This window comes from Nelumbo nucifera, chromosome 4, assembly GCF_055504915.1.
Source record: "Nelumbo nucifera cultivar China Antique chromosome 4, China Antique-T2T, whole genome shotgun sequence".
NCBI classification, from domain to species: Eukaryota; Viridiplantae; Streptophyta; class Magnoliopsida; order Proteales; family Nelumbonaceae; genus Nelumbo; species Nelumbo nucifera.
This window is the reverse complement of record NC_142652.1, coordinates 83,205,697-83,348,574: the sequence shown is the minus strand read 5'-3', so window position 1 is coordinate 83,348,574 and position 142,878 is coordinate 83,205,697. Positions and strand designations below refer to the sequence as shown.

General features: G+C 39.4%; 9 protein-coding genes, 1 non-coding gene and 1 pseudogene across 17 annotated transcripts; 8 read left to right on the top strand and 3 right to left on the bottom strand.

The window, feature by feature from the left end:
• Positions 1-23,375: 23,375 nt before the first annotated feature.
• Positions 23,376-24,049, top strand: LOC104606121 (flowering-promoting factor 1-like protein 1). Its single transcript, XM_010271180.2, has one exon. It carries the CDS (start codon positions 23,436-23,438, stop codon positions 23,775-23,777), a length of 342 nt encoding a protein of 113 aa, XP_010269482.1. The 5' UTR covers positions 23,376-23,435; the 3' UTR covers positions 23,778-24,049.
• A 22,598-nt stretch (positions 24,050-46,647) lies between these two features.
• On the top strand, positions 46,648-49,446 carry LOC148800791 (protein TEEBE-like). Its single transcript, XM_088904377.1, has 2 exons — positions 46,648-47,722; positions 48,730-49,446. Exons 1-2 carry the CDS (start codon positions 47,491-47,493, stop codon positions 49,293-49,295), a joined length of 798 nt encoding a protein of 265 aa, XP_088760503.1. The 5' UTR covers positions 46,648-47,490; the 3' UTR covers positions 49,296-49,446.
• Positions 49,447-51,355: 1,909 nt separating this feature from the next.
• Positions 51,356-69,965, top strand: LOC104606123 (dephospho-CoA kinase). 2 transcript variants are annotated; one of them, XM_088904378.1, is made up of 4 exons: positions 51,356-51,826; positions 61,771-61,919; positions 68,197-68,342; positions 69,344-69,965. In XM_088904378.1, the coding sequence occupies exons 2-4, from the start codon at positions 61,812-61,814 to the stop codon at positions 69,774-69,776; spliced, it is 687 nt and encodes a 228-aa protein (XP_088760504.1). In that variant the 5' UTR covers positions 51,356-51,826; positions 61,771-61,811; the 3' UTR covers positions 69,777-69,965. The 2 variants fall into 2 exon arrangements, with proteins under 2 accessions (XP_088760504.1, XP_088760505.1); XM_088904379.1 differs by having other exon boundaries at positions 51,357-51,826; positions 61,682-61,919.
• A 552-nt stretch (positions 69,966-70,517) lies between these two features.
• On the bottom strand, positions 70,518-74,201 carry LOC104606227 (vesicle-associated membrane protein 724-like). Of its 2 annotated transcripts, none has more exons than XM_088903899.1 (5): positions 73,571-74,201; positions 72,382-72,523; positions 71,878-71,998; positions 71,152-71,214; positions 70,518-71,047 (listed from the first exon to the last, which is right to left on the bottom strand). In XM_088903899.1, exons 1-5 carry the CDS (start codon positions 73,761-73,763, stop codon positions 70,898-70,900), a joined length of 669 nt encoding a protein of 222 aa, XP_088760025.1. In that variant the 5' UTR covers positions 73,764-74,201; the 3' UTR covers positions 70,518-70,897. The 2 variants fall into 2 exon arrangements, with proteins under 2 accessions (XP_088760025.1, XP_088760026.1); XM_088903900.1 differs by having other exon boundaries at positions 70,943-71,080.
• Positions 74,202-75,015: 814 nt separating this feature from the next.
• LOC104606124 (uncharacterized) lies at positions 75,016-78,604 on the bottom strand. 3 transcript variants are annotated; one of them, XM_088903898.1, is made up of 5 exons: positions 77,628-78,604; positions 76,651-77,498; positions 76,373-76,563; positions 76,038-76,276; positions 75,016-75,939 (listed from the first exon to the last, which is right to left on the bottom strand). In XM_088903898.1, the coding sequence occupies exons 1-5, from the start codon at positions 78,243-78,245 to the stop codon at positions 75,211-75,213; spliced, it is 2,625 nt and encodes an 874-aa protein (XP_088760024.1). In that variant the 5' UTR covers positions 78,246-78,604; the 3' UTR covers positions 75,016-75,210. The 3 variants fall into 3 exon arrangements, with proteins under 3 accessions (XP_088760024.1, XP_088760023.1, XP_010269484.1); XM_088903897.1 differs by having other exon boundaries at positions 76,651-78,600; XM_010271182.2 differs by having other exon boundaries at positions 76,038-76,273; positions 76,651-78,587.
• Positions 78,605-81,788: 3,184 nt separating this feature from the next.
• LOC104606125 (bidirectional sugar transporter SWEET3-like) lies at positions 81,789-85,726 on the bottom strand (annotated as a pseudogene). Its single transcript, XR_016085706.1, has 6 exons — positions 85,564-85,726; positions 85,402-85,438; positions 85,064-85,286; positions 83,424-83,585; positions 82,348-82,467; positions 81,789-82,226 (listed from the first exon to the last, which is right to left on the bottom strand). The product of XR_016085706.1 is annotated as a bidirectional sugar transporter SWEET3-like (transcript).
• Positions 85,727-88,555: 2,829 nt separating this feature from the next.
• Positions 88,556-90,602, top strand: LOC104606126 (putative xyloglucan endotransglucosylase/hydrolase protein). Its single transcript, XM_010271184.3, has 4 exons — positions 88,556-89,015; positions 89,231-89,331; positions 89,605-89,798; positions 89,945-90,602. Exons 1-4 carry the CDS (start codon positions 88,730-88,732, stop codon positions 90,348-90,350), a joined length of 987 nt encoding a protein of 328 aa, XP_010269486.1. The 5' UTR covers positions 88,556-88,729; the 3' UTR covers positions 90,351-90,602.
• Positions 90,603-96,231: 5,629 nt separating this feature from the next.
• Positions 96,232-96,305, top strand: TRNAN-GUU (transfer RNA asparagine (anticodon GUU)). The gene has a single exon. It is a non-coding gene; the product is annotated as a tRNA-Asn (tRNA).
• A 13,108-nt stretch (positions 96,306-109,413) lies between these two features.
• Positions 109,414-114,254, top strand: LOC104606127 (respiratory burst oxidase homolog protein B-like). 2 transcript variants are annotated; one of them, XM_010271185.3, is made up of 12 exons: positions 109,416-109,627; positions 110,074-110,706; positions 110,798-110,957; positions 111,056-111,104; positions 111,264-111,377; positions 111,472-112,296; positions 112,432-112,527; positions 112,635-112,750; positions 112,855-112,957; positions 113,055-113,128; positions 113,238-113,761; positions 113,888-114,254. In XM_010271185.3, the coding sequence occupies exons 2-12, from the start codon at positions 110,151-110,153 to the stop codon at positions 113,995-113,997; spliced, it is 2,727 nt and encodes a 908-aa protein (XP_010269487.1). In that variant the 5' UTR covers positions 109,416-109,627; positions 110,074-110,150; the 3' UTR covers positions 113,998-114,254. The 2 variants fall into 2 exon arrangements, with proteins under 2 accessions (XP_088760120.1, XP_010269487.1); XM_088903994.1 differs by lacking the exon at positions 112,432-112,527 and having other exon boundaries at positions 109,414-109,627.
• Positions 114,255-115,626: 1,372 nt separating this feature from the next.
• Positions 115,627-117,015, top strand: LOC104606228 (uncharacterized). Its single transcript, XM_010271328.2, has one exon. The coding sequence runs from the start codon at positions 115,627-115,629 to the stop codon at positions 117,013-117,015; it is 1,389 nt and encodes a 462-aa protein (XP_010269630.2).
• Positions 117,016-121,374: 4,359 nt separating this feature from the next.
• LOC104606128 (uncharacterized) lies at positions 121,375-134,063 on the top strand. Of its 2 annotated transcripts, none has more exons than XM_010271187.3 (7): positions 121,375-121,727; positions 121,953-121,991; positions 122,148-122,201; positions 122,286-122,339; positions 133,232-133,285; positions 133,449-133,487; positions 133,649-134,063. In XM_010271187.3, exons 1-7 carry the CDS (start codon positions 121,668-121,670, stop codon positions 133,760-133,762), a joined length of 414 nt encoding a protein of 137 aa, XP_010269489.1. In that variant the 5' UTR covers positions 121,375-121,667; the 3' UTR covers positions 133,763-134,063. The 2 variants fall into 2 exon arrangements, with proteins under 2 accessions (XP_010269489.1, XP_010269488.1); XM_010271186.3 differs by having other exon boundaries at positions 121,388-121,727; positions 133,416-133,487.
• The last annotated feature ends 8,815 nt before the right edge of the window (positions 134,064-142,878 follow it).

Here is a 142,878-nt window from a genome sequence, read left to right as displayed (position 1 = left end):
GGGTCTGCATGGGTGTCTACAATCTAGATCTAGGTTTGGGTCTAGACCTAATTTGGATTAGGGTTTAAGACTAGGTTTGGAGTTGTATCTATGTCTAGGTTATGGATCCAGGATTCAGATCTGAGTTTGGACCTAAGATCTAAGTTTGGGTTTAGATATGGGTTTGGGATTATATCTAGATTTAGGTTTGGATCTAGATGTGGACTTCCGTCTAGGTCTGACTATAGATCTAAATCTAGGTCATGGATCTAGGATGTAGGTTTAAGTTTGGATCTGGATCTAGGTCTAGATATGGGTCATTGATTGAAGTTTCTAAGGCCAACTAGGGTTGGGTGCATGCAAGACTTGGAAGACGAAGATTCATTTTTACCTTCTTTTCTTTTCTTTTTTGATATTGAACTTTGATTTTAATTTAGGCCCCTCTAAAAATAAATAAATAAACAAAGTAAAAACATGCAAACGAACAATTGACAACCAAAGACGGGTGACTCTCTACTTAAACTAATACACAGTATGCAATGCATGCAAGTTGGGTTTGACACCTAGAATGAAGGTTTCAACAAGGTCGCCAATCTTTAAACCTCCACCCATTGGATGGGCTTCTCAAGTTGATGACTGGTTGGAAGCTTTTCACAAGGACCATTGAGTGTCAAGTCCCAACGGCCTTTGTGTACTATCCCCCGCCTATAGGACAATAGGTTCCTAGCATTCTTAAGATGATATGCAATGTATGTAGATGTACAAAAGCAATATAGGAAAGAAAGAAAAAAAACAATCACATACGTGTCAAATCATATAAGAAACAAACAATATGTCTACAAATATCAAACACCTTGATGTTTATTATTAGGGATAGAAGGGTTGGGTTGAGGTGGGCCTAGGTAGGTCAATTTGGAAATGGTTCAAATTCTAGGTCATGGGTCATGGATCTGGGTCACAGGTCATGGATGGTGGATATTGGTTATGTTTTATGGGTAATGGATATGGATATGGGACATTGGTTATGGGTTCTAAGTCATGGATATGGGTCATTGGTCTTGGGTTATGGATCCTAAGTCTTGGATAGTGGATGTAGGTAATGGGTTATAGGTCTTGGGCCCTAGGTAATGGGTCTGCCTTGGGTCATGGTCTAACATGTTTGTGTGCTACACTAAGGTGGGCTTGAGTCTAAGATTACTTAGGTTTAGGCATAAGTTGCCTTAAGTTAGAACGGGTCTAGGTCTAGGCTTGCTTAGATGCTAAGCTGAGATGGGGGTGGAGGTTAACTTGTTTGGGTGTTAGGCTGAGATGGTCCTAGGTCTAATTTGTTTAGATACTGGACTAGGATAGGTTGGATCTAAGCTGTTTGGACATTAGGCTGAATGGCTTGGAATTAAGCTTGTTTGAGCTATAAGCTGGAATTGGCTTGGGACTAAGCTTGTTTGGGCTCTAGGTTGGGATGGGCTTGGATCTAAGCTCGTTTGGGCCCTAGGCTGAAAAGGCCTTCGGACTAAGTTTATTTAGCCTTGGGTTGAATGGATCATAAGATAAAATAGGATTGGGCCTAAGTCAATTTAGGCTTGCACTAAGTTGGGCTCTATGTTAAGTGGGCTTCATGGTTGGTTTAAGGATGGAATGGGCCCTGGGTCTAGGCCTATTTGGCCTTGGGCTAGGTTAGGTTCTAAGCTAAAATGGACTTGGGCCTAGGCTTATTTGGTATTGGATTTGGGTGAGGCTTAATTCTAAGCTGAAATGGGATTGGGTTAGGCTTGTACTAAGCTGAAATGTGTAAGGCTTTAGGCCAAACATGGAATATATGGTCTTGGCCGAATTGGATTTAGGCTAAAATGTTCTTGAATTGGGTTTTGCCTGGCCTACATGGCCTTAGTTGAATTAGGCTTGGGCTATAATGGGCTTGAACTGGGTTTTGCTTGGCCTACATGGCCTAGGATGAAGTAGGAAAGGGATTGGCACATGCCTATATGACCTTAGCTGAATTGGGCTTGGGTTTGAGCTTGAGAATGGGCTTGAGCTGGGTTTGACATTTGGCTTATGCTTGGCCTGTGTGGCCTAGGCCACATTGGGTTTGAAAATGGGCTTGAGTGTGGGCTTGTTCTTTGCTTATGTGGCCTGAGTTATAGTGGGTTTGGCCTATGTAAGCTTCTAGGTTGAATGGATTTGGACCTAGGCTTAGTTGGACACTTGAGGAAAATGGGCTTGGGCCTAAGACTATTTGGCTTTGGCTTAGGCTGGGCTTCTAGGTGGCTATGGACTTGGGCCAAGCTCATCGGATGGAATGGGGTATGAAAAATTCTCATCGGGGAACTTGGGGCTGTTCCCCGGTGGTGTTTGTCTCTGCGCCGCGTCTGGTGTTGCTGGATGAGGCCATGAGTATTGAGTTTTTCAAAGAACAAAGGGGTATGAGAATTTTGGAGGGAGGCCTTTTGAAGCTTTCCCACAGACGGCGCCAATTGATGATGCACAATCTGGCCGGTCTTAGCTGTCAATGATCTTGCCTCTGAACTGAGTAACAGGGACCTGAAACGGGAGGAGAAGAGAAGCTCCGGGGAGAACCCGGCGTAAGGGCTCCGAAGCTCAAGTTAGAATCCTTCAAAGGCAAGATAAACCAGATAGCGCAAAAGTTAGCATACCTCGTTTCTGGGGGGTAGGAGCCTTTTATAACCACCTCGCGCACTCACTCCCAGGCTTCTGTCAGATCGGGCATGATTACTTCTGAACTCCTGCCAGTTCGGGTGTCATTTCCTCTGGCCGGTCAGAACCGCCACTGTTCCCTTGTCAGGGCCATCTCTGCGATTAGTAACGACGGTGGCAGGTGACGGTAGCAGGAGGCCGTTTGAAGTGCGGCTGTCAGGCGTCGGATCCCAAATCAGTCAAGTGCGTTGCCCAAGGATACGGACGTCCCTGGCGTCAGGTACGTTTGATCAGCCTGGTGTTTCGGAGGCGAAGTGTTGGAGTGAGCGAGATGTCTTGAGTTCGGTTTGGGGAATGTTCCGAGCTGCCGCGGGCCAGCTCGGGTCACAGCTCTGCGAGGCTTGGGGCCCAATACAGTTTGTGCTCCTTGCAGGGAGCTCGGGTTCTCAGTAGGGAGTTCCGAGTTCTTGATAGGGAGCTCGGGCTCTTGGCAGGGAGCTCGGGCTCTTGGCAGGGAGCTCGGGTTCTTGGCAGGGAGCTCGGGCTCTTGGCGGGGAGCTCGGGCTCTTAACAGGGAGCTCGGACTCCCAGTAGGGAGCTCGGACTCGCGGTAGGGAGCTCGGTCTCTTGGCGGGGAGCTCGGGCCCTTGGTGGGGAGCTCGGGCTCCTAGGAGGGCGGTCTGGAGTTCGGGCTCAGTAGCGAGCTTGGACTTTGCTTTCGGTGCTTGCTTCGGGCGCCCTACTGTCCCGAGTTGCTTGTTTCTACCACGTGCCGGGTAGCTGTGAGGTCGGGCTAAATTCCCCTTCATCAATTGCCCCCCACTCCCCGTGACAAGGGTCCTGTCTTGGCGCGGGGAGTTTGCAAGGTAGTCGGAGGGTTTTGGTCCGTGCTGAGTGCGCTTGCTCTATTTTGATTTTCAAAAAAGGGCGCGCGTTTGGGAGTCGTGACGGCAGCTGTTCGAGAGTTGCGCTGCAGGTGCTTTTATTGCGAGGGGACGTGCGCCGACGCCCCGTCAGTTTCGAGAAGACGCGTGCTGACACCTGTTCTCTGACAAGACGTGCGCGATGCCTCGTCGGTTTTGGAGAGACGTGCGCTGATTGGTTTTTGGAAGTCGTGCGGTTTAGCGCGGCTGTGGGCCGTTGGATTGGCTTCGATCTGGGCCGTCGCTTTCCGGCCGTAGTGGATATAAATAGCGCGCAGGGGGGGGACCCCGTCCGTGCTACTGTTGTATCTCTTGAGCTCGCGCCTAAGTTCCAGTTCGCGTTCAGACTCTTCAGCTCGCGTCCCAGGTTCCTTGCTTGTTCGAGCTTTCGCGGTCTTCCTTCAGTCTTCTTCTCGGGTGAGTGCTTTCGGAATCCCATCCCGTTTCCCGATGTCTAGTTTGGAGGGTTCAGACTGTTCAAGCGGGTCTGATGTAGGTTCTACGAACCAGTTTGCGTCCCCCGGTAGTTCTAGTGAGCCCGATGTAGGTCCTGAGGAAGGGGTCGGGCCTACAGCCCGAGGTGCTTCGGGTAGGTCGGCGTCCACCTCCCGTCGTGGCCGGGTTGTAGATCAGTTCGGCCCTTCGACTATGACGCCTAAGGAACTTCAATCCCTCATGGACTACTACGACTTGCCCGGGGAGCACGGTTACTTCATCCCTACGGGCAGCTTCCCTTGGGAACACGGTCTTGATGAGATCGTGATTTTCCGGGAGCAGCTCGTTGCGGGGCTGCGACTGCCCTTTCACCCCCTTCTTGTCGAGGTCCTAAACCACTTCGGTGTGACGGTCGGCCAGCTTCACCCGAACTCTATTAGAAATTTAGTGGGGACGATCTCCTTATTTTGTGACGAGAACTTTCCTTTGGATCTGGAGATTTTCTCCTCTATTTTAATGCTGAAAAAACAAGCGGGTCCCCTTCCTGGGCGGAGGCGGGCATACTACCTGTCTCCTCGCCCGGGCTTCAAGCTCTTACACGGACTCCCCAATAAGGTCCCGGCGTGGAAGCGGGACTATTTCGAGGTGCGAAGTGCGATGGGGTGGCCGTTTCAGACCGGCTAGGGGATGGCCGCTCCCGATTCCGGCATCACACTTGATAAGGAGACGGCGAAGGGCCTCCGGCAATGGGCGCGACTTGGGCTGGATTGTCAATGGTATCTGACGGAGGCCAAGCTTATTGCTGCGGGCCTGAGTTCGGGTAGGTTCTTTCCCTAGTGATCCTGTCTGGCTCTTCTTTTACATGTCTTACTGATGCCGAGCTCCTTTTCGCAAGTACGATGGACTCTCGAGGGACCCGAGGTGGGCACTTGTTCCAGGGCATGAAGAGGAGAAAACGGGTGGCTAAGCGAGCTCGCGCCGAGAAATCCCAGGGTGCGGAGCCCGAGGTGCCGGACTATCCGGCAGAGGAGCCCGAGATGGTTCCTCCTATGCAGGAGCCGGCGGGGGCTCCTTATGCCGAAACCACACACACGGGGGCTCCCGCATACTCCGAGTCTGCCCATACGCGAGCTGGGCCGTCGGGCTCGGAGGCCTCGGGGGACTTCAGGAGCGTGCTGTCGCCTATTCATGCTCTTTAACGGAGTAAGGAGGCGATGTTTCCCGAGGAAGTTGCGGCGTGGACCGAGCTCCCTCTGCACCAAGTGGCCTATCGTGCTGTTACTCATGTCATGGTGGTAAGTGCTCCCTTCTTTAGAGTTCGGCTTTTATTCTTCTATTCGTCCCTTTGATCTCGTTTTCCTTTGATAGGTGAACTCTTCCATTCACGCCTTGGTGAACCAGGTGGAGAGATGCTCGAGGCAGGCGCGAGCTGTCGAGGAGGCTGCTCGAACTGCCGAGGAGAATGCTCGTGCTGCCGAGGCTGCTGCTCGCCGCGCGCGGTCTAGGCAGGTGAGGTCTCAGAGGGTTGCCGAGGCCATGGGAGTGGTGGTGAAGCGTATGGCGGAAATAAAACTGGACCTGGAGCACCAGGTCGAGTATCTTCAGGAGGATATCAGGGAGAGGACTCAGATCTTCTCTCAAGGCATCGAAGACGCGAAGAAGAAAGCTATCAACGATTACATTGCTTTGCCGGACTTCGATGATCTGATGGTGGACTCCTACAGGAGGGGTTTCAAGCTAAGCCGGTGGATGATCCAGAATACGTACCCCGAGCTTGACACTAGCGCCATATCCACTTCGCGCATTACTCAAGAAATGGCTAATGCTGCGGATGCCGAACCGGACTCCGAGGGTGAGGCAGGTCCTTCAGGTGTTGTTGAAGTGGCTTCTGACAACGATGAAGTAGCCCCTGGCTTGTGAAATGAAATGTACACCTTTTTTTTTTTCGAATGTACACATCTGTTCTGAAATGAAATGGCTTTTTGTTCATGTACTGGTTGTCCTGTCTTCGAGCTATGTTTTTTGCCGAACTGACCATTTCGGTCCTTCAGTTCGTTTTCTGACATGAAATGGCTTCGGGGTACTTGCCTTGGTGGCCTATAGGTAGTATCTTCTTAAGTTGACGGCGTTCCATGCTCGGGGTACTTGTTTCCCTTCTAGGGTTTCGAGCTCATATGCCCCCCCACCGAGTGCTTTCTTTACTCTGTAGGGTCCTTCCCAGTTTGGTCCAAGTTTCCCTACGCCGGGTTCAGGCATCATGACCTTACGGAGAACCAGGTCGCCGACACGGAAGTTCCTCTTTCTTATTCGCGCGTTATAATACCGAGCTACCTTTTGTTGGTAGGCCGCAGTTCGGATGTGCGCGAGGTCTCTCACTTCGTCCAGTAGGTCGAGGTTGGTGCGTAACTTGCCCTCGTTTGTTTGTTCGTCATACGCTTCTAGTCGCAACGTAGGCACTTCGATTTCCACCGGGATCACTGCTTCGGTGTCGTAGGTGAGGTTAAAGGGGGTCTCACCTGTGGCGGTTTTTTCCGTGGTTCGGTGTGCCCATAGAACACTTGGTAGTTCGTCTGCCCACAAACCTTTGGCTCGGTCCAATCGCGCTTTCAGTCCGCGGAGGATGGCTCTGTTCATTACTTCTGTTTGGCCATTTGCCTGTGGGTGTGCGACCGATGTGAAGTTCTGACTAATTCCCATACTTCGGCACCATTCTTGGAACTTGATATCTTCGAACTGTTTGCCGTTGTCGGAGATCAGTACCCGAGGTAGCCCGAAGCGACATACAATGTTCTTCCAAAAGAAGTTTTGTATGTTTCGGGCTGTAACTATTGCCAGGGGTTCAGCTTCTATCCACTTTGTGAAATAGTCTACTGCCACCACTAGGAATTTCCTCCCGCCTGTCGCTGGTGGGAATGGCCCCAGGAGGTCGATCCCCCATTGGGCGAAGGGCCATGGGCTGGTGAGGTATTTGAGGTCGGCAACGGGCTGATGGTGGATGCTGGCATGTTTCTGACACTTGTCGCATTTTCTGACGAGCTCAATTGCCTCTGTCTTCATCGTTGGCCAGTAGTATCCTTGTCGAAGTGCCTTTTGGGCGAGGGCTCTGCCCCCCAGGTGTCCGCCGCACAAGCCTTCATGGATGTCGCGGAGTACCAGCTCGGCTTCGGCTGGGCGCAAGCATCGCAGATAGGGGAGCGTGTAGGATCGTCAGTACAACCGTTCGTCTATCATGACGTATTTGGCTGCCTGGCGCTGCACCCTCTTGGCTGCGTTGCGGTCCGCGGGGAGGGTTCCGTCTAACAGGAAGCTCGTGAGTGGGTCAATCCAGCTCGGCTCTGCTTCGGTGACGGGAGCGACCTCTTCTGCCCCACCGAGAATGCTGGGCCGAGGTAAGTCCTCTACGTATACGGTTCTCCTGGCGTTGTGGCTCGTGCTAGCCAGTCGGGACAGGGCGTTGGCCTCAGCGTTTTCTGACCTCGGGATTTGCTTGATAAAGTGTGACTGGAATTTGAGTAGAGCTTCCTTTACTTTTGCCAAGTACGCAATCATAGTGAACTCGCGTGCTTCGTACTCGCCTGTAACTTGGTTGACCACGAGCTGGGAATCACTGCAGATAACCATGTGCTTTGCTCCGACCTCGTGCGCTAGGTTTAGCCCGGCTATCAGTGCCTCGTATTCCGCCTCATTGTTGGACGCCGCGAACTCAAAGCGTAGTGCGTATTCCAGTTTTGTTCCGTTCGGGCCGCGTAGCACTATTCCAGCCCCGCTGCCTTGTTGGTTCAAGGAGCCATCTACGTGAAGGATCCAGGGCTCCTCATCCCAGTTCGCGCTTGGTCTAACTAGGAGGGATGCCACACTGGCTGCTACTTTACGGGGTTCGGACTCGTTTGGCTTGGGAGCTCCGAGTTCGCCCGAACTGGGGATCTCGGGCTCGACCGGCTCGGGAGCTTCGAGGCTAAACGTGCATTCTGCGATAAAATCTGCCAAGGCTTGGGCCTTGATGGCGGTTCTTGGCTTGTACTGGAGATCGTATTCGCTGAGTTCGATGGCCCACTTTGTCAGCCGGCCGGAAACCTCGGTTTTGAGTAAAACTTGTCTCAGAGGTTTTTCGGTCAGGATGATGACGGTGTGAGCCTGGAAGTACGAGCGGAGTTTCCGTGCTGCTACCACCAGTGCATACGCTATCTTTTCTATCTACGGGTACCTTGTCTCTGCTCCCTACAAGATTTTACTAACATAATATATGGGTCGCTAGACCCGGTCTGCTTCCTTTACTAGTACCGAACTGACCACCTCGTCGCTAGCCGAGAGGTACAGTTCTAAGACTTCGCCTTCCTCGGGCCTAGCTAAGGTTGGCACACTGGCGAGGTAGCCTTTTAGCTTGTCAAACGCGAGCTGATAGTCTTGGGTCCATTCGAACCCTTTGCCTTTGATTGCTCTGAAGAAGGGTAGGCAACGATCTGCCGATTTGGACATGAAGCGGCTTAGAACGGCTATGCGGTCGTTTAGCCTTTGAACTTCTTTTACTTTCCGAGGCGGTCTCATATCTAGGATGGCTTTTATCTTGTCCGGGTTGGCCTCGATGCCGCGCCGATTGACAACGTAGCCTAGGAATTTGCCCGAGGTGACGCCAAAGACACATTTGTTGGGGTTCAACTTCATGTTAAACTGACGCAGGATTTGGAAGACAGAGTCCAAGTCTTTTATTATTTCTCGTGAAAACCGTGTTTTGACGACCATGTCGTCTACATAGCACTCTATCTTTGTGCCGATCAGGGGTCGGAACAGCCTATTTCCTCGTTGGATTGGTCCATCCGGATTTGGTTGTAGCCTGAGTAGGCATCCAGGAAGCTTAGCAGTTCATGTCCCAAGGTCGCGTCCACTAGGTGGTCGATCCTAGGAAGGGGGAAGCAGTCTTTCGGGCAAGCTCGGTTTAGGTCAGTGTAGTCGACGCACATGCGCCACTTGCCATTCGCCTTTTTCACTAGCACGGGGTTGGCCACCCAGCTCGGGTAATGGACTTCCCTTATGAAGTCTGCCACGAGGAGCTTCTCGACTTCCTCGTCGACCGCCTTCCAGCGTTCTGGGGCTAAGTTCCGTTTCTTCTGTCTAACGGGTCTGACTAAAGGATCAGTGTTGAGTTTGTGAGTTATTAGACTAGGGTCAATACCGGGCATATCGGCTGCAGACCATGCAAAAATATCTAAATTTTGAAGTAAAAAACTTACCAGTTCGGTCCGTAGGGGCTCTTTGACGGAAGCACCGATCTGGAGTGCACGAGCTGGGTCCACAGGCGAGGTTGGGATCGCGACTGTTTCTTCTGTGGGTGAGGCTTGTTCTTCGCCTTGTTCCGTGGGCCGCTCCAGATCGAGGTCGCCGGCCGCCTTGGTCTTTCCCTTTAGGGCGGCAACGTAGCACTTGCGGGACTCGAGCTGGTCGCCCCGCGCTACCCCCACACTGAAGTCCGTAGGGAACTTCATGGCCAAATGGTAGGTGGAGACCACCGCCCGCAGAATATGCGTGATTGGCCGCCCTATTATGGCATTGTATGGGGAGGGGGTCGCGACCACCAGGAAATCGTGGTTGAGTCTGACCGCACAAGGCCACGTGCCAACTTCCACGGGCACCGTTATTTTTCCAAGGGGCCTGACTTCCTCTCCGCTGAAGCCCACCAGGGGAGTGCTTGCAGGCTTTAGTTCGCTCCTCGGCAGCTGTAGCTGATCAAACGCCGATTTGAAGAGGATGTTCGCCGAGCTGCCTGAATCCACAAGTACGCGCCTAACCTCGAAGTCGCTGATCCTGAGTTTAATGACGAGTGCGTCGTCGTGAGGGTAGCGAACTCCTCGCGCATTGTCTTCTGTGAAGAGGATTGGCTCCTCGGTCTTTGGCCTTTTCGGGGGGTTCTACTCCTCGAGGACCGCTTCGCGAACTGAAGTCCGGGCTGCCGCTGATGTACACCCCACTACCATCGAACCTCCCACGACTACATGGATGGTTCCCCGAATTGGCCTTTCTGCCGGAGGTGGTCGCTGCATCGGTTCGGCAGGCCTGCTGCTGGTTTCGGGGGTGTCCTTTTCGTGTTCGCCCGGCCAATCCGCTTTATTGCTATTATTGTTGTGCTGTACAAAGTTTCTTAAGTATCCACGACGGATGAGCCCCTCTATCTCGTCTCGGAGGTTATTGCATTGCTCGGTACTGTGACCATGGTCCCTATGGAAACTACAATACAAATTCTTGTTTCTTTCGTTCAGATTTCCCTTTAGGCGAGGTGGCCACTTCACATATGGGGCGTCCTTGATCGTCATTAGGATCTCGGTCCGCCTCGTGTTCAGTGGCGTGTAATCCGTCCGAACTGGCAGGGGAGCTCAGAACGACTGGTTCGGTTTTGGGTCTCGGGCCGGGTTTTTTCGGTCGGCCGAGCTAGAGGGCTCGTCGTCCCTCTTTCTTTTCTCGTTTCCACCCTCGGTTCTTTGGTTGATTTCCTCCTCAGTCCTCATGAACTTGTCCGCGAGCTTGAGGAACTCGGCCACGGTCGCGGATTGGTTAGCTACCATGTGCCACTTGAGTTCCTTGTGCGTCACCCCTCTTTTTGCTGCGGTGAGCTGCACCGCGGGGTCTAACCGCGGTATCTGTAGGCATGCCTCATTGAATCGTTTGATGTAGCCCCGTATGGGTTCTCCTTCCCTTTGGACTACCCCGAAGATGCTTTCCTCCGCTCTGGGGCACCGTTTGCTGGTGACAAAGTGTGCAGTGAAGACCTGAACGAACTGAGCCCAACACTTTATCGATCCGGGGGCCAGGTTCCTGTACCAAGTGCGGGCTACCCCCTTGAGGGTGGTGGTGAAAGCCACGCACATGCATGATTCGCTGGCTCTGGCGAGGTGCATTTGGGACTGGAAGGCGTCCACGTGGTCGTTGGGGTCGAAGGACCCGTCGTACTTGTCCAGGGGCGGGAGCTTGAAATCTCTGGCAAGGGGACTGCCAGGAATTCTGATGCGAGGGGGGAAGGAACTGAGAGGATCGGGGCAACTCCTACCTCGTCCGAGCTCATCTCGCCTTTGCCTCTGAGCTCTGACAGGACGCGGGTGGCGGTTCGTCGACCTCGACGGCGCCTTCGCTGCTGAGTGGGCCTTGTACTGGCGCTGCTGGCCTCCGTGTTGCCGAGCTTGATGGGCCCGGAGTGCTGGTAGTCCGCTGCTGCCAGTGCGCCGAATCGGTTTTCCACCAGTGGGGACTCCGGTTTGGAGCCCCGAGGTGCCGATCTCGCGGGCGAGGTTCCCGATCCACCTGCGAGCCGCGAGGCGGGGATAACTTTTCTTTCTCTCCGGCCTAGGGACGAGGCCTGGCTGTTTGGGGGATTCTAGGGCCTAGAGGCCTTTCCTTGGTGGAGGTGCCCATCCTGCGGAGAGGCCTTAACTGGCTTCGGGGCAGGGTGGCGAGGTGGAAGTAGTGGTTGGTTCGGTGTCAGTTGGGGGAACTGCTGTTGAAGCTGGTGTTGCTGGAACTGTTGCATCTGGGCTTGCATTGCCCGCATGCACTGCATTAGGTCGTCCAACCGATTTTGGCTAGCTGCCAGGGGGACGGCGGTTGGTTCAGTGAAGGTAGTCTCGATGGGAAGAGGGAAGGTGATGTTTGCGGCAGGTAGGCTTACAGGCGCCACTGCTTGTGGCGTAGTCAGATTGGGGATTCCATCCACCGAGAGGGGAATGGTGAACTGCCCAACGCACACCACGGGAACTTGGGGCTGTTCCCCAGTGGTGTTTGTCTCTGCTCCACGTCCGGCGTTGCTGGATGAGGCCATGAGTATTGAGTTTCTCAAAGAAGAAGAAAGGGGTATGAGAATTTTGGAGGGAGGCCTTTTGAAGCTTTCCCACAGACGGCGCCAATTGATGATGCACAATCTGGCCGGTCTTAGCTGTCAATGATCTTGCCTCTGAACTGAGTAACAGGGACCTGAAACGGGAGGAGAAGAGAAGCTCCGAGGAGAACCCGGCGTAAGGGCTCCGAAGCTCAAGTTAGAATCCTTCAAAGGCAAGATAAACCAGATAGTGCAAAAGTTAGCATACCTCGTTTCTGGGGGTAGGAGCCTTTTATAACCACCTCGCGCACTCACTCCCAGGCTTCTGTCAGATCGGGCATGATTACTTCTGAACTCCTGCCAGTTCGGGTGTCATTTCCTCTGGCCGGTCAGAACCGCCACTGTTCCCTTGTCAGGGCCGTCTTTGCGGTTAGTAACAACGGTGGCAGGTGACGGTAGCAGGAGGCCGTTTGAAGTGCGGCTGTCAGGCGTCGGATCCCAAATCAGTCAGGTGCGTTGCCCAAGGATACGGACGTCCCTGGCGTCAGGTATGTTTGATCAGCCTGGTGTTTCGGAGGCGAAGTGTTGGAGTGAGCGAGATGTCTTGAGTTCGGTTTGGGGAATGTTCCGAGCTGCCGCGGGCCAGCTCGGGTCACAGCTCTGCGAGGCTTGGGGCCCAATACAGTTTGTGCTCCTTGCAGGGAGCTCGGGTTCTCAGTAGGGAGTTCCGAGTTCTTGATAGGGAGCTCGGGCTCTTGGCAGGGAGCTCGGGCTCTTGGCAGGGAGCTCGGGTTCTTGGCAGGGAGCTCGGGCTCTTGGCGGGGAGCTCAGGCTCTTAACAGGGAGCTCGGACTCCCAGTAGGGAGCTCGGACTCGCGGTAGGGAGCTCGGTCTCTTGGCGGGGAGCTTGGGCCCTTGGTGGGGAGCTCGGGCTCCTAGGAGGGCGGTCTGGAGTTCGGGCTCAGTAGCGAGCTTGGACTTTGCTTTCGGTGCTTGCTTCGGGTGCCCTACTGTCCCGAGTTGCTTGTTTCTGCCACGTGCCGGGTAACTACGAGGTCGGGCCAAATTCCCCTTCATCAATTACCTTTCCAAAAGTTGGATTATTGTCTAATGATTTATTTTCCCAAACAATGAGCTATGGTTCTTATGCTTGATTCAATTATCCTAAAGCAAGACTTGCTACCCTTATTTCCCTCACCACTTAATTTACTAGTCAATTATGTGATTTTTCTTTTTTTTTTTGTCATTTCCTTTCTTATTCTATTCTTTGGGCTGCTTATTCTCTTATTTTATTTGGGTCCTATGTTGCCAAAATATGTTTTCTAGGGGACTAAGTTCAAGCTTGACCAATTCAGCCCTAGATGTTACTATGTTCTCAAGCTAAAGGTTTTATAAAAAAAAAAAAAAGAATCATATGATATAAGAAAGCCAAGCATTAACAGCCCCAAATTATTTGACTTATTACATGCAAGTCAAGCTATCAACAGCCCTAAAAATTTCAGCCTATATAAATGTAAATCAAGCCATTAACAGTTCAAAAAATGTAACCCATCATGTATTCTAATAAAGCTACTAACAACCCATGAAATTTCAGTCTTCATGAGTGTTACCAAAGTTATTAGCAGCTCTAGAAACTTCAGGCTTCATGCAAGCAGCAAACCTATTTTCAGCCCAAAAGAATTTCAGCCTTCAAGCAAGCAAACAAAGCTATTAACAGTCCAAAAATTTCAGACGATGTTTATGCAAGTAAACTATTAACATTCCCTACAATTTTCAGCATAAAAAGCATAATCTAACCATTAGCAATCCCAAAGAAATTAGTTTACATACATGCAAAACCTACCATTGACAGCCCATAAGAATCAGGCCCATGTAAATGCTAATAAAATCATTTATAGTCCTAAACATGTCAGCCTATGTGCACACTAACTAAACAATTAACAGTCTTAGAAAATGAATGCAAATGAGACTCTTAATAGTCCTAAAAATTCAGTTTTTATGCATGCTTATTGAACCATAAACAGTCCTAGAGATGTTACCTATATACATGCAAAACCTAGCATTAACATCCTACAAAAATTCGGCCCATGTGAATGTTACTAAATCCATTAACAGTCCTAACATTTCAGCCGATATGCATGCCAAATTACACACTAACAATCATAAAAAAAAACTGTTTTATGCATACAAACGAGACTTTTAACAGTCCAAAAAAAAAAGTCAGTTTACATGGATGCCTCCAAAACCATTAACAGCCCCAAAGAATTCAGCCTAAGTATATATAATTAAGTCATTAACAGTCTATAAAAAATCAGTTCATATGCACGCAACTAAAATTCTTAATAGTCCTACAAATTGAGCCTATGTGCATGTCATATAACCATTAATCAGTCCTAAGAACATCAGATTTTGTAAATGCAAATTAAACTTATAAAAGTCCTAAAAAATCAATTTACATGCATGCCTACATGACTAATAACAGTCCTAGAAACTCAGCTAGTATCCATGTAGTCCTAGGCATTAACAATAACAAAAAAAAAGTAGATTATATGCACTACAACATAAGCATTATTAGTTCAAAAAAAATCAGCCCAAAAGAATGCAATCAAAGTAATTAACAATCCAAATAAACTAGGATACAAACAAGCAAACAACACCATTAGCATCCTAGGAATGTGAGTGATTTACCCACTCAAAGGGGAAGAAGGGAATCGCATATACAAACCTTCCCATCTCCAGTGGAGTCGTCATTCTGTGAACATCCAAATTGAACTTGGGTTTGGGATTCACTCCATGGCTGAAATGGTATGGAGCCACCACCCATCGATACAAGGAACATGGGAGTGATGGACCCCCCAAGTTCGAGAATCAAAACAAGACTCTCATGTGATCCCAAAAGAGGCTATTCTAGGTATTTTTATAGGGGAGAGAGGGAAGGTGTTAGACACCCCTCTCTCATACTCAACATGTAGTATCATTCCTCTAATTTGGTAAAGAAAGAATAAGAACAAAAGAAAATAAAAAACTACAAGATTTCTAGCAACCTTGCCCATCAAAAAGGATAGTCTTGGTGAGCTTGTTTCCAAGTGAGGGAAACCCCTCTCATTCTCTTTTTGAGTGAGGGAAACCCTTAAAGGAGCCAAGGATTAGGCAACTACATGCATCCTCCTTCTTTATCCAAGGTTCCCCTCATTCCTACTAGGCTAGTGAGAAAAAATCAAAGCACAAAAAAATCAATCCCCTATTAACCACCTCACTTAGGGCTCACTAAGCATAATCTACACTTACGATTAAAAAAAAAAAAAAAAACAAGGAAACAAAACAAACCGATAAACAAGATAGAAAAACTAACTTGAACTAGAGTTTAACATGGAGCCAAGATACTATTAAACATGTATTCTAACATTCAAATAAAAAAGGATTCAATATGTATATTCATTTAACTAGACAAATCTGAATCTAAATACAATGAGAGAAGAAATTTCAGCAATTATATATATTCTAATTATGTTCAATAAAAAAAATCAATGCTGAAATGAAATAAAAAAAAAACACCTAGAGCATTAAGAAGATTCAAGAGAACAAAAAAAATACTAAAATAAAAATAAATAAAAATAAAAAAGGATGAGGTGAGTAGCTCACCTCTTTGTGGCCTTTTGACATACATTACAAGATAAATGATTGAAATTGTTGATGTCTCTTTTTGAGGTTGAGCTTTGCTTGAATCGAATGGGTAGAGGGGCTACTTCTCCAAGGTTGCTTTGAGACTTTTCTTTTTTTTTTCTTGGATTGAATGATGATGGAGGATAGGTTCAGCTGGACTCTTGGAAAGGAGAAGGTTCAAGGAAGAAAAAGGGTTCTATTTTGGGGTTAATAGAATAGGGTTTTGATGGAGCTAGGTTTTGATTTGGGGTTGAGAAGTATGAAGAAGAGGGTGATGGGTGAATGAGTGGATTTCAATTAGGGTAAAAAGAAGGGTAAGGAGGGATATCAGAGAGAGAAAGAAAGGGATTTCGGTGAGAGAGAGATAGAGCGAAATGGATTTTTTACCTTCGCCAATAATAGTGAATGGACTTGCTCCTTTCCTTTTCCTCTTTCCTCTCCTCCTTTCTTTCTTTTGTTTTTGGTTGGGTTGTGGAGATTTGATGGTGGCGTTTCAGTTGGGGTTTAGGTGGAAGAAGACGATGAGAGGGAGAGTTCGGTGGTGGTGTATAGGTAAAGGTTGAAGGAGATGGAGATGGGTAGGTTCAGTGGTGAAGGAAGAAGGCGGAGAAGAGAGGAGGAAGGTAGAGTTCGGTAGTGAGAGCTTGAGGGAGTGAGGGAAGGAGGAGGAAGAAGATGGATGGTTTCGGTGGTGAGAACTTGAGGGAGTGAGGGAGAAGAAGAAAGTGAGAGAGAGCTCGGTGGCGAGGGAGAAGAAAATAAGTGAGAGAGAGAGTTTTGTGGTCAGGGAGAGTTCGAATCTCAAAGAGGAGAGTAGAAGGGAGGATGATGAAGATGGTGGTTAGGTTACTAGGGGGAAGGAGGAATGGAGAGAATGAGAGAATGGAGAGAGTGTGAGAGAGAATCCTCCCTTTTGGTTGGTTCAGTTTTATCTAGGTTTTTCTCTTTTCTTTCATTATTTTTCTTAGGCCTTCCTTTAGGACCAGATGGGTTGGGCTGTTTTGGTTCGTTTGGGACTAGATGGATTGGGTTAGGACCGAATGGAGGGGGTTTAGTTAGGATTAGTTGGGTCTTGGATAGGGTTTTTTGGTGTTTGAGTTTGAGGCTTAAAAAGATGGAGGGTTGAGATCTCTTTGTGCTAATCTAAGGGGTGGGGGCTTCCTAGATTATTCCTTTGCCTTTTGTCCCCTTGTCCCCTTTCCTTTAATGCCTAGAATGTGGGGAGTTTTAAATTTAAATTTTGAATTTGAGGGGGAATGGATAGGTGGCGGCTAGGGTTTTAGGATTTAGGGTTTTTGGGTATGGAAGTGAGGGTTAGGCCGATCATATGGTGGAGAAACAAGGGGGGCTCAAATCTAGGGCTAGGATTGATTCTAGGTTTAGTGAGGGCTTTGGAGTGATTTCTAGAAATGTGAAGGGACTTGAGTGAAAAAACAAAAAAGGGGTTTTTTGCAATAAGAGGGCAGGTCCAAGGGGTGTAATGTGTAGGATTCAAGGGCTGAGACTAAAATTCAAGATATTAGGGTTTTTGTCAACCAACAAGATTGCACAAATTGGAATATTCGTTGATAGAGGAGTAAAATGGGGAATTTTGTAATAAAACTTTCCAAGGGGGTTTTAAGGTGTTTGAGAAGGGAAATGATAGGGTTTGATGACCCCGAGGGGTGTGTCAAAGTGAGAAATCATGATTTGGAGTGTGTTGAGCAATGTGGGCCATCGAATCAGGATTTTTCTTGATAGAAGGGTAAAATGGTAATTTTGGGTCTAAAAATGAAGGATTTATCTGAGTGTCTAGGAAGGTGATAATGTGTTCTAGGTGTATTAGAGGGTGTACCGTAATGCAAATCTTGAAATATGAGAGTAGCAGCCAATGAAAGCCATTGATTTGGAATCTTTATAGATGAGGGGTAAAATGGTAATTTTAAGGCTTGAGGTTTAACAGATCGATGATCGAGAGGTTTTGGAGGTGTCAGATGATGTGTGATGATGGATCTTGAATTTGGGGCATATCGGGCAATGAGGATGATTTATTTGGAATCATTTTAAGTGAAGGGTAAAATGGTAATTTTAGGGTATGAAATGTGATGGATCATCAATCGGGAGGTTTTGATGGGATTTGGAAATGATTGGATGGTGTATAATGATAGATATCTTTGATTTGGAGAGTGGCAATCAACAAGGATTGTTGATTTGGAATCTTTTTGAATGAAGGGCAAAATGGTCATTTTAAGGTTAGAAATGTGATGGATCATTGTTCGGGGGGTTTTGATGGGGTTTGGAGGTGTTGGATGATGCGTAACAGTGGATATCTTAAATTTGGGGCAAATCGGGTGATGGGGATAGTCTATTTAGAATCTTTTTAAGCGAAGGTAAAATGGTAATTTCAGGGTAGGAAATGTGATGGATTGTCGACCGGGAGGTTTTGATGGGATTTGGAGATGTTTGGATATGTGTATTGATGGATATCTTTGATTTAGAGAGTGGCGTTCAACGATGATCATCGATTTAGAATCTTTTTGGATGAAGGGCAAAATGGTCATTTTAAGGTTTGAAATGTGATGGATCATCGATCGGGAGGTTTTGATGGGGTTTGGAGGTGTTGGATGATGCGTAATGGTGGATATCTTAAATTTGGGGCATATCGGGTGATGGGGATAGTTCATTTGGAATCTTTGTAAGTGAGGGGTAAAATGGTCATTTTAGTGTCTTAAATGTGATGGATTGCCGATCTGTGGATTTTGATATAGTTTGGAGGTCCTGGATAGTGTGTTGCGATGGAAATCCTGGATTTGAGGAGCGACGACCAATAAGGATCGTCGATTTAGAATCTTTTAAATAAATAGCAAAACGGTCATTTTAAATAAATAGCAAAACGTCCATTACCCCCACCCTGCATTATCCTTGACTCTCTCTCCTCTCCCCTTCCCATCACTCCCATTAAGCCATGTCACAATTCCCAACACAACTACCCTAAAATATTCCTAAAATCTCTCTAAAGGTATCTCTTCTAAGCCATTAGGAATGTATCATGTTACCCCATTCCCTAATCAATTCTTAAAATTTCTCTCCCCAATCTATATCCACTATCTCTCATTTAAAATATTCATATGAATTAATAAATAGTTAAATATAGTTAATATTTAATCCAACCCATATTCAATGAGTATTAAATAGTGTTATTACCAAAAATTAATAAATACGGTTAGTAAATTACCAAAAATTAAATATTCTTATTAGTACAGTTAGAAATTACCAAAAATTAATAAATACTGTTATTAATTAACTCATCATGTGACTTTTTAAAGTAATTTGGGTAAATACTCTTATATTCATGTAAATTAACAACGTTTTATATATAGAAATTGAAATCTCTTAAACTAATTTCTATAAATTTGAGAATTATCCTTAACAATTATCAAAAACTATAAAATTTTAGTTATTGCTATTATTATAGTTAATAACCGATGCAGATGGGGGAATAAAATATTATAATGTTGGAAAATGAAATTATTAATTAATTTACATTGGAAAATAAAATATTAGTGTAATTTTGTTAGTAAACTACCTAATAAAAATAAATATTTTATAATAAAATTTTCAAAATTTTCATAAAACTATATTTTCATAAAAGAACATTTTGGAAATTAAAATATATAAAATTTTTGAAAGTTTATTTAAAATGTCTTAAATAATTATTGAAAATTATTAAAGATAAATGAGTATAGAAAAGGGAAAACTATAATTTGAATCAATAATTACACAAATTATTAAGATAAATTAGTATGATATTAGAAAAAGGAAATTATTGATTAGTTTATATTAGAAAATATAAGATAAATTAGTGTAATTCTACAAGTAAACCATTTAAAAAAAATAAATTATTTAATAACAATTTGAATAAATTTTCAAAATTACACAAATGTGCTAAATTTTCCAAAATTTTCATACAATTTCAATTTTGAAAATTAAAGACAATTTAGTGTACTTTTAGAGTTTTACCATGTTGTTGATATTCAGTACATCCTTTTGGTCATTTTTATCATCAAATTGAATATTAGGTTTAAGGGGAGTGGGTACCTTGCCTTGAACTAGCCCAAGGATTCCCCATCCTTCATGAGGAGTGGGTGTCTTGCCCTGAACTCGCTTGACACCGAGGACGAGCTGGGGAGATTCGAGGATTTCCCCGTCCCTAATAGGGAGTGGGTGCCTTACCCTGAACCCACCTAACACTAGGGATAGGACGGGGATGGGGTAGAGTGTCTTGACTACAGGGCGGGGAAAAGGATGGGGTGTCCCGCCCCATTGCCATTCCCGTATAATTGTTAATTATTAGTAAAATTAATAAAAATGTTAGCTTTTGTGATTATTTTTATTTATTTAAAGTCAATCAAAATTTTATTTAAAAATAATGAAAATAATAACAGTTATTAACAATAATTTTGAATACTTTTAATTAATTAACATCAATTTTTTTATTATTAATTTATCAATTAATTAATAGTAAATAAAATTATTCAATCTTTCGGATTTTTCCATGCATTGCATGGGTCCCTACTTGTGTGTTATATTTTAATAAAATAGGTTCAAAGCCCAACCCACTATGAGTTGCCAACACCATGGTGCACGAAATGGCCACCTCCCCAACAAAATTCTTGGTGATTTCGTATGTGATTGAGAGAATAGATTATAGATGTCTAATCTTAGTCACCCTCAATTGGAAGAGTATAAATGCAAATATGTAATGCAAAATTTTGTATTTTATATGTATTTGTATTTGTACCCTTTTCATCAAACTGAGCCTATTGTTGCACTTGGTTATAGTGAGATCACGTTTTTTTTTTTTAGGTATTGATTATTCGCCTTTTTGCCCCCATAGGGGCCGTAATTCAATTTCCATGGCATACTACCACACTTTTTTATCTAACAACATTATACTCCTCTTAAAGGTGGATTTGGAGCCATTAGTAGTGGGGCTCCGAACCACATCTCATTTGGGGCTTACCCAGTTACATGCCAACCAAGCCACCACTCGGTTGACATAGTGAAATCTCGTTGGGATGGACAATCTGTATCTAGTTCAATTTTGCTTTCATTTGTTTGTAATTATGGTTTGTATTTCTATTTCATACCAAATTTGTCATTTTTGCACAATGTAAATCTTGCATCCCAAAAACTGACTCAAATTTACATCATGCCACCTTGTTCCTACCTCATTTTTTTCATAATAATGAAGTGGGAACCACATCATCTTTGATCTTACCTCACTCCTGGTCCTCCCGCCACCATCCTCTTTCATTTAAGTGAATGGTCATTTCATTGTACGTAGTTACTATTTTACTTCTGATAAATAAACAAATTAAAATATGAAGCAAAAGTAAACCAAACTTACACTCAGCCCATTTGCACTTCCACACATTTACATCAATACAAACAAATTTTGCACTACAAATTAAAACTAATTAGATGAACAAACACACAAATATGATAAAAAAAGAGATGAAAAAAAAAAAAAACAAATGCAACATATAATGGAATCATAAGATATTTTTAGCTTTTCTTTCTTATAATACGATCTTACCCTTCATATTCCATGATGCATGATGCATACATTATATATTATTATTGTTAACTACTCATATAAAGCAGATACCAAACGTTGCAAACACACGAAGAAAAAATAGATATAAAATGGTTCTACTAATTACGCCTGTCCATTTCTAATACAAACCGCATATGCTACAACAAGTGTCATAGCACTTGCTGAAACAATTAAATCAAAACCTTTGATGTGTTATCATGACCCCACCTTAGAATCGGGATCTGCTTTTTACAGAACGCTCCTTGTATCGACCTCACAGCCATATTCCATTGTATGTTGAAAATAAAAATAAATACAAGTATGAAACAGTCAGGACATGCTGTGTAGTCCATGTGAAGAACAAATCGAAACTCTCCAACATGAATAATACATCTAAGGCCACGGTTTTTAATTTTATCCCTTGTCCCTACACTATCACAGTGTCGAACTCTTTCTAGTATCTGATTGGTGCAAAAAACTTGTCCGTGGGACTGGGACCCCCAACACATTGGAACCATACGATTCCTTTTCGTGTATTAACTCACGTGCAATGCACGTGCCTTTGCATTTGATTATGATTTGGATGTGAATTTTGAAAGATACCTTTCCTTAGTCTCAAAATGGGAGGAAAAGAAAAGAAGAGAATAAGGAATATTTATCAAACCAGTTAGTGTCAAGTAGGCGTATGGAAAACGGGAAACCCCCCATTTTTGTTTTTTTTTGCTTCGAAGTAGATGTTAATATCATTAAAAAAGTAACTATAAGAACCCGAATCCCTTTTCATGGGTCCCACCATATATAAAAGCTTGATGAATTTATTATCATGCCGATTCCGAAACAACTTTAACCAATCACAACCCCCAGTACCATCTGATTAAATACTATTTTAATCTTATGATACCAATTAATTGATTGGTTATCAGTTTTTCAGGTGTCATGCATAAAAATCACAACCGAGTATTAGTTTGGATATTCAAGGAAAATTTTATGCTGATTGAGAGAGAGATGATACCGAAACTCTTCAATGAATTTTGATAAAATATATACCATCTGAGTGGTTATCACTCACTCAAATCCTTGTGATAAAAATATTGCATGATCAATATTAAGCTTTTAAGTTGGGGCATCCATCAAATGCGATATGGCACAAATTACAGTACCATAGGTTCCAAACATGTATAAATACAAATATGTATAATAATAAATGCATATAAAATATAAAGTTTTGTACTCTATATATATTTTTGTATTCCTTCTAAATTTAGTCTTATGAATATCACCATACTTGTAAATTTTTATACATGGAGAGATACTCTCAATGTAGAACTGCAAGTGGCTGTGAGTATGATGTGAACATGGCCTATTGAGGACTGAATCCGAGTTCAATGATCTATTGCAAATTTGCAACAATGAAGATGATTTACATGCAAAATACAATATAGGGGATTGCCAGCTGTGGGGTTTCAATTTATATTTGCTTCTTGTCCTTCAAGGTTGATGTGTTCTTTTAAGGTAGACCTGTTCATGGGCCGGTTTCATGCTTAGTTTTTGCCAAAATTTCGAATGGGCTTAGCCCAAAACCAAAGCCCAACACAGTGTGTAAAGTCAGGCCTGAAGATAGGCCTGTAAATAGGTATATTTTGGGTATTTGATTCATGATTTTGTCTGTATTTCATCTGGTTTACAAACACAATCAGCTATCTGCATGCTGTTTGTATGATATTTGAGGGTTTTGGAATCAATAATACCTTTTTACGGATTCCATAAAATATATGGCTCATTCACCACGGCAGATTTAAGGGTGTCAATTAGACTGGATTGGTTCAATCCGATCCAGTCCAATTCAATCCAATGATATTTTAGACCAATCCAATTCAATATCTGAACTGTGCAGTCTGTTTAAATTTGTTTTAATTTAGATTGGCTTTAATCCAAACCTGATCTATTGACACCTACAGGCAGATTTATGATGTCTCTCTCTCATACACCAATGTGGCTCCCATCATGTCTCTATTATACACATGAATCTTGCAATCAATGAGGTATCATTCATTGTACGATTAAAAGTAGATGGTTTCACAAATTACATTGTATGGTTCAAAAAAATTGTCAATTTTCAAAAAAGAGAGAGAGATATTAATGTGATTCTGAACCATACCACCCTTTGATAAACCTATGAACCGAATTCATTCCTCTTGTGGACCAAGAAGACACCCTATTCCAATAATGTTGTGTCATTCAATAGCGTCCCGGTGATATCATACATGGGATCCACTCTATATTAGCTATAAGCCCAACGCAACACAAATAAGGCAGGCTCAATACTATATAAACCCCACCGAGGCAAACTTCTTTCCACACCATCCAGCGACCTTACGCTCAGAAACATAATCACAAACACTTTGTGATGTCTGGGGTGTGGGTGTTCAAGAACGGTGTGGTTCGCCGGGTTGAAAACCCGAAAGTGGAGTCTTTAGACGGAAGTGGTCGACAAGCGTCGACCACCCGGCGGAAGGTTTTGGTTTACACGCCAACTAACGAGGTAATGACGTCTTACGCCGTTCTGGAGCTGAAGCTGTTGGGGCTGGGATGGGAGAGGTATTACGATGACCCAGACCTGTTTCAGTTCCACAAGCCATCCACGATTCACCTCATTTCTCTCCCCAGGGATTTCAGCAGATTCAGGTCCATGCACATGTTTGACATTGTTGTCAAGAATCGGAACAGCTTCGAAGTTAGGGATATGTGACCCGTCGTCCATCGATTGGCTGGTGGTCTGTGTCTGCTCTGTTAATTAACTTGTATCTCTATCCACCCACCATCTCAATTACTATGTTTGTTTAGCTTGCTGGTCTCATGGGTTGTTTTGTTTTTCTTGTATCAACACTTCACCAGTCACCTGTTGTTTTCTTTTTCTCTTTCTCTTTGTGGGTCTCTCTCCTTTTATTGTAAAGGTGGCCTGGTGCTGGTGCATATATATATATAAAGGAAGTAATTAAATACATGGAAATTAAGGTCTTAGCTTATTGTTTCGCCTGTTGTTTTTGAAAATCTTGATGCTTTGATCCAGCAATGAAATATGGGTTTGGTTTGTGGTGTAATTAATAATTTATTTTTATTAATTAATTTCACGTCTGGTCATTAGGCCTTTCCTTAAGGCAAATGATTCTCAGGTAAAGATTTTGTATATGTTTGACACTGATGCTGCAGATATAACACCGTTTATTTAGAAAATGGTGTTCTTAATGTGTGGGTTGGAAGAAAATGACGTTTTTTTTCAGAATTGTTACTGTCAGGTAGGATGTTTTCAACACTGATATCCATTATCCAGTGCAACATCACTGCCACCTCACATCCCTCTTGACACCAATGAATCGCAGTTCTAGGAAATGTCAAATTTGCCATTACTCTAAATCATGCTTTCCTAATTTTTAAGACATGATTTAAAATACCATTTTTTATGAAAAATTATTTCAAACAACGTCCATTTCCTGAAGCATCATTTTTTCCAAGATGTGATACCGTTTTCTGGAGCAACGGCAACGGTGCCAAACAAACGCTTTGATGGGAGATTTTAACGTTTTGCGCGGGTGGGGTAAATAATTTATCCACTCCCAGGAAAATCCACAGGAAGGAGGCCTAAGTATTCATCTAGATCAAGCTACCATATTATCTCATGTTTAACTGAGCCTGTTAAATGAATAATGCGCATTATTGATGACGTGGACGTCGAAATGATGAGGTGGCAATGACATGTATCAGGCATTATTAGCTCTTAAGAGTGCATACCCTCTTGTGTTATTATTGTTGTTCGGTTTTGGGCTTGAGACACACGGCCCAAAAATCACAGGAATGAAATGGGTGGGGGGCAACCTCCACAGTTGCCCGCCCATAGGGGATTCTCTTCTAATGATGGAGAGGATGAGACTGCGCAGGATTTGATTGAAAAGATAGTATAGGGTTGGGGGGAGAAGCAGCAAAAAGCGAGCTGTTAGTATTGCTTAGTATTAACGTCCCTAAGCCACGTGGCTACATCCTAATAGTGGTTATCTTATCCAAATTCCGATTCTTAAATATTACAATTGATTTTATAGTTAGAATAGGTTTGATGTCAGCTGAAGTGATCGAACCAGTAAACTTAATTTGCTTTGAAAAGAGGTCATGATTATTAACTCTTTATCGCCAAAAGGAAGGAATTTAGATCGAATCTTCACATAGTGATGAGGAGATGTTCTCATGGTGGGATGGGATGTAAGGTCGATGTAAGGTGCCTCTGTGAGAGCAAATCTCAACTTGATTAGAAGTTGAAATTGGGTTGATTACTATGTGTTTAAATGTTTTATTGTTTAATTATTTTATTCAATTAATAGATAAAAATAATGTCATTCAGTTCTACCACCTCAACCATTATCAAATAACCTTTGGTCATAACTGACCAAGGGGTTAGGGTTAATGCCAAGGCTACTCAGAGCAAATTGGAGCACTGGGCTCTTTTATGGTACAACTACAAACGCAATACAGATAAATAGCAAATTGGACCTGGTTGTCCAACTCAACTATTAGATCGGTTCTAGTTCTAGGAACTAGAATTAATGGATCTGTTCCGGTTCTTGATATATTGTCTCGATATGTATAATATTAAATAAATTAATATTATATTGTTTAATATTTTTAATAGGTTTATTATAATCGGATTTATTTGGAGAACCGATCAATTCAATTCTGAGTTTAAAATTGCAGACCCTATTAGGTTTGGCTTGATTCTAAATCCCTGATAATTTCTTTTCGGGTTGGGCCTGGTTTTACTTAGACCCAACCCATTGACTGCCCTATTTGGATTAGCCCTTTAAATACCGAGATATTCTACCGTTAGGAGATCATTTTCTTGAACAAGCATAGTTTGCATTTTCTTGGTACAAAGAAAGATGGGTTCTCTAACAATGACGAAGGGTAGAGCAGACCCAAAACATCTAATCTACCTTTCTCAAAATCACAGTAATGAAGTAGCTGTGCAACTTGTGAGACCGGTTCAAAAGCCTGATTTTAATATAGTATAAAATTTTCAAATCAAGTATCCAATTTACACCCCTATTATAAAGAGAAGCATCTTTAAAATTTAACCAATGTCCAAGATATCTTGGATAATATTTCTTATGTTATAGGACTCATGCTGTCAATGACCAACTCCTTCAACAGTGATGGATTGGTGATTTATCTCTCCCTAGTGGCTCCGTATTTCGCTAGCTATTAGGCCTCATGGTAGGGTCTGGATCTGCTCCTCACCAAATGCGTCTCACGCCGACCTCACAGCACATATCCTCCGTGCATTTGAAACATTTTCTCGTGAATTAAAAATTTACAAGTAAGAGATGTTCAAGGTGCGCGATTGATATGTCCTGTGAGGTCGGTGTGAGGCGCAGTTTGTGAGGAACGCATCCTATCTCCTCATGGCAATCAATTACAGATTACATTGCGTACAACTCTTCTACTTGGGGCGGATAAAAACCGGAGAGAATCTAATATTTTGTCTTTCAATAAAGAATGCATTTGGATTTGTTTGTACTTTTCCATTTCTTTAATCTTAAATATGGGAATCTAAATATGCCTCTTTCTATAAATAAGACATACTACGTACTATCCTCATCGTCTATGCCTTAGGTATGTGTTTTTTTATTGTTTCCAAAGTGGACTTCTTCATGGACCGGATTCAAGCTTGGTCTTTACCAAAATTTTAATGGGCCTAGCCCGAAGCTTGAGTGTGAGATAGTATAAAGTTGAACTCAAGCCCAGTCATTAACAGGTCTAGTTCCAAATTATATATATGCTTATGTTCCAAAATCAGGAAAAAAAAAACATATTCTTAAATTTCTAGTTTAAAGAACAGTTTGAACCACTCAATCCACTCATCTTAAATTTAATCATACCTAATGAAGGCAGATTTGGCCCTCTAGTGACAGTGTGCCATGTGGCTATCCTAGAACCATAATATGACACTCCAACACCACGTAGGCGATAACTTGCCTTATTCAAAATGATAGAGACCTACTCGGAACCACGTTGGATGCGCCTCGCATGCCCTGAGGGTTCTTAGTCACCACCTCACCATGGCCGACCTGTAAACACCTCGTTATGATCGGGGCGACCACCTTAGGACCGAGCTTGAGACCTTGGTACGAAGGGAGACCTCCCACCGAGGACTCACCGATCAAACTAAGGTCCAGGTAATAATCTACATGACGTGCTAGCCAACCTGCCTACACCTACGCCGACTTGACAGAGACCTAGCTTACGACCTACCTCCGTCGACCTGATAGAGACCCAACTAGCGACCTACCTTCATCAACCTAATAGAGACCCAACTGACGACCTACATCTGCCAACCTAAAGGCATAAGGTCTCGACAATAATACTAGGTCGGCAAAAGAGGCAACCTACCTCCGCCGACTTGAAGAAGACTCAGGTGGCAACCTCATCAAGACTGAGCTAGGGACCTCGACGTTAGGGGCGACTTGACTGACATGGAGACCGGTCACTTCGAAGTGAAACATCATGCCCAACTCCTATGGGATAATGTCACTTGATCGTTAGACCCATCTCCCCATGCCACCCGCTTCGAAGTTAATCTATGCAGATTCCATTTCTGACTAAGAAACTACTCCCGAGCATGGCGGATGACTTATCAAGGATCTTGGACGTGCTATGGCCGCATCCTCCTGGAGATCTTGGACGCATTACGGTTACAACGACCTATGCCTATATAAAGGTGTCTCCTTCAATCAAAAGAGGTATGCGTGATCTAGATCTCACACACTCTAGCTTTTTCACATTCTTGTAATCACATTATCAGTTCACTGACTTAAGCATCAAAGTGCCCACTCCAGGTAAAGCAACCTGAACACTCTAATCACTTCTTTCTTGCAACTCGACTAGGCAACCTACGCAATTCGACGTCCGAGTTATCTACCAGTAGGGAGCACCAAACTGTGCATCATCAATTGGCGTCGTCTGTAGGAACACACTACACAAAAGCTAAGTTCTCGCCCATTCTTTAAGCCTTAAGTAATGGAATCCTCAAGCAACAACAGCAATGCCTAGATCGAAGGAATCCCCATAGGGGGCAAAATCAAAATGATCATCTTGGATAGAATCTCCTAGCCCTAATTGTGAGGCTGCCCTCACAGGTCGAGCCCTCCATAGTTCCCGTGTGAGTTAATGGCCAACAGACTGTGGAACTGCTCTCGTAGGTTAGCCCTGTATGGTTTTTGTGGGAGTTGACAGCCAATAGACTGTGGAGCTACCCTCGTAGGTCAGCCATATCAAGGTGACAAGGTGTGTGTAGGCCAAGGTGCTAAGATCAAACTAGCTTGTTAATATTTCGGTAAGGTCAAGTTGACGTAAGAGGTAACCTAATTATGCCAACTTGATTGAGACCCGCTTTGGCGACTTGGACGAGTCAACTCGCGATACACGCACTTTAGCAAAAATCTACGAATGAGAAGCCATACCACATTTAGCATTAAGGCTCCCTCAAGCCGACCTATTCGAAACACAATGACAATTGATAATTGACTTGCGCTAAGCGCACGTCTACTCGCTCAAAGATGCAACATCGTCCTTGTCCTCATCAACAACACCCTCATTGGCATCATTCTCGTTGCCCTCTTCGCTATCCTCCACTTCAATTTTGGGCTCTACATCGACATTGTTGGCCACCCACTCGAGGACTAGCTTGAGGGACACCGCGTAGAAGTCTGTAAGTGGAGCGACCTAAGGAAGCATGGAACAGTTTGAAGTCCTTATTGAGGGTGGGCACGACAACCTCTGCTCTTGAGGTACTCAGACGAATGATGGAACTCCTTGATGGCTACACCCCTAGCTCAGCGGATGCCCTCGGATTGCCCACTATGCCTCTCCTCGTATTTATGAGTTCGCTCCTGCACCCAGTGGTCAAAATGGCGATGTTCTACCTAGTGCCACATTTAGCCCTTAGACTCTTTTAGCTCAGGCAAGCAAATTGGATCAATGCAAAAAAAGAGAAAAAAATATTAGCTAAACTGTCACTTTGGGCCAGAGACGTGCAACGAACTACACCCTTTGTCGAGCTAACCTTAACTTGGGAGTGGGGCAGAATTGATGAGGGAAGATTTGGCCCTCTAGTGACAACGTGCCATGTGGCAATCCCAGAATCGTCGCATGACACCCTGACACCACGTAGGTGATGACTTGCCTTAGCCAAAATGACGGAGACCTACACAGAACCACGTCACATGCGCCTCGCACACCTTGAGGGCACTTCATCACCACCTCACCATGGCCGACCTGTAGACACCTCATCAAGATCAGGATAACCACCTTAAGACCAAGCTTAAGACCTCGACACGAAGGTAGACCTCCTGTTAAGGTCTCATCGACCAAGCTGAGGTCCAGGTAGCAACCTACATGATGTGGTGGTCAACCTGCCTGCACCTTCGTTGACTTGACAGAGACCCAACTAGCGACCTACCTCCATCAACTTAATAAAGACCTTCTAGCGACTACCTCTACAGACCTAATAGAAACCCATTTGTCGACCTACCTCCATCGACCAGACAGAGACCTAGCTAGTGACCTTCCTCTATTGACCTGATGACATAAGATCTCAACAGGACTAGGTCGGCAGAAGAGGTGACCTACCTTCGTTGACCTGACGGAGACTCAACTAGTGACCTACCTCCGCTAACCTGACAAAATAAGATCTCAATAGGACTAGGTTGGTAGAAGAGGCAACCTACCTCTGCCGACCTGACGATGACTCAGGTAGCGACCTCATCATGACTGAGCTAGGGACCTTGGCATTAGGGGCGACCTCCCCCGAGACCCTACTGACTTAACTAGGACCTAGTCGGTGGCCTGCCTAACGTGGTAACTAGTCACTTCAAAGTGAAACATCGTGCTCGACTCCTACAAGATCATGTCACTCAATCATTAGACCCACCTCCTCGTGTCGCTGCTTCGGAGTTAATCTACACAAGTTCCGTTTCTGATTGAGAAACTGCTCCCGAGCATGGCAAACGACTTCTCGAGGATATTGGATGCACTATGGCCATGACCTCCCGAATATCTCGGATGCATTAAGGACACAACCACCTACACCTATATAAAGGTGTCTCCTTCAATCAGAAGAGGTATGTGTGATTTAGCTCTCACACACTAGCTCTTTCGCATTCTTACAATCACATTATTAGTTCACTAACTTAAGCATTAGAGTGCTTACCTCGGATAAAGCAACTCAGACACTCTGATCACTTCTTTCTTGCAGCTTGACCAAGCGACCTACATAGTCCGGCGTCTGAGCTGTTTGCCAACAGGGAACACCAGATTGCACATCATTAATACCTATTTTATGGTGCAAATGATCGAATCAGGACCCAACCCAAAAGTCCAACCTATTTTGTTAGATTTGGATTACCCTCGCCCTCCCTTGTTTGATGTTTGGATCGGATGATAGGATCTAACTAAAAATCGGATCAAATTTGAATCACCCCTATTATATTTAACTAATTTTATTAATATGTTTATATTACATTTTTATAATTTTAATATTACATTTTTTATAAAAACATATATATATATATATGAAGAAAATAGTTGAAAAATACTTGTAGTTTTTGTTTTTATTTTATATAAGCTGTTATGTTTTTTCCCTTTTAATAGTTTATTAAATTTTTTAAAAATTAAATTGGATTAGATCACATCATATTAGATTTACATTACCCCAATTCAAATTCAATCTTGTCCATTTGTAACCCTAATATCCACGTGTAAATAAGGGTCAAATGACCCATTATGGTCAAGGGAAAAGGATCAAGCAGAGGTGCATTTTCATGTTGCCTACATTGTAGCAAGTCGTGTTAGAATATGACCTGTGAAGGTTGGGGTGGGGCCCAACATGAGCCTAGGCCAGCCTGCATTATTCTGTTTTCAGATTTTAAATCTATTTTTGGTTTTCACTAAAGAAAAAAATATATAAAATAATAATGAGAAATAGAAGAAAATTCGGTAAATTCAATGATTGCAATAACAATTTGAATAAAAAATCATCTTAAAATATTATTCCATATGAATAATCAATTCACAAAAAACTGTTTACAAAATATTTGATAATATGATGTTAAATAAAATCTATCAAATAAATATGTTAGAAAAATTATATAAACAAAAATATGAACAATGGAATAATTATTTTAGTAATTGAAAATTAAAAGTTTGCATATGATATGTATCTTAGAAATTTTAACAAATTTGTGTGTGTGTATATATATATATATATATATATATATATATATATGTTAGAAAAATTATATATATATATATATGTTAAATAAAATCTATCAAATAAATATGTTAGAAAAATTATATAAACAAAAATATGAACAATGGAATAATTATTTTAGTAATTGAAAATTAAAAGTTTGCATATGATATGTATCTTAGAAATTTTAACAAATTTGTGTGTGAATATATATATATATATATTCAAATATGTATGTACATATATATGTAAATATGTATGCAAAATTAACATATATACATATGTGTATAGTTGGGTTGGATTCGAGTAGACCTATTCATGGGTCGGGTAGCCCAATGGCCTGGTCCCTGGACGGACTTGGACATGTTTTTAAGCCCGTAGGCTTGACTTTGGGCCTAAAATCCCAACTCAATTATATTTTGGGCCAAGCTTGGGATATAACAAAAAAGCCCGACTTGAGCCCAACCCAACCTAACTTTTTATATAATATAAAATATACAATTATTTTTTTATAATTTCTAAACCCTTTCCCTCTTTTCAGCTTTCATCGATCTCACTTCTCACTCTCAGTCTCTAGCTTAACGAACCAAAAATAGCTAGGAACCACTGACGCCACCAAATAACCAGCAATCTCTGGCAAGTCGGAATCGAGCATAGGCTAGCAACGACATGCGACAACCATTTTTTTTACATTACCTTCTTTGGCAAACTTAGGTAGTAGAGAACTAGCAACCAAATCCTCTTATCTCTTGTCATTTTTATCATTCTCTAGTGAGGTGACAACGAACTAGGCTAGCAGCAGCAGCCGACGATCGACCAGGTCCTCTCTCTCTCTCTCTCTCTCTCTCTCTTGTTATCTTCCTCTCTCTTTGTTCTGTTATAAGGAAGTCCGAACACTATTTTTTGAGTTCATCATCACTGCAACTCATTAACTATGTGAATACCAATCCGGGTTAGATTTCTCTTTTCCCTTTTCTCTTTCCTTGTTCTGGGCAATCTTATTTGCTCCTACAAGATTCCACCAAGTTATTTAATTGACTTGAAATTTTAATGTCAAATATCTCTTAATTTCTTGTTTCTTTTTCTATAAATCAGTTTGTTGAGAATTTTCACTTCAAAGTTTACCATTAATTCTATTCTGGTTATGGGTTTTCGATTTCTTCTTTTTTCTCATTTTGGGTTAGTTCTATCGAGACCTATAAGAATCTATACTGAGTTTGGACACCATCATGGACCAAAGATCTGATGATCATAAGAGTATCATCCTCAGACCACAGCAGGTCTGAAGTCTCCCACAAAATACTTTGGAGCTTAAGAGATTTTCTATTGAAAAAGTAATTGTAGTAATTGGGGGGAGTCTGATTGTATGAAGTCCAAACATGGTTTTGCCTAATAAAAAATGGACTCTTGTTCTATGTACATTGGGTCATTACCCAAAGTCAGCAAATCAAAAGAGATACACAACGTTAACTTGACATGTGAGATCTACGTATATGATCTAAAGTTGAAATTGAGTATACTCTAGTCACTTTACTATATTTCTGAAGTAATATAGTTCAACAACTTAAGATATTTATCAAAATTAACACAAAGGCTATCAAACAAATTGATTGAGGTATATTTTCTATGTATAGATGTTATAATGTAAGAACAAATAAAAATGACTAATAAGGGATATTTGACTCTTTTTATTTTAGTTTTTTTTTAATATATGCTTGTCTTATTGATAAAATTGGAATGTATTATGCAGGTTATTTCATATTTAATAATTGACAAGATATATGCTTGTCTTATTTATAAAATTGGAATGTATCATACAAGTTATTTCATATTTAATAATTGACATGTCAATGACAAGTGAAATTGCAGTTGTAGGAATAGATATGATAGATGATGACTATCAAGAGTATGATCAGACTTCCAATAAGAAAAGATTGACATCTAAAGTGTGGGAAGAAATGGAAAAGATTAATTCAGAGAAGGCATGGTGTAAGCACTATAAGAAGATCTTACAAGGTAAATCAAGTAAGGGAACTGCTCACTTAAAGCATCATTCACATCGGCTATGTGAAAGAGAGAGAGAGAGAGAGGTGTGAAAATTGATTTGTCTAATGCACTTGGTCGAATTTGTTTAACTTCTAATAATTAGAGATCTTAGCACATTGATGATGAATTCATGTGTATAATTGTTCATTGGATTAACAACAATTGGAAGTTACAAAAAATAATTATTCACTTTAAAGTTTTGATGCATCCTTTTAATGGACTATCTTTAGCAGATGAGGTGGCCATGTGCTTATGTGAATGGAATATTGATCAGAAAAATTTTAATGTGACATTAGATATTGCTAGTTACAATGATATGATGGCTTTCTTAGAAATTGAGATCTTCAATACATAAATCTTTGGTGTGTGGTGATGATTTTTTTCAAAGTTGGTTATTATAACCATATTTTGAATCTTATTGTACAAGCTGGTTTGAAACTTGTTGATGATGTTGTTACTAAGATTCGTGATAATGTGAAAAATATAAAGAAATCAGTTGTTCGAAATAATAAGTTTTATGAACTTGTTGAAAAAGGTTTTCACTTGAACACAATTAGAAAATTGAGGTTAAACATGTGTGTGAGATTGAATTCAACTTATTTGATGCTTGAACATGCCATCTATTATAAGCAAGTCTTACAACATTGGGGGCAAAGGGATAATATTTTTGAAATATTTATACTTTCAAAAGAAGAATGGGGAAAGGTGGATAAGCTTCATAAATTATTAAAGATTTTTAAGATGTTATTTGCATGTTTTCTGCCACTAAGTACCCTAATTCAAACATTTACTTTAAGAAAGTGTGAATGATTCATAGGTATTTAATAACAATGAATAAGGAATCTCATAATTTTATAACTGACATTGTTAGATATATGAAAGAGAAATTTGATAAATATTGGGTTGAATATAGTATGATTTTGTCATGTGTTGCTGTTTTAGATTCTCATTGCAAGGTTAGGTTAGTGGAGTATTGTTTAAATAAATTTTATGGTGATGATGTCGAGGAGCGTGTTAATGCTATAATTAGAACCCTTCATGATTTGTTTGGTAAATATAAAGACAATTTTTCCTTGACCTCCTTTGTTGGATTTTCTAGTCAAATTGACATGAGCGAAAGAAATGATGATGGTGATGGATTTGAGGATTATGAGCAATTTTTTAATTCAATAAGAAAGTTACAAGATGAAAAAACTTAGTTGGGATTTTACTTAAAGGATCAAAACCTTGATATCAAGGTAGATGTTAATGCTCTGGAGTATTGGAGTAAGAATTCACTTAAGTATCCTGAGTTGGCATTAATGGCTCGAGATATTTTGGCAATTCCCATTTTCACAGCTACATCTGAATCCGCATTTAGCATTAGAAAGAAGGTGATCAATCCTTGGAGAAGTTCACTTAAATCCAAGACAATTCAAGCTTTAGTTTTTCTTGAAGATTGGCTCTGTGTACAAGGCTTTGTATTAGGTAACTTTTTTATCTATTGTTTATTAAAATATATGACTTCATACTTCATTGAATTTATTCTAATAGTTTTTCCAATTGTATGTAGGGGGATCAATTTTGTTAGGGGATCCATCAGGATCTTCAAGTTTGTTAGAAGATGATGAAGTATCAAGTAGTGATGATGATAATGAAGATGTTGAACTTGATGATATGTTTAGGTATTATACTAACATATCTTTCGGTTATTTGTTTGTTATTTGACATGATAACAAATTACATATGTGATATGTGCAATGAATTTGTCTCTTATTTTATTTTTTAGGATGGCTTAGAACTTGAGAGTTGGAATATTCTATCTTGTTGGTGAATTTAAGCATGGATGGAGAAGATTTTTGTGGATTTTATTTGTTTTATTCATATATTTTTTATGGTTTTGGAGAAACATGAAGTTATATGGATTTAGTTTTAGTGTGTTGTGTTATTTGTAGGAATATGAAGCTATATCAATTTGTCTCATGTGTTTTATTTTCAGGTTTGACTTGTTTGCCTTCTCTCATGTGTTTTATTTTTGAGTTTACCCTGGTTGAATAGAAGCAATCGAACAATAGGGAACATATTAAACAACTTTAAAGGTTGTTGAAGATGTGGTTGCTGATTATAAGAAAAATGGAATTAAAGTGGAATGTGAAACAATTTCTTTGTAAGAATTAAAATGGATTATGTCAATTTGAGTAGATTTTATGATTTAAGAATGTTAAATGGTTGCTCTGTAAGTGGTGATTGGTGAATGTGTGCCCTAAAACATAAAAGAAATCATGATGAAATCTTTAATAAAAGAAAAAAAATCAATCATTTTGTTAGGTCAAGCTTCGAGCCCGGGCCCAGGCTTTAGGCTTTTTATGAGGGTTGGTCTCAGGCCCAATAGTTAGGTTGGGCTCAGGCCCGGGCTTAAATAAATTGTTAATGAAGAGTGGAAGCCCGATCTAACCCGACACATGAATAGGTCTAGGTTCAAGCTACCCAAGGGCTAGGCCCGGGACCAGCCCAAAAAATAAAAAAAAAGCCCAATTTCTTGGGCCCGAGAATCGAAAATCCAAGCCTAGGCCATGTAAATTTTTAAGCAAAGCCGGTTCAAGCTTGGGTTGGGCCCGTCCAAGTTGCACCCCTATATCTGTCACTACCCCAATATCTATAATTTACCCTTGTTTCTAACATAGGATAAAGCATAAGTGGAATTCCACAAATATATGTTTTTATAGGGAAAATTCCCAATTAGTACTCTGTACTTTGGACTTAGTGCCACTTTGGTCCTTGAACTTAAAATGCGACAATTCAATACCTGAACTTTCAAAACATGTCAATCCAGTACCTATCGTTAACATATCCATTAATCAACCATTAAGTGGCATTTAAAGACACAAATGCCCTTCGATTGTCATCTAATTTTCTTTATCAACCATCCAAACATTGATAAAAAATGAACAGTCCCAAATCCTTACATCTTCTATTCAAGAAAGTTGGGGTCACGTCTTAGTAAGCATTCTAGTGACCCCAACTTTCTTTAATAGAAGAGGCAAGAATTTGGGACTATTAATTTTTCATCAACATTTGGATGGTTGATAGAGAAAATTAGGTAACACTCAAAGGACATTTGTGTCTTCAAATGCCACTTAATGACTGATTAATAGACTGGTTAATGGCAAGTATTGGATTGGCATGTTATGAAAGTTTGGGTACTGAATTGTTGCATTTTAAAATTCAATGACCAAAGTGACACTAGTCCCAAAGTACAAGGTACTAATCGAGAATTTTCCCTTTTTTATATTTTTTCTATATTGATTATATGGATATTTATTTGGGCAAATTTCTTAAACTAACCCTAAGGTTTAGGAAATTGATTAACTGTACCTTTACTATTTCAATATTGTCTTAAAGTACCCCTATTGTTTCTAACAATTGACTAAATTTTCCTTACTGTTAATGTCTGTTAACAAGAGGATTAAAAAGACTATTTTGCCCATCACTCAAAAAACTTAAACTTTTGGTTCAATAGAAGACATCATCGGTGATTTTCAAGCTCTTTGGTTCCGATAAATACTGAGGATTGACTAGCTTTGAAATCTCATGGGTCTTTAAAGAAAGATAGGGAACAAAGATTTAAGGCCAAGAGAGAGTTGGTAATCGAAGGAAAACTTTTACAAAAAGACAAAAGTATATCCAGAAAATTCAAAAGGCTTATTCCATAGGTGCTATTGTATGCTTGCTTCCCGAGCTTCATAGATCATCTTAGAAAACTCGTCATCGTCTCCATCACTCTTACAAAATGCAGAATGCCTCAGATCACCAACTCTAAGCTTCATCGATGCCTAGAATTTCCCTTCTCCTTTGTGTTTTGGATCAACCAAAATCATTACCACCGCCTCCACCCCCTTCTCCTTTGTATATTTTTGGATTGACTAAAATTGTTGCCACCACTATAACTCCTAGCAACAGCGATGTCAGCACCCGATTTTTGCTCGGTTTGATGCCAGAACCTCCAATTCACCCCAAATTCCCGATCAGACACTCCCAATCTCTCTGAAACACTCAAAACCCAAAAGTCTCCAACTTTCAACCCAAAAGCTCCCAAATCCACCATTAAACCTCTCTTATTCCAATCCGATGGCCCCGATCGACCCCCACTTATGCCCCAACCATTAGATCAGATGCAACCATCATACCTAGAACCTCCACATACCCACTTGTGAAATCTCAGCCCAAAATACCTTCATTTACCCTTCAATCACACCAAGATTCCATTTCAAGGCCCTAGATTGATTGGATTTCAAATCTTCCCAATCTGGGCCTAGTTAACCTAATCTGACCCTGCCAATCAACCCAGAATGCCTGAAAACCCCACCTTGTAAAATTTCATCCAAAAATACCCTCATTTACCCTTTCATCCAAAAAGATTCCATTTCAGTCAATTTTGCTAGCCCATACATACAAACCCACTTCTTGTGGTTAGACCCATCTCAACCCTCCATTTTGACCCAAAATCTCAGACATCCATCCAGAACCCCGGTTTGACCACCCTTTGACTTGTTTTGACCAGACTTTTTTGAAATTACGAAAATACCCCTACATCCCATAAAAATTTAACCAAAACTGTGATTCGCCCTAATCCGAAATTTTTTGAAGGAGAGACTATTCACTCTCTTCCCCCTCTCAACCAAACAAAAAAAATAAAATAAAATGGGGTGGGAAAGGTTAGTAATTTTCTTTTGGTTAATCAAGATGAGAAAGGTGGTAATAGCACAAATACACATAAAAATAACAAAAAAAATAAAAGCGAAAAAGGAAAAATATAAAGATTGAAAAGGGACTTTGTTTTAAGAAGAGAAGAAAAAAAAGGAAAGAGAAAAAAAACAAAGACCAAATAAAAGGAAAAAGTAAGATATAAAATATAAAATAATCCAAATTATGAAAAATTAAAAAATTATTAAAAAATAAACATATGAAAAAACTCAAAAGAAAAAGAAGAAAAGAAAAAAAAAAGAGAAAAAGGAAAAAAATGATTACAAATGCCACATCCTGCTCAATGCTACCCTTTAAATGGTGGTTGGGTCTGCTGTAAAAGTATCATAGAACTGGTTGGGTCTTTTGCAGGGGAAGGAGTCCCATGGAAGATTAGAGGAAGCTGCTGTTGACGGCATTTCTACTTTCTTTAAATGGTGGTTGGTTGTCTCAGTGATCCTAGCAGTCTCAAAATTTTGAGTGACTTTGATGAGGGCCTGGAGAGCCCAGAACTGTTAAAAAGGTCATCTAATGGAGATGACCCATGTAGCCTCCCCTCATGGCCTTACGATTTATGTTCTGACGACAGTGTTTTACAGACTTAGATCCAGGTTTTGGGGTTTAAGGAGTAGAGTTTGGTTGGACCATTGCCGGATTTCCTAGCCCAAATGGCGTCTATCCCTGTCTTGGACTTTCCTACAACAATCTAACTGACAAAACCCAGCAATTTTCAACCAGCCACAACTGTAAATTCTGGGTTTGAATAATCACAGTGGTGACATGATGACTGGTCTAGTCGATGAGTTTGGAAACATCCCCTTTGCGAACATGGCCATGGTTACTGGGTCGATCCCAGAGAACATCGGGGATCTAGTTTTTCTGATAAATCTTGACCTTAGTGGTAACCAACTCGTTGGGCTAATCATCCAAAGCATGACAAGTCTGCAACTTCAGAGGTTGAACTTAAGCGACATCATATCCAGGGGTCTATTGCTGAACCAAGTCAAAAGATTTTATCTATGATAAGGGTACCAATCTATGTTTTGAATGGTTCCCTGAAGTAACAACATTATTTAATTGTTTGTCTGATTCAACCTTAATGGCACTCTCGATCCCTGATTAATGAGGCTGGATTTTATAAATGAAATCGGATTTGCTGGAAGCCATCTAATAGGTCCAATCCCAATTGTTTGACTGCCCCCAAAAGCTCCACTGGGAAACTCAAGGATCCGTCTAGACTTGTCACCAGATAGGAGAAAATTAGCTGGAATGATCCCCTTTAAACCTCCTTGACTGTATCCTCTATTTCTTTTCCTAAAGAGACCTGTTCGGATTTCCAGTAGTGCACTTACTGATTCTGTTTTCTTCAATCAGTATTATGGGCTGTTGATCAGTTCACTGTTGTGAGTATTGTTATCCCTTACGGCCTTGCGGGTCTTTCCGTCAGTTTCCCAAACAATTTTTATTCAAGAATAAGCGTTGGAAGATTGCAACATTGCTGGTCCATGCTGGCTAAGTCACCATAGCATAACTAGTTTACCTTTTCTACTCATTTGCGTTCCCTCCGAACATAACTTCGATCCAGGACATTGCACTCAGCCCTCTCATTGTTTCCTTTGGTCTGTTCAGGCGGAGGATGTCAGCAACAGTAATATGGAAAGTCGATTGAGAATTCAGTTCCATTCTTAGAGCATTGCACCTTCAAGGAGGAGACTTTTCTTGTTTATGACTACGTGGAGAACAGGAGCCTTGACCTGTGGCCGAAGAGATGGCGGAAGAGGCGGACGGATGTTGTTGGGTTACTTGGATGGCCAACTTGTTTTAGGATCTGTCTAGGATAGCCGGGAGAACTAAGATATAAAAAAAAATGAAAAATAGAATCATAAAAAACATAAAAGACAAAAAAGAAGAAAAATTTAAGAAAAAAAAGGATAGGAAGTTTATGCACAAATACACATATAAGGAAATAAAAAAAATTACATTCAAAAATTAAAAAAAAAAATAAAAAAGAGAGAAAAATAGAAAATAAAAGAAAAAGTGCAAAAAGTACAAAATATATAAAATTATTAAAATTCCCCAAAAAAATAATAAAAGTCAAAAAATGCAAAATAAAAAATCAAAAAATCAAAAGAAAAAAATTAAAGGGGAAGTTTTTAAAGAAGAAAAAATATATATAAAAATGTCAAGAAAAAGTAAAATCAAAAATAAATTTCTAAAAAATCTAAAAATAACTTAAAGTGTTAAAAAACAAAATAAAAAGCAAAAAAATTATAATACAAAAATTTACAAATATACGAAAAATAAAAAAATCCAATAAGAGATTCAAAATTCAGCAAAAATAGAAACACAAAAGCAAAACAAACAAAAAAAAGGAGAAGAAAAATGAAAAGAATAGTAATGGAAGAAAAGAGAAAAGAAAAGGAAAGAAAAAATTATAGCACAAATGAAAAATGAAAAATTAAAATAAAAATTATAAAACCAAAAAAAATTTCAAATTTAAAAAAAAAAGCAAGCAAACAAAAAACAAAAAAAAAAATCAGCTCAAATCAATCAAAGAGTCGAAATAAAAAAGTTTAATAAGGGAAATTAAAAAGTAAGGGATGAAAAGAAAAAAATAAAGAAAAAATCAAAAAAATAAAGAAAAGGGAAATATTAATGAATAAAAATTAAATTTCAAAACATAAAAAAAAAATCAAAGAGAGAGAATGAGTGAGTGAGAGCATAATAAAGAAAGAAGTAGTTGCTAGCTGGGTTATGTTGACAGGAAAGTACCATTGAGAGTCCATGCCCAATTCCTCATCAGATAGTGACCAAATCAGTTACCAAGTCATGACACAAAATCCTTTCCAAAATCTTGCAATCACTTCTCAGATAGCAAATTTGACTGTTTCCTCCTTAATAGAGCCAAGGGTGTCAATCTTAGTTCCATTTTTGAACTACGTCCGACCTGATCCCTTTCAAAGGGGTACGTAGAGCAACCCGTCTCATGGGTCCGGCCACTTCTATAAATAAAACATTATTTTCCCCCATTCCTTTTTTCCTTGCCTGAGATGCTTACTTAAAAGAGAGTGGTTAGTTCATTCAGAGTTGTCTACTTGCAGAAGAAGGCAATTCTTGTCCCCTTTCAAAGTCCCAAAATCATGTATGAGGAATGTTAGTTGTTGATCAATAGCTCTATAGTTTAACTTCTTTTGACCTCCCAACCCGTAATAAAGTCATCATCTTTGCCCAAACTAGGGCAGAATTGCAACTGCCAAAGAATGCTACATTCCCTTTGAATAATGCCTAAGCTAACATAGAATAAAGGCACCATCCTAAACTAGTGCCCTGTCGATTAATCAAAGAAATGACTGGAGACCATCCTCGGTCATTCCTTTTTCCTCAGTGATCCCTTGAATTCGCAAAAATCGATTGTTAGCTAGTTGAGCTCATGTACTAGACCTTTTTTTGGCAAGGTAGCCAAACCCACAGGATGCACCTCAGGGATCTTCAAAGGGCTAAAAAAGCAAACAAAAAAAAAGAAAAAAAAAAGAGAGAAAAGAAAAAAACAAAGAGAGAAAGAGAGAGAGAAGAAGGAGAATGCCCAAGGGGGCTTTGCTCGACAAATACTATGATCAACATGTACTTCTTCAATATGTGACGTGCATTAAATAATGAAATGAAGGGAGGTCATCCTTGGCCGCTTGTTTGATCTTGTGCATTCAATCCTGATAATATGTAGTAAAATCCCTTAATTGGCCCTTTGAACCTTATTGTTAGCGTTTTCTTCATAGTAAACACTTTCCAGTGAGTGGGTGTCAAAACAAGCAGAATGCAATTAGGGCAATCGAGCAAGAGTTCAAAAAAAGGGAGAAAATAAAGAAAAAAGGAGAAGTGAAAGCTGAAAGGAAGAAAAGTGTGGAAAAGAACAAAAAAAAAAAGAAAAAAGAAAGGAAAAATGAATGAGCTATCAATAACTTTGCGGGGAATGAAATGCTTAAATAAAGTGGGGCAATTATCAAGGAAGATCAATGCCAAGGTAAATTGGCAAACATAGAATCAAGAAATAGACACAAAAAATAAAATAAAATGGGGCAGTTAAGATGATTGTATCATTATGGGAGCTTTTATGATGACACCCACATGCTAGTTTTGATTTTCCCTATTCATTTACATTTCGTCCCAAAATAAAGTCCTCCCTTATCAATAAGAATGCATGATTCATGTTGATTTAGAATATGAAGAGCAATTTCCACCCATATGGCTATGAATAGAGCCTTGATAAAAAAATAAAAATATAAGAAAAATAAGAAGAAAGAGAGATGATGAAAATATAATGATGAGAGCAAACCCTGAATCAAATTTCTCAAGAGGTGGTTCATGCATCTGATGCCTCCCATCAATTTTTATTTGGGCCTTTTAACCCATCATTTGTAACCTTCATCCTAGAGCATGTTTGGTCCTGATGAGCAAGACCTCCTCAATCTTTGAAAAATCGGTAAACTAGCACTGGACAAACTTATTTTCCCGGCGATGAAGGATCATATCTATCACTCACTCCATTTAAGTATCAGCTTCATAGCCAACCATTGTTGTTAACCAAAAAAAATAAAGCAAAAAAAAAAGAAAAAGAAAACTATGGCAGACCCCCTCTAGTAAAGCCTTTCTTACAATAACTCCCTTGTTCACCAATTTACAATTCCATCGCACATGCTTTTGAATTCAATGAGTTTTAAGTAATGACCTTGAAAAGAGGATGCACATTCTCACCCGATGCGACTCGAAGTAACCCATTTGGACATAATCACTTTCATATGAGTTGAGATTGAAGGCACTTTTACCCTTGAGTTTCGAAGATTTTCCAACTTATTATTCCCATATTTCATGTCCCTTGTGCATTGTTTGATATTTGAATACACTTTGTACCACAGTTTGAGGAGATGTTTTGACCTTTTTAGTACATACCCAGTTTCTATCTTGGCTCTACATTCACATCATATCCTTTTACTTATATGTTGGTTATTCTGAGCTCTTTCGTGCAAACTATTGCTCTATCTTCCAAAAATCCCTCTAAGTGTTTATCTCACACTTCAGTGTTCTACTTCTACTTCTTTAGTTCATAATTTTATTAAAGATTTGTCAATTAGAATATCTAAATCCCAACTTCATTACTGGTATTCACTTTGAATTTCGTTGGTCATGTTAGCTTCTATGCTTTGGCCTGCGTTTGAAAATCCATCGGTCATGTCAGCCTCTATGCTTTGAACCACGTCAGAAAATCCTATTGGTCATGTTAACCTCTAGGCTTTAGCCTGCGTCTAAAAATCCGTCGATCATATTAACCTCTATGCTTTGACCCACGTCAAAAAATCTCGTTGGTCATGTCAGCCTCCATGCTTTGACCCACGTCAGAAAATCCCGTTGGTCATGTCAGCCTCTATGCTTTAACCCACGTTTGTCTTTCGTTGGTCATGTCAACCTCTATGCTTTGTCCTACGTCAGAAAATCTGTCGGTCATGTCAGCCTCTATACTTTGACCCATGTCAGAAAATCCCGTTGGTCATGTCAACCTCTATGTTTTGACAAGCGTTTGTCTTCCGTAAGTCATGCCAGCCTCTATGCTTTGGCTTGCATTTGAAAATTTGTCAGTTATGCCAGCCTCTATGCTTTGACTCGTGTTTGTCTTCCGTTGGTCATGTCAGCCTCTATGCTTTGGCTTGCGTTTGAAAATCCGTCAATCATGTCAGCCTCTATGTTTTGACCTACGTCAGAAAATCCCGTTGGTTATGTCAGCCTCTGTGCTTTAACCCACGTCTATTTTCCATTGGTCAGGTTAGCATCTATGCTTTGACTCGCGTCTATCTTTCATTGGTCTTGTCAGCCTCTATTCTTTGACCCACATCTGTCTTCTGTTGGTCATGTCAGTCGCTATGCTTTGACCCACGTCAGAAAGTTCCGTTGGTCATGTCAGCCTCTATGCTTTTTGACCCACGTTAGAAATCCTGTTTGTAAGTCTCCTTTATTTGACTGGCATTAGTATTTTAATTGAGTAAATAGAGATGATATAAATGATAAGAAAAATTAAAGAAAAGAGAAAGAAAATAAAAAAAAAACAATGAAAAAAAGAGAAAAAAAAAGAGAATGAAATGGAAGATAAATAATGTTTGAAACTCTGGAACAATTATTTTACATTGTGTTATGTCAAAAAGCAAATACGGTGTATCAATTTCAGAACATCTATTAAACTTGAAATATGTTATTAAAATCTTTCAAAATGTTCTAAAAAAATAAATAAACAAATATATTTATTGGTGTTTTATGATTATGCTTTGCAAGAATTTTGAACCTTTTTGTCCTGCCTAGTCTTGATGATTAATCTATTTGTCTCTAACATGATTTTTCTATACGACAAATGTACCCTAATTTTGTAAGGTTTATTGATACCTAGGAGGGGCTACTTTGCCAAAGGCAATTGATTCTAATATTCTAAGTTACTTTCATCACAGTTTTCTACATATTTTCTTTCCTCTACGACAAATGTACCCTAATTCCGTAAGGTTTTTACTTAGGAGGGGCAGTTTTCTAAAAGAATTGCAGTTTTCATCGAGTTTACCCTGATTCCATAAGGTTTTTACCTAGGAGGGGTAAGTTTTCTAAAAGAATCACAATTTTCATCGAGTTTACCCTAATTCCTTAAGGATTTTACCTAGGAGGGGTAGTGTTCTAAAAGAATCGTAGTTTTCATTGAGTTTACCCTGATTTCGTAAGGTTTTTACCTAGGAAGGGTAGTTTTCTAAAAGAATCGTAATTTTCATTGAGATTACCCTGATTCCATAAGGACTTTTACCTAGGAGGGGCAATTTTCTAAAGAGGTAGTTTGCTAAAAATCACAATTTTCATCAAATTTACCTTGATTCCATAAGGTTTTTACCTAGGAGGGACAGTTTTCTAAAAGAATCGTAGTTTTCATCAAGTTTACCCTAATTCCTTAAGGTTTTTACCTAGGAGGAGCAATTTTCTAAAAGAATCGCAGTTTACATCGATTTTATCCTGATTTCGTAAGGTTTCTGATACGTAGGAGGGGTTACTTTGCTAAAAGTAATTGGTTCTCACATGATAAGTTGCTTCCATCATTGTCTTGTACGTGTGTGCTTTTCTTTACGACAAATGTACCTTGATTCCTCCATAGGGTTTCTAATACCTAAGAAGGATCAATTTACTAAAAGTAATTAGTTTTCTCATGATAAGTTGCTTTCATCACCGTTTCTTATTTGTTTTCTTTCTTTTACGATAAATGTACCATAATTCCAAAGGTTCTTGATATTTAGGAAGGGTCACTTTGCCAAGAATAAAATGACCTAAACATGATGAAACGATGTTGCATGGGAACTCCTTTTCATCTCAATCCTCCTTCCTTATCTCACCCCTCTTCCAAGCCTACCCTTCGCAAAAATCTTTGTGTGCTTTTTTTTTGTCTTTGTTGTTTCGTAGTTTCCTACCTCACAACAAAAAGGGGTAACTATCAGCACCCAATTTTTGTTCGGTCTGCCACCTAAACCTCCAATTTACCCCAAATTTCTAACCAGACACTCTTGATCTCTCTAAAATACCTAAAACCCAAAAATCCCCAGCTTTCAGCCTAGAAACCCCCAAATCCACCGTTAAACCTCTCTTATACCAACCCGATCGACCCCCACTTACGCCCCAACCATTAGATCAGACACAACCATTAGACTTAGAACCTCCAAATACCCACCTGTGAAATATCAGCCCAAAATACCTCTGTTTACCCTTCAATCGCACCGAGATTCCATTTCAAGGCCCTAGATTGATTAGATTTCAAATCTGCCCGATTTGGGCCCAATTAACCTAATCTTACCCTTCCAATCAACCCAGAATTCCCAAAAACCCCATCTTGTAAAATTTCATCCAAAAATACCGTCATTTACGCTTCCATAAAAAAAGATTCCATTTTGGTCAATCTTACTAGCCCATACACACAAACCCACTTCCTTTGGTCAAACCCATCTCAATCCTCCATTTTTTACCCAAAATCTCAGCCATCCATCTAGAACCCCGGTTTGACCACCCTTTGACCCGTTTTGACCAAACTTTTCTCAATTTACAAAAATACCCCTACCTCCCATATAAATTTAACCAAAACTGTGATTCGCCCTAATCTGAAAATTTTTGAAGGACAAACTATTCACTCTCTTCCTAGGGGTGATCATTTCAGCCTGGTCTAGCCCGACCCATACAAGCCCGGCCTAGGCCCGAGCCCACACCATGCCCACAAATTTTAGGGTCGGGCTTAAGCTTAATACTTCAAGCCCAACCCGACCCGCATATATTTAAGATTACACATTTTATGTATAATGTTATTTTACATTATATTATATATTTTGTATATAAATTTTATAACATGACATGTGAGGAAAAATTCTGGCCAGAACTTTAATTTAGTACCCAAGATGTGACAATGTAGTACTGAACTTTAATTTTGCAATATATTACTTGGCGTTAATTCATCGCTAAGTGTTATGGAAAAAGACACAAATGGTTCAAATCCCGAGAAAGAAAACAGTGTGGTTCCAGTCTATGAACACTGTTCACCGCCACTGTTCCCGCATTGTTCATCTTCTTCACAAAGAAGCAGAGCGGCGGCAAAGAAGCAGAGAGAGTCAACTCGATGCAGAACGGGTTCAAATCTGCCGCCGCTCTACTTCTCTATGAAGAAGATGAACACCGTCACCAAGTTGAACTGTTCACCAGATTGAACTGTTCATCTTCTTCACAGAGAAGCAGAGCGGCGGCAAATCTGATCACCGTCACCAAGTTGGAGCGGAAGTTGGACCATCGAATCAACTCTCTTGAGCTTGGAGCGTTTGGAGTCGTTGGTGCTGAACCCTGTTCCCGCATTGTTCATCACCACTATTCGTAGACCTTGGCTTTCCACTCTCCAACGGTCTCCGTTCTCTCTTGCCTTCTCCAGTTTGTTCTCCCTATCAGCTAGCCTTGGTAACGTCCAAGGCGCTAAACACTCATTTACGAACAGAGCCCATACCCAATAGGAGGAAAGAAGTTGTCTCTGTTTCGGTGGTCGCCAATCCTTGGGAGGAATTGTAGGTGCAAAGGAACTCGGAGGTGGAGGGTAAGAGCGTTTGGACTCCTGCTTCATGCCTGGTGTTTGGAAACGCTCAGGGAGTTGGGAAATGCCGCTACGGGTTTCGTCAGAGTAGTAGAGGAGAACCTCTACTGGAGGGACCTCGAGGCCGTGAAGCTACTGATCTGGGCAGGAGCACCGCATGAGATACTCAAGGCTCTAACAGTGGAAGTTCTTGGGAAACCCTTCGTTGTTAGCTTCGTGGTAGAAGGTCTGGAGTCGCTGGTCTTGAGACATTCTTTAGGGCTCCGTTGGATTGAAATGGAAGAAGAATTTAAAGGTTCAGGGCAGCTAAAGGCGGGCGGTGACGGTTCTGATCTTGGGGCTCAAGAGGGGAGAGAAAGACCTCAGGTGGCTGAAAGAGTAAGGGGAAGATCCCATCGGCGTTGGAGGAGGAGACGTCATCGATTTGGTTCGGGTGTTTCCAGGTGCTCTTCCCTAGCCGAGAATGAAGATGGGTCATTGCTGTTGTTGGAATTGAGGGAGGTGTCAGGTGCGTATAAACTATGAACAGTGTGTTTTGTAAGGGTATTTTTGACATTTTAAATTTTTTTAAATCTGACGTGAGGTCACGTGATATGCATAAATGACAGTGGGTAGTAAATTGTCGCAAAATTTTTAAAATTTGGATATTAAAGTGGCGCTTGACCTAAAATACAAGGTACATTCGGGAATTTTTCCTTTATATTATATGTAATATTTTATATTATATAATGTATAAAATAAGTTTATACACATGTTATGTCATTTAATATATAGATATGTAATATTTTATATGCGAGTGACATTGGCCCGGAATCAGGCTCGACCCGGCCCGGGCTCGTATAAACCTGGGCTAGGGATTATGCTTCAGGCTTGGAACCCAGGGCCGAGCCAGGCCCAGGCCTAAGCTATAGCCCTTATCATAAGGCAAGCTTCTTTTGGCGACTGGCGACAAAAGTTTAGTGCTTTTCTCCCTGTGGTGGTTCATCTGCAACTGAAACCCCAAAAGGCAAAAGGCATCAACAGCTTCATCTGCAACTTTGTGCTTCTACAACTTCATCTACAACAGCTATCATCTGTAGTGGGCATCAACGGCTACATTTTACTTTGGTATATCTTAGAACAAAACAATAATAAAATCATTTTTGGGTTAATTTTTTTCTCTTATGTAAAATCATTTCTGGGTTTTTTTTTTCTCTTATAAAATCATTTTTGGGTTAATTTGTTTCTGGGTTATTTTTTTCTCTTATGTAAAATTATTTCTGGGTTAATTTTTTTTCTTCTCTTATGTAAAATCATTTGTGGGTTTGTTGAATTCCCCACTCTCAAATTCCAAAAAAAAAGAATGTCCATTGAAGTTATAAGATTCCTATAAAGAGATAAGAGTTAAGAAGAAAAGAACAAGCCCTAAACATCATATTAATTTCAAACCACCTATTGTTATATGATATGATCCATCTATATTTATCTCTAACGTCACCTGTACAATTTATGGTATTCAATGGTGGGGTGATTCAGACAACCTGCTGCTCAATGGTGGATTTGAAGTGGGACCAGCTTTCCCCAATGATTCCACTGAGGGGATTCTACTTGATGCAGAACCAAGTCTCACTCTATCAGCATTACAACAATGGTTTGTGATAGGGACAGTGAAATACATAGACTCCAAAAACTACCAAGTTCCACAAGGCAAAGCTGCAGTTGAGCTTGTTTTGGAAGCTTCAGCTGGGATACAAACAACAACAGAGCTCAATAAGGGTACGACCTATAACTTGGAATTTGTACTTGGAGATGCTTGTGTGGGAGATTTCATTGTGAGGGCACAAGCAGGATCTACGTCAATGAACTTCACGATGCAGACCAATGGAACCGGCTTGGCCCAAAGCTTCCTCATGACTTTCAAGGCAGATTCAGCTCTAACAGACATCAGCTTCGTTAGCCTAACCACGAGTCAGACAAGAGATTTTGTGTTTTGTGATCCTGTGATCGACAACGTGGTACTCCGTGCTTCATTTGGGCTCAAACCACAAATGCAGAGTTGGGTGCTATTTCTATGCTTGGTTTTCCTTGTAGATGTTGTATAGATTATTGAGAAGTAGAGCCAAATCTGGATCTGTTTTACCACTTATTATTATATATATTACTGTTATTTTTTTTTACAAGTTGTTCCTTGTAAGTTGTAACTGAATAATTTGATTTTGAGAACTTGGGTAAAGAATAGCTGGCCTGATTCCTTCGCCTGTAGAGATTGATTGGATCTCATAGGTCCAAAAACTTTTTATAAATTGCACTCCTTCAAAGGTTCTGATGGATTGATTGAAAGAGCATGATTGGTTTAGCAGTTGGCTAATGGACTTTATTCAATAGTTCTGGGTTTTGGACAAAACAAGTCTTGATAATGCGTTAATGTGGATCAACGAGGTCCCCACTGAAGGAGTGGAAGCGCAGGGTATTAGATATGAATGAGTAGTTCTATACATTGAGACCTTGTTAGGGTACCAGTAAGGAAAATCGTAATGTTCTTCAGTTTCAAACAAATCTAAAATCTGAACTAATTTCATCGCACGGTTCTGTTACCAGTCATCAGAGGATCCATCTTCGATAGTGAATCTATGGGGTATAGGAATAAAAATCATTTCATTTCATGTAGCGCCTTAACTCTAAACAACGTGTGCTGAAAGCCTGAAACAGGGTGATTATCTTCCGTTTCAGAATTTTAGGGACCATGAAATTTATTAGAGAAAAAATGAGGGGAAAAAAGAACGATGATTCAATTATCTGATCTCTCATTAAGTCATGATTCATGAGTTCACTACCCTATTTATTACTCATTAGTTAGATAATATTCAGACAAGTTCTGGAATTTTAGTCCATCATAGTGCATTCTTGTTATATGAACTCATATCCTCTCTGCACTTGCTCACCCCATCCATCAACTTGCTTTCGCTTCGCTTTATCGTGTAGCTCATTGATATCTGCACACACGACCAGATCAGACTATCTCAGAGATAGATTTTCAGTATGTTGCTGCCTGGACATCCACCTCTTAGAATTTATGATCTTATTGCATCTGTCAGTTACTTTCATGATCAGGGGTATAAAAATTTGCATCAATATCGAAACGATCAAGTAACAATGAATATGATGGCATTGGAGCTCGTCCTCTGTCATTATACTATTATAGCACCCAAAATTCAGATCGCTGTTCACAATACTTGATTGGCTTTAACTTTCCCAAAGGAAGTTGGTAACATGCTTGGCATATGGCTGTCAACCAAAGCCAAAGTTCCTATTTGGCACTCTGTAACACATTGCCTGATAGATGGCAAATTAAGCAATAAGCATTTAGCAATAATAAAACCACAAACAAATTAAGCAATTCAACAAACCCAGAAATGATTTTACATAAGAGAAGAAAAAATAATTAACCCATAAATGACTTTACATAAGAGAAAAAAAAAAACTCAGAAACAAATTAAAACCCATAAATGATTTTATAAGAGAAAAAAATAACCCATAGACAAATTAATCCAGAAATGATTTTAAATAAGAGAAGAAAAAAAATAACCCAGAAATAATTTTATGTAAGAGAAAAAAATTAACCCAGAAATGATTTTATTATTGTTCTGTTCTAAAATATACCAAAGTAAAATGTAACCGTTGCAGATGAAGTCGTTGATGCCTTTTACCTTTTGGGGTTTCAATTGCAGATGAACCATTGCAGGGAGAAAAGCACTAAACCTGTCACAGATCATCGGAAGAAGTTTGCCTTTGCCAGTGATGCCTTTACCTTTTGGGGTGTCGGCTGTAGATGAACGACCGTAAGGAGCAAAACATTAAACCTCTATCACCGGTCGCCGATTGGAGAGAATAGCATAACGAAAAGTTTGGGTGAAAAATGGAGATACACGAAAAAAAAAGAGAAGAAAAGGTTTTTTACAAAAATACTTTGAATGAGGGATACCTAAAGGCGTTCATGTTAAACGCCCGTTTATCATTCCCGCATGAATGAGGAATGCACACGCGTTTATGGACGCGTGTCATTCTCTCGTAATGTTCGAACATCACGCTTTGACCGAAGCCGAACTCAAACAAAGCGGCGGCAAGAAAGATAAGCAACAAATCTGCCCTTCCCTCCTCACATCACTCGATCTCCTCTCTCAAAGCGGCGGCAAGAAAGATAAGCAACAAATCTGCCCTTCCCTCCTCACATCACTCGATCTCCTCTCTCTCCTTTCTTCTTCTTCTCTTCTTCTTCTTCTTCTTCTTCTTCTTCTTCTTCACTTCCCCCGTTCGCTCTCTGTGTTTCTGTCACCGCTGCTGCAACTCACAGCAGCGGCGATCTACTTTCTCTCGTCCGTTTTACCTCATTAACCCCTCCGTTTTCATTGTTCCTCTGTTATTGTTACTTATACCAGGCGATTTCGGTCTAGCACATCATCGATCCCCTGTTTCCACCTTCGTGTATGGCTGGGATGAGCAGACGATAGCAACGGCCCAAACTTCTATTCCTCGTTTGAACGCATTAGCATTTGAGTCGATATCTCCACCGTCGAACCTCTTGGTCACAAGCCGATCCGGCATTTCAATTCGAAGAAAGCAACCTACAACGAAGGTAACTCGAAATCCCATTGCGGCACCCAATCCTAGGACAAATCCGACACTGTAGTCACTCCACACTGCTGTAGTGGTTAGGTTTACTAGTTTAATATTTGGATCACTATTGAATAATAGCAAAAATTGGGTAGCCGAAGCTAGCGGTGAAGATCCTACCGAACTGGTTCTGTGAAGTCTAAAACCAGTTTAGATCTGCCATGACATTATCATTCCATGCTGTAGAGATCATCTATCGTTTTTTTTTTTGTTTTGCAAGAGATGTCCACTTTGATTGTTTCTACTCTTTCTCATTATGCCTTTATTTTCATAGAGATGAGATTTAAACTTGAATGGTGACATTAATGAATTTCAAATTTCAGTGTTGTTTATTTTGCATTACCATTTCATTATTTGTTGTTTGTTGAACTTGTCGAGTGATTCGAAATTAGACTGTGTGAAGCTTGATCTCAATTGTAGTTTCGTTCAGACATGAAAAGGTTGTTCACTGTTGCTCAAACTGAAGAGCTGTCAGAGATGATTTCCTAGGGACTGTGGCAGAAGAATATCAAATTTCTAGGGCTACATGACATGATTTAAATCAGGGAAGAATTGATACATAGCAGCATTAAAGGTGAATGACTGAAGAGAATTGTTAACCAATAAAAGATAATAAATAAAATAAAAGATAAAAATAATAATAAGAAATAAAAAAAAAGGAGAAAAATAAATGAAGCAATTAAGAAACTTGATAGTAGATGTGAAGTGGGTAGATTAATTTTTCTACATTCATGCATACTTAGTTAACAAGGGGGGAGGATAAATCCCTGAAAAGTGAAACAACAATAAAATCTGAAATAAAAAAAAAGAGATATTTGTAAGTTGGGTTGATTCTCTAGTTTAATTACTTGCTTGCATATTTCGTGTTTGTGCTTATTTGGAATACCATGTGGGCCCCACCTATTGGACCTGGGAGAGGGGTGCCTAACCCCTTCCCTCTCCCATCCGAGTCTTACCCGGACTGGTTAGTCGGTGCTTCGGGCTTCAGAGTTACTAATAAATCTAAAGCGCTTTCCGATAGAAATCCCAAAGGTCCCATCACCGCCTTTTCATTCACTTAATGGGTAGCGATTCTATTTCCAGCCTAAGTGGCAAGTGAGTTGTTTTTTCGACGCTCATAGGCGATGATCTTCTTCTTCCTCCACCCCTTCACCTCTGTTTATGGAACAACCAAAATCACTGCCGCCACTACAACTTCCAACAATGACAGTGATCTTCTTCCTCCGTCCTCTTCGTTGAAAGTGTTGATAGAGGGGGGGGGGAGGGAGCCTACATTGTTGCTGGTGATCTTCAAGCTCTTTGGTTTCTCGGAAGAAGGTGAAGTGGCGATGAAGATAATGATTGCTAGTGTTAGAATCCATGTAGGTGAGTGGGGTACTGGGGTACTTTGGAGAGGGTGATGGCTTTGAAGTGATGTTTGATCGGTGAGGTAGAAGGGAAACCTCCATAGGTTGTAGAGAAGAGATTTGAGAGAGAAGAGAGAGCAATGATGCTAGCCGCCCTCTTCACTATTATTTATAGTCTGAAATAATAGAGTACAAAGACAAATATGCCCTTATAGGGCAGCTAACACATAAAACAACATAAAACAATTACAATAATTGCTAAAAAAGCACCCAACAAGAGTGTTGTGGTCCCCACTTTCTATCTAAATAATAAATAATAAAAAAACTACCACTATAGACTACACGATTTGTCTAAAACCTCAACAATTGTTATTACTTTTAATTTAATTTTTTAATTTATTATTATTTTTATTGTTGTTCCTTTTTTATGGCTTATTCCCCTCCCTTTAGATATTGCCTATTTGTGAATAACAGTGATTATCTGAACACACTTAAAAGAAACAAAATCTCGACAGGCCATGAATTGTTTTACAAACATTAGATAGCATCAAATAATGGATGAATGAAATCTCCCTTTTGTGAATGATCATTTCGATTTGTTACAGAACATAAATACATGACTGTTAATCAAGTTAGAATTCCTGACTCACACCCAAACAACAATGTTTCTTTGCCAAACAACAACAATAATGGATTTCTTGATTAACATTGAACAACAGAACTTGAACTCATTGCAACTGATATCTTTATGATGTTAACTGATCGAAAAGAGGGAGGGAGGGAGGATGTTTCTTTTGGTGTGATGCGACAATCGTCGTACTAGAGTATATCCAATGTAATAAGGAACAACGGGCGGATGTTTCTTTTGGTGTGAGCCTTCGCGTCAATTCTCTATGATCAATTACGAACAAAGGAGTTGTCGGAGTTACAGGGGCCACAGAGAGGAATGATGATTCGAATGACGATTAGTGATAGGGAGTTGATGTGAATAGAGGGAGAATGGTAGTAGTAGGCGATAGGAGTGATCGAGCTACAGGAGAGAAGAAAAACAATTCTATCGCCGCCGCTGATCTGGGTTGGAGTAGCAGGCGGAGAAGAGGGAGGTGTCGAAGTTGAATGGGGCTGAAGGGCCATTGTATTATTGCAGGGATGGAGAAAATAAAAAGGGAAAATTTATTAGAGTATACCTAACAAAACATCCTACTCTTTCTTAGCTCTATTATGACGCTTTACACGTAATACCACGTGTTTGATTTAATTTTAAATTATACCCAAAATATCCATTCTAGCAAAGATCACCATATTCTCTATTCAAATCATTGACGGCGACTAACTTTCCATCATCCTCCTTTCGACCTCTCTCTATTTTACGGTGCATTAATGACCACCACTGATTCATTTTTCTTCTCCTACTAATTCAGGATTCTAAGGCCTCAAAGTCAAAAGACAAAATGAGCATAAATGTACCTCCGACTATCGAATTTCAAGTCTGGCTTGCCCTACCCAGCAGCTCTGAGCCCATTTCTACAAGTCTACAACCTGTGGAGGTTTCCCTTCTTCCTCCGCTGTATTCATTGAAAGTGTTGATGGGGGGGAGGGGGAGGGAGAGGGAGAGGGAGAGGGAGCCTACATTGTTGCTAGTGATCTTCAAGCTCTTTGGTTTCTCGAAAGAAGGTGAAGTGCCAATGAAGATAATGATTGCTAGTGTTAGAATCCATGTAAGGGAGTGGGGTACTGGGGTACTTTGGGGAGGGTGATGGCTTTGAAGTGATGTTTGGTCAGTGAGGTAAAAGGGAAACTTCCACAGGTTGTAGACTTGTAAAAATGGGCTCAGAACTGCTGGGTAGGGCAAGTCAAACTTGAAATTCGTTAGTGGAGGTACATTTCTACTCATTTTGTCTTTCGACTTTGAGGCCTTAGAATCTTAAATTAGTAGGAGAAGAAAAGTGAACCAGTGGTGGCCGTTAATGCACCGTAAAATAGAGAGGTCGAAAGGAGGATGATGGAAAGTTAGTCATCGCCGTTGATTTGAATGGAGAAGACGGTGATCTTTGCTAGAATGGATATTTTGGATATAATTTAAAATTAAATCAAACACGTGTTATCTCGTATAAACCGTCATAAGGGAGCTAAGAAAGAGTAGGATGTTTTGTTAGGTGTACTCTAATAAATTTGCCATTTTTATTTTCTCCATCTCTGCAATAATGCAGTTGCCCTTCAGCCCCATTCAACTTTGACACCTCCCTCTTCTCCGCCTGCTGCTCCAACCCAGATCAGTGGCGGCGATAGAATTGTTTTTCTTCTCCCCTATAGCTCGACCACTCATATCGCCTGCTACTACCATTCTCCCTCTGTTCACATCAACTCCCTATCACTAATCGTCATCCGAATCATCGTTCCCGTCTGTGATCCCTGTAACTCCAATAACTCCTCCTTTGTTCGTCATTGATCATAGAGAGTTTTCAAGAACAAATTCACTTCCATCTACTGCAGCATTGAATCATTACTATTGAGAATTTCAGCGAAGGCTCACACCAAAAGAAACATCCATCCGTTGTTCTTTATTACATTGGGTATACTCTATTGCGATGATTGCCACATCTCTGGTAAGCCTCTCTCTCTCTCTCTCTTTTCGGTCAGTTAACATCATAAAGATATCAGTTGCAATGAGTTCAAGTTCTGTCGTTCAATGTTAACCAAGCAATCCATTATTGTTGCTGTTTAGTGAAGAAACATTGTTGTTTGGGTGTGAGTTAGGAATTCTAACTTGATTAACAGTCATGTATTTATGTTCTGTAACAAATCGGGATGATCATTCACAGAAGAGAGATTTCATCCATCCATTATTTGATGCTATCTAATGTTTATAAAACAATTCATGGCTTGTCGAGATTTTGTTTCCTTTAAGTGTGTTCGGGTAATCAATGTGTATTCACAAATAGGCAATATCTAAAGGGAGGGGAATAAGCCATAAAAAAGGAACAACAATAAAAGTAATAAAAAAGTAAAAAATTAAATTAAAAGCAATAACAATTGTTGAGGTTTTAGACAAATCGTGTAGTCTATAGTAGTAGTTTTTTTATTATTTATTTAGATAGGAAGTGGGGACCACAACCCTCTTGTTGGGTCCTTTTTTAGCAATTATTTTAATTGTTTTATGTGTTAGCCGCCCTATAAGGGCATATTTGTCTTTGTACTCTTTATTATTTCAGACTATAAATAATAGTGAAGAGGGCGGCCAACATCATTGCTCTCTTTTTTCTCTCAAATCTCTTTTCTTCCTTCTCTTCTTCTTCAAGAAATATTCTTTTCTTTTATAGATTTTTATTTCAGCACCTTTCTACTTGGTATTAGAGCAAGGTTAAGGTTTCTTGAAGTTTTTTCATACAGTTATAGATCAGCTGATTGCATGAGGAGATAAAGGGTTGGTCGATCTACTCCAGATTGCCTAGTTCTTGGATTTTTTGGTGTAATCTAGTCATCAGGAGGGTGATCTATGTTTTGGCATCAAAATCAGGAAGAACTGGAGTGCGGGGAAGAGTCTTAGTCAAGTTGGACTCTTCAATTGTGATATAATCTTGGGCACTCAGGTATTGTTGGACTTCTCTAGGTATTCTGTAGGGGGCGATTAGGTCTTTGGAATTTTCTGGGCCTTCTAGAGTGGTTGATTCACTTTTCTCTCCAGTGAGAGGAGAGAGATTTCTCTCTAGATAGGGTTTTCTTCTTTCGGAAAGGTTTGTTACCTTTGCGTGTGAGATCGATTTGATCTCGGAGTCTCTCCACCCAGTTTTTTTTTTTTTTTGCTTTTGAACTATTTAAAGTAAAAATGGAGAGTTGGAGTATCGGGCAGAAGTCCACCAATAACATGGGTCTGGGTGTTGGAGGTAGTAGTGATATTTTTGGTTGTGGAATTATTACTATATTGAAGTTTGATGGTACAAATTATCTAGAATGGGCACAATTGGCCAAGATGGTCATTGGTGCTCGTGGGAAACTGGGGTACATCATTGAGTTTGAGAAGAAACCTGATACAAATCCCTCCTTGTGGGTACAAGAAAATTACATGGTGATAACCTGGATGTGTAGCTCTATGTTACCTTACATTGGTAAAAATTTTTTGTGGGCTACTGCAAAGGAGATTTGGGATGGAGTGACTAAAACCTATTCCTGAAAACAAAATGTAGCTAGAGCCTATCAGTTAAGGAATCGGGTGATTAGTACAAAACAGGGAGATATACCTCTTGCCACTTATTTCTCCATGTTGAAAACCCTTTGGCAGGAGATCGACCACTTTGAAACTGTGGTTTGGAAGAGAATGAAGGATGCAACAACCTATCAGGGGTTGGTAGAAAAGAATAGGGTTTTTGAGTTCTTGGTTGGGTTGAACCCTGAATTTGACATTGTCAGGCAACGTCTCCTTTCTAAAGAAGGTGTGACTCTTTCTTAAGCTTATGCCTTTGTCTCTAGGATTGATCAATCAGCTATGGTTAGTACAATTAAATCTAAGCCAAATGGAGACAGGGGGAGACGAGGATAGTGAGGCTAGGAAGGAGGACAAGAGGGATTTGGTGTGTGACTATTGCAAGAAGACTAAGCAGACCGGAAACACCTGTTGGAAGCTTTGCCCTCATCTCGTACCAGTTCAAATCAAGAACAAGAAGGAAAATGCAAATATGGCAACTATAGGATACCCTTTAGGACCCCTCTCCTAGGCTGATTTGGAGTCCATTGCAACAACAACTGTGAGGATTGAATTGGAAAAGTATGGACAACTTATGAGTAAGAAGGATTCAACCAGTTCTAGTTCTTCAAATGGGCAGAACAATGCAGGAGCCAACCATACTACTTCCTTTGCTCATACTGGTAGTTCATATACAACTACAAATCATGCATCCACCTCAGGTAAGGTGGGACCTCCCTAGATTATGGACTCAGGAGCATCTGAGCACATGACCAATATATCTACCCTCTTTAGTTCTTACCAGTTGTGCTCTGGTAGAGATATAGTCTCTACAGCAGATGGTTCGCATATTCCCATTGCTGGGAAATGGACAATTAGAGTGACTAATGACATTACTTTATCATTTGTCTTATATGTCCCTAAACTCCACACTAATCTTCTTTCAGTAAGCTCTTTGACAAAAAAATTGAACTGCTTAGTGACCTTTCTTCTTGGTAATTGTGTTTTGTAGGATCTAGAATCAAAGAGGACGATTGGGAGTGGTCGTGATGCGAACGAAGTCTACCTTCTGGATGAGATTCCGAGACATCAGAACCATCATGTTAGTAGCAATAGTAGTAGTGGATCAGAGCCATGAGTCAAATTATGCATTGGCATAATCGTTTGAGTTATCTTTCTTTCATTTCATTGAACTTTTGTTTCAAAAGTTGTTTGAGTTTGTTCAGTTGTCTAGTTTGGAATGTGAAAGTTGTTAGTTGGGAAAACATTGTAGACATTCTTTTAAACCAAGTAATAAAAGAAGTTCCTTTGCTTTTGATATTGTTCATACTAATGTATGGGGTTCTTATCAATAGTCATTATATGGCTTGAAACAGTCACATGGTTTGACAGGTTCAGAGGAGCAGTTATCCGTTTTGGGTACACACAAACTCAACCCGACCATACTCTCTTTGTAAAAAGGAGAGAGACACTCTTGTTAGTATTGGTTGTATATGTAGATGGTATAGTTGTTACAGGAAATGATCTAAAAGAGATTGATGCACTCAAGAAGTCACTACAACAAGAGTTTTAGATCAAGGATTTAGGTGAATTGAAATACTTTCTAGGGATTGAAGTTGCAAGATCCAAGTATGGGATTTTCATCTCTCAAAGGAAGTATGTGTTGGACTTACTACAGGAGACTGGGAAGCTAGGAACTAAACCAACTGATACTGCTATTGACCCAAATCATAGAATTAATGCTTTGGATGATGAGTTGGTTAAGGATGTGGGAAGATATTAGAGGATGGTAGGTTGGCTACTATATTTATGTATGACCCATCCATGCATCTCCTATGTTGCTAGTGTTGTGAGTTAGTATATGCATGCTCCTTGGGTTCAACACTAGGAAGCCATTGAGAGGATACTTGCATACCTGAAGAAGCATCTTGGTAGAGGGATTATTTTCTCAGACCATGAAAATTTAAAGCTGGAGTCCTACACAGATGTAGATTGGGCAGATTGCTTAGATGATAGGAGATCTACGTCAAGGGTGCACTTTTGTGGGAGGAAACTTGGTCTCATGGAAGAGTAAAAAATAGTCAGTTGTGGCTAGATAAAGTGCCGAGGCTGAATATAGATCTATAGCTCATTGTGTTTTAGAACTACTTTGGGTGAGATCTCTATTGAGTGAGATTGGAATAAAAGCTAAGTAGTCCATGATGTTATATTGTGACAACTAAGCTGCAATCAATATTGCTCACAAACCAATTCAGCATGACAAGACTAAACACACTGAGGTTGATGGGCACTTCATAAGAGAAAGGGTGGCAACTGGAGAAGTCTGCTTGCCTTATGTCTCCTTTGAACTACAATTGGCTGATGTCTTCACCAAAGGGGTTGCAAAGAATAAGCTTGAATGCACAATCTAAGCAAGTTGGGAATGTTTGACATTTACTCCCAACTTGAAGGGGAGTGTTGAGGTTTTGGACAAATAGTGTAGTCTATAGTGGTAGTTTTTGATTATTTATTGTTTAGATAGGAACTGGGGACCATAGCACTCTTGTTGGGTCATTTTTGAGTAGTTATTTTAATTGTTTTATGTTTTTTTATGTGTTGGCCACCCTACAAGGGCATACTTGTCTTTGTACTCTTTATTATTTCAGACTATAAATAATAGTGAAGAGGGTGGCCAGCATCATTGCTCTCTTTTCTCTCTCAAATCTCTTATCTTCCTTCTCTCCTTTCTTCTCTTCTTCTTCTTCAAGAAATATTCTTTAATTCTTTTCTTTTACAGATTTTTATTTCAGCACCTTTCTACTACAATAAAAAATAATAAATAAAAATAATGATAATAAGAATATATGTGATAAAAATAGAATAAATAAATGGCTAATGCCGTTAGGGGTGAGCAAAAAAGACCGAAAAACCGAACCGACCGAAAAAACTGACTGAAATCGAATCGGAAAATTGGTTAACTGGATTGGTCGGTTCGGTTTTGGTTTGATGTTTTTAAAAAACTGAAGGTACCGGTTGGTTTTGGTTAACCAATATAAAAAACCAGTGGTTAACCGAACCGACTGGTATACATGTATTTCTATATATTATATATATTTATGTATATTATATAACATATATATTATATTTTTATATATTATATTTTTATATATTATAAATTAATAAATATGCATTATAGATATAAATATATATTATATTATTATTTATTATTAAAATATAATATTATATATTTATAATTTTTTATTATATATTTTTATAATATATATTGTTAAAACTAAAAAATCGAAAAACCGGTGAACCGAACTGGTTAACCGACTAGTTTTGGTTCAGTTCCGGTTACCGGTTTTCCAAAAACCGGTACTACCGGTTCGGTCCAAAAAAATGCCCCACGGTTCAGTTAACCGAACTGTGAACACCCCTAAATGCCGCTAATCCAATAAAATAAATAATCAATAAATATACAAATAGGGTTCCATAGGAAAACAATAATAAAATAAATAATTGATAAAATTAAATAAAAAAGAGAAAATAATAAATAATGAATAATAAAAATGAAGATATATATATATATACATATTGTATAGTAATATTAAATAAAAAATAATAAAAAGATAGGGGGACTCTCTTGTGTTGGTTTGTTCTTGTCTTGTTTTGCTTTATTTATTATTAATATGTTCTTAGTTAATTCATTTATCAAAAAAAATATGGTCTTAGTTAATTGAAGAATTGCTTGTTTGTGCTAATGCTTGTATGCTCTTAGTTAATTGAAGAATTCCATGCGGACCCCATCTATGGACTTGGGAAAGGGGTAGCTAACCCTTTCCACCTCCCATCTGTATCTTACCTAGATTGGTTTAGTCGGTACCTTGGGTTTGGAGTCACTATCAAATGAAAATATTTTCGAAAATCATTCTCAGAGGTCTCATTACCTCCATTTCCTTCAAATGATGGGTGACGACTCCAAATCAACCCAAGAGAGCTGTTTGCTAACACTCACTATATGGGGTTAGCTACATGAATCCTGTTTCACCATTCCATTTTGTTTAATGCCATTTCCTTTGTTAAATTATTGGCACTTATATATTTTAAAGAAGGGGAAAAATCATGATATGTAAACTCTTATTTCTTAATCTATGTGAATAACTCAAATTTATGAGTTTTCTTAACTGTTTTGACATAACATTTTCCTTGTACAGCATAGTTTACAAGTAAATTTAGAAAATGAAATCGGGCAGCCTCTTAGTTAGAGTGCTTAATTGGCCTATAGGCTATAATTGCCATGATTACTTTCCAGGTTGTCGAGTAACCTCACTTGGATGAGTTTATACAAGGCATATGCTTAAGGTTCTTGGGATACAAAATAACCTGTTGATTTACTGGTAGGGATTGGGCAGAATTTGTAGATATCCAACTGAGGAAAGAAAATGAGGATTGTGGGACTGACAGGAGGAATTGCATCCGGGAAGAGTACAGTCTCCAATCTGTTCAAGGGCAAAGGCATTCCTGTGGTTGATGCTGACCTTGTTGCTCGTGTATGTATCTATCTATCTGTTTTTTTTCTTTTCCTTTTCCCCCTCTCTTTTCAATGATCCATTTGTGTATGTGGATATGTAGATATTTCTATCATGTCTTTACTGTTTTCAACAGTTTTCTTTGATCAGTTTACTATTTTCAACAGTTCGAGAGTTTAACTCAAGATATATTTCAAGCTCTTTATGTAAAATTTAGTTCATAGCATTGATTCAATTTCACTTGACCTTGAGATATGTGTGGCTAAATTATTCTTTTCTTTCATTTCATTTCTTAATTCTACTCATAAATTTGATCTTTGATTTGAGTAGTTGAGTGTGCATGTTCATTCTCAACTTATTGATCGGAACATGTGTTCTGGGTTGCATGAAAGTGCTCCATCTTCTCTCCCTATGCAAAGCTAGATCCAATTCTTAGGACCTGCCCATATGTTGTGTATTTTTTGGTGTGCTTAGACATAATTATGTTCCTCTGGATCTTTGAGTGGCCAACTTATCCAACGGGACCAACACAAAATTTGGTTCCCTGCATTTGGCAAAACCAGATGATAATTCTACTTGCAAAGTAGTAAAGGTAATTACTTAAACTGGTCCTAGGCCTCTTGACCATCTTTTGTACTAGGATTGATGAACTGGATATGGACCTAACTTTTTTTTTTTTTTATTTTGTGATAATGATATGGATCTAACATTTAACATCAAGTGCCCAATCTCAGACTTGAACCTGAGTTCTCATGCTTGTTTGGCCCAAGAATTTATTATTTTGCACAAAGCAACAAACCCTTGTTGCAAAGAAAGTACTGTGCTTCTTAATTTGATATTTTATGAAACAATAGGGTTGGGAGTGGCAGAGGGGATGTTAGAATGTACAGTTCTTTCGAATGGTATCTCCCTCCCTCCTGGCATCAAAAGGATGAGCATGCTTGCTAATCAGCAAGATCATGAGCAAGTAACTGTCTGGATCTAGTGTTAGACAGTTTTGTATGCCCTTAGCTTCAATCCGATTTGATGTACTTTTGACATTTAGTGTAAATAAATAAATTGCATGTTTGATTCATGTTGTTTGGTATAATTCTGTGTAAGACCCTAAAATTGGGCACTTGATGAGACACGTGTTAGTTTTAAATGTTCACAGCCATTGGATAAGTCTGGGGAGATTTATCCTGCCAAGGCTGATATTGGTGTGCCGCCAAGTGTTGGAATGGCCTGTCTCGGCCACCAGGGTAAGACCCAAGGCACATGTAGTATGGGATTACTCGAATCCTTGAACCGGACCAGATTTCCAGTATTGCCCTGTACCTTGGAGACAGATGGGCAAAACTGGAAAGTTACACCTGACCCCTAGACTCGATTATGATACTTCACTAGGTGTCGGATCGGGTTGTCTTTGATATGCCAATCAATGAGATCCTTAGCGGGAGTCAAAACCTAGGCATGTTGGGACAGTCTGAGAATTCATCTGAGTGGGTGATCATAGTGACAGGATCAGCCCCTTTGTCGGACAATGGTAATGATCGGGAATGCACTCTCTATGATGGAAACCAAACTGCCGGCAGTTGATTTCAATCGTTGGAATTTTGTTTTAATTCCCGGGATCCATGTGAGTGGAGAGTGCGGCATTGTTCCTTACAGTTGAGGGAGAGGTCCTCTCTTGTCGGGCAGTGCTTGATCATTAAAGGTTGAGAGGTTAAGTGTAAGACCATTTAGGATAGTACTTGATGGGTTAATCTTGCACCTGCCCACAGTCCCTGGGTTTTTTATAAGATGGCTTGGCCCAAGGACCACTTAATGTAAGTGTTGGGCCCATAGGGTCCATGTGATAGGCTCAGGGGTTCACTGAGCTCTTTCAATGAATTTGGTTGGGCCTTGTGATAAAGGCTGGGTCGAACCCATGTGGCTGGTGTGTAGATCAATGCTTGGGTCCCACGCCATACAAAGAAGCCCAACTGGGCAGCAGATTGGAGACTAGTTAAGCATTGAATACTTAATGGGCCAAAAGCTCATTTCGAGCTGGGCTGATATGATCACCCATCTATGGGGCGAATCTGGGATTAAAGTTAGCAAAAGGATTGGGCCTTTAACCTTATCCACTTTGGAAGACCAAATTCAAATCAGATTTAAATCTGGTAACCTCCTGATAAGATCAGGAGTAAGCTAACTTAATCTGCAGATAAGATTAAGATCATCCCCTATCCAAATACTGATTTGGATTGGGATAACTCCTAATTAGGAGGTTTCTTAATCAAGAAGAAAAGAGGAGAAACCCTAAGTGAACAGAATTAGATTTCGAACCTAAGGGTTTTTGGCAAGAAATCATCCTACGAATTGAGATAGGATCTCATACACATTCCAGAGAGAAGAGAAGCAATTCAGCCATCTTCGTCTCAGGAGATCTCCTCCAGCCGCCCCACTCTTTCTGACAAGATTTGATCTTTGAAGAATCAAGAAATCAAGAAATCAGTTCTTGTCATCAGTTTTGCAGAAAAGACTGAAAAAGATTTGGTGCTCAGAGTTTCCAGAGGATTCTTGCGAAGGATCCAGTGTGTAGGATGCACTCTACTGGTTCCGTTCCACATACAGCTGTGTCATCTTCAGCAGGAGCGGATCTTGGTGTCCTTTTTGGGCGTGAACACCAGCTTTGGGAGATATTGCTTCTCTGGATCAGGTATAATTCCTCTATTTCCTTTTGGTTCAGATTTGGTTCGATTATGGTTCAAGTATGATCCTTGAATACTGTATTCTAATTTAGGGAATATGATTCCCAGTTGGAAGAAGGTAGGAAAATTTTTGAAATTCGTCCACCCATTCCGCAATCCTTTTGGCGTCCATTAGATGGATCCTACCATTCTTTCATCTAGTTCTTCCTCCTACATCTTTATGCAAAGAGTCTTTGTATCTGATTGAGGAATTTTGTTGCAGCTTATCTATTAATATGTGAAGCTAGTCTAGCTAGTTCATTGGCTATGAGTTTGGCCTTGCATTTTATGTTTGTCCTTTGTATGCGGTTTTGTAAAATTGAGAATTGAGATTCACAATTCCTACAACCAACTGTTAATATTCTAACATGCCATGGAAGTGCTTTCTTATATTTATAAATACTTTATTGCCTTTTGGGGATTTCTTCTTATCATTGGCTTTTGGTTACCAAATGTTGCTTCCTAAAGCTCCTTGGAAATACCTTGGCAATCTCAGCCATTATTGTAGTTCTGTCCAGAAATTTCCTGAATGCCTGGCTCCCTGCCACTACAGAATAACCTTAGCAATCTTGTACTACACTCACCAGTAAGCTTTAATCAAACACCATATCCATTGATATTTAAGAACCTATGTCAATATTGTAAAAGGGTGCTCTATTTAGTATTCTTTTGTATTTTATGTGTAGTCTCTGGGGTACTGGTATTCCCATTGTCACTAAGGATGTTGTTTTCCTTTGGTAAGAAAAGGGCAGGCAAGGTGGACAGCTATAAAATGTAAAATGTAATGTTACAGCCTTTTCAACAATCATAGAACTTGGGATGGTATAGAGCTTTTGCTATATGGAAAGACCCACCTACACACCTCCTTGTTGATCTGTCATTCAATGCATTTTTATCTCTCCAAATCCATCGCATAACTGTTTATAATGAATTCAGAATATTTGTCATCTCTTTTATATAGTTCTCCAACTTCCTTGGATCTAAGTTGACTCTTTTGCACCTAATTGCATCAACTGAATTTCCAAGCCTTGTTCAAGGGATCATAATCTTTTCGTGATCCTTGAACCAATAAGGGGTTAGTGTCCTAATAGGTCCACTAAAGTGCCAAGTTGGTAAGCCATCTTGATCATTAAAGACACACTGGTGGTCATAGTTGACAAGGCGATGCCTAGGCGACAAGGTGCCCTTGGAGTCTCACCTTGCCTAATCGCCAAGCAATTTTCTATAGTGTGTTATAACAAACTTTTATGTTATTAATTTTTTGAGGTTATAATTATAAAATAGGCATTTTTAAACTAAAATATTCATTTTGTATGTTTATATACTAATTTCTTTTTGCTATTTTCTTATTTGTTAGGGTTTAATCAACACAAACATTGCTAAATGCTGTATTGAACCCTCAAAGACTTCAAAACCTGAACCAATAAGTAAGAAAAAACATAAAATGTTGTCCAATCAACACATTTTCTTCTTTTTCTTTACTAATTTTGTGTTTTTATATAATATTTTTTTTCTTCTTCTTCCACCTTTTCTTATCTTCTTTTCCTATAACAGAAATAGGGGTTCAACCCCTATGTTTTTCTAATTTTCTTTTCTTTCTTCTTTTTCTTCTCATGAATATGTTGGAACATGTTGATTTTCTATACTTTAACATGAAGTTTATACTTATGGAAATTATGGATATTTATTAAGGACATATGATTATGGAACCTAGGGAACTACCCTAGGATACATGTTTTTACTTAAAAGAAATCCATCGCCTAGGCAACTAGGTGACTAGGCACCCCCCTGTCGCCTAGCCTTGCCTTGGCGCCTTGAAAACTATGCTGGTGGTGGAGGGACAAAAATTGATTTGGCAAAATCCTATGGTTATGTTGAATTTGAACTTTATGGTGTTATTAACCAAAGGTGACAAAGTTCCTTGTAGGGTCTGAGTTGGATTATCAATTGTATTCTTCAGCTTTCAGAAATGGCCTCCTATTTCCATCATAAAAGCCTCTGACATTGTAGGGTCAAGATAATAAATCTGGCATTCCTTTTAGGCATTAGAATTCTCACTAGGTGAAAAAGAACTCTAGATTCCTATATCAAGTTTATGACAATATGACAATAAATTTAGAGCATTTGGGTTTCAACTGCATTCTTTTATTTGTTTACTGTGTAACTTTGGTTTTGTACATGTGCCTAGCCAATGGACAAATTTCCAACTTTTAATTATATTTGTTGCAGTAAACTATAAGAATAATAATAGGAGAATGCAAAACAACAAAGATAAAGTGGAAAAAGTAGTTTATGTGATTAGAACATGTTTCAAGGGGAAACCATAAGGGAACACAAAATACATACACAGGCATCCTAGCCCGAAAATTCCTCCAAGTATGATGAGACCTTGATTTTGCTAATAGGTATTGGCCTTCAAGTACTATATTAATATCTATACTTAGAGATATAGTGACTAATTTTGTCTCTCAGAAATTTGGTGCCTCTACAGCTGCTTTGTAGTATATGGCTGTTCCAACACCATGGCAGGCACTAGATGTCTTAACCAGGTATAGTAGTCACAGCTCACAGGTCACAACCAATAAACTAAAATATATAGTTGGAGTCCTTTTCTTCCCCTATGTGGAGACCAATGTAAGCCCTGTATAGACAGAATAAAGATGAAAACTAATTCTTTAACAGAAGGCATTTGCCTTCAATAAACTAGAAAAAGTTTAAAGGAGACAGATGACAATGATGATCTATGACAAGGCCTTTTTATGATCTAACCATCAAAATTTGAATTTTGATCTTTCTGATGTTATGGACATTACCCAATGCTGGTCCTTGCTGTCCAGGGTCTTGGGAGGGGCAGTATAGAAGGCATTTGCCTTAAATAAACTAGAAAAAGTTTAGAGGAGACAGATGACAATGATGATCTATGACAAGGCCTTTTTATGATCTAACCATCAAAATTTGAATTTTGATATTTTTCTGATGCTATGGACATTACCCAATGCTGGTCTTGGGAGGGGCAGTATGGATACGGACCTACGCTTCGAAGTCATTTTTTCACAAAGTGGCTGTTGTCAGACTCAAACCCACATTCTCACGTTTGTCGCCCAAGATTTTACCACTGCATTAGGCAATGCCCCCTTTTTGATCTTTCTGATGTTCTTTGTATATAATTCCTTTGCTTTTTTATCAGTATTATGCTGTTGTGTATCAAATGATCAAATGTATATTTTACTTAAAAATTCTGTCTTCTGATATTTTAGGTTCTCCCAATTTTTGCACGTCTCTATTATTAGGAAGAAGAGAGATTTCATAAATTCAAGCAATGCCAACTTTTGGCCATGCCCAGTACTCTATGATTTCTGAGACATGGTAGTGCCAATGGCCATGTGTTAAACATTCTTGGACATTGAATGCTCTAAAACAAGTATCTCTATTGGTGGGTGTGGTGATTTGTCTTGGCATTTAATGTCTGTTGAAACATGATATTTGTGTCTGTCTCCATTAATCTTAGCTAATGGTTATTCAATTAGTATCTAGTTTTATCTTCTGTTATTTATGCTGGATATCTGCACTTTGCTTGCTCAAAGGAAGTACTGCGGAAAGGAACTGGTGGTTGGAAAAGGGTTGTTGCAGCATTTGGGGAAGATATTTTACTGGGCAATGGAGAAGTTGATAGGGCACGTCTAGGGCAAATTGTCTTCTCTGACCCTGCAAAGCGCCAACTTCTTAACCGGTATGGTTGATTTTCTGTATTTGAATTGCAGACAAGCTACAGTTCTAGGAAATTTGGAACTTTTGCTTGCAAAACCTAAGTCAAACATGCTGTGCTGCATGGAAAGAAATTGTATACATTTGAACCAGAGGATTTCTTCTATTTAGGGCATTGCGCCACAACAAAACAACCATTGGTTCCACCAAGAATATCAACTACATCATAGACAAGCCTGAATAGATGACTGCAACATTTATCACAATCATTGGAAGTGTAAAAATAGGAAAAAGAAACAGAAGTGGAAAAAAGGGTATAACTGGATGCTTATGATCACTCAGCATGCAAGTGTTGGTAGGAGATACCCTGGAAAGAGCTCAAATCTTTCTCAGATGTAACATTAGCCATTCATTATGTTCTTCCTCAGGTACCTTAGATTTCCTGTAGTGAACATAAATTATGCATTTCATGGAATATCAAATGGGCACTAAAGTTCTGAAAATTGTTCTTCTCAATGTTGCATGGACTCCCCTAAATGGTTGAAGGGTCTATGTCAGACATGTGTCTGATTCCAAGACTCCAATGGATATGACATTAAACCGTCAATGTACATAATGAATGCCATTTTTCCTACAGAAGTTAAGTAACAAGAGACCTTTTTTTCTGTAGGCATATGGTGTTACAATTCAAAAATATATGGTTTATTTTAATTGTATTTACTTTTCTGTATACATATTTGTGACTTGATTTTTTTTTTTTTTATTTTGCTGAGTTAGACCCCTGGACATGTGTTGGAATCCAATTGCTATGTTTGTCCAGGCAACACTGTTATTCACTCAAAGCCAAGTCCCCTTGCATACTCCAAATTACTTTGATGCTACTCTCTTGAACAATAATTTTTCGTGAAAGATGTTTTTGAGGTCTCACAAAACTATGCTGTGCCTAAAGATCAAGTCACTTATCAGATAATCGGTTGGAAGACATCTAAGGTTAGTTCTGAAACTTTTGTTTTTAACTTGACGCAGGTTACTGGCTCCATTTATTTCCTCTGGCATATTTTGGGAAATTGTGAAGTTATGGATGAAAGGCTCCGAGGTTATTGTTCTTGATGTGCCACTGCTATTTGAGGCTAAGATGGACCGATGGACAAAACCTATAATTGTCGTATGGATCAATCCTGAGACGCAGCTTCAGCGACTCATGAATAGGGATGGAATATCGGAAGAACAAGCCATAAACAGAACCAATGCTCAGATGGCACTAGATTTGAAAAGGACAAAAGCAGATATTGTGATTGATAACTCAGGGACAATGGAAGAAATGAAGGAACAATTTGAGAAGGTATTTGTTCAGGTCACTAGGCCTTTAACATGGAAGGAATTTGGGATGTCTAGGAATGGTGCCCTTTGGGCTATCGTTTCTATAGTTGTAGCTGTTCTTGTGTACAGGAACACTTAACAGCAGCATTGATGGTCTATAGCCACAAGTCTTCTCAAAGCGGTGGTGATCAGGTGGAAATAGAAGAAACAAATTGATTTCGCTCATTTATTTGCTTTGAACCTATCTGGGATCATCATCTATCAAGTCCTGTTTTTTTTCTTTCTTTCTAGAAATATATGCTTATCAATGACTGATGGATCATTTGCATATCAATCTCACAAATTTTACTTACCATAAAAAAACCATTAAAACATATAATTAGGAATTGTTTTATAAATTGACTTTTTTTAATTTTTTGAAAAATCCATGGATCTACTATTACAAGTAAAAATATCACAAATTTAACAAGAAATCAACATATCAATGCATTTTTACACATCCAAATACATATCATATCGCTAATTTGAAATTTGGCTCTGCAATGAAAGATCTTTTAAAAACAGGAAGCCAGTTGTCATCACAAGATGTATCAGGTTTCACTGTTCACATTATGTAATAAAGGTTCAAAATATCAATACGGGCATATCGGGCGATGTCGATATTTTTTTTTTTACTTATTTATTCTTTTTTTTTCAAAATTAGTTCGGGGGGTTGGTTTAAGGCTCCCTTTGTAGGGGCATATCGGAGAGCTCCTAGAATGATATGTATATCGGATAACTCCTGGAATGATATGTATCAATCGGTATACCTTGAACCTTGCCTATAAATACTTATAAATACTTTAACTCAAACCCTAAGATATGCTGAACATTGATCTTCCATTAAATTTATTATTTGATATTTTAGTGCCGGAGCTAAATATTCTGTACAATTGCACAGTAGTATGTAAAGAAAAAAAAGCAACAAACAAAAAGGAAAACCCAGCATATCGTTTTATTATTTGACCATTAAATAATGTAATACCTAATGAACAACCAAGATATGACTCCACAATTACAATGCTATCCCCGCTCCACACACACACAAAAGAAGAAGAAGAAAACCCCGTAGCTTAACCAATGCTGCAATGCTTCTGATAGAGTTTTGTTAATCAATCACCCTCAAGCTGCTCTTTTTTTCCCTACCCTCTGTTGAGTTCCACTCATTTTGATTGAAGCTTCATATACATAATTGAAACATGTGCATCATCCAAAGAAGTATTAGTTGGTGCAATCGAATCCTTGGCAAACAGAAACCCAGATAATTAGGACCAGAAGCAAGAGTATTCCAAGAACAACCAACTTTATTTTCATGTTTTGGAACCACATTTTCCGCCGAACTTGTGTTCCTACTTTCTCGAATTCTTGGGCCTGTAAATTTCATCCATAATAGCTGTTCAATGCCTGTATAATGCACTATAGTATAAGAAAATTGCGAGATGGTTTACATTTACCAAGTGAAATGGTTAACCCACCTGAGAATGCAGATCTTCTGTTTTGTCCGCAAGAATATCTAGCTTCTCTCCTCTATCAAAAGCCTGAAGAGGAATTCATCAGGTCAATAAATGGCGAATAATTGAAGCAAAATAATGTTGAGGTAGGAAAACCACCATAGCATGATGACAACAAACAGAACTGTATAGACATATTAGAAGAATCTGTCCATAAAAAGAGCCTTCTGCTCAACTAAAACATTTCTATTGTCTAAAAATTATAGCTGATTGAGCCATTAGCTCTATATGGGTAACACAATAATCTCCCTCCCGCACCCCCAATATCCATTTTTCTGACGTTAAGTTGAATTTGAAGTTCTACTGTACAGTAGATTACTTCCCTAACTAAATTTCTTGGATACCTGGTCATCCACCTTAGTTGTAAATTCTTTTGATGGATGATTTAAATTTGTACAGCGTGTGATCAGAGGTAGGGTGGGAAGGGAGAGATGAACATGGGATTGCATCAGGTTCCACAAAGGGCACAGATACAATGTTATTTCAAATAAAGGCTATTACCCAATGCTGGTCCCAGCTATCTGGGGTCTTGAGAGGAGTAGACTGGATATGGTCCTAACTTTCGGCATTTTTTTTTTCACATAAGCCTGTGTTCTCATGCACAACTAATTTCAAATAGTTGTATATATACATAATCAGTAGACGTGTGCATATTAGTTTTAGGACAGTGTAAAATGCCAGTAAATATACCTTGTCTATATTTTCCAGCATAATACTTTTCACTTCTGAAACCTGAGCCTTCACTTTTAAAAGCTTCCCAATCTCTTCAGCATGGTCAATGATATATTGCATGTGCTCTTTCATAACTGGGCTGCAATTTCAGAACCATTTTCCACTGGTAATTATTGTTATACCAAAAAAGAATGGAAGAATATGAAGGGGCTATAAACAAATTTCAAATTTTGAAGCAATTCATTATGTTTGAAATAGGATAGTACCAGACGAAATAGAGAAGATATAGGGAGGATAAAGATGAAATAGAGAAGAAACAGGAAAGGAGAGAAAAAGAAAATAAAAGGGGGTAAGAAAAAGACATTTTCACTTTCCTTTTTATGATTAAAACACTTGAAACTTTGTCCATATTTCAGTTTGGAATCAGGCCAAAACCTAGTTTGAAGCTGAAAACTGAAACAGAGAAACCTTGGGTAAAGATGCAACCTATTCACAAAGGTGGTATCTCTTGAATAAACATACCCAAACTCCTTGTTAAGACTCTTGGCAACGGCTGTATCAGCTTTACCCCCACCATATCTCTTTTTGAAGTCTGCTTTTATGCGTTCAAGAAAAGCTATAGACACCTGTTTCCCAGTGGATTCTTTGGCAACAACACAATATGCTATGACATCCAAAGAGCATCAAGATGTGAGAAGGATGTGGCAGAGAAAGTTCTCCCTGTCAAACTTAATCATCAAGACCACATTAACCTTAACAAACAAAAGATAGAAAAGAAAATATTCTATCATCCTTGCACTGCATACTTAACTCTTTTAACTCTTGAGCACTTGGATTGTAACCACAATATGTGGAAAGGATAATTGCATTAGGTAAATATATGTGCATTATATAGTAGCATTACCCCAAACATGCTTGACGTTCACCTTAAAAAACCAATGGTTTTTGTAGACATATGCTGTGAACATAAAGCCAAAGGCTAGGCAAATTCCCTGTCCATGAATGGAGCAATACGATTTGCACTTTGCAGGTATAAATCAACTGTTATTTTGATCGAACATACCCTCCACAAGGTTTGAATTTGTCCCAGAGAGAAAAAAGTAGAGTCTAAGGAAATTCTCATTCTCATCCTAAGAAACGTCTGAGAACGTTTTTCAAAAGAGAGACCCTGGAAATCAAAGGCTTCACCAGAAAATAAAGCATTTTCAGATTGGTTTCTCCATCTAAGTCTGTTGCTACTTCTTTCATGCTAGTTCTAACAACTCTTCAGGTTCTTTCCCTTATAAAGGAACTCTAACCAGTCAATTACATCAATCAAAACCCTCACCCTCACCAAGGCCAATTCATGCAAGTCTAGAGAAAAACACTCCAATTTATAGACAAAAGGCATGATAATTCCCTATAAGATTAAAAGTTGAAACAATACCAACTACGACAAGAACAGCAATTTTTCTTGTTTCTTTTCTATAAGTATTCAAGTTCATGGCTAAGAAGCATATAAAGTTCTCTGGATCGGTTAGGTCATGAGATAATCCTATTATATCCATTTCAAGTTGTCTAAAAATTCCAACTTAAAATCAACTACGATGGATAGCAAATATCAACCAACCATGATGGAACAACTAGCGTCACTAAACCCTATATCTACTAAAAAATAAAGAAAAAGTGAAGGAAAGAAAAGATCTGCAGAAGCAAGCGGTGGAATGAATACCGTAGCCGTCTTCGACGAGGAAGTTGAAGGTGTGGTGATCGCAGTTGTAGGTGAACTTGTTGTTGGAGGAGGGGAGCTTCTGAAGGCACTGGGACGCGATGGCAGGGAAGTTGCCAGTGAACTCAGTGTACTCAGCCAAGATCATCGTCCCTCGAGCCACGAAGCTGTAGATAAACGATTCCTGCTGGCTCATTTTCGAGTGGGCCGAGAAATCGAGGAGGAAACAATACCAACTCACCGCCGGACAACTCTTCTTCACTGGAGAAACCTTCTCTTCCTCCTCCTACTCGGTAAATCAAGTAATCAACATTTCTATTTTCTCAGAAAACTCTAGAAGTTGCTGGGTTGGTTTCTGAAATTCGGCGGGTCTCGCTTTAATCCAAAAAAAGGGGGAGAAGCAATGCCTTTATTTACAGAGCAAGCAAGGTAACCAAATTACAGAGCATCTATTCAGACAAGTCTAAGTGAGATTTGATTGAGAGAGAGAGAGAGAGAGAGAGAGAGAGAGAGAGAGAGAGAGAGAGAGAGAGAAGATACAGGGATGGAGTGTAGTGATGGGTTTGAGAAAATTCATTCATATATTCTGCTCTGCTCTCTCAGCGCCAGAACGCAAATGGCCAAGAATGGCGGTGAACCTTCTTTTACGTGGCCCGGTCCAAGGGCTTAAAATCTCAGCAATCGGATCGGATCGAATCGGATATATGGTACATCCAAATCATAGACGGATCGAATTCGGATTGCCCAGTCAACAAGAACTGAAGAACAAACAGTTATTACCTTTATAAATCCAAAACCCTTTGATTTATGATATCGCTGTTGAATTCCTTACGAAGCTTCTGCTTCCATGGGGGAATTCTCAATGCAAAAATCATAAAGGTGATGCGATGTCACTGTTAAACAGGGCGATTGCCCATGTTCCTTTGCTGTGTTCTTGTTCTTTCTGGTTATTTGCAGGCATCCTTTTCGCTCGATGTTGCACTATATTTTCTGGTAATTGAGTCTGTTGGTGGGGTTGTGACAAGGTTGATCCCTGCAACACTCTGCTTTTGAGTCTCCGTCCAATAAGTTTCAAACAAGAGACTGTGTTGATTCTGTGCTCAATTTTGATTTGTTTAGAGGGGTTTTGCTTTTCAACGTAGGATAAGAGGTTTGATGTTGATGCAATCATGCACGCGCTACAGTGAGTGCTAAGAAGGCAGAGGACAAGGCTTCAAACAGGGAAGAGTGGAATTATAGTACAAATGATGTCTGCAGTCTTAATCAGGAAGGGATTGAGATGATGGTGAAAGAAGCAGCAGTCTTTGCAGAGGAAGACAAGAACGTTAAGGAGAGGATTGATCGATGTCGAGAATAGGTAGGAGTTTACGACATCAACAGCATCACCATTGACAGAGAGAGAGAGAGAGAGAGAGAGAGAGAGAGAGAGAGATGATGTGAAGCAGATATTTTAATTTCAAATCAATCTGGTTGAAGATGATATTAGTAGCTACATCAACAGTCACAATGTTTGCTTGATTGAAAATGTAGACACATGAACAGTTGGATGAAAGCAATTGAATACCCAGAAAAAAGGTAAAAAACAGAGATCTCATACAAAAAGTCTATACATTTATAATTATAAACCTACAGATTGATCTTATCTATCGGAAAGGAGCCACAGAGTTTTGACCACTTGGGGTCTTCAAGCTTCTAAGCTCATTACAGACTTCATTTAACATACCCAGGAAGTCTCCCACAATCATAAAAATCTCAAGTGGATTAGCTTCATGTTTGCCCACATCTCCATGAAAATATTCTGTGATGTCTCTCACATGTGATAGGACTCGATCTTCATCTTCCTGTAACTCTTTGATACTCTTCTCTGCATGATTCAGGAAAGATCTCATAGAGTGAACGAAATTCTCACTTTGAGCATCCATAGACAAATCCTTGTGTATTAGATGTTGCAGCTTGATCGTTCCATCTGATAGGGTTGTGATTGAGCTCGCCAGCACATCCCAGTCTATGGTGGCTGTCTTCTTCACATTGCAGAGTTCAGCACTCATGCCTGAAACAAGATCTAAGCCCATTCTTCTGTAATCTTCTTCCCTTTCATCAATAGTTTTGTTCTTAACTTTTGGATGACTCTTCTTTGTAGTGATCTCAAATTCTCTAATTCCTTCTGAACGACTCATTTCTTGGACAACAAAATGGAGTAATGTGGTCTTCCCATCAGTTCCTTTCACATCTGCAAGCTTAAGGAGGGCATCTAGTTTGAATGCTTTGGCACCCCCCCTGATTGTTCCAACATTCATCCTGTTTCCTGTTTTAAGTACAGCTTCAAGTAATATCAGAAATAGCTGGCTTGATCTGAGTTCCTTGCAGGCTTCCTGAAAAAAAAAAAAAAACACCGGAGGAACTCAAATGGCAGCCATGCCAAATGACTGGTTCAAAATTAAAATAGCTTTGCAGTATTAGATTTTGTTACCTCTAGAATCTCAAAGGACTTTCTGAGATGAACCGCCTCATCTTCAAAAGTTTCTCTATAGAGCATGGCCTCAATCCTCCGAAAACCGAAGGGTATTCCAAGCATCATCTTCACAAATCTCTCTGCTGGCCCCAGTTCATTGACATCTCCTTGATAGTTTGAGAGCTTGGCCTCTTCTTCTTTGGTTGGTACCATTTTCAATAGTGCCTCTAGTTGCTGTAAGCACAATCCATCCCCTGCTTTTATCCACCGAAAATATCAAATAATTGGCACAAACAGAATGATTAATGCAATGTTATTTGTTTCTAGTGACTTTTACGATCTAGGTACGATACCTTGCACAAGTGCATAACAAACTTGCTCAATAGTTGCATTCAAGGTTTTCAATAGTATGGTGATGTTCTGCAATCTCTTAGGCTCAAGGATGTGCCTACTTGGGGATGAAATCTTGCTCATACCTTCATCATTCTTAATTGAACTTTGGAAATTGTACCCAAAGAGTGATTCAATCATTTCCTCATCTAATCTGTTTCATTGCCCCACAAGATGGTTCAGTCTAAATAGAAAATATATTGACATAGAAAGAAAATGACAAAAAACAGTGTTAGCTTACTCGAATGAGCTTGTTCTCAGCTTGTCCCACACCATGGAACGATCTGGGGCAGCTCTTACTTTATCCCAGTGAAGTGGTTTTAGTTTTGGCAATGGCTCTCCATTCTTTCCAATTGGTGTAGATCGAGGAAGTACACATTGTGGGGGTGGCGGTGGTTGGCCCTTTTGAAATGGAGTTGGCAAGAGAGGTGGCAAAGGTGGGAATGGTGGGGGAGGAATACTTCCATTACTACCCAATTGGATTATTGAAGACTGAATTGGTGTAGGAATAGGAGAAGAAGTCCCATATTCAGTTGGGCCTTGATTCGATCCTGAAGATGAATCTGAATGCCGAGGTGAATCCAGAAAAATAGGTGGTGGTGGTGGAGGAGGAGGAGGAGGAGGAGGAGGAGTTGGTGGTGGTGGTGGAGGTGGAAGTAAATCTTGCAGACAATTGAAAGAAGGGGATATTGATGTTCTTTGCTTGATTTCAATTGGAGATTCAGGAGAAGAGTGCAAATTTGAATATAGAGGTGGTTCTAGATCCGGTGTCAAGGGAGGAGTTGGTGAGTGGGGCAGCGTAGGTTCTCTTAAACAGTGGTTGGGTGGATCACTCAGACCACCTTCTGAAGCATTGGATAGCCTTACATTTGATGAATATGAATCACAAAACGAGTGAAATGATTCATCATCAAGAGACAGGAGTTCAGGATGAATACTTCCATAGGTAGATGAAGATTTACTACTACTCTTGATTGGTTCTACACGTGCGTGGACAGAAAGAATTTCCTCAGCAGAAGAGCAATTCACATAATCACATTCTGCATTCGTCGATTTTCTGCATGATCCATCTACCTCATCTGACAAAGACTTCAATAGTTCTTGTTTGGTTGATATGGCCAAAGTTTCACAAGTGTGATTTATACATGATGCTTCTAGCTTTGAAACTGGAGCTAATGAATCTAAATAAGAAAGATCTGGGCCTGGAATAGAACTTACCTTGATTATTGAATTTGGGGAATTCTCAAATTTTGATCTCCTTCTAGATACCATTCTGCTTGCATGTCCCCTTTGACAACATGTTTTCAATTTCTGCAAGGCCAAGATGAGCCCAAGAACAAATAGAACCAACGTTGCTCCAATGGATGCAAGAATTGCTATAACAATTCTTCTTTTAACTCTTTTATTCCCATTCCCATATTGAGCCTTGTTAGGTGGCTGGGCCGGACTTGGATGAAGTGATGGATGATGATGATGAGAGTGTACAGGAACTGGAGCTTCAGCTTCAATTGATGATGCTGGAGAAGGTGCTGAGAACCCATGTTCAACGTGATCATGTTTTGGACTTCTTAAGTGGACATTGTTTAGTCCACGCAATAATCTGAACTTCTCTAAGATCAAAGCCGTCATCTCTTCATTCTCATCATTTCCTGAGACCTTTCTAATCTTAATCTGGGTTTCTGAACTATCTTCCACCCAGTAGAACTCTTTCATGCCACGTTCAACAGAATTATTTACTGTACTCAATGAAGCACCTGACATCAAAATCTGGTAGTTGAGAAATGAAATGAGTACAAAGATGAAGAGGATCGCACAAAAGATCTGACTATAACCCATGTTCTTCAGCTAAAAATCATCAAGAGATCAATAAACTCTCTGCTTACAACTCTGCTTCATCATTTTGTTTCTTTTTCTGAAGAAATTTACTATTTTTGTACTGGGGTGGTGAGGGTTGATGTAATGGAGAAGATCTAATACAAAGTCTTTAATGTTACTCCAAGTAACCCCTGAACCAGGTAGTTGCAGTGGTACTGGGCCTTCTTTACTCCTTTGGCTCATGCATTCTGATCTCTTCTTAACCTCACAAGTCTTTCCTCCAAAATACGGTTATTTCTTTAAGGAAAAAGCTCCTCACTTTTTACCTAGGCTTTCTTAAACTTGGCTCTCTTTTATATTTCTGTTAAGAGGAAAAGCTGAACATATGCTTTTCTGCTACTCAACACCCATCTCCAGAACAATTTCTGAAATTCTAGTGTTCATTTGGCTGTCCAAGAAAACCTCAGCTTAACACTTGGATTCATGAGTGTAACAGTTGAATAACGCTAATGGATATAAAAGTAATCAAATAATGTAATAAAATTGTCTCAATCACTGACGGTGTAAGTTTTCTCCAACCCCCCCCACCTATCATTAAGACGTAGAGATGGGGGGAAGTGGTCCATCACTTTCTCATTAGCACATAAAAGTCTTGTCTAAGCCGAGTATAGAATGTTGATTTTGAAGTATCAGAGGATGTAGACTGGATTAGTTGCTTGTCTCTTTCCCACCCTTCATGGCTTAATTCATGCAATAAACCATAAACAATGGCTTACACCTTTCATTTTCCAGATTATCATGGGCACAGCAGTTTGGTAGCTTGTGTCTTCTGGTGTTATCTCACCTAATCTCACACACACACACACAGAGCATAAAGCAGATCTATCTATAATGTTCCTTATTGTCTGGACATGGGTATTGTTTGGAAGTTGGAATACCATGATATAGAACATACAGAAGATCTAAATTATTGGTTTTGGCATGACTTGGGTGGGTTGTCCCCTATTTTTTTATGTAAGACAGAAACTTGTGTTCCTCCTTCCTCTATAGATTAATGAAAATCTAAATAGAAAAGAAAAAAAGAAGTCAGCCCCACTTTGAGTAGTCTTTACAATTCTTTGAAGTAGTTCATTCCAACTAGGTTCTATCAACAGGCTGACTTGGTCTAATCCCGTGACTTCTGCTGGCAGAGGAATCCCTATCTAGCTCAGCTGGACAACACATTCATCCAGCTTGACAAATAATGCCCCATCTTATAAGGCTAATATATATATATATATATATATATTTTTATATGTTTGGTTTAATAGAAAACAAGAGAGATTCCATAGCTTTCTGTTCCTCTCTTATTTCCCATCAAACCAAACACAACCCAAAGTTGATGAATTGCCTTTTTCCCACGACTAATTAAGGAGCTGTTTGTGCATGATTTTGTTTTGATTCATGCATATATGCAAATACCCCACCCCCCTAAATCCATTATTTTATCTTTAATGATTTTGGGCACATCCAATTTCTGATAAAGGGGTACAATGGCTATGAATTTTGTCTTTTCACTACGAACATGAATATGTCGAGATCAATATTCTTTTCCACCCTACTAGCAATGCAAAATGATGGTGACATATGCGAAAAAGTTGGGATGCAACTTTTTGGATGGGTTGGGCCCTGGGTCGGTTTGAGACCAAACCAAGCTAGATCCTGAACTGGGCTTGGGCTATTGGGCAAGCCAAGTCCAAGTTTTCAACCCAATCGGTGTAAAGGCATAGGTCGAGTTAGGTTGGGCTCGGGCTTAGCCTTGGGAAAAGCCCATGGGCCATTTAAGGTTGCCGCCTCTGTTTTTTCTATTGTCAGATTTGTATAAATGAGATTACCAAACGTGAAGTACGCTGGTAGGTTGCCATATTTTCAGGGTTCCGTGAGTTTGTACTCTCTCTCTCTCTACAAAACAAATTTTGAGTAGAGATATTGTATGATTTATGAAAGATATTTTGGATAAGTGAAATGCATTAAGTTTGTACAATTAACGTATGAGTCATAAAACTTATAGGTTAATATTTTGAGAAAAAGAAATCAATAAAAGACAGATTAAAGAGAAAAAGAAAGAAACTTTACTCACAGGGTTCACCCATAAATTTATGGTCCTGATTTGTACCATGCATGTATAGCCACATAATCAGCAATCTCTGAATATTCTTTGGCAGTGTCTTTTAATTTGTACAATATTATATCCATGTGTAAATATTTTGATTCTACATGTAATGGAACTGTAATTGAGCCAGCTCATCTTATGGCTCAGTTCATGAAGACTTCAATGGATTAGGAAGTGTGGTTTTGATAATCCTCCTAGATGGTTAGCAAACTGTGGTGTTTTTTTTTTTTTTTTGATTAATCCTTTAATATAGTATTCTTTTGATCATTCATCAAAATTAAAAGAGTGAAATGCAGAAAACTATCTGTACTTGGGGAGTTCAGATCTGCGCCCCACAATGTTCCACAACATATCCCCGTCATGTATTGGAAATATCTCTTGATGATGGCATCATCATTTCTGATATTATCATCGGGGATGTACACAGTGGGGATGTGTTGTGGGACGTCGTGGGGCACCCCCTTGTGGGTCGCAAATGTGAATTCGTACTTTGAGGTACACCGGACTTTCATTTGCGATAGAGGACTATCCACTATCCTGTATCTTCAGATCTAACATTTTGCTCCTGCCTTTGGTATTCCATCTGTTTTGAACTTTTATGAAACCATTTTTCTCTGTCCTTTACTATTGATTGTAACCAACAAAGATAGCGGGTTTCAACTTTCCTCTGTTCTCTCTTAAACAAATGAGAAGAAAAGAATAAAGATGAGAAAAAGTGTCATTTGGATTTTGGAGATGCAATAAATGAGAGGGCAAAATGGTCTCATATATGTCTAAAAGTGTCATATTAGATTTGCAAATAAAATGCTAAAGACAGGAAGGAATAGAGTGTTGGAATATGAAAGTAACAGTAGCTCTTGTTGCAAATGAAAGTTCAAGGACCTAAGTGAGTAGTAGTTCACATTATTGGGTATGATATTTTACCCAAATTATATAAAACTTATAACCTTACCCTTTGAAAACACATTATTGGGTATGATATTTGACAAGAGCCCCACTCTCTTCGGGGCTTTAAATTGGGATCTTACATTTCATCTTAGAAGCAAAAAAGGTACAACTTACAACAGCACAAGGTGCAACCTATAGATAACAAACAAGGAAAATTTTATATACTATATAACCAATAAATAAAATATTGACACAATATGCCCAATATAGGGTATATACCGCATTAGTATCGATGTACTCAGATATGATTAAATACATTGATACAAAGATTTGTTTTAAACAACTACAACTTTAAAATGATAAATAAAATTCTCTAATAACTATAAAATAAAAATATAACATATTGACCATATTGATATTGTGCACTAATACCCATTTAATTAAGGGTATTGGGTATCAATATTTTAATCCTTGCATATAACCATAACCACCACCACCACCCATTCTCTCAATAAATACATAAATAAATAAATAAATGAAATTGTTCTGCAACAAAGAAATTGGGAATTTTTAATAATAAAAATATGATATATATTTGATTACTATATCCCATGACAACTGTGCAGCTTCTCAAAACATTTGTGATGCAGACGCTTTTGATAAGGAAAAATAAAAGTGTGCAACTCTACAATTTCTCCTTGCAAGAATCACAATATACTATTTTGGATAACCATTCACTTGTCCCAAGCACCAAGAAGATAATGATCTTATGAGGAGACTCGAAAGAGAAAATTGCTTAGACCTTTCTGATCAAAGGGTGACGACATTGAAAATTTTCTGAATTCTGCTCTAAATCAATCTTGTAATGTTATTCAAGTATTCTCATCCTTTTCCTGTACTTACAAGTTAAAATATAGGAGAAGCTGGAGGATGCCTAATGGGCAGCCTAGCAGATTTGGGGACTGCAGAAGAAAAATTATAAGACCTGGTTAGTGGTTACTAATGGAGGTCTATACTCTCTAGTACTTCTCTAGAGTTGAAGGTGTTAAAGCAGATAAAATGAAGTTGATCTCAATTACAAACCGCTAGCAGAAGATCATGGCCAAGTAGACCATATGCCATCCAAAGTGAACTTGTGAGGAATGAAAAGAAGGACAAGTAAAAGGGCATAAATTCCACACTCTCTGTTTGGATCACTTGCTTCTGTATTTACATTTTACATAGTAGAGTTAAGGGTTCATTCTGAAAAAAAAAATAATAATAATTGATACAGTGAAATAGTCATCATATCATCAGAATAGCCTAAAATAGGGGTGAGCAAAAAAAAAATCAAAAAATCGAATCAATTAAAACCGAACCGAAAAATCAGTTAACAGAACTGATCAGTTCGGTTTCAATTCGATGTTTTTAAAAAACTGAAGGTACCGGTTCAATTTTCGTTAACCAATATAAAAAACCGGCAGTTAACCAAATCGACTAGTATACATATATTTCTATATATTTTATTTTACATATATTTATGTATATTATATATATATATATTATATTTTTATATATTATAAATTAATAAATATGCATTATATATAAATATATATTTATAATATATGATATATTATTTATTATTTAAAATATAATATTATATATATATAATTTTTATTATATATTGTAAAAATTAAAAAACCAAGAAACCGACGAACCAAACCAATGGTTAACCGAATCGGTCAACCGGTTATCGATTGGCTTTGGTTCAGTTTCGATTATTGGTTTTCCGAAAACCGGTAGTACTGGTTCAGTTACAAAAAAAGGCCCACCGACCGTGAGCACCCCTAGCCTAAAAATTGCATTCCGGATTTTGGGATTGAACTGAGTTCCTAATTTCAGAATAATAATGGATAAATTGCATTAATTTATGGGGTGTTTGCTAATATGTATGATTTTATTTTTCAAAACAAAAAAAAAAATTGCTGCATTGGAGCATTATTAATCATATTATTTTTATTATTATAGAAATTTTGTTTTTTTTTTTTAAATAGCAAAAGCATACAAACACCCCCTTAGTAAATTCTGCATTTGAAGAATTAACTTGGACAATATGGATGAACTAGAAGATAATAGATAGAGGATAAATTAGGCAGAAAAAGAAAAAGAAAATGACTCACCACAGCCACCAGTGGAGAACCATACATTGTAATAGAGAGCAGTAATCCTATACCCCCAACAATGGCTTTGCGGTAATGGCGATCATGCAATGCAAAAGTCAAGACTATCATACCAGAGCAAAACATGATGATGGCTGGTAGCATTATCAAACAAAAAATATTCTGCACCATTAAAATAAAATTCTCATTAAAACTTAATATTGGAATATAATTAACATATGTATATATACATGCAGGCAGCAAAAGTAATTGATCATGTGAACCAATGTTGTAAGACCCGGCCCAGGTCGGATGGTTGGACCATAAAAATCGAGGATCGGTGGCCCTTAAATCACGGTTTTTATGGGGTTAATCACCAATCAACAAAATCGGGACCTATAGAACATTCCGGTTTTTAGTCTGGTTCGAGTCTTACAACATTCATGTGAACAATTCTACTGTGTAGAATTGAAGAAAATGCTTAGTAAAGAAACAATGAGTAGTTGCCAAAACACATTATGAATTCCATGGACTTCTCTCCAATCTAATCAGATAGAAGATTTGGTCTGATATTGCCAAAGCAAGTAGAGGTTTGTAAATTTTGTTCGCTTGATCGAGCTGTAATTAATGTTGCGCTAGTGTGTATAAGGCTGTCAAAGGGTCGGGTCTAATCCAATAGATGTAAATCAATTGGGCGGGTTCTGGTTCCACGATCTGCACCGATGAGTCAGTATTGGTTCCTAAACTATTGTCCCAATCCTAATTACTTTGGAACCAATTCTACCCAATCCCAAATCATCATTATACATATATACATACATTATCAATCAGTTCCGTTCTGGGTCATTATTAGTTTTCAGTAATTTTATTATAATTAAATCAGACTTGATTGTCCAAATAACCAATCAATTCGGTTCTGGATCTAAAATCATCAAGTCTGATTCGATTCCAATTCCTTAATTTTTTTGTCAGATCGGTTCTGATTCTACCCTGTTTCAACCCGTTGGCAGACCATTGGTTGCGAATTTTGGGTTGATTAGGTTTTCCAAAACCTCAACCCGAAGTTAGGGGTGGCTGAGGTAGGTCAGGAATGGGGTTTCCAAGTAAAAGTGTAAATAGATCGAATTCGAATTGAATCAACAATATCCGAATTCGAATATGATTAAAATCTGATATTCAAATTTGATTCGATATTCGACAGATATTGAAAATTAATATCCGAATTTGAATTTGATTAAATATTCAAATATTTTATTTGATTTAAAATTGATTATTTAATTATTTTATATAATTAATAAATAAATAAAATAAATATTTTATTGATATAAAATATATAAATATATAAATTATTTATATAACTTTAATTATTATATATAAATTATATAAAATATTTTATATATGATATATAAGAATTAAATAATTGATCTAATTCAGATATTTATCGAATCGAATCAGGGCATATCCAAATTTGACCGATTAGATATTCAAATTATTCAAATTCAAAATTAGATTTTCCAATACCATTGACACCCTTATTTCCAATCTTTGGTGTTATACCAGATCATCAATAAGAATTGTTTTTAGGGTTGGAAATCGGTGTTTGGGTTTAACCCTTAAACACAGGCCAAAGAGTAAATTGAGTTATGAAGCTAGAAACTTGCCCTTTCTCTTGTTGAAGAAAACCAGAAGTAAATGAGGACGAAAGAGATCTCGAAAAGAACCCCCACGCCGTTGATGGTGACAACTGGGAGATTTTCCCACTGGTGGCTCACCACCGGCAAACCATACCACGTATAAACTAAACAGTTCAACAGGGTGGCGATGTATGGAATGCAGGAAAAGTCTTGTGTGCTCTTCTTCTCTATCACCCTCTTAAAAGTTAGTCTGCAGAGCGAAGACGAAGATGCAAGAGAATAATTATTATCGATCAGGCGAGAAATACTGATCAAAATCATCTAGTAATTATCATTTAGGGAACTGGGTTTAGTCATCTGATTACATGGGTGCCGTGTAAAGTAGTAGAGAAGCAGCATTCCCTGAAAGAGAAATTAACAAACGAGATCATGGCTTTAGAGAAATTCAAACTACCTTTGCTTCCATAGAGCAGGGATTCAAAAGAGCAGTAGAGCATTAAAATAAGAACAGAAGAGAAATTAACTACCCAGAATTCCAACCACAAAGCGCATAACTCTGATATTTTCGTCGGAAAGAACCCATGGTGTAGATGAGGCAAAGGGAGAGATACCGTCCATCTCTGTGTGGACTGTGGTGGATGTGGATGCGAGTTGTGAAAAGAAATAAATTAAAGCTGGAAAGCAAGCATATTGAATCTTATATATAAGGTTTTATATATTTGATCAAGACAAGGAAATTACTAGTAACGTATTACTTTTGAACTTGAATTAGGTTTTCTTTTTTATTTTTTATTTTTTATGCTTCAGTGCTTCACAGCTTAAAAGGGCGAATTGTTTCATTCACAGTTCTGTGGTTAACCTGGGTCCACCACAACGGCCACTCATCTCGTCTGCCATCCTACTATGACCCAGCTCAGCATCCAACTCTCTGTCACAAACTCTAATCATATCTGAAGCTGGATTGCGAGGTTTCCTTTTTAATTCGTGTGTAGACGGGTAGTTTGTCTTTGGATAACGCTGTAATTGGGTTGGATATGGATCGGATCCAGAATCATCCGAATCTGATCCGAAATTCGATATTTTATATTTGGATAATTTGAATTCGTTTTGTTGTGTTTAAAATAAAAAAAAATACTATACATATAATAAATTTACTTTTTAACATAAATATAAATATAAAATATTGAATTTATATTTTTTTGAAAATATATTGAACTTATATAATTATGGGCAATATCTATTTAAAGCCATCCGTAGAAATCTAGGAGTAGTTCTAATAAGTGATAAGATGAGAGAATAGATTACGGGTGGATTAGAGCCAAACCGAGTAGAATAGCTAGCTATTCGAGCTCAGCTAAAGTCAAAAGTTCATAAGCTCGAGCTCAATTTGAGAAATGTTTTATAAAAATAAAAGAATTATATTTAATATTTAAAAAATTAAGAATTATAATAATTAATTATTATTATATGTAAAAATAAAAATATTATATATATAATATTTTTATTATATATATTATATATTATTATTATTATTATTATTATTATTAGTATTATTATTATTATTATTATTATTATTATTATTATTATTATTATTATTATTATTATTATTATTATTATTATTATTATTATTATTATTATTATTATCATTATTAGTAGTAGTAGTAGTAGTACGTAGCTATTTGAGCGTGGCTCGATTAATAAATGAGCCTGTAAATTGGATTCGAACTCAATTAAAACCAAACCGAATCAAACTTTTCATGAACCCATTTAGAAATTGGGGTGGCTTCACAATTTTCTATTGAGGCCTACCTTGCGATGTTAACCAACTGAGCTCAATTGATAGGATCTCTAATTCGTTATAGCAGACCTGACCTGATATCAAATCCTGCTACCTCCAGGGTTGGGGGTTAAGGGGAGGGGATGGGCTACCCCGCATTGTATAGTCTCACGAAAAAAAAAAACAAAATTGGGTGGGCTTGGGTTTCCCTTTTATCAAAATTTGAATGAACCTGACCCTGAGCCCAAAACAGTGTAAAATGTTAAACTGGCCAATCCGAATTGCACCCCTAATCGCTGATAAGAGGATTAATTCATTTAAGAATACATATTATATATGAAATGTTTAGTACCCTAGGTGTTTTTAAGTCAACGTTTCAACTTAAACCATCAGAAATGGGCAGGGCTTGGTCTGGTCTGGGCGACTGGGCGTATAGGGGCTTAACCTAGGCCAAGGGCCTGGCCTGACCTGCATCCTGGGCCTGAAATATAGGCCCAGACCCTGTCCTATACTGCTATACAGGCCCAGGCCATTTTTTCGGGCTGGGTTAAGAATGATCATTGATCACCCTAGAATCTAGCTAAGCAAATCCTCTCCTCATGCCCAACATCACGCGGAGTCCATTCATGCATTTTGAGAGAGAGATGGCATGAATTAGGGGTGTTCATTATACGGTTTAAACCGTAAAACCGAATCGAACCAAACTAAATTTACAATTTGGTTTGATTTACACCTAAAAATGGTTTAGTAGTTTTCTAAATTAGGTTTACGGTTTCGGTTTGGTTTACTGGATTTTAAATCAAACTAAACCGTAAACCAAAATTATATAATATTATGTAAATGTATAAATATAATATGAATATATATGATGTATAAATAAAAGTTTAAAGTTTTAATTTTTAGGGAAATTATTTGGGCTTTCTAATTGGATTAAACCCAATAAAATCATAGAATGGTCTAAATTCTCAAACCGTATTAAAAACCATACCTAACCGAAATAAAATGGTTTGATTTGGTTTGATTCCATTTGAAAATTTCTTAAACCGTAATCCACCGGTTTCGTCTGAGATCTAGAAACCGCACCAAACCAGACTGTGAACACCCGTAGCATGAATTGATCAACTTGACTAAACCGGCATTGATGACCAGAGTATCCAAAATCTCAAATAAAAAATCAAAACCAAAAAATTATATAAAAGCAAATACGACGACCCCAGCATCATCCCAAATCAAAAAAAATATATATAAAAAGAGCAAATACGAGGAAAATAGAAACTTTCCCCTCACCCTACGTGTTTTGGGAGAAGGGAGGTAAGGTGGCACCATTAAAGTAAAGACTGATAAATGAACGGAGTCACGGACATGGATATGGACAAAGCTAAGTCTGCTTCAAACAAGACGTGTACAACGGACTGAGTAACCCAGTTGTAGCAGATCGATCGATGTGATACAGATATTGGTTATAACTCAGTCTGAAAATTGAAATGCTAGTACTGTCAGTCGCATGCAATGCTGCAATCTATGGTCATTGACTCATGGACATGCCGATTCCTTCCTTCACTCGTTTGTTCAATATTGGTTCCTCTCTTTCAAGCTTGGCTCTATCTGGGATACGTGTGAATCACTGAGTTTGGCAATTTATCTCAGCGCCAACGCGTCTCTCTGCTAGAGCGGCAAGCTAGCTAACTATGTCAGTCGTTGTAAGTTCGAGTTCGACTGAACACAAAAAGGTTTGCCAAACCCAAGTCTCTGTTAATGCGTCCCTACCACTTTCTGCTCCTCCTTCTTGCTGTTTTTAATATAGCCCAACTGACACTGCACTAAACAAGCATCCAGATTGAAAAACAAGCCCACCCCACAAACCCCACCAGAGCCCATATTCTATAATCTATACACTTGGGCTTCTCCTCTTTTAGATGCAAGCCAGGCCCCCTCTCTGCAAATCCCCATCTCCCTTCTTCAAAACACCAGTGCTCTTTCTACATCCAAGGTTTGTTCTTCTTGAATACTTGATGTGTATTAAGGGGTTGTTTGTTTTTGTGTTTTTATTATGCGGATCATTTGGATTGGTCATCTGCCCACCGCCTAGGAGGCCTGTGGACGTGCCATTTCAGAAGAACTATGTACCCACTTGGGCTCCTGATCACATTAAGTACATCAATGGCGGTTCTCAGGTTCAGCTGGTTCTCGACAAATACACAGGTATACTTTAATTATCTGAAGACCCTTGCTCCCAACTCTTAAACTTGATGCAGTGTACAGGGTTGCTGATGGAAGCCAAACTCTGTAGCCTGTTCTCTGCACATAAGACTGGACACGTATCAAACATATGGCAGTATAACAAAATGGACTGTCTACATTTTTTTATTGTTCTATTTGAGACTACAATTTCCATCTTGTGAATTGTGTGTGACAAGGCACCGGGTTTCAATCAAGAGGCTCATTCTTGTTCGGGCATTTCAGTATGAGAATGAAAATGGTTGGGGGTGATTCCGCTGGAGTTGTCACCGCTTTCTATGTAAGTTTCATTTTTTTTTTTATCTTCAAAGGTGAAAACTTTTCAGCAGGAGTTCACAACATCAGATCTCAGGTCTGAGATGACTGAGCTAATATATAACTTAAAGCCCATTTTCAATTTAATTATTTGCTGCCTCATCAGTCATCTGGCTCAGGCTTCTGGGTGATGGATATATTTCCTAGTTTCATTTAGTGATGAAATCCCCAAGCAATCTCATCATCATTTTCAATATTAATTGTTTCTGGAACTGTTACATTCTTGTTAATTTGGCAGCTCTCGTCGGAGAAGTTAGAACATGACGAGATAGACTTTGAGTTCCTGGGGAACAGGACGGGCCAACCATATATTTTGCAGACCAATGTGTTCAGTGGAGGGAAAGGAGAAAGAGAGCAAAGGATCTACCTCTGGTTTGATCCCGCCCAGGACTTCCATACCTACTCTGTCCTATGGAATATGCATCAGATTGTGTAAGTTCATGATCACATTCGCACCTCTTTCATCTTCTTCACGGAGGCTGTAACAACGGATAAAACATGGTTAATTACTTTGTGTTAAGTTGTTTATATATATTCAAGTGAGGCGCCATGACTACTGAAGATATAAAACATGACAGATTCTTTGTGGATAACGTGCCCATAAGGATATTCAAGAACAACGGGGACCTGGGCGTGAGATATCCATTCAATCAACCCATGAAGATATACTCAAGCTTGTGGAATGCTGATGACTGGGCTACAAGGGGAGGACTGGAGAAAACTGATTGGAGCAAAGCACCCTTTGTTGCTTCCTACTCTTCCTTCCATGTAGACGGTTGTGATGCCTCTTCACCTCAGTCTCTGCAGTTCTGTGCTAGCCGTGGAAGAATGTGGTGGGATCAGATTGCCTTCCATGACTTGGATGCCCAACAATACAGGAGACTTCAATGGGTCCGCAAGAAATTTACTATCTATAACTACTGCACTGATAGGTCAAGGTATCCTACTATCCCTCCCGAGTGTGCTAGAGATAAGGACATCTAGATTGCACAGTTAGTTAGTTAGTTAATTAGTTAGTTAGATTGATAGATAGATAGATACATAAATAGATAGAGAGAGAGAGAGAGTGAGAGAGAGAGAGATGTGTTAGTAGAGTTGTAAAGAAGTATGATTTGCTTTTGTTTATCCAGTGTACAGATTACAGTAAGAAGGGCTCCTCCCTTTCAGACAATGTGACTACGCCTTATTAGGAAAAATGGTTCAAACAAAAAAAAAATCAAGGGGTGTGTTCTGTAATATGTATGGTTTTGCTTCCTAAGACAATAAAAACAGCTTCGACATCGGCAAAAGTGTTTTGGAAATCAAAACCAGACATGATAAGCGAACACACCCCAAGTATATGCTCATGTGAGTCGGGGTCCCATATCCTAAATATGTTGCTATCTGGATGTGGGTCCCGTGCCAAAGCAATGGGTACTGACAAGTATAGGCTCGTTGAAAACGGTACCCCAAACTGCAATTTGTTGGTAGTGTGTAGTTTGTGTTCTCAATCATGGTTGACCTGGATGGTTCAACCGAGTCAAGGGAGCGGTTTAGGCCAATCACAGTTCATAGAGCCAGAAAAAACTTTGACTTGGGACATCGATTTTGGTATGTCATAGAACAAATTAAAAAGAGAAATGTTAGCTTTTCGACTTTAGAGCAATATTTGACTCAGATGGTCAGACCAAATGAAACTGGTCAGTCAACTAGTTCTGTTTTACCCTTGAAGCGCTTTCTTTTGTCAAAATTGTTGACTTGGTCAGCAACCCATTGATCCAGGCTGTTGAATTATTAATTTGTTTAACCCAGACAACGGTTTTTGGCAACGGATCATCCGCTCAGACCGAACGGGTAAAGTGCTGACCCAGAAGCAGAAATGCCGGTCGGTTTGTAAAACATTGCATCAAACAACAAAGTGGTGGATGGATCTCCTTATTGAGAAGGCAAAAATCAATGAATAGAAAGAAAACAGTCTCAGTTTTTTGGTTGGTGATTGTGAATTTGAGAGGAACAACTGCAATTTTTCTTCTTTGGTTCGCATCTTTTAATTTATATGTTTTGATGTCCTTTTCTTCTACCCGACTGCAAAATGAAGAAAAACAGAGTCTTCTTCCACGGGTTTAAGGGCTTCATGTCAACGTGTTTGTGAGAGAATGGGAGAGAATAATTTGGGAAGATGATTCCGCTAATGAGTAATCATCTCTCCGAGAAAAGAAAAAGAATATCGATGGCCGCTGCCAGCTCAATGCGTTCAAACATCAGTGACGATGCCATTGGATAATGTTTTTCTTTTCCTTGGTACTGTTATTTGACAACGTGGAGAGATTGCTTATCGATGTCCACCATTTCATTATTTTATTGCACTCTCCTTTCTTTGTTTTCTCTCCATCTTCCCATTTGCTCCAGTTCAATTGTTCTGGGTGGAGGGATGGGTAAGGTTGTTTGGGAGAGCTAATAAGGAGAGTTGCTGCCTCTTCTTCTGAAACATTGAGCTCAAATCTATTTGAAAGCGAAGAACTGTTTGGCACATGGTTTTTAAAACCGATTCAGTGACCAAACTGGTCAGGGGTCCGGTTACCGGGTCAAACGGTTCGATCGTTCTAATCGAATGCTCAGCCCGTTTTGATAAAAAAAATAAAAAATGGTCAAAACTGTTTGAACGATTCGAACGGTTAATTGTCCGGTTCAGCGGTTCGTTGATCAAAATCAATAGTTTTGGGGGGAAATTCAGTTTTGGGGGAAAATGGTGATCGGTTCCTGGTTTTTCCAGTCTGACCATCCGGTCTGGTCCGGTTTTAAAAACCATGGTTTAGCATATGATAAGTTCTCCTAGGCCCATATTTCAGGCCTGGGCCTAGAATTGGAATCAGAATTGCCTATTCTCCCACCAGTTTGGTTCAGCTGGAAATTAGAATTGAACTTCATAATATATGCATGATTTTCAAGAAGAGTTGGCATCGGATAAAGAGAAATAGGGTTTGGGGGGTTTAAGTCATTTGTCTTTTATTTATTTATCTATATATTTATAATTTATTGGTGGCTGGAATGAGACTCTTATTCTCAGGGGGAGGTCAAAATGACTATTCTCTAGATCCATATTCCCACAAACCAAATGGACACTCAACAAGTTCAGAGGTGACTTAAATAAGAAAAAAGTGGGAAAAAAATAAAGAAATTAGTTATATAGATGGAGACCGTGATTAGAGTATAGAGAGATGAACAAGAATATTGATCAACCATTGACTAAAATAGAAGAAGTTGACAATTATTCTTGCTCTCTACTTCTCTAAAATATTTCCTTCAAACTTTGGGATCCCTTTATTCAACTATTGCATCGCAATGCCTGGTTGGCAGCCCACGGCTTCACATTTAATTTATCACTTGCACTAATTCTTAGCCCAACAATAAAATGCTCCAAATTACTTGTAGATATCAATCACATTATCGCCAACCAATTATACGGAAACCTACGTTGACACCACTGCTATTTGTTCATTTTAATTTACCCTTTCTTTTGCTTGCGTAGTAAACTATCTCAATTGCTCCTCATTAGTTGTTGGTCCAAAGTTTAATAACATCAAATTCCACTAGTTCATTAATTAATATTCCTGTGGAAAGCATATCAAGACAGAAATTCCACTAGTTCATAATTAAATATGAAATAAATTAAAAAAATGAGTATTTTAGTAAAAAACTCCACAATCTTATTAATATTTTAATAGGAGTGTAAATATAGAATTATAGATGTGTTCAATTTTTCTATAAGTTTTGTATTTTTCTTTTTAAAAATAATTCTGATATATCACTCTTACTTTTTGTTTAATATGATAATTATATAATATTATAAATGTGCCTGAATATATTTTGCAAAATTTATATATATATATATATATATATATATATTTGTGTGTGTGTGTGTGTGTGAATAATTGTTTGATTTTATGTGTAATATTATATATATGTGTGTGTGTGCGCGTGTGTGTGGTGAGTTCTAAATTATGTAATTCATTTCCATTATCAATAAAAATAATTATTGTTTATTACACTTATTTTTTAATTTGATTAACAAAAATATTATAAATGTGTCTAATTTTTTCTATATTTTTATATTTTTATATTTATTTTATTTTAAAATTTTCATTACCTAACTATGACTTCGTAGGTTGATCAATTTGATTCGGATGGTTGAATTGCTTAGCCACCATTTCGATAAAGAATGATTTTATTTTTTAGCCTGTTTTAAAATACATGTGTTTATATTGTCAAAAATATTGACATAAATCTAATTAATAGCATTTATTAGTAAAAAAATAACTTAACTCTAGGATTTAATAGGAGAAAATGAAACTTAATATCTTAAGTATAAGACTTAAAAGAGGGGATTAAATGAGGTGAAAAGTTACATTTTCAACTCTTACAATTAGAGATGGACTAAATAGACAAATATGAACATTTTAATAGCCATTAAAACTGACATTAAAGATATAATAAAATGAATTTTATACCTTTTCTCAAACAAAAAATAGAGGATAATTTTATTCCAAAAAAAATCCACTTTACATTCACACTTTTAATATATACTAGTAATTAAGCACATGTGTTGCACGTGAGAAAATTTTCTTCATATTAATTACTTGAATTTTAGATATATCATAGTTAAGATTAAAAATTAACAAAAGTAACAATATGATTAAAAATAAACTTAAATATTTATTATTCAATTATGACATCATGGGTTTCTTTGAAATGTTGGATCACTGACCCACCATCTAGATAAGAAAATAGCTTTGCTTTTGGATTAGTTTTAAATTAGGAAAAATTATAGTTAGAGACAACTTTACATTTAAAATTAGGCTACAAGTTGGTCCATAAACCAACAAAACTCTCACAACTGGCTCTACATTTCAAATTATAAAAACCCTCGCCATGTCATCGAAGGCTTATGTGGTTGTTGCCAACATGGGACTCTTAATCCATGTTGGATACAACAAAAAGCTTATACTGAAATTGCCATTTAATGTTGGGTGATTGGAAAATAAAAAAAAAAAGGGTTTTTACTCTCTCTCTCTCTCTCTCACTCTCACTCTTTCACTCACAGTCATCTTTATTTGCTTAACATCTATGTGATTTGAAAAAAAAAAAAGGTTTTTGGTTTCTATATTTACGTTCTCTATATCAATTTCTCTCATTCTCTCTCTCTACCTATCGTTCTTCCTCAATCTCTCTCATTCTCTTTCTCAGTCGATCCTCTCATTGTCCCTTAATTTCTATCATTGTCCCTCAATTTCTCTCATGCTCATTCTCTCATTTTTTTTTTAATTTTCCTACACACTTATATGGTATTAATCAAATCATATAAAAGAACATGAGACCAACTTGGTATGGTTTAAAGATTATTACACCAATTTGATAAAAATTCACAAAAAGCTCTTGGCTATGAATTTTACACCAACTGGAGAATGATAGAGATTGAGGGAGAATGAGATATTAACCGAGAGTGAGAGTGGGGGAGAATAATGAAAAAGATTGAGGGAGAACAATAGAGAGAGAGAGAGATGTTTTGATTTGGCTATAGACCGAAGCTGAGAGAGTGGGAAAGACAAAGGGAGCGGGAGATCAAGAGATGACTGTGAGAGTGAGAGAGATGGGAGGGAGATCGAGAGACACAGGGAGTGGAAGAGAAACTGAAAATCTATTTTTGGTATAGGTTATTTTGTTGTATCCAACATGGACTAAGAGTCCCATGTTGGCAACAACCACATAAGCCTCCAATGACATGGCGGGGGTTTTTATAATTTGAAATGTAGAACCAACTATCACAGTTTTGTTGGTTTCTAGACCAACCAACAACCTAATTTTAAATGTACAACCGACTTTGGCTATACTTTTCCCTTTAAATTATATATATTTTTTTCAGAACGGACCATCCGTTCGATTCTAACAGTCGGGCCATTTGACCCAGAAACCAAACCCTTAACCAGTTCATTGTTCGGATCGATTTTAAAAACCACAACCCAGAGGCACCAATTGTTCAACCTCTGGGCTGATTTTTTAAAAGAAAACGTTGATCTAATCTTGTTGTGGGCTAGGACTCTATTTCTTGTTCATCGTTACTTCCCCCTACTCTAAAGTGGACCGCTCTTTGACAAGGGATTAGGGCTATTCATAAGAAGGCCCAACTCGACCAAACCGACCAACCCAGACCGGCCGGGTTTTCATCAGCACAGGTTGGTTTCGGGTTGTGCAAATTCCTAACTTGATGATTTGGGTCAGTTTCGGTTTTCACACAAGAAAACCGAAATCGACGCGAACTGAACCAACTTAGTTCCTAGTTCAAACATGAAGTTCCAAAGCCCATTAGGACACCTAGTTTTTGAATGGTTGCAAGAAACTTTGGATTAGTGAATAATGATTAATGAACAACTTTTGTGATTAACTTTTCATTTAAAATTTATCATAAGAGATTGTTGAAATGATATTCAATTTATGACTGTTTTTAAAATTAGTAAGATTTTATCACAGGGATGAACTTAGAACCGAAACCGACCCAACCCAACTCAAACCGACCAGGTCAGTTTTGCTTAACACTGGGTCGATTTCGATTTCTATGTCACGTAACCTAACCAGGTCGAATCGATTGAAAAACCGCAATAAACCGACCCAACCCAACCAGTGAACAGCCCTACAAGGCATCAACTCATTTCTTGGCTGAAGAAACATAAATGAGAGGTGTGAACAGAAGTGAATTGATGATTTCTTCATTGTAGTTTGTACCTTTTCATATATGAGTCATTGAGAAACGAAAGAAAGTTATCCAACGTCAATCAGATGAAAAAAGGGACATGTAATTTAATTGTATACTTTTAAATTTTAATTGACAATTGCTGGAGTAGCTCAGTTGGTTAGAGCGTGTGGCTGTTAACCACAAGGTCGAAGGTTCAAGCCCTTCTTCTAGCGAGTAGCTTGGTTTAATTGAAGATAATTTTTAAAAAGGGTTTCCACGTGGCAAGCATCGTTAGCCACGTAGCTTGTTCCATGAATGCAAGATGAGGAGAGAAATTGTATTCCTTTTATTACAAACTTACTTTTTTCGCTAACCACTGTAGACAAATAATGTATTACAAAGAGAGAGATTTTCACATGTGAAAAGTGTTTTGAGAGGTTGGCTTCTCATGAATTAAATAAAAAAAAAGAGAGTGTGGTGGGAACATGATGGATTTGGGAAACTAAGGGTGCTTGGGAAAAGTTGGAGAGCAATTAATAAGTGATGAGTTGTTTAAGTATATGATACAGCACAGTTTTCTCATGCTGATGTATGATGTGTGGGTTGGAAGCATTGTTTTTTAAGAAAATGATGTATTTTCCTTGTTTGAAAATGTTGTTGTTAGATAAGACATTTTCTGGAGTAATAGCAATGTTTTCTGTTTGGCATTAATGCTCTAGGAAACATTTTTAGTAATTCATCAATAGATTTGTTCATGGGCCAGGCCGCTCGGGCCGGGCTTTCACTCTGTATTAATAGAATTTTCTAAGGCCCGAGCCCGAGCCCGAGCCCGGTCCTCATAAAAAGTCCGAAGCCCGAGCTTGGGCCTGAGCCCGAAATTTAGCCCATACTGTTAGCGGCTGAATAGAGAGAGAGAGAGAGAGATTATAAAGAAAAGAATAAAAAATGTATATATTAAATTATAAATATATATTTTAATAAATATAATATTATTTATATATTTTATAAAAGATATAATATGTATTTTATATATTATATAAAATATATAATGCTGAGTCGGGTTGGGCCAGGCTCGGGCCGGGCTTGTTTAACAAATCCCGAGCCCGGCTTGAAACACAGTCGGGCTTACTGTGTTAGGCCCGAGGTCAGGCCCGCAGGCCTAATTACATGACCAAGCCCGACCAGGGTGTGGGTCGGGCCATCGGGCTACCCGGCCCATGAACAAGTCAGCTCATCAATAAGTGATGTGATGCTTAAGTATATGTTTAACATCTATGCTGCAGATACAACACAGTTTTCTCATGTTGTTGTATGATGTGTGGGTTGAAAGCATCGTTTTCTAGGAAATGTTGCTGTTAGGTAGGACGTTTTTTGGAGCAATCGCAACGTTTTTTGTTTGATACCAATGCTCCAGCAAACATTTTCAGCACTCATACCTATTATATATCCAGTGCTAGGTCATGTCCCTGTCATTGCCAGCTCATGTCCCTGTTGGCAGCAATGAGCCGCAGCTCCAGGAAACGCCAAATTTGGCATTGCTCCAAGCCATGCATTCCCGATTTTCAAAGTATTGCTTGAAGCACTGTTTTTTATGAAAAAATGATTCTAAACAAATAGGCTTTTTTGGAACACCGTTTTTTTTCCGACGTAGCGTTAATATACTGCCATTTTGTGGAGCAACAACATCGATGTCAAACAAACGCTAAGTTTGTATTGTTATAGTAATCAAGGATAATAGTAATATGTTAGAGGAGATTGTGTTGGATGGATGAGATCTATATCTTAATTTGGGTACAAATTCTGGTTTATTGTTTTGTTTCAAAATTTACTTATTTTGTTTTATTTCATTGCAGTGCAGTTCTCTCCCTCATGATTTCAATCCCACCCAAGAAAGATGGACACAATAATATGAAAATAAATCAAGAAAATTCGAATGAAAATAAACCAAGAAAATCTGAAAAAATTAAAGTCAATCAAGAGTTATCATAAAAGAGATGACCAACCCGTGGTATTCATTAAAATTTAAATCATATAGCAATATCCAAATGTATCACGTTGGATAAGGAGACAGGGACCTTTTTTTATCTATAAACTAAATAAAAAAGATAAAGTATCAATAATTGGCGTTTGGTGTAGAAAAGGAATAATAATTAGAAGAAGACAACTAGAGAAGGGATGACTGGACAGAGTAGTTGAATTGAAGTGGTTTCTAACAAGAACAAGATGCCTCAAGGCGACTGTTCATGTGATGGCATCCTTCTTTTGAATCAAAATGAAAGAATCTCTCCTTTTTCTTTTGCCACGTGGAGAGAGGTCATTGGGTTAAAACTTGTCACGTCATCTTGACTAGTTTTTAACAGAATTGTGCAAAACGAAATGATAATGTAATATAGAATTTCAATAAAGGCAGGTTACAATTAGGGCTGTTTTGAGTAAATTGAAGTTTAAAGCAACTTATCCAATCCGAGATTCGATCCTACTTTGTCGAATTTGGATTGCTCTTATTCGGATCTTTGGATTGGGTAATAGGATCTGGTCAAAAAATTGGATTGGATTTGGATCATCTCTCTATCCGATTCGATATATATTAAAATATTTATATAATACACACGTATATGTTATTTATTTATTTATTTTATATATTTATAAATTTGTTATATTATTTATTTTTCATAAAAAACATGTATATATGATGAAAATAATTAAAAAATACTTGTATTTTTGTTGTTATTTTATTTAAATTAGTATATTTTATTTTTTTAATAATTTATTAAATTTTAAAGAAAACAAATCGAATTGGATAAGATCTGAAGATCTGACTTATTGATAGGATTTGAAGTCAAATCAAGTATTGTCAGATGCAATTGAATCTTTAGATCGAATCCGACATGAACAATATCGGATTGGATTCAAATATATCCTGATTCAAATTTAATCCGATCCATTTACATCCCTAAAGAGATATATCTAAATTAGACAAAATGTCCCTAGTTATCTTTCTCCTCTTCCAACTGATCTATCCACATTGGGAACATCTCCAATACAGCTGTAGTGAGGTGTGGGTAAGTGTGCATAAGGTTCTTGTGTCCAACACCCCGTAAATTGTTTATCTAATTGCATTGGCCTCAGGCTATATTTGGTCTGATAATTAATAAGAGAGAACAAAGAGACCGGTTTCTCTCTTATTTTCTACCAAATCAAATACGACACAATTTTCTCTTTCCACATTCAAAATCTCTGTCTTTCCTTCTTTTCTTACGTATTTAACACAAGATATTAATAATTATCGAAGGTACATAATTCGATTCCGCACATCCATTAGAACTATTCAAGTACAACATACCAACTGAACCACCACTCGATTGGTTGATATGTGTTTCTAGAACATATGAGCCATGTCAAGAGAGGCATAATTAGAGAGAACGCCTTCAACTTTGACTGGTTTTAGTGAAACCCAGAGGAAGAGAAACCAAGACCTTGGTAATCTGTCAAACGTCCACACCAAAAACCAAAAAGGAAAGAGCACAAACATTTTCCGATTCCGACGGTAGGTCTCTTTCACTCCCTAGACTCGATTAGACATTTATCTTTCCTTCAATCATCAACGATAAGGAGAAAATTGTGTCCAGCAAATCAAATCAGGTCAGGTTCTGGGTCCATGAATCGATCCTTATTTCTTTTACTGGTTTATTATTTACTAATTATTAAACTAGCTACATGTGCATGATCTTAATGTGCTTTTTTTTTTTTTCTTTTTCATTAATTGTTGTTTATTACTTTATTATATCACATAAATTAAAAAGGAATATCCATATGGGTTGGTAGGTGGGGTCTATATGCGGTAAAATCGCGAACCGGTTTTAGATTGTATTGGCTATTGGGTCCACACTGCTGTGATTATCTTTTTCTGTGTGTGGGCTACGATATAAATCCGGGCTAATTAAATTTAATTAACAGTAAATATTACTGTTAATAGAAAAATTAAGTAAATCTAATAGTTATTGTTGATTTGCATTAATTATGCTTTCTTTTATTTATGGTAACTGATCTAAGGATTACATTTCTTTTTTATCTCCTTTGTCATTAACTAGTAGGAGCCCATGCCATGCACTGGATGGGGTGCCCCTCCTTATCCCTCGCCCCTTAAAGTCAATACACTCAACTTTATTCTTGTCCCGATCTCAGTGGCAGGGTGGGTTCAAGGTGAGGCACTTATTTCCCACCAAGGATGGAGAATCCCTAAATTTCTCTACCCTGAAGCAACCATCTAAAAAAAATATAATTTATGGATAATTTACAAATAGAATTATGGGAATTTTGGGCATTTTAAGAATTGGATTATGACAATTTGGGGGTATTTTATAAATAAAATTATGGGATCCTACGATTATAAGAATATGAGAAAAACTTAGAAATATTTTAAAAATCAATATTAAATCTACGGATATTTTACTAATTTAACATTGGGCTCGGTGAATTATATTTAAACCCCATCCCTAATTTGGGGCACAAAGACTTTCCCTGTTCCCACCCTGTCTTTGTCGTGTCCCCGTTTAAGATTTGAGAAAACTTGCCCCATTTGGGACGGGGTAGGGTAGGGCCCTAGTTTTACAGAGAAAATTGTCACCCCTACAATTATAATAATTTTCTATAAATAATTAACTAACAGTAAATTAAATAACACAAATTATAATATTTTATGATAATTCCCAAAAAATTATTGAAATTGCTATTGATTAGTAGTAATACATAGTAAATTAATTATTTACAATAGTAATAAATTAATAAAAATTATTTACTATTAATAAAAGTAAAGGTAATTATGGTAAATTACATTATTTTTAATTAAAAGTAAACCATTTGTTGTCAATTAATGTAAACCAGGTATGACCGAAGCTAACCAAGTGGTCTATATCAGTGTGGATAGACTTAATAATTTCCCTAAATTATTTAATAATTATTTATTGAAATAATAATAATAATGAATTGTTATTTAAACAATTATGAAACAATTTCTGATAAATTAATTCCTAAATTTTTAATAATTATTTAGTTGAATAATAATGGATTATTATTTAAATAGTTTTGGAGAATTTTTTTCATAGATTAATTTCTTAATTTTTTTAATTACTCATTTAAAAAATAATTATGGAATATTAGTTAAAGAGTTTCTCTAAATTATTTGATAATTGTTAACTATAATTATTGATTTTATAGAAATTAGTAAATTACACTAATTAGTAATATCTTTTATCAATAAATTATTAGTGTAAAAATTTAATGAAATTTTATTAAATTACAATGATCAACGTAAATTATGCTAAATGTTGAAATTTTGAACATTTATTAATAACCAAAAATTATTAAATAATGGATTGTTTATTAATTTTTGGTATATTATTAAATTATTTAATATTTTATAAATAATGGATTATTTTTTAAATAATTATTTCATAATGTTTGGTGGAATATTTTCTAGAAAGTTTTAATAATTTTCATAACTAATAGATTAATAGATTATTTAACAATAACGGAAGATGCCATGAATATGTAGGAAGCATGGTACTCCCCTCATTCCCCTCTCTTGGCTTAAAATTAAATCTATAGATATAAATATTGTTTGATTTGGGAAACCAAATTGATGGTGCACAATCTGACCGGTCTTAGCTGTCAATGATCTTGCCTCTGAACTGAGTAACAGGGACTTGAAACGGAAGGAGAAGAGAAGCTCTGGGGAGAACCCGGCATAAGGGCTCCGAAGCTCAGGTTAGAATCCTTCAAAGGCAAGATAAACCAGATAGCGCGAAAGTTAGCATACCTCGCTCCAGGGGGGTAGAAGCCTTTTATAACCACCTCGCGCACTCACTTCTAGGCTTCCGTCAGGTCAGGCATGATTACTTCTGAACTCCTGCCAGTTCGGATGTCATTTCCTCTGGCCGGACAGAACCGCCACTGTTCCTTTTGTCGGAGCCGTCTCTGCGACTAGTGACGACGGTTGCATGTGGCGGTAGCAGGAAGCCGTTTGAAATGCGGCTGTCAGGCATCAGATCCCAAATCAGTCAGGTGCGTCGCCCTTGGATACGGACGTCCTTGGTGTCGGGTACGTTTGGTCGGCCTGGTGTTTCGGAAGTGAAGTGTTGGAGTGGCGAGCGAGGTGTCTTGAGTTCGGTTTGGAGTGTTCCGAGCTGCCATGGGCCAGCTTGGGTCAGCTTTGTGAGGCTTGGGGCCCAGTATAGTTGTGCTCCTTGCAGGGAGCTCGGGTTCTCGGTAGGGAGCTCGCTCTTAATAGGGAGCTCGGACTCCTAGTAGGGAGCTTGCTCTTAATAGGGAGCTCGGTCTTTAGGGAGCTCGGGTCCTTAGGGAGCTCGGACCCTTAACAGGGAGCTCGCTCTTAACAGGGAGCTCGGGCTCCTAGTAGGGAGCTCGGACTTAGGGAGCTCGGACCCTTAACAGGGAGCTCGCTCTTAACAGGGAGCTCGGACTCAGTAGAACGGTCTGGAGTTCGAGCTCGGTAGCGAGCTTGGACTTGCTTCCGATGTTCGCTTTGGGCGCTCTACTGTCCCGAGCTGCTTGCCTTTGCCACGTGTCGGGCGATCGCGAGGTCGGGCCAAATTTCCCTTCATCACAAATCTTAATAAATTATGGCCCTATTTCTATGGGAATAGAGGGGAATTAGATATAGAAGGAGAGGATAACACATATATTGAACTAATTGTGGAGAGAAATTAGGTTGTTATACAAAGTGAGAGATGTAAGTTGTGGGGGGAGAGAGAGAACCCAATGGGAAGGGAGAGGAATGAAGAGAGGTGGTGCTAAGATGGAAAATTGGGGGTGGTGTGAATGGGGAAATGAGAGAGAGTTAAGGAGAATGCAGGGTTGGTGTAATGGAACAAGGAGAAGTGGACCATCTTCATATATATATATATAAATAGATAGATGAGGTAATAAATGATAATTATTTATTAACTAACATAAGCTATTATTATTTAGCAATGTGAAATTGTCTAAAATTCACCATGAGTTTTCAGTATTTCTCTCTTAAACTCACCACAACTTTTCAAAATGTCTAAAACTCACCATGTCACTAACTTGACGTTAAACAGACTAACAATGTTAATATATTACTATTTTAACCTTCATAAAAAATATGAAATATATACAAAATAAATTAACGGGTGTTAATATATTACCATATTAATATTTAGACATGCATGAAAAAAAGGAAAAAGTTCAAAAAAATATTTTCAAATATAAAATACATAAAAACATAGAAATAACAAAAATATAAAATTTTATAGAAATTGCAAACAAAATAAAAAATTATTTTCAAATTATAGAAACTATTGAAATTGAAAAACAAAATCAGAAAATAAAAATTGTAGAAAAAACACCAAAACTTATAGAAAAACACAGAAATTGTAAATAAATAACAAAAATACAAGAAAATTTATAGATTATAGAAAATAGAAAAATTGTAAAAAAATATAAATTATAAAAACATTGGAAATTATAACAAAACACTAAAAATGCAAAGAAAACAAGAAAATTGAAAAGTGAAAAAGACCATTTTCCGACTAACTCACCATTCAAGGGTAATTTGGTCATGAAAATTGTCATTTATGCTGACATGGATACCTCTGTTAAAAAACATCAACGGTGCACTAATGGAAGGTGAGTTTTGGAAAATAAAAACTTACTGACATGGTGAGTTTTAGACAATTTCCCTTTAGTAATTTCAGTAAGTTCCATTAAATATCTTGCAAATAATATTTAATATTATATTACAAAAAGTAATAATTAATATTATATTAGTATAATTAAGTAAAAAGTAACTATTCAGTAATCATTACTTATTTTAAATATTTGTAAATATTTAGTTACAAATCAATAGTTATCTAGTTATTAATTAACTATTTAGTAATAAATGATGATTATTTATTAACTAACATAATTAATAAATATATAGTAATTTCAGTAAATTTCATAAAATATTTTGAATTAAGAATTGCTAATTATTAATTAACATAATTAAATGATGATTATTAATTAAATAATTAGTAATTAATAAAACCGGCCTTGGTCGGTTTTAAATAGCATTCCTTTGTTATTAATGATTAATTATTAATTAAAGTAATTAATAAAACCAGTCTAGGTCGGTTTTAAATAGAAACCCTTGTTATTAATGGTTAATTATTAATTAAAGTAATTAATAATTGTTTTTATTAATTAAAGTAATTAACAGTGGTTTAAACCGGGACGAATTAAAACCCAACCCATCATCTTCTCAACCCAAATGCGTGCACGAAAACGGACCGCGGGGGGGGGGGCGGGGGTGTAATTGAGATTTCTATCGTATTCACCCACAAATACGTCGGAAAAAGTCGCCGGCGACATTAGAAGTTGACCGAAAGTAAAGTTGGTAAAAAAATGGTGTGAACATGTATAAATCGACACCAAACTAAGCCAAATATAGTGGCAAGTGGCAACTGAAGATGGGCTCAGTTTTTGTGTCCATTTCACTACCAAAATACGTGGGAAAACGTCTCCGGCAAAAATAGTTATGACTGAAAGTCTCCGAACGAAAAAACAGGTTGAAAACACCTACTTGCATCTGAATAAGACGCTGTAACCGAGGAAGGAGAGAGAGAGTGAGACTCAAAGGAGAATGTAGGGTTGGGTTAAGCATGGTGACGTGAAATATATAGAGAGAGAAAGAGAAAAAGAGCGAGATTGGATATTGGGTTTTTTCATGCATTAATTGCATGGTCCCCCGCTAGTATACTGTATACCCAACAAAATACAATTTTGTGGGTGGGCCATGTTATTCTTGTAACATGAGGTTTGATGTGAAGAATATTACAATTCAATAAGACTTGAGGTGTTCTTTGTTATGGCCTAAGAAAAGGTGTTTTCTTGAACTTAAATGGTTCAGAACTAACAATTCCTTGGTCAAGTGGTTATATAATAATAGATAAAACTAAGGAATTATTAAAAAAAATAACTACCAAAAGGTCTATTAATCATTCTCTTTGTGGTTGGAATGCCTTTAAATTATAAAAGGAAGAAAACATCTGAAATCAGTGGAGGAAGCTGAGCTTTTTGTTATATATATGAAGGAATTCGTCAAGCACTTTAACCGGAAAAATCTATATCCATTGATCTGCTCAGATTCCCAACTGGCTGTCTATGCACTTCAAAACAAAACTTGTTTACATTGGTCATCTTTGGGGCTGTTAATGCAAACAAAAAACCCGTTTCACTTCCTACTTATTAATAAAAGGTTTAATGTTCCTGCTCATCAGGTAGCAAATCGGAACAATCATTTTTTGTTAAATTATTATCCTCAAGCTATATAGATATACAAAACTATGTATTTTATTCCTTTAGTTAAAATATTAATTTTATCGTAAAAAAAAAAAAATATAACATTGATTCAACAAGAGAAGGAAACTAAGGACACAAGTAACCGTGTTGGATGAATCAGTTAATAGTAATTTATTAATGGGGGATGCCTGATACCTTATTTTAATACGGACACTCTATCCCTACCGGCTAAATATTAACTGAGCATAACCATGTTCATATAAAACCGAAATCCATATTGACTTACTCACCTAATCCATATTTAGCTAACGATCCCAATATCTAAACCCAAACCTTCACATCCACCCTCTACATACATATAAATATATCAACATTAGTTTTAAAAAATATCTATAGATATTATATTAGAAAGAAGAAAGAGGAGAGGTGAGGGGTCCTCTAACTATAAAGTTTGCCTGCTCTTTCTATTCTTTTCATTTTTTTTTCACATATGTGGTTATCTATTTTTAATTAATGTTTTATTGTTCCTTAATGTTAAAAATAAGTAACTAACTAGAAAGAATAAACTAGGATAAGGATTACCTAGTTAGGCAAAGACTAGGAAATCAGAAACTAACTAACTCGGTTCGGTTCGGTTTCGATTTTCACACATGAAAATCAAAACTGAATCGAATTATCGGTTTATCCCTCTTCATAACCCGAAACCGAACGGTGGTGAAGAAAAACCAACCAAATTAGGTTGGGTCAGGTCGATTTGGCTGGTTTAATATTGTTTATGAACAACCCTACTTCTTTTTGATGTTTGCTCATTGATATTAATTGTTTTTTTTTTATTTATTAATTGCTTGACAATCTAGAATATGAACCAAAGTTCAGACGAACCCAATACAAAAACAGATTCGGAGGAGGAGATAAAGTCAGAGACAAAGACATGATGGAGTCAGAGCCAGAGATGGAGATAAAGACAGAGACGAAGATTGAGATGAAATGGATGGGTATTTTAGTAATTTTAAAAAATAAATCGGTTACATAATGTTACCTATGAATGAAGTGTAACGATAAATTAATGATAAGGGAAATTTAAGACAATTGCAAAAAAAAAAAAAAAAATTGAAGATACTTTAAGACAATATATAAACAAGAGTGAGAGTGAATAAACTAATCAATTAGCTAAACCATCATCGATAAGAATAATTTAAAAAATTTGCCCTAATAAAAAATCAGGGCAATGCAACCATGTCTCAACATCAACAATGGTTATAAAATAAAAGAAGATGAAGTATCTGTCACATCCAAACACAATCATATATCCAAATTTGGGTATTTATTAGATGTATGGATATTTTCATCGTTCCACGGAAGATGACATTTTACAATCACAACAGTCCATCCAGAATGCGACTTGTGCCTTGTGGTACCCTTTTTCAAAGCCTAGCAAGCCTATAAGGGGCCACATTGGGCCCAAACCACGTTTGAGTTTTGACAAGTAGAAGATTCGTTGGATGGTTGGTTCACCCTTATTTGCTAAATGAGTTCCGATCGACTAGCTAAGAGTCCTAGAGACCTGCTCCCGTACGTCAATCAAAATATCCTTTTATCATCTGGTACCGACTTACCGGCGGCCAGCTTGATGCCTTGACGCCTCACCATGCTTTCTCTTGTCCCGCTGCTCTGCTGCTGGTTTCAGGGATCACGGGCACACTTTTTGTTTTTGTCTTTGGTAGGCAAGGTAGGACAAAGCTCGGGTCCTTGTGTGTGGATAACACTGTAGAAGCCCAACCGGATTATCAAGTCCATATCCGATGTTTGGATCGATTTGGTTTTGGTTTAAACAGAAGTTTCATATTGAACTGTTTGGTTGAGTATCCATATTATGGATAAGTTATTTGTGTTAGGTCCTATTCGTTTTCATTCACTTGGATACCTATTTGATTTTATCGGGGCAAGTGTTTCTCAGGTTTCAATTGTTAGTTCCAGCATTTTTGACTTCAACAGTATGGTTTTTAAAATTGAACTAGACCAGAAAAACTGGTAATTGGTCACCTGACCAGTTCCGTTTTCTCCCAAAATCATTTTTTCCTCAAAACCGTTGATTTTGGTCAACAAATCGCTGACCCGGTTGGTTAATTGTTCAAATCATTTAAATCGTTCGAACGATTTTGATTGTTTTTCAATTTTTTCAATTTTTTTTTACTATAACGGACTGATTATTCAAGTCAAACAGTTAGACCATTCGAAATGGTATCTGAACCCCTGACCGGTTCATCACCGGGATAGAGAGACCATTATCGATGTATCGGTAAATAATGTACCCACCTTCCGAGAGGGTTATTTGTTATTTGAATAACCGATACTCTGGAAAAATCGCTTACCGTGAGACGTAGTATAGCATCGTACGAATATGGGATCATGGTTAAATACCGATTGACTAATTTATCCCCGCAAGATATATACCAGCAAACGAATGGGAATTTACAATTACACTTCTAACAATAATAGGAATGACCATATTGGCTTTTAAGATTTCTACCAAACATAGATTGTAATTAGTTTCTGCACGGGGCCTAATTGGTTCTACGCAATGTTTTCAAAATCGGATTAGATCGGATGGTCCGATCGGAAAAATCAGGAACCAGTCACCAAATGGATTCCGTTTTATTTAAAAATCACTGTTTCGTTAAAATCATTAATTTGGTTAATGAATTGTTAACTTAGGCAGTTAAACCAAGAATGGTTTTTGATCAATTTTTAAATTTTTTATTTTTTTTGTCAGAATAAATCATCCATTCGAACCAAACAATATAACCGTTTAACCTGAAAACCGAACTCAAAACGATTCCCTACTCGGTCCGATTTTAAAAACTTTGATTCTACGTTTTAAAGCAGCTTTGACGAAGAAGCATCGACACCCTGCTGAGATGGCCGGTCTCTGACAAAGCTAGAGCTTCAAAAAAAAAAAACAAACGCAAGAATGTCAACAAAATGGAACTATAGGCTCAAATGGTTAAAGGTGACTCAGCTCCAAATAATTTATATCAACTAATGTACTTACTTCATGATTTATGCTAACTGCTAAGATTAAAGAAAGAGAGAAAGAAGACATTAAGTCATGTTGGACCAGAAACGTAGGCACGTAGCGGGATTTACAACTCCAATAAGTAAGCTTAAATTTCCTCAAGTTTCTGTTTGTGATGTGTGATGTGGTGGTGGTCAATGAAGCTGGATAGTGCGTCATGCGTCGTGCCAACGCGGACGTGTAACCCACATGTGTGGCTAACTGACTTTGTCTACAAAGTCCAAAAACACATAAATTAATTAAGGGTGTAAGGTAATTAGTAGGTGTGAGGTCTGTATTACTTACAACTACGAGTAGTTGTTTATTGGAGGGTCGGGTTATATTTGTAACCGCCCGTCCCAGATATGAACTGAGTTGGGATTATAATAACTAACAAGTTACAACTTACAAGGAAGTCAACCAAGGCGACCCCATAAACGCACTGTAAACCTGGGCCGTGGGGCTGAGTTTGGATCTTCTACCCATAATAATCTATCCACGCCTCACTACTCACTACAGCTGTACATTGAGAATATCTCTCACATTTATATGTTACCATTTATAGAAAGATATTCCCAATAGACAGCTGTGGTGTCATGTGGGTAGAATTCTTGTAGGTGTGAGATCTGAATTCTATGAGATCAACACGAAACAGCTGCATTCCACGCTCATGGTTTGCAGGAATAAAGGTCTGAAATTAGAATAAGGGTCGTTCCTATTCCAATTGTTTGATTGGATAGAATTGGAAGTTAATGTGAAATGACATTCTTCCATTTGAAGAATGACGATTTTCTTGCAAAATGAAATTTCATTTCTGCTGCTGATTTCAATTTGACATTCTTCCATAAACCAAACGGATCCTAAGAATTTTTTCCCTGACGACTAATTTGTTTAGTTGGCTCATTGGGTGCTACATTTGAAGGTTGAAGCATAACTATTTCCACAGCTCCAAAAAATACTAGCCAGCAAACGGGACCAAAGTGCGCCCCTGGATTCTCTCTCTCTCTCTCTCTAAGTTTTGACTTCCGCCTATTCCCACCCACCCATTCCACCTATAAAAGCCTCCTTCAGCCCTTCCAGAGACTCCAACAACTCCTCTCAAGTCCCATCTTCTCTGTGGACAGGTCGGCCGGCTGAGACATCTTCTCGTTCTGTGCTCGTGAACAATCTTTCACGGTGAGACCACTCGCCCGTACATATCTTTGCATCTAATGATCAACCTTTAGTCCTGATTATTTTCTCATTAATATTAACGAATTACATCTGTGAATTGTGTTGAGTTTGCTTGTATCGTTCTTTGAACAAAACCCAATAATATCAGCTTGATATTATATTGCTTAATTATGTAAGATGTGTCCGGTCATTTCTAACTCTGAATTAAACCTTCTGGTATCGAAGCTTTGGTTCTTCTAAGTTCTAAGCAAAATACAACCAATTGTCATCTGTTCACCTGTCTTTCTCCCTACGCTCATCATCTCTCCTGTCAAGAGTTCCTATTTTTCCTTCACCCAAATTAAAAACTGAAAAGGAAGAAGAAGAAAAAGAAGTTTCTCTCTTATCTAGATTTTCTGTCCTTGATGAAAAATAGATGCTAAACCGTGCATATACATTCTCTCTTATAGAATTCGAGTGTAGGATCGCGCAAACTTCACGCTGTGGAAATTCAGGGCGTTTAATTAACCAGAAAGAAAAAAAAAGAATGGGTGTAGGAAGCGAAATCGGAAGTCAGGGCTACCAGACAGATCTGGAGTCGGAGTCTGACACGGGAAGCACGAGAATTGGGTTGAGTGGCCCCTTGAGTGGTCCTCTGAGTGGCCCATTAGTGACCAGTACAAAGAAGAGCGGCAACAGACGAAGTGCAAGGTTCAAGGACGGAGACGACTATGTAGAGATCACACTGGACGTCCGCGAGGACTCGGTCTCGGTGCAGAATGTTAAAGGAGGAGACCATGAAACGGCAGTGCTGGCGAGTCGACTGGAGACGACGACGACGACGAGGACTTCCTTGGGGTCCCTCCTGGGATCCCAATTCTCAATGAAGATAAAGCAGGTGTCGAAGGAGCTGAAGCGCATGGCTTCCTCCAATAGGTTCAACAGGCTCGATAGAACCAAGTCCACCGCCACCCGTGCCTTACGAGGGCTCCAGTTTATCACCGAGAACGTCGGCACCGATGGCTGGGCCGAGGTTGAAAGCCGGTTCAGTGAGTTGCAGGTCGACGGTTCGCTTCCCAGGTCTCGCTTTGGTAAATGCATAGGTAACTAACTTATCTTACCTGACCCTCTCTGGACATCGACAGTTCTACAATCTTCTTACCCATTTATGTCTGATACTGATTTCGTCGTCAGGAATGAGCGAATCGGACGAGTTCGCTGGTGAATTATTCGACGCGTTGGCTCGTAAGAGAGGAATAGTGTCTCATCTGATTACCAAAGCTGAGCTTCGCGAGTTCTGGGAGCAATTAACTGATCAGAGCTTCGATGCCAGGCTTCAGACCTTCTTTGACATGTAAGAAGAGAATTCACCCAGTTTTCGTCATTAGGCCGGGGGTCTCATCTTTTGTCAGCCCATGATTACTGAAAGAAATCTGTGAAAATGTAATGCAGGATTGACAAGAATGCAGATGGGAGAATCGCAGAGGAAGAAGTGAAAGAGGTTAGTTAATATATAATTAATTAATTAAAAGCATTAAAATATCATATTTATTATTATTATTTTCTGATGAAAGAAAGTCAAATTTTAGTGCTCAATTGATGGACTAATAATTTATTGACGATGGGCTGATGGTGATGGGGTGGGTGAATTTTTGTCCAGCTTATCACGCTTAGTGCTTCGGCTAACAAGCTGTCAAAGATCCTGGAAAGTGCTGATGAATACACGGCCATGATCATGGAAGAATTGGACCCTGACAACCTGGGTTACATTGAGGTCCGTATCCAAACATCCCAACACACTGTTCTCATGTTCTGTACCCTTCTTCTTTTATTTAACAAATTACCTACGCTTCGATTCATTTACACAGGTTCATAGCTTGGAGACATTACTGTTGCAAGCCCCGAATCAGTACTCCACGAATTTGGGGACCCAGAGTCGTAAACTGAGCCAAATGTTGAGTCAGAAGCTGGTGCAGACCCAGGAGCCTAATCCCATCAAGCGGTACTACCGGAAGGCGGCCTACTTCCTAGAGGACAATTGGAAGCGGGTGTGGGTGCTGGCGCTCTGGATTTCCATCTGTGCCGGGCTCTTCACATGGAAGTTCATCCAGTACAAGAATCGGGAGGTGTTTGATATAATGGGCTACTGTGTTACCACGGCCAAGGGCGGAGCCGAGACGACCAAGCTCAACATGGCCATTATTCTGCTCCCTGTATGCAGAAACACCATAACCTGGCTGAGGAGCAGAACCAAGCTGGGGCTAATTGTTCCCTTCGACGACAACATAAACTTCCATAAGGTCATCGCTCTGGGGATTGCGATAGGAGTGGGGCTGCACGCTGGTGCCCACTTAACTTGTGATTTCCCTCGGCTTCTGCACGTCACGGACCAACAGTATGAGCCGATGAAGCCTTTCTTCGGCGCGACACGCCCTCCCAACTACTGGTGGTTCGTCGAAGGAACGGAGGGTTGGACGGGAGTGGTGATGCTGGTGCTCATGATCATCGCTTACGTATTAGCCCAACCGTGGTTCAGAAGGAACAAGCTCAAGGACAAGCTTCCTAAACCCCTCAAGAGGCTCACTGGTTACAATGCCTTCTGGTACTCCCACCACCTCTTCTTCATTGTCTACGTCCTCTTCATCGTTCATGGCTACTTCCTCTACCTCCAGAAGACATGGTACAAGAAAACAGTAAGCATCCATCTTCAATTCACTTTTGTACGTGAGAGCTTTTAATTTTTATATATTCATTCCATGGCAGCCACTAGCCAGCCCCTTTGCGCCAATTTCACATTTCTCATACGGAAACCCTTAATTATATTGCAGACATGGATGTATCTGGTACTCCCGCTCACATTGTATGCAAGCGAGCGTCTGCTTAGTGCCTTCAGGTCTGGCTATAAGACGGTGAAGATTTTGAAGGTATTAAGTTGCTCCGATGCCCATCCCTGAACCCTGATCCAGTAGTCCACACAAGTTCGATCATTAGTCATTTACATTTGGTATTAATTTCTTATGCATATCTCTAGGTTGCTGTGTATCCCGGAAATGTGCTGGCGCTCCATATGTCCAAACCCCAGGGATTTAAGTACAAAAGTGGACAGTATATCTTTGTCAAATGTTCTGCTGTTTCTTCTTTGCAATGGTAATTAATTAAATAATAAGGGAGTTTATTTTTCTTATTTATATAGTTGCTTCATTCATTTCTGATGTTATTTTTGGGCTATCTTGTGTTTGCTTTTGTTTCAGGCATCCTTTCTCCATAACATCAGCTCCTGGAGACGATTACCTGAGTGTTCATATTCGCACATTAGGTGACTGGACATCACAGCTCAAATCCGTCTTCTCTCAGGTACATACGTGATCTATATATCATCTGGAAATTAAACATATATACAGATCCACTCCTTAATTTGTAATTAACCTTTGACGTCTAACTCTAAACACAGGTTTGTCAACCTCCATCCGCGGATCAGAGTGGACTTCTCAGGGCTGATATCAACACAGGCAATAACGCTCCCAGGTAATTAATTAAATAATTAGAATTCTTCATGATGTCTTTTCTGGGTTTGGACGGACTTATATATGTATCGATTGTAATAACGAACTCGATCGTCGTTATAATTAAGCAGGTTGCCCAGGCTGTTGATCGATGGCCCATACGGAGCTCCGGCACAGGATTATAAAGAATATGATGTCCTCCTCCTTGTTGGGCTGGGGATCGGAGCGACGCCATTGATCAGTATAGTGAAGGACGTGCTGAACAACATCAAGCAACAGAAGGATATTGAAGAAGGGAGTGTGGTGCAGAGTGGGGGTGGTGCTAAGTCCAACAAGAAGAAACCCTTCGCCACAAAACAAGCCTACTTTTACTGGGTCACCCGTGAGCAGGGATCATTTGAATGGTTCAGGGGAGTATTGAATGAAGTGGCGGAGTATGATCGAGATGGGGTGATTGAGCTGCACAACTATTGCACCAGTGTGTATGAAGAGGGTGATGCTCGATCCGCGCTCATTGCCATGCTTCAGTCCCTCCAGCACGCCAAGTATGGCGTAGACATCGTGTCCGGGACACGAGTCAAGACACACTTTGCCAGGCCAAACTGGCGCAACGTATTCAAGCATGTGGCCGTTAACCACCCAGATCAGCGCGTCGGTAAGATCCATGAATTCATGACCAATGAACCAGCTTTTTATATATATTTGCAGTTTAGTTTTCAAATTGTTGCATGGTTTATAACTAGAAGAAACTGATGTAATTGCTGGTCTGAACTTGTTACAGGTGTGTTCTATTGTGGGGCTCCTGGTTTGACTGGGGAATTACGACGATTAGCTCGGGACTTTTCGAGGAAGACTCCGACCAAGTTTGAGTTCCACAAGGAGAACTTTTGAGTTCGATACATACAGGATCGATCTATTTTGTAAAGGTCATATGTAGAAAATCATTAGCAATACGAAAAGTGCTATTTCATTTTTAGTTTCTTACTTTGGAAAATCCTGAAAAGGACTGCATGCATGCTTCTTCTTTCTTTTTGTTTTCAATGTATATATACATATATATATATATTACCATTGAAAGCCGCAAGGCTGATGTGATTTTTGTTGGGTTTCATCAACTTATCAGTAATTAATACTATTTAATATTTCTAGTGGTTTGGACTTTGGAGCTGAAAATGATCTCAGAACATAAATTAAAGCTTTCATATTTATGTTTCATTTATTTTCAATTACTTGGGTAAATGAATTTAGTAGGACAAGTATTTCTTAGGTAAAATTTGCTTGGGCAAGTTTGGTTCCAATTACAGCATTCTTGTGTACTATATGTTATTTGGGTAAAGAGAGATCTTAGCTAGGTAGGAGAGAGTGAGCTTTGTTGGGGCACAAATAAGTTTGGTAAAATAATTCCATCATGTTTTGTAAAACTTTCTTCTAGGTGGGAAAGTTACTCACATGGGAGATGGGTAAGTTTTACTGTTAGGATTGAATTGGGAGTCTCCGGGATTAGGAGACTCCGTTGAGTTAGGATCGAATTAGGAGTTCCGTTTTGAGTTTAAGTTCCTGTAAACTTAGGAGATTCGATGTTCGATGGCTGTGTATAGCTGTGTATATATATCTAAATCTTCAATGAATGAAAATAAGAAAAAAAGCAAACCAGAAAAGCTCTGGTTTTACATGGTATCAGAGCCACGAGAGGTCTGTGTTCCAAGACCTCTGGAGATCACTGGCGGCAGCGACGATATTCGGTGCCGGGAAAGGAGAAACTTTGCTCGCCAGATTCCGATCAAGACTCCGTCTTCCACAGAGTTCGATCTTCGCCTTCGTCCTACCAAGACTGCAACCGGCGGTGGAAGCGGCGATCTGTTACCAATGGTGCGAACACTGAGAGGCGGGAATCGTACCAGCGGCGGCAATTTGTTACCAGTGGTCGTGTTTTGTTCCAGTGGCGGCGATCTCTTACCAGCGGCGGCGATCTGTTACCAGTGGCAGCGATCTCTTACCAGCAGTGACGATCGTGTTTCGTTCTGATGGCGGCGATCTCTTACCAGCGGCGGTGATCTGTTACTAGTGGGCAATCTCTTACTAGCGGCATCGATCCATTACCAGCAATTGCCTTCTTTTTGGAGCAAAAGCTTCAGAAGAGGTTGGTTGCGGATGACTCGCGAGTTCGGTTGCAATCCCAAATCTGACGAACAGTTTTTATAAGGACTGGCTCGCGAGTTTGATCAGTGCAATCCCAAATCTGAAGAGCAGTTTTTTAAGAACTAAAGCCCATCGATGGCCAAAAACAGAGAAAAAGAACAGAGCAGTGGTCAATTGACAAGGAATGTGATCTCGCCCAACCTTCTATCAACCAATGACAATCCAGGCAGCATTATCACACAGATCTAGCTTAGAGGCGACAACTATGATGAATGGGCTCGAGCAATAAGAACGGCGCTGCGAGCCAAGAAAAAATTCGGCTTCATCGATGGATCGGTGAAGCAACCTCCGGACGATTCGGTGGAATTGGAAGATTGGTGGATGGTGAATTCCATGCTTGTGTCATGGATTCTGAATACGATTGAACCTAATTTACGTTCAACCGTAACGTACACTGAGATTGCACAGACACTCTGGGAGGACATAAAGGAGCGATTCTCTATCGGTAATGGACCACGTGTTAAACAACTCAAATATGAGCTGGCAAATTGCAAACAAAGAGGAATGATAATTCTAAATTACTATGGCAAACTCAAGATGATTTGGAAGGAATTGGGAAATTATGAGCAATATCCCACTTGTCAATGTGGAAAGTGCAGCTGCAACATAAGCAGGGCATGGGATAAGAAGCGAGACGAAGAGAAACTTCATCAGTTTTTTATGGGGCTAGATGACATGGTCTATGGAGGTGTGCGTTCGCATATACTGAGTACAGAACCCTTGCCAAGTTTGAATCGAAACTATGCTATAGTAATTCAAGAGGAGCAAGTTCAAATCATGACTAGAGCAAAGGAAGAGAAGACTGAAGTTGTGGCCTTCGCAGCCCATGCACGGAAGAGGCAAAGCAAAGGCAGAGACAACAACGTAGTATGTACTCACTGCAACAAGGCAGGTCACGATACAGAGTCTTGTTTCCAACTAATCAGCTACCCTGAATGGTGGGGCGATCGGCCGAAGAATAATGTTCGTGGAACAGGCCGAGGACGTGGTGGACAGAAACAAGGAGCAGGGGCAGGCGGAAAAGGATGTGGTGGCCAAGTCAAGGCCAATACAGCCAAAGCCTCTGCGCAAGGCAATGCGTGTCAAGGAGAATCAACTGATACAGCCAAGACTGTGATAAATGGACTAAGTAGTGAGCAATGGAACAAATTACTCAACCTTCTGAACACACGGAAAGATGGGAGTCAACGACTAAGTGGTAAGCAAAAACTGTCAGAATGGATAATAAACACAGGGGCCTCTCATCATATGACAGGAAGCCTCGAGTCAATGAGAGACATAAAGAATGTCATTCCGTGTTCTGTCGGGCTACCAGACGGGAAAGCGACAACAGCTGAGAAAGAAGGCACAGTTGCACTGGACGATTATCTAAAACTAACTAGTGTTTTATATGTGCCTAATTTGAATTGCAATTTACTTTCTGTCTCGCAATTGATTGAGGATTCGAATTGTGTTGTCCAGTTCACTAATAAATTATGTGTGATACATGACCGCACTACGAGGATGCTGATTGGAGCGGGTGAGCAGAGAGAGGGACTCTATTATTTCCAGAGCATTACATCAACAAGAGCAATGAAGACTACAGAGAGCAAAACGTGGGATATTTGGCATCAAAGGTTAGGGCATCATTCTCATAGAGCTGTTAAGTTGCTCCCTTTTATTAGTACTAAGAATAATAATGATGACAGTATTAAGGGTTGTGATGCATGATTCCGAGCTAAACAATGTCGAGAAGAATTTGTTTCTAGTAATAATAAAGCATCCGATATTTTTGAGTTAATTCAATTGTGATTTATGGGGCCCGTATAAAACTACAACCTCTTGTGGTGCTCATTATTTCTTGACCATAGTAGACGATTTTTCTAGAGGCGTTTGGATCTATTTTCTGGTTGATAAGACGGAAGTGGGACGAGTTCTTCGAAATTTCTTTGCTATGGTTCAAAGGCAATTTAACAAACCTGTAAAGGTGATCTGTACTGATAATGGGACTAAGTTTGTATGCTTGGGTAGTTATTTTACTGAAAATGGTATTATTCATCAAACCACTTGTGTCGGGACCTCTCAAAAAAACAGGAGGGTTGAACGTAAGCACCGCCACATACTCAATGTTGCCCAAGCCTTGCGCTTTCAAGCTAGCTTGCCTATTGATTTTTGGGGGGGATGTGTCTTGACCGCATGTTATTTGATCAATCGAACACCATCCATTCTGTTGAAAGGAAATACTTCCTATGAAATGCTATTTGGGCGACCTCCTTCTTATGATAATGTGCGAGTTTTTGGTTGCTTAGCATATGCACACAATCATGAACATGGAGGGGATAAATTTGTCAGTCGGAGCAGGCGGTGTGTTTTTATTGGGTATCCTTTTGGAAAGAAAGGATGGAGCTTGTATGACTTAGAGTCCGACAAGTTCTTTGCATCTAGAGATGTTACTTTTTTAGAGCATGAATTCTCGTATGCACACAAAGAGGATGCATAGCCGAACAAAGCTCAATGTCAATTTAATTATGGAATAGGTGGGACAGATGAGGTGTTGGTACCATCCACTTGTTTACCTGGACTAGCAAATGGTGAGATCGAGACTACCCAGCGAGATGAACTCGTTGAAGAAGGAGTCCGTGTAGAAGAAGGAACCCACGTAGACCCAAATGCAAATACTGGTGAACCCATGCATTCTTGTGACGCCACCACAGAGAATGCAACCAAAGACAGTTCTGATGTTAGGGGGGTAGTGATGTTAAGCAACAGCAGCATGTTGAGCAACAACAGCACTCTGAATTTCATTTGGGATGTGGGCATCGACAGAAACAATAGCCCACAAGGTTGAGAGATTATGTGCTTCACACCACACAGTGCTTGAGTTCCTCTTCGCGTCCCTTTGCAAGCTCACTCGGCCAATCACATCCTGCAGGTAGTCTTTATCCCATAGATAAATATGTGAATTGTAACAGTTTTTCTTGTCGACATCGTGCTTTTTTGGCAGCTATTACTGCAGGAGTTGAACCTACTTCCTTTGCTGAGGCCGTAAAGGATGAAAAATGGAGGGATGCATTGCATAGGATGCAAACGAGCCATAGGATGCAAATGGATATATCGAATCAAGTACAATGCTAATGGGACAGTGGAAAGATACAAAGCCTGTCTCGTGATTTTTGGGAACAAGCAGGTTGAGGGAATTGATTATAATGAAACTTTTGCCCCAGTTGCAAAAATGGTTACTGTCCGTACCTTTCTTGCAGTTGTAGCAGTTAGAAATTGAGAGCTTCATCAAATGGACGTACATAACGCATTCTTGCACGGTGACCTTCATGAGCAAGTCTACATGCAAATGCCTCCTGGTTTCCAATCAGATAAACCAGGTATGGTGTGTCGGTTGCGAAAGTCTCTGTATGGCTTGAAACAAGTGCCAAGATATTGGTTTGCTAAATTAACCACAGCTTTGAAGACATATGGGTTTCAGCAATCAGGTTCAGATTACTCCCTATTCACCTTTCATCGAGATAGGGATATGTGTTTGTCCTCGTGTATGTGGACGACATTATCGTGTCAGGTAATGATCGTATGGCAATTCAAGTCTTCAAGAAATATTTGAGTGACTGCTTGCATATGAAAGACTTAGGACCATTGAAATGTTTTTTGGGCATTGAAGTTGCCCGAAACTCAACAGGAATTTTTCTGTCTCAATGAAAGTATGCTTTGGATATTATCACTGAAGTTGGATTACTTGGTGCAAAACCTGCTCCTTTTCCTATGGAGCAGAATCACAATCTGGCCTTGATAGATGGGTCTCTCTTATCTGATCCTAAGCGATACAGGTGCTTGGTGGGCAGGTTTATTTATCTCTCAACAACTCGTCCTGAGTTGTCTTATTGTGTGCATGTTCTGTCCTAATTCATGCAGCAACCGCAAGAAAGACATTGGGAGGCTGCATTGCGAGTGGTGCGCTACTTGAAAGAAAATCCTGGTCAAGGAATTCTCTTGCGTTCAGATTGTGACTTGCAGTTATATGCATGGTGTGATTCAGATTAGGCGAGCTGTCCTTTGTCCCGACGTTCCCTATTTGGGTGGTTTATTCTATTTGGGAAATCGTCGATTTCCTAGAAAACTAAGAAACAACACACTGTGGCTCGTTCTTCAGCGGAAGCAGAGTATCGGTCTATGGCCACGGCCACGTGTGAGTTAAAATGGCTGAAGGGATTGTTATTGGCTCTTGGAGTGACGCATTCGAACCCAATGCGATTATATTGTGATAGTCAGGCAGTCTTGCATATTGCAGCAAACCCAGTGCTTCATGAGCGTACGAAACATATTGAAGTTGATTGCTATTTTGTTTGTGATGAGATTCAAAATGGTTGCATTCGCCCTACTTATGTGTCGACTACCGTTTAGCTGGCTGACATTTTTACAAAGGCGCTGGGTCGTAGAGAATTTGAGTATTTTCTCCGCAAGTTGGGCATTCACAATCTGCATGCTCCAATTAGGGGGGGGGTGTTAGGATTGAATTGGGAATCTCCGGGATTAGGAGACTCCGCTGAGTTAGGATCAAATTAGGAGTTCCGTTTTGAGTATGAGTTCCTGTAAACTTAGGAGATTCGATGTTCGATGACTGTGTATGGCTGTGTATATATATCTAAATCTTCAATAAATGAAAACAAGAAAAAAAACAAACCAGAAAAGCTCTTATTTTACATTTACCCAATAAAGTAAGGATCATAACACATGAAAATTGGTCAATGGGAAAAAGTTACCCATTAACCAACTTTCCCACAACGAGGCCAACAACTGAGACTCTTTGGAAATTCCCAATATAACGGCATTTGAATATGGGGATTGTGATTAATTGCCAGTTTGACCAACTTACCCTCCGTTAAATACTAACAACAAATGAACAATGCGTAGAGCCAGCATACTTTCATCTACTTGGAACCCACCTGCCATCTAGTGATAAGTCTGATTAACCAACTACGGCAGGGGTGCTGCAACTTGGGCAGGCTGAGCTGGGTTTAGGGACAGTCAGCCCTTGCACAAAATCCTATTCCGAAGACATGGTTCTTCCGGTCAAAGCCCACTATTAATGCCTGAGCTGGCCACCAGAGGCCCAACCCAGGCAACTTGACAAATCCACGTTGTCTTGGGACTCTTGGGTTCAGAATGGACTACTGGGATAGTGGTCTAACCTTGATCTCCACGGTCCAATCCAAGCCCTGGTTCAAGCTTAGTGTGACAAGCGAAAAAGCCTGATGTTCCTCTACCAAGGCTAGCCCAAGGTCCAAAATGCAGAAACAACCTGTGCGACTGGTTCGGTTCACCCACGTTTCACCCGTAGTTCTGATCCTTCAAATGGCCAGTTATTAGTTAGGCCGCGTTTTGTTTGAAAGAAGGAGAAACAGAAAATTGATGAAAGGTTCTTAACAAAAATTTGTGATATTCCTCAACTTTCTGCTTTTCTACTATTTTATATCAACCAAATACAGCCTTAGTGAACCGGAATTTTAGTCCAAGTATTCTTGGGTGCAAATATGCAAGTGTTTGTTGTTATTGGCCGATGAATCATAATATACACAGCGCTGTATTCCGGTTTCCGGATTCCTCTGATCTGGGCCTGGATATCCATGTATCCTACCCGTACCCAAACTGTTCACACTTGACGCCACTGCATGCGACGCTGCAGCCCAGGCCCAACCCAATTCAATCCTGCAATGACGAACTCACGAAACTATCCATGCTGTATTTTCCTATTCTGCTATTCATAGAATGTATGGACAAAAAGCTGAAAAAGATCCCCCAATGGGCCGGGCCCTACCCCTCACGGTCCATAAATCGCACTTCCGAGGTGGGTCCGGTTGTGGGCCCCTGAGGATTTCGAATCGAAATCCATATTTCAATGCAATTTATCAATTCGCCCGCTCAAATCCAACTCCAACTGTCCAACAAATGTTTCTTTTCTATTTTTCTATTCCAAGGAGTTTTAACTGTTCAGTCCATTATTAGAAATTCTAGCTCCGCTTTAGATGTAGAATGATGTCAGTACAGTCTATTTATCCCAAAAATTTAAATAATAATTGTATGATGCCGGAAAGGTAGGCTACCGAAATCTGAAAAGCTCAATTTGAAACGTGAACGAATCAACAAACCCCAAGTTCCCAACTGAGCTGAACTCCCTCTCGAAGTCTTCGCCCGCTCCTTTCTTGTATTCTCTGGTCTCCTACCTCATTTGAGGTTTAAGCTTCCTGAAACTGAGGGTGTACAACTTACAGGATCAATCTGTGATAACGCTCCAAAATACTTGAAATCTGCCATACGAAATCCTAAACCCAGTCCATTTCGATAGATCATCGGCATATCGACCGATTTGAGCTCTAATGGCGAATTCTGAGCCGGCTTCACTTGCTGTGTGTTCGACTGTTTCTCCTCTGACTTCGGTAACATTCTCCATACAATAATTGCTAATTCCGTAATTTCTTTCTTTTGTTCCTGGAATACATCCCCTTCTGGAATTTTTCCGTTTATTCCCATTGTTAACCTTTTTATGGTGGAAATCTTTGTTTCAACCTTCTAAATGAAGGAGCTTCTCGATCTTCTTCCAAATATGAATTTTTGCTACTTGGCCTAACATTGACTATCCTATTCTTCGTGTATATGTTCAGAAAAAAGAAAACATGACTCCCATTGGCTCAAAGATCTCTGTGAGTTGGACTCTTTGCTCTCTCTGTCTCTCTACCTACCTACCTATCTATCTATCTATCTATCTATCTATCTATCTATCTTTCTACCTATCTATCTATCTCATAATCAGTATCACTCTCACTAAAGTGCTCCAATGCCCTGACCGTCATTTGCAGGAATTAAACGAATCTAGATCGGAGCTGCTTAGCAGAATTCAAGGGTTAAAACAGGTGATTCGCGACGGCCTTTTTTCCCCTTTTACAGAAGCCTCTCTCTCCCTTACTGACTACTTTTTTTTCTTGCGCGCATTACAGGACTTGCAGAACTGGAGGTCCAAATTAGATACCCAAGTTAAAATCTACCGCGATGTGAGTGTTATGAGTGTTTCTTCCCTTTTCCTTCTTGTGTTTTTCTAATTGTCTTGGATTTGCATTATTGGTTTTCTTGTGAGGTTATTTTGTGCCGCGATGCCTCTTTTGGCTTTTCCAGATGCTCTTGTAATCTTCTGACTTAGGGCTTGTATTAATTAATTATCTTCTAAGTAGGTTATTTCTTTTCATTTGATTAGGATGCTTATCTAGTGGTTATGCAATATTTCCTCTTATAATACAAAACATGCATGTATTATTTAAACTTCTTTGCTTTAAAAGGATTTATCAACAGAGTAATTTGTTGTTCATAACATCTATTGCTAACATTGCTAAGGCTGCGTTTGGAATCGGTGTAAAAGTTTACACCGTTTGATTTTGTCTGCATTTGGACGGAGAGTGTAATCATGATCGACGTAAAACTCCACTCTGGTTCAGTTTTGCGTATGTTTGGAAGGAGTGGAGTTTTACGTTGATAGTCGATGTAAAACCTATCAAATGTAAAGTTTTACATTGATTATTGATGTAAATACTACATCGATTTAATCCATGTAAAACTTTACACTCTTCACCCATCGCATTTTTCAAAAAGCAGCGGTTACTTTCACAGTTCAGTGTAAAACGTCATTGGCGTACTTTACACCGATGACGTTTTACACTGATTCTAAACGCAGCCTAGTTCTCTGAGTTCCTGCACTCCCTTCAAATCTATTGCTAATTTTCTTTCTGTTTTCTATCATGTTTTGTGTTATGCTTTGGTGAAGAGAAACGTTGCAACTAAGGGATGTTAACAGATTGACTATGTTGTGAAAAACCTAGAAACACTGATTTGAACGCACAAAATAACAGATTAAGTGTTGCTTGGATTGGTATTGCAAATAACCCGATTAATATATTGACAAAGCCTCTTCTTATGGCTAAGTTCAAGTGTTGCTTGGATTTGATTGGTGTATGCAACACTCGAGATATGCCTGTTGGGGGCTTATGTAGAGAAGGTGAAGAGAGTCTACTTTTATTGTGTGGCTTGATAGACTTCAAGCCAAGGTGGAGATTTTTTGAGTTTGTGCCTTGAATTTTAATCTACAACATGCTCAATGATCCAACCAGATGTTTTGGGGAAGAACCCGAATAGGAATCTTCAATGAGGTCTGTGGTGGTAGTGAAGGATATGGACCAGGCTGCTTTGTTTATGGGTCCTATATTGATTGTAGGGCTTTCTGAACCATGTAAATCTGCATGTGTTTTTTGTTCTCCTCTCCTTTTTCCTTCTCTTTTCAATATCTGTGTGCTTCATTTTTGTGCCATTCGAACTTGCTTGATTCTGGTTTGGTGTAACAGATCTCTTCTTAATGATACAATAGGTGGTTTTCTATGAACATGCCTAAGCCATCTTAGTCTACTTTCTCTCACTTTGTTATCAATTGGGATTGCCTCTATGGTCCTATAAATGCAGTCATTTGTCTACTACATTCAGCAGTTTATTTTATGCACTTATTTATTAATTATTACTTTATATGTTGAATTCTCTAGAACAAAAGCTGCTAATTTGTAGTTAAAACTCAATGGTTTCAATCTTGTTAGAGCCATTTTGTTTATTTATTATATTTTTGAAGATTGTGCCCTTTATACTTAAATAAAGAACTTGTGTCACCAGGGTTAATTAAGTGGTGGTGATTCTCATGCCTTAAATTGAAACTTGATATGCAAACAGAAAAAAGTAGGAGGGGGTGAGCTGCCTCTTGATATTTGATATATAAAAGTTCTCTCTCCTTATGGCCATGGTCAAACCTTAAGGCGTCATTTGGTTTGTGAGAAGATTTGGGTGGGATGGGAAATGATGGGATGAGAAAGTGTGAAATTTTTACTTTTTATTGTTTGGTTATACAATGGTGGAAAAAATCCTTTTTCCATGTTTGTTTTGTGGGAAGAAAACAAGTCTAACTAAGGAAGATAGAGGGGAGAAGGAAGAAAACACCGCGTTTGGTGCATTCTGAATTTCTGATGCATTGTCATCCAAACAAAAGCTAGTCATGACCAAAACCATATTGGAATCTAAAGAATAATTAGCATCATTTGAAACACCCAAATAGCAAACCAGATGGATATTCGATCCAATGTTCATCATGTCATGGGGAAAAGCAAGTCAAACAATAAAACAAACATGGCAAAACGAAGAATAACTTTATACACAGATCAAGCAATAAAGCTCAATTCATTAACTCTCTCTCCCTTTTTTTTTCCTGAGCAAGAACCGATACGTTATATGTCTCTTTCAAATTACACATCATGATAACATTAGGTTTATATCAAAATCAAAACAATAAACAAGAAAGAGATACAATACAGAGAGGTCGGAATGCGAATCACCGATCTCATAATCATAACTAGAAGCGGAATCGGAGTCATCAAATGAGTAATTGTAGCACAAATCGGGTGGAGGGAAGCAGAAGAAAGTCCACAAGCAGAAAACTAGACAACCTAATTGCTGCAACTATAAAAGACACATAAACTCCAATACTTGTTGGCTGCTCAATATCTTCGGATTGCAATTAATGTATTGGCACACATTCACTAAGAGGTTTGGTACAACCACCACAATAAGACTATTAAAAACCATCTCTCCTTTGTATTCGTCCTCTCTTGTTTTCTGATGTTGTGCTTCTCACTTCAATTCAAATCTTCATTTCAATTCTTCTTGCGAGTTGCGACAAGGAAAACCATGGAGAAAATGGAAAAGAGAGAGAATGGAGTTTCACTCTAGCCAAACCTTCGCCGGTGACATCAAAGGAAACAACTGGATCTCCAACCATTGAGGGGGAAGTAAAAGAGATGGGGAAGAAAGAAGAATGAGCCAAAAAACAAAATAGCAGATGAGCAAAGGAAGTAGAAGATGGATCTAGTCTTACCTTTGAACGAAATGGCCAAAGAAATTGTCAGCGATCCAACTGTTGGGATGGGTAGAGGTCGAAGAATAAGAGTCTCTTGAGGCTCTCTGCTCTAACCAAACCCGTAAATTATTTTCAGCAAAGTTTTCTCACTGGGGCCGCACTATTTTGGTGAGGTCCCGATTACACGATTTTGGGATCCCGCATCCTGCATTTTTTTCATCCCATCCCCCTATTTCTCTTAAAACAAACAAGGGAAAAGGAATATTTTTGGAATATTTCTTTTTTCTCATCCCCATCCCACAAACCAAACAAAGCCTAAGTAAACAATACCCCTTTGTCTTTTGAGCACTAGAGATGGAGTAGGTTAAGGATGGAGGCTTGAAGGCTTCTTTCATCTTAAGATGGTGGCCAACAGAAATATTCCAAGGCTCTATTACTTGAATACTAGACTTTAACATTGCACATGGCTCAAAATTCATTATTCTTAACATTTATTGACTATTCATGTATTAATTGTTAGTTACCAGGTGCCAAAACAGTCAATAGAACACTGTTGTTCTAGTCAAGTTCTTTGGAGATGAATTATAAATGACTTAGGAATTCTGCTAGGCAATATGATTTGGGGCCGAAAACAACCCAAAAAGCTCATACCCGCTATCTACTAGACCAATAGCTTGAAAGCCATATTTACATGTTAAAAGTAACTATTTTCTCTTGGTAGTTTTTAAACAAAAGATATATTTGAAATCCCTAGTCTTGGGAAAAGTGCCAATTCAAAGTGAGGTATAGGGCTGTAGTGGACTAGTGGACTCTGATACCTAGAACTTGTTCAAGGATTCTGTATTGTGTTGGATATTTCAAACTTAGTTTAAATTCCATTAAGTTCTAACCTCCATCTTCCTTGTTAGCTAGTCAATTTGCTTAAATACCTCTGTGTGTCCAAATTGCTTTCTTCTTATTTTTTAACTTACCAACCACCATATGAGAGTCCCTTTCGATGATTATTCTCTACAAGTTCACTTCTTTTGCTTTTTGTACCCCATATAATGCAGCCATTCACATGGTTTTTAAAAACGAATCGGTGATTGAACCGGTCAGGGGTCCGGTTACCGGTTCAAATGGTCCGACCGTTCTACCCGAACGGCCGGCCCGTTCTGACAAAAAAAATAAAAAAATTGGAAAACGGTCAAAACCGTTCAAACGGCTTGAACGGTTTGAACGGTTAACCGGCCGGTTCAGCGGTTTGCTGACCAAAATCAACGATTTTGAGGGAAAAAGCAGTTTTGGAGGAAAACGGAACCGGTTCCCGGTTTTTCCAGTCCGACCATCCGGTCCGGTCCGGCTTTGAAAGCAGTGGCCATTCAGTCTTCGTAGAGTCTTCCAAACTTACTGAACCCGAGAACAATTCCAAGATGTGACCTTCCTTATCCCTAAAAACACCTCCCACACCTAAGGGGCTGGATTTCAAATGCTACCACCATCAAAATTTAGTTTCATAAAGATGTCTTCAGGTGGTTCCCACTCTTTAATGCATTTTGAACTTTCTTGATGATGCTGCCACTTCCCTAAAGTTCTTCATGTTTGGTCCATTAGCCTTGGCTAACTTAGATTACCCTCTTTGCTATTTGGCCATTTAAGGCCAACATTTTTAATATAATGCAAGTATGCAACCCTAGACCAATAGGCCACAACCTACAATAATTGGAAGAGAATATATGTAACAAGTTGTGACATTTAATTATGTTACAATTATGAATTATATAAGTAGACAAAAGTTTACTATTCACTTCCAAGAGCTTTCTGTACTTTTCCTTCTGAGTGGTAGAACAAAAGGATGTTAAGATGAAGGAATAGAGGGTGCATATTCATAAAGATGGTAAACTCCGGATGTCTGGTGTGGTGAACACCTCAACATACTGGCATCATTCGGGACAACAACTTTGTTTGCAATAAGGTTATTCTAGTTGTAGGATATGACTAAAATGTCTAGAAGATATTGTTGTTTGATCCTACATGCTTGTGGTATTTCTAGAGAATTTTTCTCTTTGAAAATGCTTAAATGGTGCTTATTCTTGAGTTAAGTGGTGGAGCAAATGGTACGAGTTCCTGTAAGAAAATGATTAGGACCTTGAAACTTGGAATGCTCCTTGATTAAGAAAGTTGAGTCATGATTGTTGAATGGGAATGCAAATTGTTATTGGCACATACTTCATGCTTTTGTATTCCAAGAGTTATGCATGATATAAAAGCCACTGTCTACAACTTTAAAAAATCACTTAAAATTTGCTAATCTTAGTTGTAGATATAGAGTTGTGATAGAAGATAGTTGTTTGTTTTGTGGCATCCAATAGGAGTAAAATGGCATGGGAAGATTAGCATGTTTTTTTTTAATGGATGGGGCGCTGGTTCACTGCAACGGGCTACCAGAGCTTCACCTTGGAAGGCCATATAGGCGATTCTACCTTGTTTCTTGCCTCTTGTAAGGTATGAACTCAATTCTGGCAACCTAATCAAATTCTGGGATCAAATCTGGTATGGGAACTCCCCTTTGAAGGACTTATACCCCTCTTTGTATTCTTTATCATGTTTCAAGAGTGAGCCCATTTCTACTTTCTTAGTCCCTTCAAACTTAATCAATGGTTTTGATTGAAACCTTGGCTTTAGAAGGGGATTAAGGGATTCAGAAATTGGTAGTGTACTCTCTTTAATCCAAAACCTTGAAGGAACTTTCCTTGATCCTGATAAGTCTGATGAAAGAATTTGGACACCTTCCTCTTTGGGTCTGTTCTCCTATAACTCTTTCTTCTAAATTTTAACCCAACCTCCCCTTAGTCCCCTTCAATATTTTCCTGTTAAGGAGGTATGGTGCAAGCCTATCCCACCTAGGATTGTGGCTTTTTGTTGGGAAGTTGTACATGAAAGAATAAATACTTTTGACTGGTTACAAAGGAAGAGGAAAAAGTGGTGCCTTTCCCCACATTAGTGTGTTAAGGCTAATAGTGAGACTTGCTTTCATTTGTTTATTACTTGTCCATTTGTTGCTGGCATTTGGGAATGGCTTTTTTCCTTATTTGAATGCAGGTGGACACCTTCGACTGGCATCAAAAGTCTTTTTGATCCAACTTCCTGTCCATGGCTGAGGAAGATAGGTAACATCATGTGGAAGAGTGCTAGGGCGGCAATAATCTGTGTAGTGTGGGAAGAAAGAAATGCAAGAATTTTTAGAGAAAAGGAAATAACAAAAGAGGCATTGATTGAATCAATACTGATTAGAATGGCTCAATGGCTGAAATCCTTAGAAAGCTTCTCACATATATCCACTGATGACATCATTAGAAACTGGAAGGTAGTGGCAGACTCAAATGTCAATAAGTAGCCTATTATTCCTATCTGGGCCCCTGCTGAAAGAGGATTTATAAAGCTTAACTTTGACGGAAGTAGCATGGGAAACCCAGGAAGGTCAGGAATTAGAGGTGTATTCAGGGACGAGGAGGGTAACGTGTGTGCATTTTTCTCAGGCCCAGTAGGTGAAGGAGACTCACTAAGAGCGGAAGTAATGGCAGTTATTGAAGGGGTGCAAAGGGCTAGAAACATGAATATTAGAAAGCTAATCATTGTAGGGGATTCCAAACTGGTAGTGGCTTGGCTACTGGATGAGGAAAGTAGGATGTGGAAATACAATAATGAGAAAAACAAATTCAGATGGATCACAAAGGACATGGAACTGAGAATACAGTGGGTGAAAAGAACAGCTAATTCGATGGCTGATGCACTAGCCAAGCAAGGGGTTGGGAGAATTCAAACATTTTGGGCACAAATGTAATTTTAATTATAACTAAAGTTAAAGGGGAGAGATAAGAGGGCTTGTCTCTCTCCCACTTTCTCTTGTACACTTTCTTTTAAATTCAATGAAGTAATCAGTTATTTTTTTTTGGAAAAGGTAAGGTATTTTATTAAATCAAGAACCAGTACAAGGAGCCTAGGCCATTAGAGGCTGCCTAGAGCCACCACAAATTACAGATACATCCAGTTCTGAGATCTAAACAACAGACTCAAATTCTGATTTTTAAACACCTCCGTTGCCAACACCCAGGACAGAAGTTTACCCATAGCTTTCTGCACCATTTCCTCTGGAGATTTAGCTTTGCCTGAAAAGTTCTGTTATTTCTTTCAATCCAGATAGTACAAAGCACAGCAGCCGGGATAGTCTTCCAAACCAAGGTACATTTCTTGCTGAGATCCTCAATCTGCCAACACAACAGCAGATCCTTCACAGAATTTGGCATTGCCCAGCTGATTTCCAAAGCTTGAAGAAAATGCCTCCAAATATAATTCGAGACTGCGCAATGTAAGGCCAGATGTTCAGTAGTTTCTATTGGCCCACCTCACAAGCCACATGACATGTCCGAAATCTGTATGCCACGTTTCACTAGATTAACTTTGGATAGACATTTATTTAAAGCCATTGTCCAGAGCAAAAACTTCACTTTGGAAGGACTGATTGAGTTCCAAATCTGCCTAGCCGGAAAGTTTCCCTGACCTGAACTTATCAACTTACTAAACATAGACCTTACAGAGAACCTGCCATCAGCTTCCCAATTCCATCTCCAAGCATCCTCCATGTTTGGGTCAATCCTCTGGTTATGGAGTAATCAGTTATTCATAAAAAAAAACATGTAACTTCGTTAAATTTATGGGAAATTACAAGCAGAGGAAGGTAAATTGTCTTAACTCCCTTGCAAACAAAACAAAACAAAATACAATATTAGAAATGAGACCAAAACTAAGAATCACTATTTACCCCTTATTTAGCTAGCCCATCAGCAAATGAGTTAGTAGTTCTCTTCACCCAACTGCATTTTATCTCAGTGTCCTTAGCTAGCCATTTGAATTTTTTTCCTTTCATTGCTAAAGTTCCACATGCCAGTCTTGTCTTCCTTTAACCATCTTACCACTATCTCCGAATCACCTATTAATACAATCGTCCTAATGTTCAATTCTTTTGCTCTTTGGATTCCTTCCAATGCCACAAAGATCTCATCCCTAAGAGAGTCACCCTCTCCAATTGGGCCTGAGAAAATGGCTAAAACATTCCCTTCCTCATTCCTGAAAACTCCCCCAATACCTGACTAGTGATTTAAAAGGTGTGCCTGGGCGCACAGGCGAGGTGCAGTTCAGGGTAGGCACCTCGCCCAGGTCCTAGGCATAGCCCTTTCAAAAGGCGCACGCCTGGTGCAACTTTTGCCTCAGCCTAGGTGTGCGCCTTTTGAAACTTTGACGCTTTTTTGCTTTTTTTGTGTCTAGTGGCTGGGCTGGGGGCTCCATCCCCGAACCCCCATGCCACGCCACTCAAGGCAAGCCTAAACAAGTCCACGTTAGGTCTTAAATTCTTAGTTCTCACACAAAAAATAATGATTTTATAATTTTTATTACTTTTTAAGAAAACATTTTATTAGGATGAATGAATGAACAACATTACCAAATAGGGGGTTCTCAAAGCTCCGGTCTCGAGGGATGTAATATGTTTTACATCACATTAGCTACTTGAAGTAATGTGATTGAGAAAAAAAGAGATTGTGGGTTTTATATGCTTGAAAATGTTTTATATATTTGATTTTATTTTTAAATTCTCATTTGAATATGCTTTACATGTTATATTTATGTATTTTAATATTAGATAATAGGTTTTTCAAAACATTTATTTTAAAACTAAAGTTTATATTTTTTGCACCTTGCTTAAAAAGGCTTGCACCTTGCCCTTGCGCCTTGTGCCTCAGGCGCAAATTGACCCCTGTGCCTTGTGCTTTTAAAACACTGTACCTGATAGCCCTAGATTCCCTATGCTATTGCCATTGAAATTTAGTTTTATGGAAGCCGGGGGGGGGGGGTTGAAATCCATGAGAAACTTGGAACCCTCTTAATTTGGGCTGAACTTGCCATCTCTTTGTAGTTTCTCAACAGCTCATCTGGGGAAAAATCTGTTAATAAGTCCAAGGATTTCAGCCATGGCAGATTAGCATGGTTATGCATTCACAAATTGCAAGAAAGTGAATGAGCTGCTGATGTAGGACTGGAGGCTTTGATTCCAAATAATGTAGGACTAGAATAACCTATGGATGAGTCTAGGAGGGTAATGGTGGGCTAGGAAGAGTTTAGGAATGATTTTAGAACTGAAGGGAAGGATTAAGAGGTGACATAATGGTTTTGGATCAAATTGTTGATAACTACATATTCTCTAATGGAGGGTGAAAATAGAAAATTCAAAAGCTAAGCTTAGGAAGTTTTTGAGTTAATAGTTATAGACTATAGAGGGAAACCCAATTTGGTTGGTAGCAGCATATGTGGCTTTTTGGATTGCAAGGCTTTCAATGGTAATGCATATTAAGATGAGATTGCTACTTTGTTCAGTAATTTACATTGGACGTTATCTTGTAAAAGTTCTTGAACACATTCAGAAGATACATGTTTAATGTTTTGTGCTTGGCTATTCTTTTTCCTTTATGTGAAAAAAAATGATGTATTACTTTGTTATTAACTTAATACTACATTTAACTGGAAATTTGTCTTGGGATGGGCTTAGTTCTATTTTGAGAAGAGAGAAGCCCATTAGGGCATAAAAGTACTATCTCATCTATTGGAAAACAATGCAAGATTTCAACCACAAAACTGGATGGCATTGTCTGTATCTTATTAAAAAAAAAGTTACACCACTGGAGCCTCCTAGGCTCCTACCATATGGGAAGTGGCATTTTTGGATTAGTTCATTATGCACTAATTGCACCATTGTCCTGCATATCTTATTAAAAAACGTTACTTCAATGGAGCCTCCTACCATATCGGAAGTGGCATTCTTGGATTACTTCATTATGTAGTAATTGCACCATTGTCCTGCATAACTGATCATGCTTTTATCAGCATTTTTCTAGCCAAATCATTCGCATCAGTATGGAACTATAACAAAGAAAAGGTACAAAAAATTGAGAATTTTACTATTGGAAAAAATTCAGAAATTCAGGGTTGAGGTTCAAATTGGAACCCTTGGGTTGACGATCAAAATCATGAATTGTAATTTCTTGTCAACTGTGCACATTGTTTTAAATGGCTTGAGCCTTGAGGGGTAGGTGCATAGATTTTTCCTCAAGGCCTAGGCCCATGTTAGAATGAGGCATACGGGTCAAGCCTCAAGGCGCAAGGCATAGCTTGAGGTGTGAAAAGGTTTAAGCTTCACGACATAATGATTATTTAGTGATGTAATACAAAAAATATATTCTATGCTTTTTAATAGTTCAAAATATATGAGAGAAGCACTTTAGTAATTATGGGCCAAAAAAGAGCAAAAATGAAAAACCAATAGGGCAAATCAAGTTCTATTAGTTTCTCTTAGTGTTTTAGGAGAGTTCAGTGCAAAGAAGGGCCAATTAAGTTCTTAGTTTCTCTTGGGTAAATCAAATAGGATTTTTTTCTTATTATTCTAAAATCAAACATCCCAAGCTTGTTATTTTTCTCATTTCTTTTCCTAATGGGTTTATTTTTCTTTTTATTGATTTTTTTTTTCTTTTTGCATGGATCAATTCAACTAAGTTGTTTCCTTTCTTCTAGATTGTTGGGTGACAAAAATCTAGTATCAGTTATATGGATGATTCATCATATGTTTCCTTTCCTCTAAATTGGTCTTTTGAATAACTTGAGAACTTTGCATTTTGAAACATTGAAATGTCAAATGTTTATAATTGTTAGTTGGTTAGTTATTATTTTGTTAACACTTGAAAGCTAGAACTTATTGCTTATAAAGTTCTATTTTATGGACATTTATACCTTCTATCATTCTAACTTGGTATGTTATATGCTATTTTTATCATTTATAAACATTAATTAACTTCTTTTCCTAATTTTTAAGGCTTACACCTCTCAAGTCTCACACTATTATGCCTCAGTTACGCCTTGTAGCCTTTTAGAACCTTGACTGTGTGTGTATATACTGATGTTCTGCAACTTGTAATGCAGGAGCTATCAGAACTCAAGAAATCTCTCAATGTGGAGGTGGAGCAACTAAGATCAGTAAGTTCCACTCTAACCAGATGCTTGTTATTTCCTCTTTGTTTTTCATAGTTGTTTGTATTTCTATATGTTTAGTATTTCTTTTTTGTTTTATGAAATTTGCATAGTGTTGATTAATAACACTAATTAGGAATTTCAAGAACTGAAAACTACTCTCCAACAGCAACAAGAGGATGTAGCTGCTAATCTAAGGAACTTGGGGGTAATGTTTTAACTTGAGTGGCTATTTTCTTTTGATTTCAGCAGGAACCGTATTCTATTAAAATTTTGGGGAATTGATTTACATATATAAAACAAACAGAACTGCCAGTTTCTGTTTGACAAAAAAGTTACATCTAGCTGATTATTTTGGTGCTCCTGTAGTTGCAAGATATGTCAGAGGTTGCCAAGGAAACCAAAACTCCCGAGGCAGAAGAAAACAAAGCAGAGGAAATTCCAGCACCATCAGAGGAGAATAGTGAGGGTATTCAACATTAATTGGATTTTACCTGGAGCAATCTCAAGTTGTCTCTCAAAGGAGAGACTGTTTGGTCCGAATCCATTGTTTTCTGTCAAATAGGGAAGAGGCTTTTTGCCCATTTTCTTTTCACTTACGAGAAAATGAAATGATGAGAGCTGTAACAGCTGTAGATAAGTTAAAAGACTTGACATTGTTGTTCAAGATGGAACATGCCTGTAGTAATTGTTTTATTATTACTCCCTTAGTTTCCTCCATAGCCTCTTCAACTTAGAGATTTTTTGTTTTTAATTTTTCAATGAGTTGTTGTCTTTTAGTCCAGGCCTTGTTTAATGCTTGCTGTGGCTGTAATATTCCCCACATCTTTCATGTTAGTCTTTTGATTTGTTTCTATAACCTTCTTTTTGGTGTAAAAGTGGAACCTGATAAGACCTATGGGCGAAAAAGAAAATCAAAGCATCCTGCCCAACTTTCACCTAAAGCTAATTAGGTTAAACTTCCGCAGAACCGTTTGAGCCCATTGTTAGGGTTTGTTTGGTTTATCCCTGCCCAGCTCAAGCTCATCCATATGTGTCCATCCGATGCTGTGTGGGGCAATACATTATTGATCAGCAACCAAACACACAGTCAGCACATATCCCAAAAGGCAGTGTTCTAGTGTGCCACGTTGATTTTGCACCTTTCCAGCTTAGAATTGCTCGTTTTCTCAGCATTTTTTTTTCTTGTTATTAAACTTAGATGTGTCAATTTTCCAACTATTGTATATCTTCCTTTTTTGTTTAGATCTCTTGGGTGCTTATATAGATAGGATGTATAACTTTATCAATACCAAATGTGATCATTAGCCACAAATATGGTTCAGTGATCATGAATTAATCTGACCTAAAAGTCTCCACAAAGTAATTGGCTCAAAGAAAAGTGAAGATTAAAAAAATAATTATAATAAAGCCAAAGACGAGTAATATGAAGATTGAGACTACGAAGTACGAACCACTGCATGAAAATGTTGAAGGTTTATATCACAATCCATCTTCAATTGTTCTTATTCCCATATTTTAGTCAAATCATGCATGTTGTTTTTTTCTGCCATTGCCATTGGATGAATACTTAATAATATCTTGTTTGCTTCCCTTTTCTTTGCTTCTTGGTGTAGAGCGTAGACCTTTCATGGGCCGGGCTGGGCTTGGGCCGGGCTTTTATTATGTATTAACAAATTTTTTTAAAGCCCGAGCCTGAGCCTGGCCCAACCATCGGGCCTACAATTTGGGCCCAAGCCCGGCCCTCATAAAAAGCCCGAAGCTCGAGCTTGGGCCCGGGCTCGAAATTTAGCCTATATTATTATTATTATTAATGTTGAAGCAACTGAATAAAGAGAGAGATAGATTGAAATTATAAAGAAAAAAATAAAAAATATATATATATATATATTAAATTATAAATATATATTTTAATAAATATTATATTATTTATATATTTTATATAATATATAAAATACATATTAAAATATATAATACTGAGTCGGGCTGGGCTTTTTTGATAAATCCCGAACCCGGCCCGAAACACAGTCGGGCTTACTGTGTTAAGCCCGAGGTCAGGCCCACGGGCCTAATTATATGACCAAGCCCGGCTGGGGTGCGGGCCGGGCCGTCGGGCTACCCGGCCCATGAACAGGTCTATGTAGAGGGTGTCCGTGTGGCAAAAGGTTGTTTGTTTGTTTGTTTGTTTATTTCTACTGCTTGATTCATGGCTCCGCCACCTATAAAACATTGAAAAGGAAATCTATTACCTACTTTTTTTTCTTTTTTTAATCTTTGCTCCTGTCTACATGCTCCATTTGTTCTGCTCATTAAAAATATCATATACGTATTGTATGCTTGCTGATTTCACCATAAATTGCATTAAACCGGCACCTTAATTGTTGAACAAATGACCAACTTTGTGAAGATTGGTTAATAGATATTAGATAACCCACAACTGTGGGTTTTAGTTAAGGTTCAAAATATTTCAAGGGTAAATTGCATATTAATTAGTCCATAATTGTTAATCAACGTAAAATGGCACGTGGAAGGACAAAAATACCCTTCATGCATAATATCAGTATACTTTCTAAAAAAATCCCAGTACAAAAACAAAATCCCAACTTTCAAGGAGAATACTCGAGCTATCTCATGCAATAAAACTAGAAAATAGGGAAATAGTGAAAAAAGCTTGGTTTAACACCTTCATTCAACTTTCTCAATAGCCCAATACCATGGTCTCGTTAAAGCCAGCATTCTCTTCTGCGATGCCATGGTCTCGTTCAACCTTGAATGAAAGCAAAGAAAAGCCCTAAGTTCCAATGGTTTTGAAGAAAAGGGTAAAATGGTTTCAAAATTATTGAGAAGGGTAAATTTGATGTTTTCAAAAATTTAAATCGTACGTGTCGTCACGTGATACAAATAACTACTAGACTGTTAATGGTAAAACAGTTTTCAGGAGTTTCAGGTATTGTAATGGCACATTTTGAAAATTGGTACTAAATAACACTACCTCTAAATATAAGGTACTAATTTGCAATTTACCCATATTATAATGTATCAATGTACATCATACGATAAGTAACAGTTTCTAAGGTTATTTATATGTTGAGTATTTTAAATAGGATCTAATTAATTGATATTAATAGTAAGCAATCATGTTAAGACATGTAAATGGTAAACTCTAAGATTAAGATAAAAAGGAAAATACTTCCTACTATCCCACATCGAGTGCATGTATATTTAGAAACATAGTTTTAATTAGTTTCTTACTTATATTGGATGTGTATTATTCAGTCAACTGATTAAGCAAGTTCATTTGTCATTGGTAAATGTAGAGGTGTAAAGTGGGCCGTGCTGGGCCGATATGGCATGGCCCACGCAAAGTGTGGGTCATGTCGTGTTGGCTCGCGGGCCTCTACAGGCCGTGCTGCCCTCCTTAGTAAAAATTTTGGGGACAGCCCAGCATAGCCCATGGCTCAAGCCCGTGCGAGCCCGTGCCATGTCGTGTCGTGGGCCGGGCTAGCCCGTGGGCTGAGCTTTGGGCTAGGTCGGGTCGTGCATCGGGTCAAAGCTATTTATTCAAAAAAATTGGCAAAAAAAATAAAATTTTAATTTTATTTGAAATTTGTGTATAAAATTGTTTATATATACAATAATTAAATAAATTAGTATAATAAAATTAAAAAATTATTTATTTTATTAATATGGGTTTGACTATGATATGGAAAATATATGATATCTGAAAAACTTCTAACCAGTCAATTGGAATCATAAATGTGGTAGCCAATCAGGTGTTATTTATCAAAATTCATGGGTGGGTTTTGATTGGTCAAAACTCTTCTCATACCATATCTTTTCCACATCATAGATTTTCCCTATTAATATATTATATATGATATATTATTATATAATTATAATTTATATAATATTATATAAATATATGATGAGGGCGGATTTGACCCTCCAATAACATTATGACACTTGGTAGCCCCTTGACAACTAGACAGCTTGAGCTCGCCACAGGCAGCTCTTCACTAGGCAGCTTGCCATCATGCAACCCTCACAGGCAGCTCGCCACCATGAAACACACAGGAAGCTCGCCACTAGGCAGCTCGCCATCATGTAGCCTGGCACCTCAGAACAACTAGGTGACACCTGGGACCACTTTGACAACAACTTATCTTTGCTAAGTTGATGGTGTCCCACTAGGCGTAGGCGCGGCCTAGCACGGACGTGGCCCGGCACAGGCGCGACCCGACACAGGCGCGACCTGGTGGCCTGACCCTGGCACAACCTGGCCCTGGTACGAGCTAGCAGCCTGGCCCTGGCACGAGCCTAGCCTTGGCACGAGCTGACAGGCTGGCCCTGGCGCGACCTGGTGGCCTGACCCTGGCACAACCTGGCCCTGGTACGAGCTAGCAGCCTGGCCCTGGCACGAGCCTAGCCTTGGCACGAGCTGACAGGCTGGCCCTGGCGCGACCTGGCCCTGGCACAAGCTGGCAGCCTGGCCTTGGCGCGACCTAGCCCTGGCACGAATTGGCAGCCTGGCCCTAGCACGACCTAGCCCTGGCACGAGCTAGCAGCCTAGCCCTGGAGCGACCTGGCCCTCGCACGAGCTGACAGCCTAGCCCTGGAGCGACCTGGCCCAAGCACGAGCTGGCAGCCTCGCCCTGGCGTGAGCTGGCAGCCTGGCCCTGGCACGAGCTGGCAGCCTGGCCCTAGCACGAGCTGGTAGCTTGTCCTTGGCACGACCTGGCCCTGGCATGAACTGGCAGCCTAGCCCTGGAGCGATCTGGCCCTGGCACAAGCTGGCAGCCTGGCCCTGGCACAAGCTGGTAGCTTGTCCTTGGCACGACCTGGCCCTGGCACGAACTGGCGGCCTGGCCAGGTGCGACCTGGCAGCCTAGCCCAGACATCGACTTGGTAGCCTGACAGAGGCGCCAACCTGACAACCTCGAGGAACACACCTCCATACCCCGCATTTTACGAGATTGTGACTTGTAACGGCTATATTAGCTCACCCACTCCCTGAGTCAAGCGGAAATGGGCAACCTTACCAGTTGGTGGCTTTATCCCCACCTAACACAAAAGTTGGTCCTATCACAACGGGAATCCAGGAATTGCTCCACCTAACCCACGAGGTGTGTTCCTCGAGGTTGGTGGCTTCCAACTTTACCAGTTGGAAGGATGGGTAATCTCTTCTCTCTAGCTCTCCCTCATTCTCTAAGGTTATTTTTCAGCTCATATCCAAGTGCTAACTTAGCCATCGGAGTGAGCTCACTGGGTAAACACCCCCGGGTTCCCTGATTTAGTTCTCGCAGGTCCCTCAGCTCCCGCCGCTTACAAAGATGAGCAGATCACCACCAGGCATCTCATCAAGGTAGCTCACCTCCAAGCAGCTCATCAAGGTAGCTCACCTCCAGCCAGTTCGCCCCCAGGGAGCTCCACTTCAGCCTCTATGTCACAGGCCACTTGGGAGCAAACGAGATGACGAGGTACTTAGCCAAAAAATTGACACATCACGAAAAAATGATACGTGACCAGAAACCGTCACATCATTTGGCACCGTCTATGGGAACACGCTACGAAAAGCCAAAGTCTCATCCTACGAAAGCTAAGTTCTTATCTTACAAAAAGTTAAGTCCTCTTCTCCCAGAAAGCTAAGTCCTCAACTTTTTAGAAACTGAAGCTCTCGCTTTATAGTTTCCATTTTTTTATGAACTCAAAGACTGTGTAGGGAGCTAACAGACTTAGTTGCTCTAAGACGCCCACCCGACGGCCTGGCGCAGCCTGCGCCGACCTGGCACGAGCGCCAACCTGGCGGCCTGGCCCAGGCGCGAACTTACGAACTGAAAAGGCACCAACCTCAGAAACAAGTAAACAAGCTCTAGCTCTCAGATTGTGATTTCTAGCTCGCAGTCTACTATGAGAGTATTAACTTAGCCATCAGAGTGACCTCGCCGGGTTAGCCACCTCGGGTCCTCTGACATTTAGTTCCTTGCAGGTCTCTAAAGAGCAACGAAGCTCATCAATCCAGCTCAACACCTGGTCAGCCCAGCGTCTCACAAGTAGCTTGGTACCCAGGCAGCTCGACACCTCACAAGCAGAGACCTCGACGCTACAATAAGACCCAGTCGCCTCTACGGCATGGGCAAAGTTCAGGAGTGGACTATGAGTCGCTCCCAAAGCCTACGGGCCACATTACTGCTTAAAGACCCAGCCGCCTCATCGGCATGGGCGAAGTTTGGGAGTGGACTATGAGTCGCTCCCAAAGCCTACGTGCCACATTACTGCTTAAAGACCCAGCCGCCTCGTCGGCATGGGCGAAGTTCAGGAGTGGACTACGAGTCACTCCCAAAGCCTATGGGCCACACTACTGCTGAAAGACCCAGTCGCCTTTACGACATGGGCAACACTACTGCTGAAAGACCCAGTCGCCTCTACGACGTGGGCAACACTACTGCTGAAAGACCTAGTCGCCTCTACGGCATGGGCAACACTACTGTTGAAAGACCCAGTCGCCTCTACAGCATGGGCAACACTACTGCTGCTTAAAACCCAGTCGCCTCTACGGCATGGGCAACACTGCTGCTTAAGACCCAGTCGCCTCTATGACATGGGCAACGTCCAGGAGAATAGACTACAAATCGCTCCCAGAATCTAAGGGCTAAAGTACCGAACTGGCAGAAACCTCGGCGCCTCACGGGCAGCTCGCTTCCAAGCAGCTCCCAGAGCCTAAGAAACTGAATTAGCGCTTACAAGCTCGTCGAATTATGGGCCAAAAGGAGAAATCTACTCCCTTCACCGAGTTACTTTCAGCTCGGGAGTGGGGGGTAATTGATGAGGGCGGATTTGGCCCTCCAATGACATTATGACACCTTGCCACGGGGGTAGTTCTACAGCGGAAGAAACCCGTGCGGTGTCCAAGCCAAGGTAGGCCAGGACAAGCCTTTGTGTGCTTAGAGGCTAGGAGTTGCCCGCTGAGATGGATCCACCAAGGTCAGTAGCACTGGATCATGACCTCAAGTCGCATGGACGGGGCACTTGGTTGGCTCTGGCCGGTCCATGGGAGGCGCCACTTACGTGCTAAAGGGGGACGGCCATAATGAGAGGCGATTGTGCGCCGAAGAGGTGGCTGGGGACCGATGTGATGGGTCTCCTGTATGCCGATGATGATGGACACCTGTGTGCCATGTTGATAGGCAACCGCTTGGGCCGGGACACACCCGTGCGCTAGAGGCAACGGGGTAGCTCATTCAACTTGGGCAAGGGGCTGGCGTGGTGAAGGGTCATGCTTGAGCCAAGCCCGCATGCCAAGCCTCCCTTGAGTGCCGGTAGCACAGTGCCAGTCCATGCACTATCCCCATGAGCAAGAGTGCACCCATGAGGAACCCTGGTAGCCATGCTAGCCATTAACCAGGGCCGCCCCACAAGGTAAGTTGGTCTAGGAGTGCCAAGGTTAGGCACCCAAGGAGGTCGACCACCCCTCCTCAAAGAGTACGCTAAGCTTTTGGTGGTCTGGCTGAAGATAACATCAATTCTCCCAGAAATCTTAGAGGCAAAAATGAAGGTGATGTCCCTTAACGTAAGCCTGCCAAGCGTAGGCAAGGCTAAGCCTGTGTCAGACCGTAACAACCTAGCAGCCCCTTGACAGATAGACAGCTCAAGCTCGCCACAGGCAGCTCACCATCATGCAGCCCTCACAGGCAACTCGCCACCATGCAACACACAAGCAGCTCGCCACTAGGCATCTCGCCATCATGTAGCCTGGCACCTCAGAACAACTAGGCAACACTCGAGACCACTTTGACAACAACTTGTCTTTGCTAAGTTGATGGTGTCTCACTAGGCGTAGCCTAGCACAGGCGCAGCCTGGCACAGGCGCGTGGCCTGGCGTAGGTGCGACCTGGCCCTGGCACAAGCTGGCAGCCTGGCCTTGGCGCGACCTAGCAGCCTGGCCCTGGCGCGAGCTGGCAGCCTGGCCTTGGCACGAGCTAGCAGCTTGGCCCTGGCACGGACTGGCGGCCTGACACAGGTGCCAACTTGACAATCTCAAGGAACACACCTCCGTACCCCGCATTTTACGGGATTGTGACTTGTAACGGCTATATTAGCTCACCCACTCCCCGAGTCAGGCGGAAATGAGCAACCTTACCAGTTGGTGGCTTTATCCCCACCTAACACGAAAGTAGGTCCCATCACAACGGAAATCTAGGAATTGCTCCACCTAACCCACGAGGACTCCAGTATATAAAGACCTCACCCCCAGAGGGGAGAAGAGATGGAAGGATGGGTAATCTATGCTCTCTAGCTCTCCCTCATTCTCTAAGGTTATTTTTCAGCTCGTAACCAAGTGCTGACTTAGCCATCGGAGTGACCTCGCCGGGTAAACACCCCTGTGTCCTCTGACACCTGGTTCCTTGCAGGCCTCTATAAGAGCAACAAAGCCCATCAAGGTAGCTCACCTCCAGGCAGCTCATCAAGGTAGCTCACCTACAGGCAGCTCATCAAGGTAGCTCACCTCCAAACAGCTCATCAAGGTAGCTCACCTCCAGGCAGCTCATCAAGGTAGCTCACCTCCAGGCAGCTCATCCAGGTAGCTCACCTCCTGGCAACTCATCCAGGTAGCTCACCACCAGGCAGCTCGGCACCAGGCAGTTCGCCACCAGGGAGCTTCACTTCAACCTCTAAATCACCAACCACATGGGAGCAGACGAGATGACGAGGTACTTAGCCAAAAAATTGATACATCACGAGAAAATGATACGTGACCGGAAATGGTTACATTAATATAATATATAAATATATATAAATAATATAAATCAGTTGTGTTGATCCGGGCTGTGGGTCAAGCTGTCCCGTGGACCTAAAACCCCAAGACCAGCATAGCCCGCATGATCTTCTGAGCCTGACACAATCCGCAGATCGTCGTGCTGGGCCGGTCCAAGTTCGTGCCAAACCATGGGTGGCACTACCCGATTAAAAGATGGTGATTAGGATACGTCTCTCTTTATTGAGGGGCAAACAAATCCCAGATGAAGTGATGTGAGGACATTTGCATTAACCCATAAAAGAAAGGCATTTATGGGTGCGCTTTTTTTATTTAAAAAAAGTACTTTTAACTAATAATTAGGGGCATGTCCCACTTTTCTTTTTCTTTTCCTTTTTCATTTCTTTTTATAAAACGGCAGATAGGGGTGTGCCCAAATCATCACCCCCTTCAACCTGGAGGTAGAGTTGGGATCTATCTCCTCCCAACAAAATTTATCCCAACACCCTTCCAATTTGACATGTGTCCACACTTCTCATTATCAAGGGGATGTTTGGCATTGACACCGATTTCCTGAAAATCACTCCATGCGGGAGCCACATCAATGTTAGAGGTATCAATGTTGAAATTTCTGTTTGATTGGCCATTTTTGGTGATTTTTAGGAAATTTGTCAAAAACGATTCTTAAAATCAGCCCTTTTTCATGGATCACTTTTTTTTTGGTGATTTCTCGATTTCCAGTTGATTCTGATTTTTTTAGCTTGACATGGCATTGAATACTCTAATGCAAAAATAATAGACCTTCGAGAATCAGTACCAAACAGGTTCAAAGTCAATAACAAAATTT

Coding starts and splice junctions, on each gene's coding strand:
- LOC104606126 (XM_010271184.3), top strand. CDS start 88,730: ATGCAAGCCAGGCCCCCTCTCTGCAAATCCCCATCTCCCTTCTTCAAA. Junction 89,016..89,230: donor GGTTCTCGACAAATACACAG/GTATACTTTAAT, acceptor GTGTGTGACAAG/GCACCGGGTTTCAATCAAGA. Junction 89,799..89,944: donor TGGAATATGCATCAGATTGT/GTAAGTTCATGA, acceptor AAAACATGACAG/ATTCTTTGTGGATAACGTGC.
- LOC148800791 (XM_088904377.1), top strand. CDS start 47,491: ATGGAAGAAGAATTTAAAGGTTCAGGGCAGCTAAAGGCGGGCGGTGAC. Junction 47,723..48,729: donor GGAATTGAGGGAGGTGTCAG/GTGCGTATAAAC, acceptor GGGGTGATTCAG/ACAACCTGCTGCTCAATGGT.
- LOC104606124 (XM_088903897.1), bottom strand. CDS start 78,245: ATGGGTTATAGTCAGATCTTTTGTGCGATCCTCTTCATCTTTGTACTC. Junction 76,277..76,372: donor TTGTTATGCACTTGTGCAAG/GTATCGTACCTA, acceptor GGTGGATAAAAG/CAGGGGATGGATTGTGCTTA. Junction 75,940..76,037: donor AGTCCTTTGAGATTCTAGAG/GTAACAAAATCT, acceptor TTTTTTTTTCAG/GAAGCCTGCAAGGAACTCAG.
- LOC104606127 (XM_010271185.3), top strand. CDS start 110,151: ATGGGTGTAGGAAGCGAAATCGGAAGTCAGGGCTACCAGACAGATCTG. Junction 111,378..111,471: donor ACAACCTGGGTTACATTGAG/GTCCGTATCCAA, acceptor TCATTTACACAG/GTTCATAGCTTGGAGACATT. Junction 112,297..112,431: donor AGACATGGTACAAGAAAACA/GTAAGCATCCAT, acceptor ATTATATTGCAG/ACATGGATGTATCTGGTACT.
- LOC104606228 (XM_010271328.2), top strand. CDS start 115,627: ATGGTGAATTCCATGCTTGTGTCATGGATTCTGAATACGATTGAACCT.
- LOC104606128 (XM_010271186.3), top strand. CDS start 121,668: ATGGCGAATTCTGAGCCGGCTTCACTTGCTGTGTGTTCGACTGTTTCT. Junction 121,992..122,147: donor CCATTGGCTCAAAGATCTCT/GTGAGTTGGACT, acceptor CGTCATTTGCAG/GAATTAAACGAATCTAGATC. Junction 133,286..133,415: donor AGGTGGAGCAACTAAGATCA/GTAAGTTCCACT, acceptor AACACTAATTAG/GAATTTCAAGAACTGAAAAC.
- LOC104606227 (XM_088903899.1), bottom strand. CDS start 73,763: ATGAGCCAGCAGGAATCGTTTATCTACAGCTTCGTGGCTCGAGGGACG. Junction 71,999..72,381: donor AGTCTTAACAAGGAGTTTGG/GTATGTTTATTC, acceptor CTGAAATTGCAG/CCCAGTTATGAAAGAGCACA. Junction 71,048..71,151: donor CAGAAGATCTGCATTCTCAG/GTGGGTTAACCA, acceptor TGAAATTTACAG/GCCCAAGAATTCGAGAAAGT.
- LOC104606123 (XM_088904378.1), top strand. CDS start 61,812: ATGAGGATTGTGGGACTGACAGGAGGAATTGCATCCGGGAAGAGTACA. Junction 61,920..68,196: donor ATGCTGACCTTGTTGCTCGT/GTATGTATCTAT, acceptor GCTTGCTCAAAG/GAAGTACTGCGGAAAGGAAC. Junction 68,343..69,343: donor AAGCGCCAACTTCTTAACCG/GTATGGTTGATT, acceptor AACTTGACGCAG/GTTACTGGCTCCATTTATTT.
- LOC104606121 (XM_010271180.2), top strand. CDS start 23,436: ATGTCTGGGGTGTGGGTGTTCAAGAACGGTGTGGTTCGCCGGGTTGAA.